The following is a 109,041-nucleotide window of genomic DNA, read 5'->3' as shown; positions in this document are numbered from 1 at the left end:
TCACAGCCAAACTTTGCTTCCTGTTTAATATAACATTAAATTCTGAATTCCAAGCTAGAAAACTTGCACTTAGCTGATAACCCCTGGTACATATATGGCCACATCCAGTCAAAAGAATAATAATTTTTTTAATAAGTTCAAGGCTTTAATATGCAGGTGGATGACATGCATGCATCTGTTTATGTGATGCTTTATTTATACATGTTTAGCCTGACCCCACAGTTTTGCAGCTGTCGCTGATAGAATCGTCGATGCTTTTTAAAAGATGGAAATTTAAAACAAAACAGCGTAGCCCTTAATGGGCTAAGATTACGAGCATAGATATAGAGGCATGACACCAATTTACATATCTGAGCAAATGTGGCTTGTTTTAAGTAAACAAGAGTAGTAGTGAGTACTCCCAGCTGGATGTAGTGCAAACATCTGGGATGTTTTTGTTGCTGTTGTTGCTTCAAAATTTTACACTCCATAAAGAACTTTTTTTTTCTCATGACACCCAGTTTCCTCTGCACCAAAGACAGGTGTGGACATCACACCTCTTCCTTTAATAGGGAGTAGTCTGTACTGAAGCTCTCAGGATCACCAAGTGACACTTGACAGGAGGCACAGCTGACTCTCGTCTCTGCATCATAAACTATTTATCACTGCTGTCTTCTAGTTCATGTTGTGTTGGATTCGATGGAGTGTACTCCATTCTTCCTCGGGTATACTGCAGGGCACAATGAGGTCAGATATGGCATACCTGCTGGATCCCGGCAGGGATTTTATCTGCTGTCGGTCTATGCTTTGACACTGTTTGATTGATAGGCTTCCTTCTCCTGCAATCCTAAACCTTTTATCTCTGGTTACTGATTGACACACTCATAAATGTGTTTTGTACAAAATTTGACATTTCACGGGAGCACTCCAGCATTTTGCCGAATATATTTGTTTGCGCTCCCTCTCAGTCAGATTGCTTCATTTCTGTGACTGGAAGCAGGTGCACACTGCAAATAAAGGAAGCCCAGTCTCATTTGCATGTTGTGTTATGCTTATTTAACGCATGTAGGAACAGAGCAGTGTTTGTGCAAATATGGGGAAAAAACTTCAGGAATTTACATAAAGGAGTTTCTGCAACAAAACCAAATTTGTCTTCGCCATAAACTGTAAAGGAAAGTTGAAATACACCTAAGTATTCACCAGCTTTTGTCTTTTAAGTTCTCCGTTTTGAATTTGTGTTTCCCTTAATTTACATTTTGTCTTTACACACTTAATGTGTAAAGATTGTGTTACTCAAAACTGCTATTCCACTCTCATTAACAGACACTGACTATGATTTTAGTTTGTTTGATTGTTCAGATTTGCAGAGTATTATTTCTTAATCACAACCAATAGAAACATTAAAAAATATCTTCACACTAGAAGCACTGAGCAGAGTGACAATATTATTTGGATATACAAACTTGTCATTCATGCCATTTCATTCCTCCTCGTCCTCTTGATTCGTTCATTTATCTGTCAGTGAAGATGGTTTCACTTCCACACTGTGAAGCAAACACAGATGATGCTCATACATCATTCTTACGTCTCTAACATGTTGGGATGATGGAGGTTTTTATATAGTGCTAACTGCATGAAGTTATGATTGCTTTGGGTCTTTAAACCCTGTGAGTGTATTTGTGTGGTTTTTGTAACTAGTTTTGTTCATTTGGGTCTAAATGTGGCTATCCATCATTATATGATCGTTTTGAGTCTCTTTAATGTTATTTTGTTGTGTGTTTTTTTTGGTTCAATGTCATATTTTTTTTTAGAATATTTAAGGGCATTTTAAGCCTTCCCTTCAGAGTTTCACATTTCTTTGTGGTAATCTTGAACTATATGATCAAGGTACCCAATAGAGTCTCTTGGTGGTGTGAAGGGTCTTCTGCCCTGGCCAGGTCTGCTGTCTGTTTCCGCCTGTTTGTCCCTCTGTGCTGCCTTGCAGGTTTCTAGAAGCATAGTTAATCATAGCAATTGGAAACACCTGGACAGTCTCCCAGGAGCGTGTATGCTCTCTCTCCATTCACCCAGCGTTGTGCTATTTGTTTAGTTGGCTGTGGCTTGGTTATTTTAGTTTTTGCACCACACAACACCGCACACCTAACATACAAATACTCATGTAGCTCCTGACATGCTGTTAACACTGCTTCACACATCCCATAAAGATTATCGCAGTTTCTGCTTCTTTTATTTAATAAATTAGAAAGTTCTAGTTAATTATGTGTCTCTTCCACCATTTTCCATGATTACAAAGGCTTTTTCTGTGCTTACCGTGAGTCTATTTGTGCTTAGTGTGCATGTGATTAGATCACTCTGCTCACTGCATAGCTCTTATCTTTGCAAGTTTTCATTGTGCTCTTGCAACGTGGCCTGTAATCATACAACCTTAACTGAAGGTTATCTGGTGCACTGTAACAGATTTACTGTTAAATTCAGGTACATATGTTTTCAACTCTGGTGACAGTAAACAGCATTTGGGCAGAAGTTTCAAATAGCAAGGTATGTTTATGCAAAAGAAAGTCAAAGGCTTAGGCTTCACTGCTCTAAACACTCAATTTCAGTAATTTTTTTCTAATCGTAGATCTGTGTGATGTCAAGCAGAGAGGGTTTTCTTTAACATGGTCATTGTTAAAGATCATTGTTTGGGCCTGTTTGTGAAGGGCAGCCAATCAGAGGAACGTTACCTTAAAGAGAGAGTGGCTGTAAAGAGGCAGAAGCTGAAAAAAGGGGGGTTATTTCAGAAAGAGAATGGAGATAAAAAGTGTAATTTTAAAAAGTTAACAAGAATATCTTAGCAACAGTCTCAAAATGCAACCAAGCAATCTTTTGGGCAGCTCTGCTAAAGCAATCTCTAATAAAAAACTTTAATTTCGTACATGAAAGCTGAACATACAGAAACACTGGCCAGTTTTGATAAAAATAGCTTAAAAAATACAGATATTTGCCTTAAAAGGTGTTTTCTTTTTTAAACTGTCATAACCCCACTAAGTTATACTCTGTCATCATCTTTGTAGTCACTGAATTCAATAGCAATTCAAATTTTCTTTGAAGTTTAAATAACGGAATCGTACAAAGCAGCGATAGCAGTCCAAGAACAAAGACATCGAGCTGGAATTTAAGATAAGATAAGATAAGATAACCTTTATTAGTCCCACACGTGGGAAATTTGTTTTGTCACAGCAGGAAGTGGACAGTGCAAAAGTTATGACGCAAAAATTAGAATACAATAAGAATAAATACAGTACACAACTGTACAGAATAGAATAAAATAAAATACTATATACAGTAGAATAAAATAAAATAAATATACAATAAGATAAAAATAGAATACAAATACAAATATACTATATACAACTGAGTAAAAATACAACGATGACAGAAAGGATTATTGCACTTAGTATTATTGCATATGTATGGATGTGTGTGCTTGATCAGTTAAAGTCTTTATTATGGAGTCTGACAGCAGTGGGGAGGAAAGAACTGCGAAATCTCTCCGTCCCACACCGTGGGTGCCGCAGTCTCCCACTGAAGGAGCTGCTCAGTGCTGTCACAGTCTGCTGCATGGGGTGGGAGATGTTGTCCATCAGGGATGACAGCTTAGCCGCCGTTCTCCTGTCACTCACCACCTCCACTGGGTCCAGAGGGCATCCTAGAACAGAGCTGGCCCTTCGGATCACCCTGTTCAGTCTCTTCCTGTCCCCAGCAGAGATGCTGCCTCCCCAGCAGACCACACCATAAAAGATAGCAGAAGCCACAACAGAGTCATAGAAGGTCTTCAGGAGTGGGCCCTCCACTCCAAACGACCTGAGTCTCCGCAGCAGGTACAGCCTGCTCTGCCCTTTCCTGTAGAGGGCGTCTGAGTTATGAGTCCAGTCCAGTCTATTGTTCAGATGAACACCAAGGTACCTGTAGCTGTCCACAGCCTCAATGTCCATACCTTGGATGTTCAGTGGTTGCAGTGGAGAATGCTTGTGCCTGCGGAAGTCTACCACCAGTTCCTTGGTTTTACTGGGCGTTGATCTAGAGGTAGTTCAGCTGGCACCAGTCCACAAAGTCTTGGGTCAGACCTCTGTACTCCTTGTCGTCCCCATCAGTGATGAGGCCGACTATTGCAGAGTCATCAGAGAACTTCTGCAGGAAGCACTGGGTGGAATTGTGGGAGAAGTCTGCAGTGTAGATGGTGAAGAGGAACGGAGCCAGAACCGTTCCCTGTGGGGCCCCCGTACTGCAGACGACCCTGTCCGACACACAGCCCTGAGTCCTCACATACTGTGGTCGGTCGGTGAGGTAGTCCAGGATCCAGGTAGTGAGGTGATGGTCCACTCCAGAGTTCACCAGCTTGTCCTTTAGAACCGAGGGAAGAATGGTGTTGAAGGCACTGGAGAAATCAAAGAACATGATTCTCACAGTGCTTCCAGCGGTCTCCAGGTGAGCGAGGGAACGATGTAGGAGGTGAATGACGGCATCATCCGCTCCAATGCCAGGCTGGTAGGCAAACTGAAGTGGGTCCAGTGATGAGCTTATTAGGCGCCGAAGCTGAGCATTTAGTGGGCATCCAATCACTGACACTTGAGCTGATGCATAAACTATAAAACAAACACGGCAGCGCCCTCCTGCGGCCAACTAGTTGCATTTTCTGACAGCAATTAAGTGGCATCTGAGACATTGGGAAGATGCATTCACAGTCGAAGGAAAACAAAACCATCTATTCTCTCTTTGAAAATAAACAGTAATGTGCTACATATCCATATATTACTGGGGCATTTTATTGTTGGGATTGAAATAAACCTTCCAAATGTGACTTTATGAACTTTATTCGTATTGTTTTTATTATTTTATGAAAACACAAGTTTAGATTTGTGATTATCGTGTTTTACTGTGCTGCGGGTGATAACAGCGAGCAGCCCTGTCAGATACTGCGAGCTGTCATTCAGTCTGTGTGGTAGTTTGTGAAGGAGCGGGCCTGATGCTCCGGTGCTCTCCGCCACACTGCGGCTGGCTGGCGCTCTGACAATGACTTGCATGCTGATTATTGTGGAGATCGACAAAGGAGACAAGGAAACGAGGAGATGAACCGTTTCCTGAGAGCTGGGGAGAATGGAGGGCTGCTGACAGACTGCAAGGAGCTGTCACCCAACCACACCGCCGCCTTCTCCTCCTCTTCCTCCTCCTCTGTCTCCATCGCCTCCTCCTCCTCCTCTTCCTTCAGTGCCGCTGGCTCAGCCGACAGACACGCGGCCCTGCCCTCGCTCCAGACCCGGACACCTGGCGGCGGCGGGTCGGAGCCGAGGAGATCCGCGCTTAAGCGTAAAGGAGTCGGCCGGGAGGGACGGGAGGAACCGGAGGCGGCTTCGGCGGATCACTCATCAGCGGCTGCTGTCGTGGTGCGAGGCGGCGGAGAAGCGTGCTTCGGGATCGGCAAGCAGCAACAGCAGCAACAGCGTCGGGAGGCTCAAGGACGCAGCGTCGCTGGAGAAGGTCTGGAGATGATTTCAGCGGTCAGCAGAGAGGCGGACGGTGGCGGCGGGAACGGAGTCTCCGAAGTGACCGCTCCTTCTGCGTCATGCGCCAAAGGCAAGGAGGAGAGGAAGGGGAAGAACATGATCCGGGGCTGGAAGAGGGAGCGAGACAGGGAAAGGGACGCCGCTGCTCCTCCTGCCCGAACGAGGAAGGAGAAGCCCGGTGGTGATGGCTCGTCTCCTCCTCCTCCTCCTCCCTCCGTCTTCCTCCCGTCGTCCGCCCTGCCCGCTCCCGAGCATCATCTGTGCCGCGACGGCTCCGGACACTGCCTGTGCGCCGCTCCGGACTCCAGGCTCCCGGGAGATATCGGCAACGTAAACAATAACAACAATAGTAACGGTGCCGCCGCCGTCAGCACCGGGAAAACCGCGCTGGAGTGTGGAGTTAAAACCGGCGCTATTGTTGTGAGACGGCAGCAGGACGACACGCCGGCCGCCAAGAAGCACAGAGGAGCCGAGAAGGTGAGCCTGCTTTTATTGTCTGGGGGGGAAACAACAATGCAACACGGCAACAAAAGAAGCACACCTGCAGGAAGCTGCCTTTAATTTAGCCTAACGCGGAAATAAAAGGAGGGAGGCGGTCAGTCAGATGCAGGTGTAGAGGCCACAAAGGAGCAGCAGACACTCAGAATGGTTAAATGCTGCCACATGATATTTATTTGCCATTGTTGTTGCCCAGCTGGTGTCATTGTTCCCGCTCTCTGTGTCTGTGTTGATGTTTACCAGGCTGAGATTTCCTTTTTCTTTTTGGAGGGAAGATGAAGAAAAAAGGAGGAGGAGGAGGGAGGAAGCAGCAGCAGCAGCAGTGTGTCCTCCATCTCCATCCTCCTCCTCCTCCTCCTCTTTCTAGAGCCATTTAATCCAGTGCTCCTTGTTTTTCCTGGAGATTAGAGGAGAAGGCATGTGCATCAAGAACTCAGCAGTAAAGGGAATTAAAATGTGATGCTGTAATATAACAAAATGGCAAATGTCATTGTCCATCATGGTGAGAGCAACAACAAAGTCACATTATTTTATTCAAGCAGACTTATTATGCTTTTCATTATATTTGTCAGGTGTTGACTGCTTATATGCAAAAGTTTCAGATAATGACATCAGTGTGTTTACAAGTAGCTCCTGTGAGCCAAGAGCTATAAATGCTGCATTTAAGATACTTTGTTTTACTGTTTCTGCATGATGTCATAAAGAAGGGTCATTATTCCTACTGATTTAGGCACACAAGCACAACTCACCTTCTGTTTCTGAAATGCAGCCAATCAGTTGAAAGTTGGCTTAAAGGGGGAGGGGCTAAAACAACTGGTTAAAGAAAAGGCATAGTATAAGATAAAGAAGGCTTAATTTAACCTTCCAGAAGCATGTCTTTAAGTCTGGCAGCTTCTAGGCAGTTATTGTAAAGCTTTATCTAAATCAACTTGAATTTCAGTGGTCACCTCAAGATAAAGCCTGCATGTCGCACCAGCTGTCAAATGTGATGGATAGAGCTTGAAGAAGTTCATTCATTTTACCTGAAAGTACTGGTTTTAAATAATCCTTCCCAGGTGCACCACCAACTTAGGAAAACAGAGAATAAAAATTAGCCTTGCCTTGACATCCTCCTTTTTGTTTGCTTAATTCATTCAGGAAGACACTCAGGATATCAAATATAATCAGGCTTTAGAGCGAGGGTCACATCCTTTTAAAATAAGACGTAAATACTGCGGGTTGACAGGTCGGATGGCTGAGGTTTAATGAGCCACTCCTGAGCCGGTACAGCGGCCTAGCAGGAATGGTTGGGAAATCATTTTTTGGAGGGTTTTGAATAAGTCATCCAGCAGAGAGGAGATGGAGGGATGGGTGGAAAGGTAAGATGGGGACAGAGATGTCTGATAGAGAGGGAGGAATGGGATGTAACAGCAGAGGACATGCACTTAAAGACAAAGACACAAAAAAGAAGCAGATGGAGTATGTCCAGAAGGTGTTTTTTTTGTTAGTTTTTTAGAAACACACATGCATGATTAGCTTTATGAGGCAGGAAAAACTGAAGCTTCCTCCTGCTGCTGGCAGATGCTGTTGACAGGAGGAACGCTGGTCTGCACTGGCTGCTTTGTTTATTTGTTGATCTGAAGGATTCCCATTCAGCAGTGAAACACACACACACACACACACACACACACACACACACACACACACACACACACACACACACACACACACACACACACACACACACACACACACACAGAGTCACCCTGAGCTCAGTCTGTGGAGGCTGTAAGTCATTTCCTGTCAACAAGAATCTGGGCTCCACTCAGCAACTGTTGGGTGTCCTTTGATTATAGAGAGGCTAAAACCCCGAAAATTGGGCTAATTTGATATTATAATGGAAATAAATCAAGTTTATTTCCATGAATGGATCTCTGTGGGTCATCCTGAGTTTGCACTCTCCACATCTGCTTTAGAGAATCAGGGAAATGAGAAAGTCACACTATGCACAAATTAGTCATATCATTAAGCACGTCTGACCTGTCGGGGCAGGGCCATTGGACCTCTGCTGGCAGCGGATCCTTTGGGTCCTGCAGGTTGTAAGGTGGGGCCACTGCAGATCATGCTCACTGGGAATGGGATGTGAAGAGTGTGCAGCCAAACTGTATGTAAAGATGGACATAGCCACTGTGACGTCACACATAAGTTTGCAAAGTCCTATTACTGAAGCATTGAGCAGAGCATTTTCACTGTTCCGCGTCTGCTTCGGCTGGAGGTTTCATCCTATTAAAAGGGAGTTTTTCCTTCCCACTGTCGCTAAGTGTTTATTGGAGTTTTCCCTGTGTTATTTTCTCTGTCTTTGCCTTATAATATAAAGCACCTTGAGTTAAACTGAATTGGACCAAAGTAAATTTAATTATGATTGTGCATTTTTGATGGTGTGACTTGTCAATCATAAGATAAGAACATAGCTTCTGGTCCTACTAGACGCTAATGGTAGCAATAACATATAGAATAACATGACTGTAGTGATCTCACCCAGGAGTTCCTCATTTGAGCTGATGTAATTTTTCTATGACAAAAATGTCAACACAAGTGCTAAAAACCGCAGTTCCATTAATGGCCACTTGAGGCTTGCTCCAAAAACAATCCATGCCCTCATTGACTTTCATTTGAAAATGAACCCAAAAAACACACATTCACAGCCTGATACAAAAACCGGTGTCAGCTTCTATGGATAACTTCCCCCTTCAGAAAACAGCCTATGAGTCATACATTTGGATTTTGTTGAGGTTAAAAGTTAGGGACATGGATTATATGACTGGCAGGTGTGCTGACACAGGTGGCTGTGTGTACTAGCTGTCTGTCACCGAACTGGACTTCTTGACTGCATTTGTGTGGTTGGTGCCTTTTGAATCATTTCTGAAGCCTGCTGTGAGGTTTCCAATAAGTCTTTGCTTTATGTTTTGTTTTGGGAATGCAATTTTGTTAGTCTGATACTTCCAGCAGTACTTCTCAGCAGATATTTGTGTCTTTGCTTTGCATCCATACAGTTTGTGGATGCAGTTTGCTGCCCTTAGCTATAAAGTCCCACCCTCTTATCCGACACCAACACAGCAGTGGGCCATACGTACAGCCTATAGATACTGAACTAAGCTTCAAGTCTGACATGATGGATTCCTTTGTGAATCTTGTGTAAATTCAGCGGCCTTCTAATGATATGAACAAGCTGTCATTTATGTCCTATTTTACAGTTTTGATTAAGAAGAAGTAAAAATAAATAAAAAATGTTTTGCTAATGCTTTTTTTCGCCCAAGTGAAAATTTCACAAATTAACGTAAAGGTGCTTAAGGGATTACAGACTGATTGCACAAGAGTTTCAAGGGCATCTGCAAAGCTCAAATGCAATTATTCATTAAAATATAAATAACATGTGTTCTCACAGCTGTATGAGAGATGACTGACGGTTTTCCCCTTAATGTCGTCTACATGAACCCTTCCTACACCTCAGTGGATGAATGCACCACTAGCTTCGGTGTCATCATGGTCTTTGCATATGAATTTAAAGCCGAACAAAAAAACACCACAGCCACTGCAGAAATATCCAGTTTCATGCACTGCAGTCCTCCTGCTCTGACATGTTTCCTTCACTTGAGCCCCACAAACTGAGCATTTGTCATCTGCGGCTTTTACGTTTAGCCTTCAAATCAAATGTCTCCAGTATCTCGAGACTTGGTGTTTAATTATTACTCTGGAACCAAACACAGATTTTTGAGCTGCTGCACCTTTTGGAAGTTAATCTGGTTAAAATTAATGGAGGCACAATGAGAATGAATGATGTATGATGCATCTAATTTAAATGGAATCAAAATTGGATTAAATAGTTACGCCCTGCTGATGAGAACAACTGTGGAAACAGTGAGTACATGGAAGAGCTTGTACTTGTGCATAGAGCTAATGAACTACAGTCAAATGGAAGAAGATTATACAGAACCATACATTAAAACTGGTGACAGTACTGAAGAGCCTTCTTTTAAACTTGTTTTTGAAATATGAGTATTGCTGAAGATTTAATCAATTTTGTATTTTATTTTCTCTTCTCCAATTTAGAGCTGGCTGAATATCCTGGAGGTTTTTTCGGAGAATTTTTCAAAGTTCGATATTCTAACATATCAACTGATATTTTCGTTTTTCTTTCAGACACACGAAAAATGAGCGGATTTCCTAAACCTTTGTCATGTGTAGTTATGCAGTAATCTATTAGATACAAACCTGACACTGTTCATAACAACTACACTGGAGAAAAGTTATTTATAAGGCTTTAAGGTAGGGATGATTAATATGTGGCTGCAGACACAGGGAGCTGTAGCTAATAGCTATCTGGTAGATCCATCCACCAGTGACTCTCCTGGACCTCCTGCTCATGTTTATGCTTCTTTATGCAACTGTCTGATCAATAATAGAGCTTGTTGTCTGGTTAATTGTACAAACATATTGTACATGATGTTTTTAATTCAGTTTTAGGGTGTAGGATTTTCTTAGCTTACTAATTAGCAGGTATATAAGAATGCACATTGCTAGTCAGCTTAACACTTCACTCTCTGTCCAGTAGTCACTTTTGTCTCCAAAAATCCTAACATGGCTGTGGTCTACACGACAATGTTGAGGTTCCAAAGTACAGAGTCCAGAAAATGATTGGTCTATAATGTCTATAATGCTTATTAGCATCCACCACTTAAAAACTGCAATAGCTGGTAGAAACAAGATTCCATTCAGAGCTAAGTGATCATAAACTAAATGATGTGATGTTAGAGAAAGATTAACCATCAAATGATCACTTTTACACATCATCCTGAAGGGAACATGAATGCTAAAATTTATGGCTATTCTTCCTGTCATTTAAAAAAAAAAAATCAGCACAAAGCCTCCAGAAACTACTAAGCTGAGAGTCCAAACCTCTCCAGCTTTTTATTAGCACTCATTTTATATAACATATTGTTAAACGAAGGTTTTAAAACCATGACAGCCCAAATATTTGAATACTTTAGAAAAGAATCCCTCTCAGGTTGTCTGAGACTTAGGAAGAAATCTAAACCATACAGCATCATATTGATGACTAATCCTGTTTTGTGGATGGTCTCATCGCAGATATTCTCCAGGCAGAAATTTGGTCTGCTTTTTTTGTCTATTTGCTGCCATACTATAGCATTTGTCTCTGCCCAATTGAGACGCTCAGCATGAAGTTTGATCACATACAATTTAACACTTCACCAACCCTTTTGAGAGCGGCTTCTTTACTCTCACAGTTATAGCTGAGCTGCTTTGCTTTTTGTTTTTTCTGAAACTATTGGCATGCTACAACCTCACATCTTTAGATGTCATCCAGCTAGCTTACTTACTACTTATTCCAGCTCTGCTAAACCTCATAATGCATTAATGTTTTGGAGTTAAACTGTTTCACAATTGTTTGCTTTCGGGAACTGAAAGAGCATTTGGACCCAGAAATGGCTAATGATAGACTTAACACCACGATGAGAGCACAAGGAAACTGCAGAAACATGAACCAACTCAAGGGATCATCACAACTGGTGTGATTCTTCCTTGGTGGAGCAGATATGTTGTACTGAATTTTGTGAGCAACGGACTAACCGAGACCGTATCATAGCAAAAATTCTTGCAGAAAAATGCTCCAATTTACCTTCAAAAAGCTACCCTCTCGCTAAAATATAAATCTGATCTAGCCACACTGGCAGAAATAAAAGCAGTTCTGCTGCTGCTGCTGAGGCTCAGGCTGTCATCTGCATGACAATAAGATGCACTTGAGTTTCTCTGTGAATGACAGCGGCTGCTCTGCTATCACTTTCTGTCTGTCAGTCTGGATCCCTGCAGGCTGAATGAGGATGAAACAAAAACACTCGGCTCCTGACGGATCCTATCGCCTAATATTGAATTCTGATCACCTTGCAGCAGCAGCATCAACGCACCCGCCAATATCCGGTTATTCCATTTTCTTTTTTCAGAAGCATCATTTCCCGTTGTGCTGTAGTCGCAGCTTTTGAGTCGTCACGTTTACCTGGTGGGTTTTAACAGGTTTGTGCAGGCTTGGTCTCCATGGTGACGTTGACAGTGTTTAGTTTATTCAGGAGGAGTTGTAGTGTCGCATGTAAACAGCTGATCCAAAGCAAGCGAAGCAAGCATCGGGATGGAGAGTGATGAGGAGAGGCCAATGTAAGGCAATGTTCCTCTTTAATGCACCATTTCATCTTTCTCATCCATGTATAAATAACCAGATCACTTTGCCCAGCCAGCTTTTTACGGGTCCATTACGCACTTACTTGGCTTTTTAAGTTTTCAGCGTTTTAAGCTGAAATCCTCCAAAACTGCACCTTTAAGAGTGAGTGATTATGAAGGATAATAGGCTGAGACTTTTGAAATGTGTTTTTCTGACAAATAAAACTATTGTGCCGTGTTTCACTGGCTGAAAGCTTTCATGATGACAATGAATGTATTACATTTTCAGCTATGGCATACATTTTATTAAATAGGTTGCATTAAGGCTGTAAAATCATAACCATGATTATTCTGGTCAGTAATCGTAATCTTGATTTTTCTCACTAAACATCATGCATTTATTAAATATGAAACCTTTTTCTATAATTTCAGCTTAAACTGTATTATACTGTAAGGATTCCTGAGCTTTTTGGGAGAGGTGAAAGCAAACGACTCTAAAGGAAAAGGTCTTGTTAGTAGGGCTGGGCAGTCTGCCCGTAGGCCAATCGTTCTTTTGTTGGCGGGGAGGACGTTAAGTTCTACTATCCACCTTGTAAAACACACAGTGTGCTCAGTAACACATAGTTTAGTTTTTATTCTCACTTCTAGCATGAAGAGATGTTGATGCAGTGACGTACAACGATGAATGATTCAACCGACCTTAACTGGTAAACCGTACCACGTCATAATATTTGCTGGCTCTAAACTTCTACTAACACATTCATCACGTCCACATACAGCAAGTTTGACCATCATCGATCATCATCCACAACCCTTTCTTTCTTTTTTATTTATTTATATTTATACATATATCAAACACAGGAAATGGAAAATAAACATAAAAGAATTCCAGCAAAATTATCTGTAAAACAAAAACAAAAGGTGTTTGAAAAGGAGCAGGAAGAAGCAGCGGCTTATTCAGACCTGCCCCAAAGTTTGCCAACAATTTCTTAATCCAATTGGTAACTATATATATGTACATATATACACACACACACACATCTGTGTACCTGTGTAGACAAATGCTCTCTCATATCAACAACATAACAATATTCTCATTCTGTACAATAGAACAGCTGTATAGCTATATGCCCATCAAATATGTATTGCTTATATTTATTCTTATATTGTGCAATATTTTTACCTTTTTTAAAATTTCTTTGTTTAGCCACATTCCACAAACTGATATGTATGTGCTGTGAACACATGACTGCTTTATATTGCATTTTCCTCTCAGGTCATACGTGAGAGGAAAATGGTTTATTCTTAAATAAATGAAGCATATTATTTCTTGCTTTTCCTGATACCAAACATTATGCATTATCCTTCTTGCTCTTTTTTTGCATTGTGCATAGAGAGAACTCTTGTGTTACCCCAGACCACTGTTATTCTTATTATCCTTCTTATTATCCTCCTTATTAGCTTTTAAAAAAAAACAATACTAGTTAATTAAAAAAATGATTTGTTTGATTTGTTGTTGTCTCTTCCACAATCCTTTGTGAATTAGCTTGACAGGAGGTTAATGGTTTGTTTTTTCATTTAATGCAAAACACTGAAGTTGTGCCAGGTTGTGTCACACAGATACTCAAAAACACTGAAATACTGGACGCTGAGATTTAATGATTTAGTTTTGAGACTAACAGAGTTGTCATTTGGAGGGCTGGTGATGGAATAAGTTACAAGGTGGCCAGACAGCTGAATGCAGTGTCTGTTAGGTGGGACTGAGGTTTTCTATATATTTTAATTTATCATTTGTATGTGCTTTTCCTTTAGTGGTATTTTTCTTCTAATCGAGTTAGAGTAAGTTGCTAAAAACTACTTGGTTAAGTTTAGGAAAATTGCCTACATGTTAAAAAAGTGTCAAGGGAGGAGTGAGGACCCAAAGACTGGATGAGCAAATAAATTTTGAGCGATGAAATATCAAACTCAAAACGAAAAAATTAAATACAAAAATTCATAAGAAGAAAACAAAGAACACAAAACACAAACTGGCAACCAACACAATGAAATGCAGCATTATAGAGCATGAATTATGGGAAGACAAAGACACAACATCATAGATGAGACAGAAGGCACACAGAGTGAATCACAACAGTAGTTGCCTCAATGCACTTTATATTGTAAGGTACAGACCTACAATAATAGAACCAGAATGACAGTGAAACTCTAAAACACAACAAAACCTTGAGACTATGATAATATCACACTCACTTGGCACTTACAGTGTCTTGCAAAAGTATTCGGCCCCCTTGAACTTTCCCACATGTTGTCACATTACAGCCACAAACATGAATCAATTTTATTGGAATTCCACGTGAAAAACCAATACAAAGTGGTGCACACGTGAGAAGTGGAATGAAAATCATACATGATTCCAAACATTTTTTTACAAATAAATAACTGCAAAGTGGGGTGTGCGTAATTATTCAGCCCCTTTGGTCTGAGTGCAGTCAGTTGCCCATAGACATTGCCTGATGAGTGCTAATGACTAGATAGAGTGCACCTGTGTGTAATCTAATGTCAGTACAAATACAGCTGCTCTGTGACGGCCTCAGAGGTTGTCTAAGAGAGTATTGGGAGCAACAACACCGCTTCCCGTGTGAGCACTGTGGGAAGGGCTTCTTTGGCAAGGACGCGTTGGTGAGGCACACTTTGATACACACGGGCGAAAGGCCTTTCAAGTGCGACGACTGCGACAAGTCATTTAGATCTGCAGCAGAATTAAAGATATGAACACACCAGACAGGTCAGGGATAAAGTTATTGAAAAATTTAAAGCAGGCTTAGGCTACAAAAACATTTCCCAAGCCTTGAACATCCCACGGAGTCAAGCGATCATTCAGAAATGGAAGGAGTATGGCACAACTGTAAACCTACCAAGACAAGGCCGTCCACCTAAACTCACAGGCCGAACAAGGAGAGCGCTGATCAGAAATGCAGCCAAGAGGCCCATGGTGACTCTGGACGAGCTGCAGAGATCTACAGCTCAGGTGGGGGAATCTGTCCATAGGACAACTATTAGTCGTGCACTGCACAAAGTTGGCCTTTATGGAAGAGTGGCAAGAAGAAAGCCATTGTTAACAGAACACCATAAGAAGTCCCGTTTGCAGTTTGCCACAAGCCATGTGGGGACACAGCAAACATGTGGAAGAAGGTGCTCTGGTCAGATGAGACCAAAATGGAACTTTTTGGCCAAAATGCAAAACGCTATGTGTGGTGGAAAACTAACATTGCACATCACTCTGAACACACCATCCCCATGTCAAATATGGTGGTGGCAGCATCATGCTCCGGGGGTGCTTCTCTTCAGCAGGGACAGGGAAGCTGGTCAGAGTTGATGGGAAGATGGATGGAGCCAAATACAGGGCAATCTTGGAAGAAAACCTCTTGGAGTCTGCAAAAGACTTGAGACTGGGGCAGAGGTTCACCTTCCAGCAGGACAACGACCCTAAACATAAAGCCAGGGCAACAATGGAATGGTTTAAAACAAAACATATCCATGTGTTAGAATGGCCCAGTCAAAGTCCAGATCTAAGTCCAATCGAGAATCTGTGGCAAGATCACACTTTGTATTGGTCTTTCACGTGGAATTCCAATAAAATTGATTCATGTTTATGGCTGTAATGCTAGTGTTTTATTAGCCCTTTGTCTACCCCGAACTCCTCCCTATGCTGTCTTAGTGACTTTCACTTTAATGTAACATTGTTTCAACATTTTCTCTTCTGAGGATTCCGTTTGAGTGGTTAAACCAAGAGAATAGCCAAAGTAGATTTTAAATCAAATAGATCGCTTACAGAGCTTGGAACATCTTTAACTATCAGCATGGAAAAGATAAAACTGAGCAGCAGCTGTGCAGGTTCACCACCTTACACCTGTAAGGCGCTAATAATGCTAAAAAGGGGGAAAAAAGGTGTTAATGAGGACTGGAAGTGTTACAGTGTGATACAAAGAGAGAATCTGTCGTTTTTCCACTATTGACAGTTATAGAGCACTAAGTAAAAAATTTTCGCTTTTATTGGATAATTAAATTAATTGTCTCAAATATTTATTAGCATTTCTTTACCCTCTGCTGATCACTGACTGGACTTTATGATGGGCCCTGCTTTTTTATTTATCATCACATAAAGGTCACCAGCTCTCAGCAGGATTCAAACTTGCGTCATACAGTATGTGTCCAGTTTTCACCCAAGGTTGATAATCAGCAGAGCTTTGATGTTGTTTATCCTTCCTTTTTCAAAGAATATTGGCTGGAGCCAGCATGGACACATAGTTATCTAACAGCCAGCCAGATGTTTTTCCAAAAGACTGAACATGTTTTCTAAAGGCACGAAATGTCTGATTGTGAAGTCTTGATGTGGATTTCTAAAGGGTGGGAGGACAAACCACCAGGGATCTGACACGTGTTTGCTAAAATGTGCAAAGACTAAAATTTACAGCTGTTAAACTCTGAGTTTTATTCTGGGAATGTTACAAGGAGGAAACATTGATATAAAAAGATCTCTGTGTAAAACAATGTCATTGTTTAGAGCATTACAAACAGAAATCCATCATTTCCCACAGGGTTGGGGTACACATGTAGGTGGGCATTAAAAGACGTGAAACCACACCTTTTCCAATGACTTATTAAGTAACACTTGACAATAAATAGAAAAATTATCAGCTGCCGCAGTGAGCTGATGGACTACAGTGATACCATCTTGGACTACAGACTCACAAGAAATAAATGGGCGACCCAGTAAAGTCTTTGTGTGGAAAGGATGGCATTAACGCTGAATTCTGGGTGGGAAAACGCAAAAGACAACATTTTAATTCTTTTAAATATTTGTTGATATTGCCCTGGCTGTGAAAATTAGCTTTGGTTAATTTGTTTAATATGGGCAGTGGTCAGAGTGATCAGGACACCAGTCAAGGCAATTTTTGACTCGCAGGATGGGATTTGTATTTCATTTAATCTACCTGACTCTAGTTTTATGTAGGCATCCCTGCATATAACCAAGAATGTGTGCAGGTACATGCAGCACATACAGAATTTCATGAATGTGTGCAGAACAGCTACACCATCATCATCAGAAAAGAGAGAAAGAGAGAATGGGGGTGTTTGTGTGTGTTGGGTTAATTTTGAATTCGAGCTTAATGCAAATGTGCATTTGCAGAGACAGGGTACTAATTTTTCGCCTCATCTTTTTGTTTAACTGGGTGTGTGTGTTTGGTGGTGAATGACTGCTGTATGTGAGAAGAGGCATAACAAAGAGCAGAGACGAAGCAGACTGACAATAAGTAGAACTACATGCCTAAAGGGAAAAAAAAGGCATGATAGCGGCTTCTGCACAAAAGTAATGAACAAGAATTAAATTTACTGCATTAGTACACATCAAATGGTCTGATTGATAGCGCACCGCTTCAGGGAAACTGCAGAACAACCAAAATTATTGGGGTCAGTTTGGTAATTGCATGCAATCTATTTGTGATAATGCTGCAATTAACTGTGATAAACTGGTGAAAATCCCAAATCAGATGCCATCTGTTGCAAATCTGTAAAACTGTTGTCTTCTACATATAAAAAAGAAATCACATTAAACAGAAATTCACATTAATTTAGATTCAGAGTTCAGCCAGGACGCCACAGATTTAAAACAGAAATTCAGAAATCTCTTTACAAATAATGATGTTGTTGCTGTTGGATGGCAATTTAACCACAAAGTGACACAAATGCTCAGTAATGTTGCTTTTATATAAGAGTATAACCAGAATACATCCATTTGACAACCTGCTGAGTTGAGTCCCCTGCTGCAAAGAGACGTGTTGTGTTGCAGATGAGTTGCGCTTACTGCTGCAGACTGAGACTGTGCAAAATTTCATCATCGCCCATTTGTAGAAAAGACTTTGATATGTTCACCCTGTTGAGAAATATTTATTTTTTCCTTCTTTTGTTGCGTAAAATCCACCTTTAATTTCAGTGCTTCAGCAGAGAGCAGTACTGGCAGGAGAGTTTTACTTTGGTTTTGTGTGTTGGCTTCACGGGGCTGTGATTGACAGGAGACTGTTGACTGAAAACATGGAAATCAGACAGGCAGACGGCAGAAGTAGACCCCTTGTGAATATGAAGAAAATCTGAAGCTTTAGAAGCTTTTGAAAATAAGCGAGTGACCTTGGAATGCCTTTTTTTTTAAAAATTTTGCTTTCTTTATTTAAACACAAAGCTACATTAGTATGCTTCAGTTCCACTCGCCAGCCTTAAGTTAGGTATATAATACAAAGGAGTTTAGCTGTCTAGTCCTTAAAAATATCAGCTTTTACCCCTAAAACATGGTGACTGTAAAACCCCAAGAAACAAAACCCTCAGAGTCTAAATGAAAATGTTTTGTGTCAAATATTAAAAGCTATTTGAAATTAAAGGTTTGAGGTTTGAATCTGTTAGGCTGGAATAAATCAGTGAGAATAAGAGTGGCAAAACCTGGAAGCATGTTTGAAATGTAACAAACATATAGGCAGAGTCATCAGTGTCTTCAATAACGATAAATTAGCAACAGCAAAGCTGCACTTTCATTAGATGTCATTATTATTATTCAACACCAGGCAAATGAGCATCCAAAAGAATGGGTTCCTGCGATTGATTTACCCTTTAAATGCACATTTTATCCTCTAGATTTATTTATTTATTACACATTTATTAGGCATTTAAAATATGATATTGTGGTCATATATCTGTTATGACTTTACATCCCCCATGACCGGCCAGAAACTGAGCTTTGGACAATGTGATATCATTGTGGTTACAATATGATGACAGAGGCGTCCATAGATCCACAAAGCCAGCACGCTGTTCCCTCATTGTTCACTTGTTCAAGGCAGAGCCAGAGTGGAGAAGCTCCAGCAGTTTGTATTTTGTCTTGTTTATCACAGGCCATGACTTGTACTGCTGCATCTTATGTCCTTGCCTCTAGCAAAAGGTAGTACATCGGTCTGTTAAACAAAGATCAACCCACAAGACTTGAATGCATGACTGCAAATAGAAAAACTGCATGATTTATGAGATTTAGGTGCCTTCGGTTCTTCTTTCATACAATTCTGACTTTTTACACAAGGTCTACGAAAAAACGCAATTCCAGGAGTGTAACTTAAAAAAACAAACCAAAGCAAAGAATCACGATTTCACATGATTTTGTTTGCTGTATTGTTTTTATTGAAGCCTTACCTTTGCTTTAAGAACAACAAAACTGTTACTACTGTGCAATCTGTGAGCTCAAACTGTCAATCATTTTGCACAGCCGGGGTGCAGCTCCATTGCTGTCGTTACTGTGGGCATTACTGCAGACAGAAATTTGTGGAGTGATACCACAGCACATGTTTATTTGCTCTCCTTTCCCAACGAGAGAGGGTTGACAAAGATCATTGATCAGCTTGAATAAATATGTAATCAATCAAAGCTAGGTAAGTCTGACTACATGCCAATATTGGCTCAGTTTATTGGCATTTTGATTAATCAGCCTGATGCAGACCGAAGGAAAATGATTTTCTGTTTTACTTGATTGGACAGAAGCTTGAATAGAAGAAAAGGAGAACAAGTGGACGAGCAAACGGCAGTGTGAAGGGTGTTTTTAGAACAGCTCATGTGGAGGCTGGACTGAGAGTCCATTAGCTATCAAAGTATCAGTGCCAACAGAGTGAAAAAGGCTTCATGGTATGACAGTACGCCCACGTGCTCTGCTCTGCAGGCTGGCAGGTTTTCCTTTGCATCCATTCATCAAAGCCTCCAAAGCCACAGGAAACACAGAAATAAAACAGCATCATAATCTCACCTCCCACCGTCTGTCATTACCTGAAAACTCGTCGAAGAATCACCTCACATCCTCTTCTTCTTCGCTTCCTTTCATATTTTATTTAACTGCAGCTTTCCTGAAACATCTTGTAGCGGCTGCACTCAGAGGGATGCTTCAGTCGCTCTTTGACTCAGGCAATGAGTGTCTCATATGTGCTCAAATCCAAATCAGATTAAAGCTGCTTTCATCTGACTCAGACAATATGATGGCAAATCAGGGGATGTGGTTTTTGGAGATGTGGTTTGTGTGCTCTTCCCTTTTTCTAGTCGTACATACTATATAAAGAAAAAGTCTTAAATGAGGCCAGCATATATACTAGGAATTTCCATCAAGAGGTCAGGCTTCAGACTGTTTCAGGCACTTTTTTTCTACTCTTGGCTCTCTATAAAGAGTGAATATCTCAGGCAAACAGCTGCGGCTGTGAGCACAGAAGCCCCACCCATCTGCTGTTCAAATCGTATGTTTACGAGGGGCAGCGAATCACAGCTCTGTGCTATGAAGCAGGATTTAAGGTTAAGCAAGGTAATGTCAACGTTATTGGTGTACATCACCACCAAAACAGGGCAGCTAGAATAGGCAAGTAGACTAACTACACTTACTGTCCCATTGGCTGCAGCTAATTTGCTTTTCATCTCTATTATGTGTTTATCTCACATAATATGCACAGCTGAACTTTTCTTTTAGTCAAACAACATCAGTGAATGCTTCAACTGGACGTCTTTAAATTTCCTCCATCGCAATGATGGCAAAAACTGGGGTGCTCGTTTTCGGCTCAAACAGCTTCTCAAAGGATGGCAATTATTACATCGGCTCCATCAAACCCTTTTGCTAAGAACCTTGACATTATTTGTGACCAACATTTGAATTTTGAATCTCACATCTCAAAGCTCATCCAGTCTTGCTTTTTTCATTTAAGAAACTCTGCAAGAATCAAACCTTTGACACTCAGTAATGTGGAATTTGATAACTTTAAGTAACTTTTTAAGTGCCTGTTTTAACTGGTCCAGAATGCAGCAGCTCGGCTGCATAAACAACAAGCCAACACACAACACATCACCCCAATTATCATTTCCCTTCATTTCTTTTTTCTAATTCATTTAAAAATGTTATTAATAACATGGCTCCAGTCTACACAGCAGACCTGCTCAGACTATTTTCCATCAGTTAGCCTTTCTGGTCTGGTCTGATCAGGGTTTTTAACTATTCCTTGCTCTAATTTTTTAAACCAGAGGCAATCACGCTTTTGAGGCTCCTGAACTTCTGAACAGCCTGTCAGGTCAGCTCAATCAGTGGTCTGTATTAAATGACCACTGATTCAGCCAACCAGCCCATTATTTTTGGCTCTTGTTCTCCTAATGTGTGTTTGTATGTTTAGACACATGCACGTTTCTTTAATCTGTGCTTTTATTGAAACTGCGAAGCACTTGCAAAAAATGTTATACAAATAATTTTAGTTAAACAAAACCACAATGTTCCTCTTACTGTAACTAACTCTTAAAAACACAAAATCCTGTAGATGCCAAAGGATATCATAGAAACCACGAGGATTATTCAACAGTTATATTTTTGTCGACTTGTTTATGCTCTACCATTGTGCTCTTTTTTTAATCCAGTGAACCACTATATTTATATCCTGTTACAGAGCTAACAAGATGTGTTTTATTGGTGTCTAAAGCATCTAAAGCACTAGATGTAATCCACAGAGGCCTGTTGATAGTTACATTAATGCAACAAAAGCAGTGTTAGTCTGTAAATTTCAGTCCAACAATAAAATTATAAATTGCACGCATCTGCAAATGCGGCAATTAATCTTCCTACTTGAAAACAGTGTGGTGGCCGTTGGATTTCCTTTAGTTCATATTTGCTTTTGCAATTCAAGGTTGGCAAGCCACATCTGGTTGTCACATGTGGGGTTGCCATGTTATTACAATCTCTTTTTTGAAAGGATAATAGCTCCCATGCACAGGCTGTTTACTGAGTTGGAAGTAATGGTTCACTGGCCAATCATCTTTGCCATCTTTAAGGTTTCACATTTCCCCCGATGGAGTCTCTCATCAGCCGTCACACTAAGAGCGTGTGATGTCTGCTTCACTTCAGATGCTTTATAATTACATCATTATGAAAACGCTGCTTGCAAACACTGCAACTCGGGGAGATTAATTTATGCAGAATTGTGCTAATGTAATTATTGTTAATGGTTGATTGTGCAGCAGCAGTGTTGAAGGAAAGAAAGAGGTTGAGATATTTTGGAGCAGGAGTTATTATAGCGGTGAGTAATGTCCATTGTTTTTCACTCGGTTGGTTTAAATGCCATTAGAGCTTGTCATTCAATAGGAAGGTAAGTGGTTTTTGTGTGCGTGTCTGTGTGTGTGTGTGCTGATGAGGGACTGAAAAAGGAAGAGCTGAGATGAGCAAGGCTGGAGAGAGAAAATGGGAAAAATGGCTACTATTCGTGAAAACACACACAGTCACGCGTGAAGCACAAACGCAAACACACACTCGATAAACCACAGATTGTCTACGCACACACACACGCCTCCTCTTTCAGCAGCCTGACAATAAAGACAGAGATGATTTTTGTCTGCGAGAAAAAAAAACATCAGTGAGGCTGCTCACTGAGGGATTTAATATGAGGGGAGGAGGGAGAGGGGAGGAAGGACACAAAGAAAGCAGAGGAAAAGGAAGAAAAGAAAAAGGGATGAGAACGAAAATGAGGTAAAGGAAAAAGGAGGATTGATGGATGGGTGGAAAAAGGAAAAGATGGAGGGATAATTGGATTGATTCAAATTCTTTTTGGCATTTTTGAAAAACCGCATTGCTCTGTGGGCGCTTAAAAATGCGATTCAAGATTTAGAGGAAAAAAGAAACATGAAAACCAAAGATGAAAAAATGTCTCTTTGTTTAATTATAGATTTTAGAGTGAGAATTAATGGAAAACTCAGTTGGCTCCCTTGACTCTCACCACCCAGCCTCCCTCTCCTGATTAATTTGGGTAAATCCAGCTCTGCATGCCAGTTAGGACAGCTATTTGTGATTCAACCTCGACACAAAGCTCCAGTGTGTCGGAGGAAACATTAAAGTTGAGTCTGCTTTATTTGAACTGCAGCAGATTTTTCTGCTTGCTTTCTCCTCTTCTCCTCCTCATCCTCTCCCTTTCACCAAAGTGGATTTAAAGGGTGAAATTGACACACGGCTTTTATTGAGATCCCTGAAGTCCCTGAAGCCTCTTTTACAAGAGGCAAGAACAATATAAATTTAGGCATAATCTCATAGAAATTTATTAAATTTGATTTGGGATTTTGATCAAATGAATCAAGTCATTTGATTTGATTCTGTGATGCTGTGATTGGCGTATTTCAAGAGGCGGCTGAGGTTGCGCCTGTCCACTAATTGGAAGGCAGGTTGTTGAATCCCCGGCTTCTTCGGCCCACATGACGTGTCCTTGGGCGAGATAGTGAACCGTGTCTGATATGTATCGAAAGTGGTGCATTTATACAATAGAAATATATGTGGATTTGTGAACATGGTTTGCCGTGTTAAGCACTTTGTGTGCCTCATTTGCCTAGAAAAGCATCATTAAAATGCAATTATTTATCATTTGTTTCAAGTTTTACTTATAGATTACTGGATAATTGACTATCTTGAGTTCATCTTTCATGAGGCAAACAATACAATAAGGCTCAGGCAAGGATTATATCAAAGATACCAGAAATAGGAGAGCAGGGGAAACGGGTAGGAGGTAGGATAAGGAGAACCTTCCTACCCCACCCCACCACAACCACACAAATCCCACAGTACCCACTAATCAGATGATCCGATGTAATCCAGCACTTGGAGATGGCGGTAAGGAAGAAATTCCTTTTAAACAGGAAGAAAACTCTGGCAAAGCAAAACACAAAAATTAATTACACGCAGGAGTGGCAAATAAACATAAGGGAGTGAAAGGAGAAGAGTGAAGGGTTAGAGAAGAAGTGCTCAGTGCACCATGGGAAGTCCCCCAGCTGCCTGCATCTATAGAAGCATAACTACGGGATGGCTCAGGGTCACCTGATCCACACTAGGCTTTATCAAATAGGAGGACTTAAAAGCAGGGATTCAGTTTGTCTCTTGAGTCCAAACTGGGAGGTAGCTCTGCCTCCCATTTTACTTTTGGAAACTCAAGAAAACATGCAAGCGTGCAAGTTAGCAGTCTGAGAGAGGGGTGCAGTATTGGAATAGTCTTAAAATTAGTTTTAACATGCAATTTAAATTTATTACGTGACAGAAAGATGAGATGAGTATAAATCTGGTAAAGAGTTTTAATAACAACCCAACTGTGTCAAATGTCACAAAATTAAAGGGGAATTGCTCTTTTTCAGATTTATGCATAGCAGGTTAGCTTTTAGTGTTTGAAACATTCAGTTTAGTTTAATCTTTATTATCTTCAGTGTTAGTTTTTAGACTTTTTAAGTATTATTTTATTTATTGTATTAAAATAAGACATTTTTGAAAGCAGGTGATTTAGTTCTGTATCCAAAAGTCTCAAAAACATGCCCGTCAGATCCTTATTAGGCAAACAATATGAAGGATATTTTCTCTATATTTTAATTTTGTTCCACTTACTTAGTTTACAAAGTCATTTCATTTAGTGTTTATTTTTTTCAAAAGTTTCATTTTTACTAAGTTTACTAAAATGTTTGTGCATACCTAGTTTTAGTTTTTAGCTTAGTTTTAGTTCACTATAATAACCTTGCACATTAACTGATCATGGACATTAGCAGATATAAGTGTAATCAGTACTCTCTGAAATGTTGGCCTCTTGCTAACAGTCATCACAAAGCATTTTCTAAACCAGCTCAGGGTTTAAAGGCAACAGCATGTCACCTGAATCATTTTCTTTTTTCAACCGTCTTCTTCATGAAAGAGCCCAAAATATGAAACCTCATTGTTTTTGTGTCAGCTTTTTACCATTTCACGTCTCACTGTCACCTGCTTCCTTTCACAGAGTTGTACTGCAAGGCAAATTAAAGCATTAGGGTTAGGTATGTTGAATCCTGAGTTTTCATTGTGATAAAAGTGGCTCTCTTCTTAACTTGCTAAATTATTATGCTAATTTATTTTGGTCATGTTACAAATAACAAGAGTTTTGGTTTAAAAAGCAGCTAGAAATGCCACTTTTAAAACAAATTCTTTCATCAACCATCTGCTCAGCCTGTTGAGCCTACCTCGATAACAACAATGAAGGAAGCTGTGCAGTAACGGTTTGCATGACCGTGTCGAGAAAATTTGCATGTAGATAAAAATAAATAAGAAAAAATGTTTGTGTTTGGTCCTAATTTGCTGCCAAGTTTGTTTTACAGAGCTGAATGACACTGAATCGATTATAGACTGAAAAATTGTTTAGTCTATATTTTACTATATTACACAAAATCTCTCAGACAACAGAATCTGTCTGTTTGTTTATTTCTTTGTCTGCAATCTCCTCCTAAACCAGGGGTGGGCAATTCCAGGCCCCGAGGGCCAGTGTCCAGCAGGTTTTAGATCTCACCTTGGGTCAACACACCTGAATCACATGATTAGTTCGTTACCAGGCCTCTGGAGAACTGCGGGAGCTAATTTAGCCATTTAAATCAGCTGTGTTGGTTCAAGGACACATCTAAAACCTGCAGGGACACCGGCCCTCGAGGCCTGGAGTTGCCCACCCCTGTCCTAAACAGTCGGGAGTTGAGGAACCAAACTACGTCTCGAAGGCTCTTGTATCTGTATTACAGTATCAGATATAGATATCAGATATTATGAAGTCACCATGTTGCCTATTATGATCAATCAGTGGTTGCAGTGGAGTTTTTAAGTGAGAAAAAAAAAGAAGTTTAGACATTTTAGGAAAATGTAAAAAAAATGTTGGACTTTAGCCTGGTTTTTGCATCCTGTGTCACATTTATTAGAATGTGACACATTAGAATTTATTAGAATATCTTATCAAGAATAATTTCTCATTTATATGCACAAAAATTTAATTATACAAGCAGAGTGAGCAACTAACAATGCGCTAAAATGGTCACTTCTTAACATCTAAATAACATCTACCACCCACATTTTTTTTTACCAACAATGTGAACACAAAAGGAATATTATAGCATGGTCATGCTATGATATCATACAGAGTAGCTTTTAATATTTAATTTTAAAGTTTAAGGTACTCGTTGTCTCTGACTGGGTTCCTCTACGGTTTGAGGAACCAGCTAACTCAAAGCTCAACCCCAACTATGTGGAAGATGCTTCTTATTACAACCCTCTGGTAATCTCAAGATAGCAAATATTAAGAAGAAATAATAAGAAATGCTTAAACATCCCTTTTAATGGTTCTGGTACTGTCTGGTGATTTGAATCTGACTCTTAGAGGAAAAACGAGCATGGACATCATCTGAAGGAAAGTGAGAACTAGAGAGACTTTGTGTTGTGCACAGCTCCAGGGTCCATGCATATTTTAGTGTTATTTGGATATACTTCATGTTCCTGTGTGGATTAGTTCAAGCAGCAACACTCGGGCTTCCCTTTCTTTTTTTTTTCATATTTTATTTATTTATTTATTTTGATCTTTGTTCTCTAAAGATACAGAAGGCATCACAGAAAAAGATACTGGGTACTTACGAAAAAACACAAGCGAAATCAGCACGTGCAGGAGCATGAGGCAGCGGCGGCGGTGCAGTTTCAGTCAGTTCCTGGGAGGAGAACAAAGACTTAAGAATAGAAGAAAGGCACTGGAGTGGATTCACAACATAAAGTCTTCACAACCAATCAGCATCATGAGCGCAAGCGATTTCATCTACAGATCAACGTGACTGCTGTAATCAACAATACTCTATCATGCTCTTCAATACAGAAACATCACACTTTTTAGAATTTTTTTGGACGCAATGATGCACTGCTGTGCTCATTTTCAAGCACCGATGCACATCAGCTGTCAACAAAAGGAGCAGCATATGTTTCTGTACCTTATTTTTAATTTACTTGCATTATGTTAACAGAACTCCGAGGTCAGAAAACCGAATGCCACACGAATACCAGTTTTGGCATTGATGTGGCACTTCTGATCTCAAAGCACCACTTAAAGCACTCTCCACTACTAGACACGTTCACCTTTTTCACGCACATATTCATACAGCACTTTATCCTTTGCACTTAAGTGTGTTATCGACCTTGCATTCATGTCCAGTTTTAAAAAATGCACACCTGAGTTACTCAGAGGAAAGCCATGCATAGCTGCAATATGACTGCAGGAAGATGAACGCTTTATTCAAATGAAATTCATTTATTTTAAATGTAAAATTTTACGACTTTGACCTTGACACATTTTGCGTTACGCTCATTAGGTGATTGTTCTGTGTAAGTTTGATTAAATTCTGACCAATAGTGAATGCAGAGTAGTGAAGTGAAGGACGAATGAAGTGACGCTTCACTATGGCATAAGCTCATTGATCTTTTGATGAATTAACAACAGGTAACAGATATGTCTGCATTTTCTATTTCCCAGAGGTACTGTATGTTGTTGTATTGTTTTTCTGCTCTTAGTACTTTGGACGCAGGCTTTTACCACTATAGAGTCATTTTTTATACGCTGTTATGGAGCAAACCAAAAGCAAAGTCTGTCTAAAGCAGGGTTGGGCTGATTTAGATACAGTAAGTGAACTGCCACAGACTGAGCAAAGTGCTGAAATGTGTGAAAATCCATAAAACTTTGGCAGACAAGCTGGTGATGTAGAAAATGCATAACTATTGTTGTGCTCGCCCCTAATCTGTTACTAAGTCCTATTTACAAAACTTGAACTTGTGCCTATTTAAGACAAAGAATATCTGAAGAGTCAATAAAATTTATTTGACTTTGACCTTGTAACAGGCCATTTCCAAAGCTCCTCAGAATGCAGCTCTCCTCTCTCAAGAAACTCTGAGATTACTGGACAAGTTTCTTATTTTTTGATTACTTGATAAGTGTTTAATAACTCAACTTACAGAAAAGGCTACTGTAGGAACCTCTGGTCAAGATATGTCTGCATTTCTAGTTCCCAGAGTTGCTGAAATAATCCTGCCCGACAATAAAACATATATGTTTTGTATATAAAAAAATATACTTTTACATTTACACAGTTTTGCTAATTTTATGATACATGAAACAGTTTGTTTACAGTCATGTGAAAAAATTCTGAGAGTTACTCAGGTGCTGCTAATCAAACGGACTAGATTAACTGATCATCAGCAAGTGTGACCATTTCTGTAAAAGCAGAGGTTTTAACAGTTTGCTGTCAAATACCTTTAAAGAAGTGCAGCTCTAGAAAGACTGATGCATTAACACAGTGCTTCAATCTTCTCACAAATGCACATCCCAGCAAATTCAACCCAAGGTCAGACCTAGCAATGCACCAAGAAACAATACAGGCCTCAGTTAACATGTTAGCTGTTAAAGGTCGTGACACTGCAATTAGAAAAAGACTGAACTACTATGGCTTGTTTTCAAGGGTTGTCAGGAGCCTTCAAAACAGATGTAGCAGCACGACTTAAGTCTGCAAAGTTGCATCTGAAAACAAACTACTAGACTTATAGAAAAATGTCTTTAGGACAGAGAAAATTAAAGCTAAGATTTTTGAACAAACTGCCATATTTGGCAAAAGCCAAGTACAGGATATCAGCAAAAACACGTCATACCAACTGTCAAGCATGGCGGTGGAAGGGTGATGATCTGGGCTTGCTTTCTAGCCACACGACCTTTGAAATTTTTAGTCGTCCATAAACTCCTCTGTACACTAAAGAAATTTGAGTCCATCTTTAAGACCAAAGATGGGAGAGACTGATTAGGTCATACAGAAAATGACTGTGTTGCTGCAAAAGGTGGTTCTATAAGCTGTTCCATTTCACAGATCCTATGAAAGCTTTTGTTTTCACATGAAAACCAGTGTTGTATTTTATGCCATTCTGCACTGTACTGGACGCAACTGTGTTAATAATATTACCGAGACATTTAAAAGGATCCCTGTTCAGTGCATTTAACATATCAGGTTCTATGAACAGAACAATCGTCTGACTAGAAAAATAAAGCAAAAGATAACCTGGTATTTAATCTGGAAAATCACAGCAACATCAGCTCATGACCTGAGCCGAGCCACAAACTAAGAAAGAGCCCTGAGTGAATTTTCATTATTATTTCATATTTAATTAATGACTTTATGTATGTATTTATTTATTCACTTAATCTTAGTGTATGGTATTTTTGAATAATACCAGCGCATTAAGTAATATCATTACAGATCATATGAAACTAAGCCGACCTGCGATTTAAACTGAAGCCTATATTTTTATTTAATAGATTCTCCTGTTCTGGTGTGTTATATTTGTGTGTGCGTGTTGAAGGATTTTTTTAATTAAGAAACAGTGTGAGAAAGGATAATTTGTTCGAAGCGTCTGACTCACAAGGGAGCAGGCCTGTGTTTTTATTGTTATTTTGCTGTGTGAGTCTGCAGCCTGGTCGACTGTAGCTGCCGTGTGATTTGCAACCAAGCGTTGTTATTCTGGGTATCTGAGGGAGGAAAAAAAGGCGTTAACGGCAGAACAGAAATCACCGGGGATCGTGATTCTTCTTTTATAGTTAATTTGCTTTGTGATTTGGTTGAAGAAGTCCTGTGTGGTCTTTGTCAGCAGCTGTGTGGGAGTTAACAGACGGTTTCAGAAAGCACAGAGGATTATCTGCCTTTTGTTTTATTGCTATTTTGCATGATAAATTTGCATTGTTTATCAAGGTTTTAACATAAATTCTGTGCAGTACGCAGCCGAAACAAAGCTTTTCATACTAGCTGGATTACAGATACTGCAAGGGACACTAAACAGGCAACTCAAGTGTTGGTGAGTTTCTTCCACTTATTAATCACTCGGGTAGTAAAGGAAGGACGAGTAATACGTGTTTGTGCCACTTTAATATATGCATGTCACAGTTTGGCTTCATGCATCAGCCTTTGTCCTCAACAGTGTCCCACTTCATGGAATAATCGATGTATATCACTGGGAACAGCAAACGCTAGATGATCAACCCAAAGGTTGAGGGAGAGCTAACAGGGCATTTCTCAAAAGAGCCAGCCCACCACGTTTCAAGTTTGTTTTCTAAACTAATAAATATGTTTTGTGTTTTAAAATATTGTTAAATCTTCCAAAAGCAATCAGCAGACTCTGAAGAAAGAGGTGCATCTCTGTATTATATTGAACAGATAATAAAAATGTGTGTATATTTTTTAACATTATAATCTGGTTTCTTCTTATAATCATTGCCTTGTAATATTTCATAGTAAACCATGGCTAACAATCCTAGAGTACCAAGGTTTACTGCTGCAGAAGCATGCGTAAAGTGATGATGAAAACAGCTCTGTTGATGAAGACACATTGATTACATTTTTCAATGTCTGCAACAGATAAAAGAAACTTTATAGGAATGAAAAACACAAAAGCAACAATTAAAACAGGCATAAATGGACCAAATCAGTCATTTTAGCCACTTAAATAGTTTCTATATTCTTGTTTCTAATGTTAGTCTGAGAGACCGTGAAGGCTCTTGAGCAAATGGTTATGGTTAAAAAGACAAAAGTTTAAAAAAACAAATACTTTTGAAAACATCTCAACATGTCCAACATGGAGTTTCAACTTGGGAAAAATGTGTATTCCCTGACTCGTTGGTCAGTCGCTGCTGGTTATCTCCAGCTGTAGTAGTACCACAAACCTCCCGTTGGTATCTTTAGCCACTGGCAGATTGTCATGCTCATATGTAGTTTTTTCCACAACAGAGAGAGTTCGCCTTCATTTTGCTTTACCACTCCAACCAACACATTTCAGAAGCTTAACTTTGATGGTGAATGATGTCCGTGTCGAGTTTACGTCGCACTTTTCACAGTCCCACTAATGCTTGTCGAGTAGTTTGCAAACAAGCCGGCTTCTTCCATACAAACCATGTGGGACAAAGGTAACCTGCTAGCAACCAAAGCAATCATTCTTGTTTTTAGTGCAGTACCGTAATCTTGGAACCAGTTTCACTCTAGTGACTGGCAGTAACCCCCGGGTCTCTAGCCTTTACTGACTGAGGCCTAATTAAAAAGAGAACCTTTAATAAGGCCACTAATACTTTTTCAGACTTTATCCCAAAGTATGAAATTCTTTTTATTTCTATTTCACTTTTTTTTTTACAATTAAATAACATTTTTTTAAATTATAACCTTTGATTGATAATCAGGGAGACTATTTCCCTCAAACACTAATGATCATATTTGATTATGGATTTTGAAACCAGTAGTTTTTGGCCCTGATTCCAAAGTGAGCTGGAGCTGCAACAATAAACTTGGCAGTATCGAAATCTGCTGTAGAAGAAAAAGTAAAGGCATTTCTAAAAAAAGGTGCAGGGCACCCTCGAGTCTTTTGTTTTTCTCTCTAAAGAAGTAAGAAAAATCTTCTCTTGTCAATTTTTAGAGAAACCTGCAAGGAACTGATTGATCTCCATAATAACACAACAGCAGCGGACCTCCTTTATCTGGGAAACCAAACACTACAGAAAAGCTCCGTGTCGGACCTGACAAAGTGCTGCTGTTTTCTCGGGCACTTCCAGACACAGCGTGGTGAAGAAGTTCTTTTGAGCGTTAAATCACTCAAGAATATCGCGCAGTGAGATATCTGTCAAGCCCGTAATCTTTATTGAGTCATAATGGCGAGAAAAATCCTTCACTGCTGATTGCTGCTGCTCTCTCAGCAGAATTATTTCCCAGAGCTGCTGTAATTGGGACTATAATAAGTGGTGAAGATAAGAGAGGAGCTCTTAAAGGCACTGTTGACATGGGTTTCATTACATCTAACTATGGTGATGATAGTAGTTAAGATCACTCACAAGCCATGAACTTAAAAACATGTTCTTGGGTTTATGAAACACCACTGGAGCCTGGAATCGAAGAAGAAATATGAAATGACTCGTAACGTTTCACAAAAAACTAAGGAGTTGTTTTTTTGAGTTTGAACTAATTTAGTATTGATTAATATAGTGGGAAACAATGGTGATGTTGGCGTTTAACCAGACCTGAAAATAATCTTTTTCAGGTCCCTGCAGAACTGGCAAAAGTGCAGAATTGTTACCTAAGTAGAATTATGATACATGTGTTAAAAAATACTCCTATAAAAGCTGAAGTACTCATTAAACTTCTTTATTCAAGTAAAAGTGAAAATGTACAAGCTCTGAAATATACCCAAAATAGTAAAAAGCAGCTCTTTGAAGGACATTTCTACCAGCTTTTTTTGTGCCAAGCTAACTGAAGCTCTTGTTCTTTTAATTATATAATGATAAAATGTAGCAGTCCATGGGAATACAAACGTTTTTTGTTTTTCTTTGCCTCTACACCTAAACAGAAAAAAAAGTGCAGTCAAGGGTTAAAGTGGGATTTGGCACATGGGGGAACGCTAATATTGGTGAAAATGGCTGAGTGTACGGAAAAGCACCACAAATCACAATAATTCCTGTTGTGTGGTCCAGTAGATTTCTTCTTGTACAGGTGATCAGCTGATCTTACACAACTTAATCCATTAGCTATCTTGGCTGATTTTCATCCCCTACACTGACAGACAGTTTGCTGCCTTTATATCAGCTTCAGTTCAAATCCATCTGTGCTGTACTTGATGTAACCTAATCTGACCATGAACACCACAGCCACTGTGCACCAGTCCAACACTTTATTGTAAATTTGCAAACAGTGCTGCAAACTAACCCGTTTATCCCGAGTTTTTTCATGGATTGCTTTAATAACATAAAGTTAATACCTCAGTTTGTTTGCACTGATCAGTGCAGTCGTCTGTCCTGTCTTTTTTACATCTTTCTCCATCTCTGACTGGAGTTCTCTCAGTCTCAAATACAGCAGCTATACTTTTAGCTTTTAGCACTGCACAGAAAGAGGTTGTGTGTTTGCTGGTATTTGTTGAGCTGATAGAAACGTATTTATAATTGCCTGCCATTTTAAAACATGTTACTCCCTTTATGCTCCCTCTTTTTCTGTAATTAGCAGACCTAAAAAAAACAGTTTCTGATTTTTCCCAATTTAAGACTTGAGTACAGAGCTTTAAATGATGCATAGATTACATGTTACTGTTTCTTTCATCTGTTTGTATACAATAAGCCTTGGTGATGGATACACCAATAGGATTGTTTTTTCTGTGTTATTGTTCCTGCATTTAGACTCAAATTGGTTTGATGTTTGAATGTGCACAGTGATGTGAAATATAAACTTTCCTCAGATCCTTTAAACCCAAAGTAGGCTAAGAAGAAGACCAAAGAATATTGGTATTGTTCTAATGCATGCTGAGTGGTCATGAGGGTGCCCCCTCATGCTGGCACAGGTTTCTAAATGATAATTAAACATCAGAAGTGAAGTTAAAGCCCATCAGAAGCTTCAGTGTGTGTATAAGAAGCAGCTGGTTGATGTGGATGAAGGTGATGCTATTGGGAGAAAGCCGCTACAAGTTCTCTGCTGCCGTTCCCTTCATTCCTGAAATCTGAATAGCTGATACTGTAAAATGACACTATGATGTCTTTAATACCTACAGGAAATTATTTTACTACAATCAAAACACTTAAAAACATCTGAAAAGAAATCCCTCTGATATATCAAACCCTCATCTTAAACAGATGAAATTCACGTTTTTGTTCGACAGCTCCATAATGTCAACCAGTGCTCCCAGTGACCCAGAGAGCAGGAGGACTCAAATACATTAAAATCTACAGACAATCTATAAACGTTAAAATATCTAATGTGTTCCTTTTAACCTTTTCACACACAAAAAGCTTGAAAGTTGTTTTTTTTTGAAAGGGAGTGTTCCTCACAATTATGTCCACATTTAACATTGATTAATATTAAAATAGAACAAATCCGGTGTGCTGTGAATTTGAATCCAGCCCTCAAAGGGTTGATGATGTTGGTTACACTGACAGTTGTCACACGCATTATTGTTACACAATGAATATCAATAAAGATTCTGAATATGTCATGTGTGATTTCCAAATATTTCTGAGCAGTTACTTTTGTCCTGATGCTGAGAGCGTGAAATAAACTCTCCTGCATCTCTCTCCGTCTCCTTCCACCTCCTTGTGTTTGCAGAAATGTTCTCACTGCTCCACAATTAGCAATTAGTGGGTGGATAGGCTACACGGATTGAGTGCAACATTAAATTGTCCCCTGCCCTGCTGGCCCCAGAAGCCGCAGGGTCTAAGCACTTTCCTGGCAGAAACACTTTTTTTGTTGTTGTTATAATCACACTGAATGTATCCATTGTTACCTTCTTGCACTACTGTATTTTTCTGAGTCACTCTGTACAAAAGTGGAAGCTAATTATAATGTGCAGCTTCTGTACGTGTGTGCGTTAGCTGGAAACATTCATCCAAGCCTCTGCTCTCAAAAACTGCTCAACGAGTGTGAAATGTTTGCATTTCACAAGGGTGAGGACTCCACCAGCCAGGAAAGAGAGATGAAGATGAATCGAACCAGACCGAGTGAGAAAAAATGATTTTTTTAAAGTCTGGATACAGTTGAGAGATGATTAGCTGATACTCAGTATTAGGAAGCTGGTAACTGCAGACTGAGGGTGGAATAATGAATAGTGTGACATTTGGAGAAAATGTCTCCTCTTCTAAAATGTCCTTCCGATTCTTGCCTCCATTATGCAGCATTATCCAACACTGAAATAATCATCTGTCAGTTGGATTCACTCCAGTAATAATAAAATGACTTTAATAATCCTTTTCCTTATATTTCTGCCCATCTCTCTCTCCCATTAATTTCAGCAGAAGCGGAAGCTCAATCATGGACATATATTTCATTAAATATATTGAAACTAAGCTGAGTGGCATAATCTGATCTTTAATGAATCCTCTTCTCTGCAGGTGGACCCCATGTTCACAGTCCCAGCTCCCCCAGCTCCAGGCCACCCCGGGGCCCCTGGATGCTCGCTGCCCTCGGCCCCCTCGTTTTCCCCCCCGGCCCTGCCCACCTCAAACCCTAAGCAGCTGGCGGTGAGGACGAGGTCCATCGGCACCAACACCCAGGATGGAGCTGCGTCAGGGGCGCTGGAGGGTGATTCGGCCTGCTTGGGGCCCTGCCAACCTGGGACTAGTGTCAACCTGGAGGGTATCGTTTGGCATGAGACAGAGGAAGGTGAGCATTCTTCCTGAAACCTCACACTGGTCAACACACAATTTTAGCACATCAAGCATTAAAACCCAGGTTACATTCAAGAATCTGCAGACTTATGGGGCTATTAAATACTACTTTCTCCTCTTGCAAGGTCTTTTGTAGCAGTGGCTGCCTTGAAGGTAGAAAAACCATAAAAAAGAAAACATAATGGATACAGTGTTTGGCATTCAGTGTGTGTCGGAGCAGTAGTATTGTTCCAACCTTTATACCTTCCTCGCAGTGTTTTGATTTGACACAAGAAACAGTCTGAGGTAGAATAAAGTCATTTGTTGTGAATGGGTTTAAATAAGTAGAAATATGAAGAAAACCTGAAACTCGTTTACAGTGAGTCAGAGCGTTTCCAGGAATGCACTGAATGACGGTGAGAATGTGAAAAGGCTAAAGTGTCAAGCACGGGCAAATGCAATACCTTTGCCATGCTTCAGTAGAATTTGAGATGCCTGAAACGCCCTGGCAGCTTTTCTGATCCTTAGCGAGACATGAGTTTACTTTGACAAGTGGAAAAGTCTAAACTCTCTTTCAGGGATGCTTTTCTTTTATTATTGTTTCCATTTGTTGCAGCTATCCTGCTTATTTAGGATCCAGTTTAAAGCATTCTTCTGAGGCAGGGTGGCCTCTTTACAAAAAAGGGGTTTATGCTTCCAGCAAATTGTTGTTTTAGTCCGTCTCATTAAAACTAAAGACGGCGTTTTCAGTGAGATATAGTCAATCACACTGTAACTGGAGACTCTTCATTTAAGGACCGTTTATACATTTCTGACAGCTCTAGGGAAACAAAATGTCTGTAAATTTGCACCAGGAGAACTTCAGTGCTACCAATATGAGTTGCCGTTAAAACCCAAATTCCAAAAAGATGGGATGTTGTATGAAGGTAAATATAGTGTAATGAGGACTTTCATTGCATTATTATTATTTACATTTTATTCAGGGTCTCAACATTTTCAGAACCGGGGCTGTAAATCACCAAATATCAGTATCGATCAACTGCAGCCATTTTTCTCTAACCTTAACGATGTGCACTTCCTCAATTTGGTCCTGTCACTGGAGATCAGATTTTTAGCTTCTCCTTTTTACTTTCAGCCATCTTCGCAACCCACAGCCAGAACATCATCTGCCAACTTTTTCCTCTTTGGAGTGAAAATATGCATATTAAAAAAAAGTTGAATATTTCAGCTGTTTGTGCCCTGAAAAGATACGCTTGGCCCAATTAAAGCGGGCATTGCTACAATCTGTGTGGGTTTGAAAAACATATGTTACAAGAAAAAGTAGATGATAGTACTAATTTTTATTATTCCAGACCTTTCAGTCCCACAAACAAAAATAACCACGATTCTTTTCAAACAAGGCTGGACGTCCTCGTGAGAGCAGTTTTGGCGTTGCACCGCGCGCTCATGAGTCCAAATAACGCAGAACTAGAAACACATCCAACACTACAAAATGATACCATGGGAGTGCTGGGCTGTAGATCAGACGGCCCGATGATTCACCCGCCGATTTCTACGCCACCGCACTTTGATAGGCCGTTAACGAGGACAGCATTCAGCACTGCAGCCTCTCAGCGGAGGTGTAATAACTTACTGCAGGCTTTTAATGAATAAATCCAATCTCTCACTGCCCATCTCGCTCTGCCAGCCGCTGGTCCTCTGAAGCTGAGTGTTGAGTTTGGCGTAGAAGTGCCCCAGTATTAATTAACTGGTGCTTTTCGCTCTGCCCAGGAAAAAATAAAGAAGAAAATATAAACACAGTGCAGGGCAATATAACCCTGGCCAAGACTGCTGCTAAACAGGATAGAGATGGAGACGAGAAAGAAAGTGAAAAATGCATCTCCCACTTCAGACTGTTTGTATAACAGGGCCCAAAGAGGCAGAGAAAACAAACTGTGGATAAAACTTTTGAATACACTTAGATGTATTCTCGTGGACCTTGACGACCTCAAATAGTTAAAAAGAAGGAACAAACTGCAGGTAAAAAATTAAAATGAAGCTTGAATGTCTTAGAAAAATGAGAAATCAGCGTTCAATCCTCCTCCAAGGCTGAGATAGGGGTGGGGGTGTGACACAGACTGTATATAAAAACTGAATGTTAAAATTTAAGCCAATGTGGAAGTGCCGTAAACCTGATTGTTTCTAATTGCCAATAGGGAGCAATTATGTTGTAAACATCTGTAGAAAACCAAATCTAGTTTGAACAAACGCTTTTCTGATGAGTTCATGTCTCTGTTGTTAAGTCTTATTAAAACCAACATGATGTTCATTTTGTAAATTATTGTCCTCATTAGCATAAAGAAAGGAGAATCAGGATACAATTGTGTCCAAACTAAAACCCTCAACTTCAGGTTTCAAAGCTAACTAATGAGTGACAACATGTAGCTATGGGGTGTGTTAGAGTATTGAAAGAAATATCTAAGGTTTTCTTTTTTAATTACATTTTTCCCAAGAAATGTAAGCCTGAATCAGTAGATATTGTAAACTTTACCTTATTTGCATAAATGTTACCTTACTGAAGGAGAAAGCAACAGTCAGCTTCTGTGTGAGCAGGAAATGAGTTTTCAGTATTAAAGGATATACAAAAATCAAGAAGCTAATTCAAACACGCAACACTACAGATGAAAACACTGTGATACAGACTCAACAATATTTAGTGTAGTACTGATCAGCTGATCTCAGTATGAGTCCACACCCATCATGGTTCAGCTGATACACTTCTATAGTTCAAGCAGGAACTGCTATGTAAACTGTGCATTTGCAAGCTGCTTTGCAACCCACTTTCACTCCAGCCTGTCTGATCTTCTTTTCACTATAAAGGTTCTACCTTGGTATTAAATGCTGTGATGTTACATGAATCTAGAGATTAACTCTGCAGACGTATCCTGAATAGTTTTTTTTCTCTGGTCAGCTGGTAATATCTCAAAATATCTTTCTGTAAACTGTTAAATTCTAAATTCCAAATATTTCTTCTCTCCAAAAGTGAATATTTGTGTATTTAATTATTTGTTTATCTTGACTGTTTAAAGGAAATCTGATCAATTTGAACCCTCTCAACAACTCACCAGCCCAGTGCAGTCTCTCCAGAACAACTTGGGAGTCAGCCTCAAGTGTCTCCAATTCAAATTTTTCTCATTTGTAATTAGCTCTCTGTCTTCAGCACAGTAGTGCGGTGGTTAGCACTGTTGCCTCACAACAAGAAGGTCGTGGGTTCAAATTCACCATCTGGCTGGTGTCATTCTTTGTGGAGATTCTCTCATTGATGTCAGTGTCTCAGGGATTAGCAAGCCTTTTCCAATTTAATTTTTTAAAAGAGTCTGAATTTTAAATTTGCTTTGTGCTCGTAAAATTCATGGTTTAATAAGGCAAAAATACTGTTACCGAGTTCACCACCAAAAGCTTCTGACTTCCCACCAATCTCGCACCGATTCTTCCCTGAGATACCCTGCTGAGTAGAAAACAAAGAAACAAACAGGAGTGACAACATCCTCCAGCCCGCCACCCTCCCCCACCCCCACCCCTCAGTGGAGGCACTAAATGAAAACATCAAAGCATTGTGTTTCCAGGTTTGTGCAAGTAAATAAATAGAAACAGCATCAGGGAGATGATGCGTTACGTTATTATATTAGGATAAAGTGAGTCACACACTCTAATGAGCAAATAAATAATGATATAGAGACATAAACTGCAGTATATCACCAGATAATAAATAATACACAGACAGGGAAAAGGATGGAGGGTGGCTGCAAGAGGAAAGAAAAAGAGCAAGAAAATAGATTCGGTGCTCAGTCTGTCCCAACAGGCTGACAGATGGATGGATGGAGCGAGAAGTGGGGAAATGGAAAGAGCTGTAGCAGAGGTTTAGTCTGTATTTTTAAACTACCGCAGGGATAAGAGGAGATGGAGAGGAATGTAAAGACGGAGGCAGGAGGAGACCGACAGAGGCACGAAGAAGAAGCATTTCATCAGTGATGCAGACTGAAAGCGATGGACAATGTCAGAGTCAAAGAGAGAGACACAGAAAGACAAAGAGAGATAGTGTTTTTCTTCCTGCCGCTCAGGGACTATTGTTCGGGAGGTGGAGTGATAACTGGAGCCCCCTCCTTGTGACGGCGGAGGGATACGGGAGGGAGAGATGCAGGTTGCATGTTAATTAAGCTGAATACTAATTGGAGAGACAGAAAGGAGGAGAAGAAGAGACCACCATTTCAGCTTCAACCCTCCTCCCCGTCTTCTTCCCTGTGGGGGACCAGACTCTGATGAGCGCTAATCAAACAGTGATTGGCTCGATTCTTAACTAAGCTGCACAAACTCCATGACTTCGGATCTCTCAGTCTGTCTGTCTGGATTCTAGACATTAAGTCAATTACAAGTACTGTAAATAATTATGCTCAGCAAGTGATTTGCATTTCAATGAACACACAAAATAATCACATGTAATAACAACTAAGTAGCTCCTTCATCTTATTGGCCATAAAATCTAACTATTAAAATTTCTTTTAACACAAACACTGTTCCAATCTGGGATGCTCATACTGAGCGTGGTTAAAGTTTCAAATGATAACCTTATCATTTGATATCAGTGCATGTTCAGCTAATTCCTGTGAGCCAAAAGCATCACACTGCTCTTTTAATCTACTCTTTCTTGTGTTGGATGTCATTAAGGGTGGATATCCCATCCATCCATCCATCCATCCATCCATTTGTCCATTTATCCAAAGTCTGGTCACAGTCGCAGCAAGCTAAGTAGGGTGTTCCAAACATCTTTTCCCCCAGAAACACTTTCCAGTTCCTCCTGGCAGATCCCAAGTCATTCCCATGCCAAATGAGATCTGAAATCTCTCCAGTAAGTTCTGGTTCTGCACCAGGGACTCATCCCATAAGTTATGCCCGGAAAACTTCCAAAGGGAGATGGCCATGAGGCATTATCCCTTCAGATAGCAAAGCTCCTCATCCCAAGTCTTATAGCCCTTTTCCACTAGTACCTACTTGGCTCGACTCAACTTGGTTTTGGTCGTTTCCATTATGATCGAGTACCTCCTAATGTGCTGTCATTGTAGCAACACGATCATGAAAGTCCTGTGATCGTTCGGATGGGAACTGAACACCACAACAATGGGGCGATATACCTGCTGCTCAGTGTGGCTTTTTGTCAGACTTGAGGACTACGGTGTTGTTTTTGTGTAGTCATTTCCCTTGTTGCCAGGTTCGAAAATGGCGGTTTCGATTTTCATGAAAAAGAGGCACTCATGACTCATCAAGTGGCACCACTGACTAACCTGCTGACATCACATTTTGGATCAGATTGCTTGGAACCCTGGCAGAGTTGGTATTAGAAAGTATCTGATACCAGGTACGGCCACCTAATTGAAAACCCTAAAAATTGAGTGCAGCCATGTTGAGCCGACCCGAGTAGTTACTAGTGGAAAAGGGCTATAAGAAAACCCCCTAATAAGATTTAAATTCCAGTTTAAGGTCATGTTTTCATACACCCTAGATCGTTTTCAGTTCAGCTGCTATTTTTGGATAGCTTAACTGAAAACGACCACATGCAAATAGCACTCTGTGATTTCACCACAGACCTCAAACTTGTACAGACGAGAAACATCAACTTCCGTTTCAAACTGATCCGAATTTCATGTGGAAGATCGTCAAGTGATGAGCTTCATTGAGCTACAGCCGAGCAGTTTGTAGTGGGAGAATCCACAGTTTCCAAGCCTGGAGGCAATGTGTCAGGTGATAAGTGAGACCAGGATAATACTCATCATTTTTTCAGCATTCAAGGGATCCTACACAGTTAATTCGCCCCTCAGGATGAGGCTGTCAAAGCAAAGTTTTACTGTAACATCCTGAGGTGTCTATAGGGGGACATTCAGAGGAAATGATCTGAACTGTGGCATCGCAATCTTTGCTTGACAGGTTTGCTCTCCTGCAATGTTCTTCAGATACCAAAAATAAAAATCAAGTAATACGATCATTGTTTGGAAGCACTGGAGGAGACGCAGTGTCCATCACAGGGGCACTGTTTTGATACAAGTTTATTAGCACTGTTATTCTTTAACCTTATCTAAGCTGCTTTTGCTGACTAAGCAATTACACATATAGGACTCTGAACCTTCTTGCCTGCCATCCATTCTAATAACCTCCTGACAAATCTAACTTGATACATAATTCCTCATTCTCTCAAAAATTCCCCTCCAAAATCTCGCGAAGCAGTAATTAATCACGTTAATTTACCAGCACTTAAATGAGAAAGTGCACATTTTATTGCTAAATACATGTGATACTGTGGAGTCAACTTCAGTGACTGTGACTGGCTCAGGTTTAAGGATTGCTGTTGACAGTGCTCACACAGCTGCAGAGGAGAAGTCAGGGGATGCTTGCCGAGAGCTTAGAGCAAATCAGCAGAAAAATATGAAGCAGCAGCGACACAAACACAGGCGAGGCAGAGCTGGGTGATTCTGACAGCCACGACAGACACTTAAACTGCACTCAGTGCAGTGTGGATGTCACATTTGGATGCAGCAGTGCAGCTCGAGCATCTTTTTTCATTTCGTTTCACAGCAAAAGCAGATGCAGGTTCAGACTGCGAGGGAGAAAATGAACAGAGAGTCAATGCAGAGTACGTGTGAATGAGGGAAAGACATTCATTTTTAATTTCTCCATTAAGATGTTGTTATTTTCTGCAGTGCAGAGGATAAAGAGAGGGCGCACAATGCGGAGAACATTTTCTTTTTCCCTGACTCATAACAAACAAACCCTGAAGTCCCTCAGATAGAGATGCTTGAATTCAGGGGCGTTTAGTTCAAGCACTACTCAGCCATTGCTCACTCTCTTTTAAAAAGTGGTTGCTTGTTTGTGCGAAGCCTCTGTGAAGCAGTAAAATTGAGTCAGGGCGTTTATTTCAATAAGTGTTAGAAACAGACTTTGAGGGATCCTGAATGCCACACAGGTTCTCTAATAGCAGCACAAACGCCCACGTTCATGACAGCGAGACACAAACTGACGACCTATTGAGTGTTTTGGCTTCTTCCCAAGAAGAGACTTGCTGACTAAAAATAGAAACGCTGTCACGTTTCAGCCCGAGCGAGGCTTCAGGGGGCACGAGAGTGAAGAGGAAAACCTCCATTGCTGCACTTTGGACTTTGTTTCTACATATTTCATCTACTTCATCCTACATCTTGTACCCTTTTATCCTTGTCCTTGTGCAACTATTATTTAACCATCAGTTTGTTTTACTGTCTGCTTGACTTGTTCTATTACTTTATTGCTGCTCATTTCTTTATTGCAAGCAATGCAGCACTGAAGAAGTAGATTTTTCACATCCACGTGGGCCTGCAATAAGATATCAAGAAATTCATGAAAGATTAAACTAGAAGTGACATTAGCTCTTTTAGATATGGTTTAGATATGTTGATGCAGCAGTATCGTATTGCTTACTCCTCCATTGTTCAAGCGCTCATCATCATCATCATCAGGTCTCTTGCAGTGTATGTGTAGACTTGATGTGAGACGTGTTTCCACTGTAGGTGATCCTGATGAGGATTGCAAGATCCACACCAAGGATCTATAAGTCATCAGTGCTAACGTTGGCCCAGCGGGTGCATCGTGGTTGCTTCTGTTCATTGACTTCACGCTAATGACTTCATGCCTTCGTTTGCGCTGAGTACTTGAGAGCTGAATCCATCCAATCAGTCTCTGGAGATTTGTGGAATTTGGCATTTCAAACCGATTCCTCTTCCAATCTGACTCATTGTATCACTGTATGTAGCTGACTGACTGTCTTATAATGTAATGAGTCACTATATTGTGATACAGTCGCATCATCACTGTATCGTGATGAGTATCTGAGATTCTTGCTTCTGCTATTTAAAGTTACAAATGACCAAACCAGCTCATCACGGCTGTTTCTTGACTCCGAGGACCGCTGCCTGCACATTACAGACATATACTGATTTACAGGAAAGCCAGTTTAAAATGTCTGTTTATGTTTTTAGGTCAAACAAAACCCTTTCTTTGTACACAGTATGCGTCAACCTCCCTGTGTTGACCTCATCATCTCAGCTGTCTTATTAGTCAGACCAGCTGTCAGAGACCCTCTGACTTTTTATTTTGAAATTTGGCTTGAACGCCACATTCTTGTCTTTGCGCACGGCTCGCTTTAATCAGTGCTCCTCAGCTGCACACCAGGGGCCAGATGTATAAATGATGCATACACACAAAAATCATGCAAATGCCATTTATATAACGCATAAACCGGTATTTATAAAAGAATGATGAGCAGCGAGGATGCACCCTGCAGGTAAAATAAGACAAAACCTGATAGAAAAATAATGTCTTGTGGTATTGTTTTACAGCTTACACAGATATCTTTAAAAATTTCATCCCAAAAGGTTCATTTATGAGCTTAATTTTTGTATGATGAATGTCTCAGTCAAGTTCAGTCAATTTTATTTATGCGGCATTTAAAAAAAGAAATGAAACGTGAACTCAAAGTGCCTTTCAGTTGTTTCAGTAAAATCATAGCAAAAGTCTCTGAGCCGTTTTTCCATTTAGAGAGGGCGTCACATCCAGCTTGTAGCTGCTTTATTTACCACAGACTGTATTAAAGAAGATAAAAATAGCCTCTGTGATATTGCACATTTGAAAAGTCCCTTTGGCACTGCTATTTTGGTGTTTTGAAGCCAGATGTGACAAACTAGAGGTGGATCTGACTGAGAAAACAAGGAACACTTCACGCTAATGCAACAGCTACCTGTCAGTCATGTGGTACAGCACACCCTGCTTTATTCTCCATTTTGACTATAATGGGGTCCCTAATTTATAAATAAACATCGTGCTGTGTTAAATAAAACTTATTTAACTAAAACTAGTGACTGAGGACATAAACTTATTCATTAATCATAGTCTTAGTCATTAATCAGGGAAAGCCAAAGGGTCATTTTCCTATAGCCTTTATGCCACCAGGCTAATATCTGCATCCACAGGAAACGCCCCCTGTTGGCCACTCAAAAAAGTGCAGGTGTAAGACTAGTGTTTTTACGTAATGTTCCTTGTTGACGGCTGTGATTTGAAAACTGTGAAGCTTACACACATCTTGTTGGCGTCTTTGAGATGGTGTCAATTAGTTTGTTCAGTAAGTTCAGTAAATTTAAATATAATTAAGCCAGAAGTCAGTTATGTGAAAATACCTCCTGCTGCCAGTAATGGATTGGTCCTGCTGTGCGTTTTGTATTGTGAATGTAAAATTGCCAGTTGTCCAGCCAGTGACAGTTTAGTCAGGTGGGAGCATATCAAACACTGGACCAGTTCTTTACATTTTAGTCATTTTTTTCTTTAATTTGAGTCTCATCTGCTGAGCCTATTTCAGAATATGCTTCATAAATGTATTATTGAGCATGATTCTGATGTTATATTTTGATAATTATGATAAAATAACTGTGTTCTGCTGTTGAAGAGAGTCGTCAGTGTTGCAAATTGGTTAAATTGCATGTCTTCTTGGCCCTTTTTCTCACTAACACGACTAATGAGTGGTGATGTGCCCTCAAACCATGTTGTTTTGGGCTGTTTGTGTACATTTGTGATGAGAATTTAAATGAGGCTTATACATGTTGTCCTGCAGTTCTACAAATATTGACTTTTATGCAGCGGAGCCATGTGTATATGTAGCTTTATAACTCTGATGATTTAAAAATCTGCTTTACTGGTGAGAGCTTTATGCAGCTGCACCCCTGGGCCTTACACAGCTTCCAAAAACCCACACCTGGCCTCTAAATGAACTTTTAGTGACTGAACAGAATCAAGAGAGGATTTTATTTACAGCTATATCCAAACCTTTATAGTCTCAGAAGATACAGAGGCATACCGAGGAATGCACTCAGCAAGCAGTTTCTCACATATTTGCAGTGGTTTGTTTCCAGTCCTCGGGGAGCATCTGTACTTGCATTACCTCCATTTGAGGCTCAAGACTGCAGAGAAAGAATCTCAGCTGGCAGTCGAAAACTAGTTTCAGTGTCATTATGCTGCACGGATAACAGACTGCGTTACATGAATACAAACCTTTCAGTGTTCAATAAGACTTGAAACTCGTCACTGACATAAAAAAATCATCGGGATAGTGTTTACATATCAGAAGCAGTGGGATTATTTTCGTCTATAACTTCAGTTTTTATTTTTCTGTTTTTTTAACCAGAGGAATTGGCCCCTGCTGACCACTGTTTTTCCATCTTTTAACTCTTATTGCTAAACCAGCTCTTATATACACCTTATTTCAGTGGGCTTGAGTCCAAGTGACTGTGGAGAAACGTCGGTATCGTCATTTGTAACAGCTGATAAATGAAAAATCCATCCATCCATCATCCAGCTCATGGTTGTGTGAGGGTCGTGGAGTCTATCCCAGCTGTCACAGATAGCTATGTTGACTCCCCAAAGGACTTTTCTGAGTCTCTGTGAAATCTGCATGTAACATGCATCTTACGCATCACTCCAGTGCTCAGCTTAGCTGCCCAGCTTGTAGAACACACAGTCCACTTCCATGCCGAGTTGAACCCGAGAAGTGGGAGCGAGCTTTGCACAGTTTTTCTGGTAGTTGACCTTTTGTCTGCTCATATTTCCTGCATACATTACACATTGCCTGTACAGCAATGTAGCCAATTTGGGCAGGCATGTGGATGTTTGTATTTTGCTGACTGATGTCCATACTCAGTTGCTCGCATACAGCATTCTCCAGTCCGTCTCACCCCTGGGAGTTGGTGCTCACAGACCCAGGTCAGTCCCATTGCTTCACAGAGAGTCCAGAGTTATGTCACAGCTATGTCTGTCAACCTGGCCTACCTTCAGTAGAGCAGTTGCAGAAAGGGAGGACGCTCTCGGCAAAACAAGAAAAGGAAGAACCATTGGAGACTTTCAGCGACACAGTGGTAGCAGGGATGTTTGATCGTTTCCACAAGGCTCTGCTGGCCACTAGAAGGTTCCTCACTTTTATGTGTAAATAAAAATAAAAAGTAAAAAAAGGAGAAGAGAAACACCCTTCAGCCATTTTAGATGTGTTAACATTGCATAGTTTGTCCACCAGAGGGCACTCTGTAACGTCCTTCAGGTTTTAGATCTCACCTTGGGTCTACACACCTGAATCAAATGATTAGTTCATTACCAGGCCTCTGGAGAACTTCAAGACATGATGAGGAGGTAATTTAGCCATTCAAATCAGCTGTGATGGATCAAGGACACATGTAAAACCTGCAGGACACCGGCCCTCGAGGCCTGGGTTTGGACACCAATGCATTAAAGTTTTAGGGAAATCTGTTTCATGTGTCTGAAAGAAACAAAAAAAAGAATCAGTCTTAAAAACCCCTGTATTGGTCATGCTCTTATGTCTTTTTTCCATTGCTCACTGTGAAATCAGCTGCATCTGAGCCAAATCTGAGCGTTTGCTCTCCTAAGAAGTCATTTAGAGACTCTGAGACCATGTCTAGAGAGCTTTCTCTCACAGGACTTCTGCTGATTGGAGTCTGAGTGCTCCTTGATGTATTGATCTTCCGTTGATGTGCTCACTTTTATTGCTTTGAATCCAACTGCACAGTGTGAACACAAGAAGATAGAAAGAAGATAAACGTGTTCATAGTCATCTGAATGTCAAGATGAGAAGACCGGTTTTTATGACTGCCTTATACTGCATGATCGAGATGATGGAGGCACACTACAGCTTTAGCAAAACAGCGAGCTTTTCATTGCAGCGTTGGATGTCTGCAACACTAAAAATGCTTGAAAAGTCATTTGGTGTAGTAGTCAGTCGAACAACCTCTGATAAAACCACTGAATTTGTCATTTGAAAGCTGCTTAAATTGGAGGATACAACCTGAGGAAATCTGACTTTTATTACCAACGAGTTAATGTGGTCGATAACACTAATCTGTTTCATTTTACACGTCAGACCTTCTCGTGTTTTTAAACGTTCCTGCATTCCTAAACATTCCTTTTCCAGTTTGGCATGAAAATGAGACAGGACCTGGCTGAACAAAGTAGAAAATACATTTGATCAAAGCCTTGTTGGAGTATTTAAAGTGGAAATTATGAGGGTTAAGTTCTTGACTAATGAAATCCGTCCAGTTCATTAAGTGGAGATTTTAACTGGAGATTTTAGGGCCTCCGCCTGATCACATCCACCTTCTTGGCTGCGTTTCCTGCCTCTCATTTATCTGTGAGAGTGTTCTGTGAAGGTGGCGGCTATCAGACATAATTGAAGAGCGGGGAGTCGTGTGTTGCAGTCAAGCCTCGTTTTAAAGCTGTAATGCGTCCAAAATTTGATTTGCCTGGCGTTGCCGCTGGCGCATCACAAAACGGAGGTTAATGGTTTTCAAATGTCAGTCTGGGAGCGAGAGAGAAGAGAGAGGCATTTATTTCAGATGGCTAAAGCGTCTTCAGATTAGAGTTTAAACCTTGAAGACTAAATATTTCTTCCATACAAAAACCTGACAGGAATGTAAGACTGTATTTTTCCTCCGAGGATGTTCCTGAGTAATATCAGACCGAGTGATTTCACAGGCTGTAGCAAAACAACGTGAAGCACTTTGAAAACAATTCTTAAAAGCCTGAACTCCGTCCTTCAGGTTGCCACGGCTTTTTATTTCCACACTATTAACTGCTGCTGTTCTCAGATGTCTGCTCATCGCAGCGATTTTTCTCTCCTCTAAAATGCGGTCTGCTCCATTTTATTGTTTCATCATTCATTACACGTTCGTCTTTAGATAAAAGCCAGAACAGAAAAATGAGAATTTCCGTGGCTCCACAGAGGGCCTGGAAAAGGGTGAAAAAAGGTGAACGCTTCTTTCAGACACAGTTGATATGCTGTAAAATCACTTCAGCAGATCTTTCAACACACCTGTGTCACTGTTTGATATGTCAAATATCTGTATAAAAATCACTTTTGAGATCTTATTTCCTCTAAATGTGTGCATGTGAGTGTGTATATTTCAGAACAGCGTTGTAGCTGAACACCCTTGTAAATTAAAGCCTTCATTCCAGTCACATCTGGGCTTGATCTGGACTCGTTTTGGCAAGTACAACTTAGTTACAGCACTTGTTGTGTGGGCCAACAGTAATGAGGCGAGCATAACGTAGTAATATGGGTTGTGACAATCGTGGTGTGTCACAACAGACCGAACATCTGGCACGTGTAAAGTGTAACTGTGGCTGAGTCGAGGCAACAAGTCTCTCCCTGAGCCAGTGCAGTCAATCAAAGCCAAATGTGGTCCAAAGAAAACTGCAGATGTGAGACACTTTTGGGCCAAACAATTATTTTTATCTAGGATGCTGAGTGGGGGGGGTTTGTGTTCTGAACTCTATGCCAAACTCTGATATATAGGCTTGTCAGTGAATCCAATGCTGACTGCCGTCCCTTTCCTCTGCGGCTGACAGGTGTGCTGGTGGTGAATGTGACGTGGAGGAAGAGAACCTACGTGGGAACTCTGTTAGACTGCACCAAACACGACTGGGCTCCTCCAAGGTAACATTTACTATTTACTTTCTTTTCTTGCCTCTATCCAGCACTGTAGACAGGCTTTTGGGGTCCAGGCCCAGCCGAAAAGGTCACTGTGCTCCTTCAGCAAAATTCTGCTGATCTACGTTATGGGGTGACTGTTGCTCAGGAGGTAGAGCAGGCTGGAAGGTTGGTGGTTTAATGCCTGGCTGCTCCACTCTGCATGCCAAAGCGCTTCTGGGCAAGATACTGAACACCAAGTTGCTCTCTGGGGTGCGAATGTGTGTGAATGTTAGATAGAACGCACATAAGTGTGGAAAAAAAGTGCTTGGGTGAATTAGGCCTGTTGCATAAAGTGCATTGAGTGCTCAATTACAGTAGAAAAGCAGTTGCTGCAGCTCAAGTTATTCAGTTAACAGCTTAGTGTTTTTGCAGCGACAGCGCTAACCAGCATGACTGAGGAGGACGCTGACTTTGGAGCAGATGGTCCTAGGCAAGAGATTTTGAGATGCACCCCTCTCATTGCTTCGGAGCTAAGAAGAGATTCGTCAGCTTGTGAGGCTAGCTCTGAAGCATCATATCACTTAACAATTGCAAAACAAATGGAAACATGTTGAGAATATTCTGCACTCACAGACACTAACTGTGTCTGTGAGAAAATGTATCTACTGCTTTCTACACTTTGCAGTCTAAGAGAGATATTTTGCACTTTGTGTCTGTGGATACATTTCTGTATGAGCATACTGTGTGCGTTTGTTTGTGATATGCTTTCAAGTAGCTTATTTATCCATAACAACAGTAATGATAGTAGTCATGTGTATCTATTTGCTGTGTGTGGGAGTGTTTTAATGAAATAGCAAAGTGAGTTGATGTCCCCCTGTCAAAGTTCATATGCTCTGGTGCCGAGTCTTCCTCTAATATGTAAGACAAACTTTACTCACACTGAAACACACAAGACTAGTGGAGCTCAGACAAATCAAGTGGGAGGTTTGGTTGGAGCTGCTGACCGCTATAAATCATGTCAGGCCATTCTCCTTTCCAGGACTTATATCACATTAAATTTTATACTTCAGTTTGGTACTGGTCCCACGCCACAGTGCATTGTGTGGGTTGTTTGCAATGGCAATGAATTGATTTTTCCAGAGAAAAGTTTCAGTAGTCTAGGCCAAAAAAAGACAGACAGACAAAGAAAAAACTAATCAATGAAAAATGTGTTGGACCTTCTTTACTTTAAGTTTCTAAAAGATGGTTCCTTACTCAAGGATGGCATCTGTGGTGAAATAATTGTGTGGATGCTTTAAGCATCCACACTATTGAGTTCCTCTTGGGACTTCCGTACACTTTTTGGCACTTAACTACTTCCACAATTTTCAGCCGATTTTCACCGATTTTCACCGTTCAAATTTTAAAATATTCTGCTATTTCTGCTAATTCCTGCTATGTCTTTTGGTACTTTTTAAAATATTAAGCTTAATTTGTCCCATTGAAATGAATGGGAAACTTCTGTAATTCTGCTAAAATTTGCTTGTTTCTGAAACTTAACTACTTCCTCATATTTTCACGTAGAACAACCATTCAAACTTTAAAATGTTCTCAAATTATTGGGCTATTCAGGTATGATTCAGCTTTTTCAAATCTTTTACCGTTTTACCTTTATGCCTCTTAAAGTTTTCAGTTGCAAAATTGTGATTTTTCACAAAATACATGCGTTGTTATGGTTGCTATGCACTTGGCTTCCAGTGTGCCACTGAAGGTTTTGCAGTCTTCTCTTCATGTCCGAACAACTTCTTGCTACTTGCTCAATCTTCACTCAACTTCCACAAATTATACATCAAAACGTAGGTATTTTTGATGGGTTTCCGAAAATGTCACTATCATTGTTGTGGGATTTATAGAATTTTGGCAAATCTCCTCAGACCAACACAAAGTCGCAAAACTCTCCATAGAAAGTCAATGGAGAGCTTGTTCAAAATCACCGCTTGATTTCTGTAATGAGGCATATTCGAATCGTCATATCTCCTTAACGAAGCAAAGTTAAGACATAAGGCTTGTCCCAGTATATCTTCAGACACTCCTGACGCTCACAATTCAAGAATTATTTTCTCACCTATTACCGTTCTGAAATGAGTTAAGACTTGTTTGAGGGTAGGAACTTCGTCCTTCGCTCAGATTTCTTCAGATTTCAAACTCTGGAAATGAACCACTTTTTTCTCTCGTCATATCTTTTTAATGGATTTCCACAGAGACCTGAAAATTTCCATGATTGTTCACCAAAGCCTGCTGTCTCTTACGGTGAAAGAATGATATTGATACTCCAAATAGATTTAGAGTTAGAAAGCGTTGTTTGAGGGCAAGTCAAGGCAGTTTTTGCTTTGCTCTACTCAGTTATGGTGCATTAGAAGCCAATTATCTTTAATAATTCATATTTTAATGATAAATTGTCAACACTTTAAGATTCCCCCATCTCTTCTGAACAAAACGGTGTAAGAATGACCGTTCTAGCCCCTACGGTTAGGAAATTATGGTCATTTATTTGAGGGGAGTCGTCATTATGAGAAATAGACTGCAAAAATCCTGTGTCTCTCTGTGCTGCGTGCACCTGTTTTGGCGGGGAAAAGTGCACAGGCTCTCTGATTGGTGGATTCAAATTCAGCAGCTCCAAGGCTGCTTGACTGAGCTAGAAACTTACTTCTGTGTGTGTGTGTGTGTGTGTGTGTGTGTGTGTGTGTGTGTGTGTGTGTGTGTGTGTGTGTGTGTGTGTGAGAGAGAGAGAGAGAGAGAGGAAGCCTTTTTATGGGATGATCTCATTGTAAGATTCAAATTCAATATATTTAGACTGGTTGACTGAATTGGATCTTGTGTGTGTCTCTCTCTGTGCATGTGTGTTTCCATATGTGTCCATATTTGTGATTGTGTGGCTGTTATATTTTTTTTTGCCAATTTTTTTCATTTAACAAGTATATTTGAGGGACCCTTAGCATGTTCAGCATTTTTTCAGCTGTCCATTTTGCTTTTCCAATTTTTCTGTTTAAGTTATTACTATTGTGCTAAATCATACTATTTCTGCTATTTTATAAGATTTGTGCTAAATATAGTATTTCTGTCAAATTATAGTATTTGTATTGATTTAAAATTACAATATTCATAGTTCATCACAGTGTCTCTGGTAAATCACAGTATTTCTGCTCTGTTGTACTATTTTTCTAAATCATAGTGTTTCTGTAATGCTTAAGTATTTTTGGCTAAATATATTCTTTCTGTTATCTTATACTATTTCTCCTAAATTCTTGTATTTTTGAGAAGTTATCATGTTTCTGGTAAGTTACAATATTTCTGCTAAGTTCTGCTATGCTATTGTATTTCTGCCAAGTATTATGTTTCCTCTAAGATATTGCAGTTCTGCTAAGTTATTCCATTTTAGCAAAGTTCCTTTGCTTCTGCAAAGTTTTTACAATTTCTGCAACTTTTCAGCTTTTTCAGCTAGTTTTTGCATACAGCTTCAGCTTTAAAGCATCCACACTGCATTTTCGCAGGAAATGCAAATCTTTCTAGTTTTCATTAACATTTCAAAACTAGAAGTCAGGTCTTTAGGTGGAAGCTCATTTTGATCTGTCTTTCACTTCCATTTAGACAAAAAAGAAAGGTATTATTAAAGATTAAATAGAGAGCCTTGCCTGCTAATGTGGTGCTTAATACAGTCACCAGGAGGTTTTTGCAGCAGTTTTTTTTCTCTGCGCTGAAGGTTATAGCAGTCGTTTAGTATGAATTTCGGTTTTCAAAACATCAATTTGGTTTGCTAAGCTGGGTTGTGAGCTTCGCAGTGTGTTTCTCTTATAAGCTCTCAGACATTTACTGTTGAAATCAGGCCCCAAGCAATTCATATTCCCACTGTAAACACACTTAAGGGCATACTGCTGCCTGGTTTATTTCCCTGTTTGATCCACCGCGTTTTGTTTCATCATTTTATTGTTATTGGCTTTTATTTGCTGCTGATTGTTTATTTGATTAACTGGAAAGAGCACCTATTTCTTCAAAGTGCTTTAATGTTGCTAAAATGATAAAAAGGCTCAATTGGCTTTGGGGCTGTCAGCTGTTGTGATGAGCTTTAACAAAAATGCTCTCCACTCTACATCTCAACTGTTTCATAAACGATGAGTGGTTTTTGTAATTGTTGAGTGGAAAATGTGACAGTCCCTCCTCGCTCCGATGAAACCTCTCAATTATCAACCCTGTATGTAAACGATTGTTGTCATGGCAATTACTGCTTAATCTCAGAAAACGGGCACCAAATTCATTCGGGTTCTCATCAGTGTGGACGTCTGTCAATGGTGACCAAATCTGGGTTTTGTTATATAATTCAATGGAATAAAACCCTTCCTCTTCTATGATTGATTCATCCATTTTTGAGTGAAAACGCAGCTGAAAGATTTAACTAAAATTGGATGAAATATCAAAAATAAGTTTCAGATTATTAAAAAGTTGAGTGGTCGGAAAGCATCATCACTCAGTTGATTAAAAAACACGTTTTAAATAGAAGAGATATCCTTGAAATGTCAAAGGAAAATACATAAAATTTCAGTTGCATGTTCCGGCTGCTTCTGTGACATTCAGGGACACACTGATGGAGAAAAAAGCAATTACAAACATCACAGAAAATGTGAGATATCATCGTTTTAAAATCACAGAGGGAGACGAGAAAGTCTAGTCTCAACGTGCTCTGTAGTCCGTTCCATTAATAAGGTGATTAATACCCAAAACTCTTTTTCCAAGGTCAGAATTTATTCACTGGGTATTTAACACAAATCAGTCCTGTGATAACGTGTCATAATTAATGCATTAGAAGGCCAGCTCCGATGCAAGGTTCAGAGTCCGGCGTCTAAAGCCATGCTTTACACTGCGGATAAACATAAAGTGAGGCATTTTTCTCATCACAGCAGACAGGTTTTTGATATGAATAACAATATCCGAGTGTGGAAAAGCATCTCCAGTGTTAAGATGCTAGGCACCGAGGTAAACAGCATCAAAAGACTTCAAAGTAGAAGGGACGGCAAGTGAATACAAAATGTCTCCATATCAAATGCAGAGATAACTGTGGATTGTACAGGATTTTTTTATGTTATCAAAAGAGGAACAGGCTTTGTACAGAAAAAAGTCGATTTTTATGCCTGACGACTGGGTAAATTGGTTCAGATGAGCCTTGAATGGTAATATGTTATCTCATGGGGTCTCTGTCTGATTCTGGAGTTCAGTTTGGGTAATGATATGAACAAGCTGTTCTTGGTATAAAAAATGAAAACCTTTCAGGAACAAAAGCATGGACATGAAAAAGAGAATCTTGTTTTCAGCTCAGGATTTAAGGAAGATGTCATGACCTCAACAATAAATAATGGAATATATATTCTACAAACACAACAACACTAGGGCTGTCCTGAATAGCATTCAGTTCATAGTTTACAGCAACAGTCACCTCAAGTCAGTGTTGTAGGGTAAAGACCCTACAGTATTAGATGGAAAACACCAACAATCAGAGGACAACCCCTCTTCATCCTCATTAGTAAGCACAGTACGAGAGAGACAAAAGTAAGAAACCTTCTGTTGTGTCTCATTATTTTACATGTTATTGGAGCCAAAATCACAGCACAGCCGTCATCTTTAAGCAATTTCTTTTCTCACTTTCGAAGCATATTTCCTTGTGTGGAAGAGTAAAATCAAAGCAAACTGTTTGGAAGTACAATGTTGAAAGAGTTTCTTACTAACTTAACTAACCCAAATTGCACTTTCCACAGTTACTTTTTAAGTTGCTCATTCTCCTATTTCTGTTTTTCTATTATTCAGAACTTAAAGAGTTACCTTCTGGATAACCTTCCCTCTCTAACTCACACAAAGGCTGCTTTCGCAGAGCAGAATGAGTTTAATTATTTTTATGTATTTTGTGGCATCAGTGTGGGTTGTTTTTGGAAGTGCACAACTGTCCTCTCACATGTCTTATCTGTGATTTTTTTGTTGTACTTAACATGCCCAGGATTACTCCAGTCAAATGATTTGAACTTTGGGACAAGTCAACCAGAAGTCCTTTTATCAGTCTTTCACATGACTGTCAAAAATTTTGTCCCACTCTTTTTTACATCGTGGCTTCAGTTAATTGAGGTCTTAAAGTTCAGAGCATTGCAGACTTGTCACAGTCTGGACTTTGAGTTGACCAATATAACACCTTGATTAACAGAGACCTGTAGAAGTAGCTCTTGTCTTTTGGCAGTATTACATTGTCTGATCTTGTCATGTTTCGGCTGTGTGCAGGCAAGAGAAGGACCCAAACGCAAAACTCACCACGCAGGAATAAAACTCAAAAAGCTGCTTTATTGCAGAATGGCACAAAAATATAACAAAACTAAACTGGGGCATGGATAAACTGACACACAGGCCACGAGGGAGACTACGACACTAACAAAGAGAAACACAGGGCTCAAATACACAGAGGGATAACGAGGGAACAAGACACAGAAGGAGAGCACAGCTGGGAGTAATCAGGCTGGACGAGACAAGGGAAGCAAAACTAGAAACACTGACATGAGACACGGACCTCCAAAGTAAAACAGGAAACACACTGACTGAACTCTAGACATGTAAACTTAACAGCAACTGGGGAGACAGAACATACAGTAGGAACCTGAAACATGGTACAAAAACGTCACAGTAGACACAACATGGAACACAGGGAAGCCATATTACAAAGCCAAAGAACTAAACCTATGATAACCATAACTGAGACCTAGGGAAACAAGAAACAGTACAACAAAGGACTCAAAACAAACCATAAAATAAAAACACAAGATCTCTTCAAAATAAAATAGGAAACATAATGAGACGCAGACATGACAACCAGAACTTGACAACGTAAGACACAGACATGAAACACATGAAGAGCAGGGGAGACTTAACATGGGTTGGAAACACAAGGGGGAACTAATAAGCAAATGAACATAGGAGACCTAATGAGCTTAAACATACTATAAACATCAAAATGAACTAAAACTCAAAACACTGGGTCATAAGACCCAGGATCGTGACAGATCTTAGGGTGAATTTGCTGGAACATCCTTCTTTGGGACTTTCCCAGGAATGTTTTTCCATTTGTGAACAATCTTTCTTATGGTAGAATGATGGGCCTCAAATTGTTTGGGAATGGCCTTTTAACCGTTTCCAGATTTATGGGCAATAACTGTTCGTTCTCAAAGCTCTAAGATCAGCTGTAGAAGTCTTTTCTCGATTGAATTGTGTTATTACCCACCTCAAAACTGTCAGAAACTCTGCTTTTGTAGAGTTAGTCACACTTAAAGATGATCAGTTAATCAAGGGCTTTTGATTAATTGATTAGTATGACTGTTATTTGATCAAAGGGAATTTACTTAGTTCATTGTTTTTTTCCTCCTCTGTCTAGGTTTTGTGAATCACCCTCCAGTGACCCTGAGTTACCAGGTGGTCGTGGCCGGGGAAAGCGTATGCGAATTGCCATGGCCGATCGACCCTGTGTAGAGCCGACCCCTGCTGCCAAAGTCCGTGGTCTGTCTCAGCACAGGAGCCGCGGAGGTGGTGTGGCCGGAACAGCTGCACCTATCCACAGCAAAGGAAGAAGAGGCAGTCTTAACCTCATCAACAGCAACTGCCGAGCACCTCCTTCTTTCTTCACTGTGGAGGAAGTGAAACCAGCCTCTCTCTCATCTGGGAAGCGAAAGAACAAGCCACCATCTGACTTGGATCTCAGCCTGGTGTCCTCAGATGACGTTAAAAATAGCAATGGGAAGAGGATTCGTGCAAAATCCCGAAGCGCCCCGTCCACACCACAGGGTAAATCTGACCCATCGTTTATGGATCCAGGAGGAGGCTGTGCTTCATCACCACCACCACCCATCCTCATTGACTGCCCCCACCCAAACTGCACTAAGCGCTATAAGCACATCAATGGCCTGCGCTACCACCAGACGCATGCACACCTGGAGGTTGAGGAGCAGCGGAAGCCTGAACTGGAACCCATGAAGGATGGGGAGAGCGAAGAACGGCTATCAGACTGCGAGGACAGCATCAGCAACATGACATATGACCTCTCAGAGACAAACAACAGCACTAATACCAACAGCTCCTCAAAGAAAAATGCTCCTCTGTATAAGGTGACCACAGTGGGGTCACCTAAAAACAGACGACTTCTTCTCAGTACCGACCACAGCCCCACAGCCAACTCCAAAACCAGAAGAACCTCACTGCTAAAAGATGGTCTAATTGATGACCTTAGCAATCTGCCAATCATATCTAACATGACTGTGGTTCTGGAGAACTGCATGGTCCCAGACAGGAACTCCTCAGTCGAGATGCCCAAACTGGAAGCTGAAGGTTTGATCGAGAAAAAGGGAAATGCCTGTGATAAGGGCAAGAAGGCCAACGGGAAGGTAGAGAAGCTGTCCAAGTCAAGGACCAACCGGCCAATTGCTCCAGCCCCTGCTCCCCCTAAACTTATCGCCATACCCAACACAACATATCCATCCAGCACAGCAGATGCTGTTAACTCACAGCAGCCATCTCCTATGGCAGCTGTAGGCCTCACTAGTAAAAATCTTCCTTTGAAACCCATCAAGCCAAAGTTAAGCATTGTTGTAGAGCCAAGCCTGGTCAAAGCTACGCTGGTCACCTGCAAGGAGACCAGGAAAAAAGAAAAGCGGAGACTTAAAGACAAACATAACAAAGATGCAGTGAGAACACCTAATGGAGACAGCAGTGGAATAAAAATGGATGATGGTGTTGGGTCTAAAATTGGGGTGAAAGAGAATTCTGGAAGCCTTCTAAAGGAACACCTCAGCAAGCAGGATGTAATGAATGGACTCAGTGAGAGCCAAGAGAGCAGGATGGCCAGTATTCGTGCTGAGGCCGACAAGGTCTACACCTTTACTGACAATGCCCCCAGTCCCTCTATTGGTAGCTCATCACGCCTTGATGCAAGTGGTAGTTGCCTGGGTACAGCAGACAGCAGCAGCAAGAATAACAGTCCCGCCTACTCTGACATCTCAGATGCTGCAGATGATGGGGGATCTTCCGAATGTCGGTCAGATGGAATCAGATCCAAGTCTGGCTCCTCAACTTCTTCCGAGGTGAGCTCCAACAGCAACCATAGTAACTCTGGTAAAACTCCACCCACAGCATGCACCCCGTCATCAAAAGACCCTCAGTCCCCGTACTACCATAGTTATGAGCCCTACTACCTGTCAGGATACATGCAGTCAGATAGGCAGAACAGCAGCAACATGACTTTCCACAAAAGCTCAGCCCACGACTGCAAGGGGAAAGACAGAAAAGAAGAAATGAAAGAGGAGGATAAAAACTCCTCCCACGAGTTCTCTGATTCCAAGAAAGGTGACGGACCACCTCAGTCTCAGCTACAGCTGGCTATGAGTCAGACCCAGACAGCTTTGGCCCAGTCCCTATATTATGGCCAGTATTCAAGGGGACTGTACATGGACCAAAAACTGTTATTATCTTCCAAATGCTGTGACCAGACATCCAGTGCCAAGCAGAGGGCACAGACTGTGAGAGACAGTGAGGAAGTTAAACATATGGTTGGGTGTTCAGCTGGTGGACCCATGCTAGGTAAAGGTCCAGACGGTGCTAAAGGTTGCTGTCCCAAACCTGTCCTGTCCTATGTAGAGATGAGTGAGAGGGGAGAAAGGGGACAGAGCCTGGGCATAAAGTCAGTGCACAGTGGCATGGTGGACCAGCACCAGGTCTCAATGAAAGACTGTGATGACATCAAGTCACCCTCCTCTTCCTCTTCTTCATCACTCCACAACCCAAACAGTCAGACAGATCTGGACTCAAATGTTTCCTTTTCCAGTGTAAGTTTCTCCCTGTGTCTATAACCTGCCGCCGCCGCTGATGGTGTTGTTGGTGTGCTTTAATGACTGCTGTTGAGTGTCACAAAGAGATTAATCACACAGTGTGTACAGCTAAACCAATAGGTGCTAATAAAAAAAGACCATGTGGCTTCTGTGGTGGTGTAGCTCTACTTTAACATGCTACTTCGTTCAAAATTGTTTGATTTGATGGAGGCAAACGATTTTGATGTTTAGAGAGAGAATTACCACCTTAGCTGTAAAGAAGCTAAAAAAAACCCCTTTCTAACCCGTAAGCTTGTACAGATTTGTAACCCATGTCTTCTCACAATGCGATTAATCGCTGACTCTAGCCATGCTGATGTAAAAAAGAAAAAACAAACAAAGGCTGTACAAATTGAGCGAAAGCTGCGTTGGGGAGGGTAGGTTCTTTTTTTTCTTGGCCTAAATTCTGCACTTGATCATGTGTGAGGCGTGTCTTGATTCGTGTCATTGAGAGGGACGCCACAGTCTTCACATCCCACTTCTGAATGGCCGCCTGCTGTTGAAACGTCGTCATCCTTCATCAACATCACACCCAGAGCCAGTGATAGATGGTCTGTCTATGGCTCTGTTCACTCAGTGTTTCCTCTATAGTCATTCAGCAGCGGTGGGCCGCCGCAACAAGAAATTTTCCACCCCTGTTAAAAAGAAAATGTGCAATGAAAGTCATAAATTTGCTTTGCTTTTCCTCCAAAAATCCCAAGAGACAAAGAGATAACATTTAGACTTAATCCAAAAAAAGGCATTTAGTTTTAGCCCTTCGACTACCCGTGTAAACACAAACTGGGACAGACGTGGACTGGAGTTGAACCAACCCCAAAATGACTCCCACCCACCACTGTTAACAAAGAATTATAGGGGAAACACTGCAAGTAGCACCAACACTTGTCCCCATCGATCTAGCCCTCAGACGGCCCCACCTGGGCTCACCGCCTCGCTCACAGCAAATACTCAGAGCTACAGAGTCAGCATGGGGAGGAGGCTGAGGAGGGCGAATCAGACAGTGGAAAAGAATGGGGAGCTACCATGGAGCCTGCCGGAGCCAAGATGACTTCAGGAGGAGGAGGTGGAGGAGAAAGAGGAGGAGTTGTGGGTGCAGATGCTAAAAAAGCCAGGGTCCATGCACCGCACGATCTCCCGCCTGCCATCGACACGGAGGATTCAGACAGGCTGGAAGGGCTGGATGATCAGGGCCAGGAGCCAATGGGAGGGCTGTCTGAGGAGTCACAAAGTGCCCGGGCGGCAGTTTCTCCTCCAATGACCCCTCAGCAGCCCTACATTCAGTACCAGCACTCCTCCTATCAACCCTACCTGGCAATGTGCGAGAGCAGTGGGGGCTCCTACAGAGGGGTATCCCCAACCCTGGTCCACAATTACCCAGGTAAGACTGAGTGAAGGTCGGAGTTAATGTTAAGGGCGTAGTTCAACATTTTGGTAAATATGTTATAAGAGCTCAGAAGACAAAGGCGGAACAATGCAAAAATTAATCTAGGGAACTGTTAGCTATTTACCTCTGTTTCCACCATTTAGTCTCGGCTCAGCTAAGTAGTTTAGCTAAAGTTCTTGTTTACACTTATACTTGCGTATTCACATTAAAATACAGTAGAGTGCTACATCTGAAACATTCAGTTTGAAGTTTAAGCTGAAGCAATAACAAGAATTGATGTGTTAGTTGAAACTGAATCACTGAAAGGCTTTTAAATGAGTGAAGATGCATAGTTACATAGTATTAGCCATCATATGAGTTTTACCTGCTGTCATTCAGCAAATAAAATACCCTTCACTGATTACAGAGGCTGGTGTTTATCTGGCATGTCGCATCAGGTTTGTGCTTTTTAACATCCTAAGATACCAGGAAGATGAGCTGACTATAAAACAGTCAAGCATTTCTTCTTTGTTCCCCTCACACAAAAAGAAGTGGGTTGTTCACTTGCCTGTGCAGTCTGAAGTGCGTACACTTACACACATCACATACGTTATGCAGTGCTCCGCTGCACATAGTCTAATCTCCCAACACTTTGTGAATACTGAGAATATCAGTGAACATAACTGAGCAATATATAAATTTGCTTCTCCGGTGAGTCACTCATTCTTCATTCACAGCTGATGACAGCTCAGCCTCAGCAGGATGGCTGGGGGTCCTTTGTCTGAAAGGATATTGTCACACAATGCTGCCCCCTATACTGGAGTATGAAAGGCAACTGCAACAGCAGGCCTTTATTTATGAAACTGAATTCCAATTCACAACATAATCTCTCATATATATTGCGTCTGTTCATTCTCCTTGTTCATATACAGCAAAAGATGAGTTTGCTTAACATGCAAAACTATATTAAGAAATTTTCTTGATTATTTTTGGCTTAGTTAATTCTTTAAAGCCTGAACCATGAAATAACTGTCAGAAAATTCAAAGGTTTTGAGTATTTGGTGGCGAATTATAAATATATCAATTTGCATATATGAGTTTTAGTAGTGTCACATAGCTACGTTGTGTATTTCTTAAAAATGTAAAGTGCAATTCATTTAGATTTATAATAAAGTTTAATAAGTGCAAGTATAAATATCATATATATCATGTTAAGTATTGCAAATGAATGTACTGGTTTGGAGTTGGTAATATAATTTGTATTTTTTATAGATATGTAAAGTTACTGTGTGCCTGTTTCTTTGTTTCTGTGTTTGTCGTCATAGGTTTTCATTATCCTCTGTACGGTAAGACAGCAGGCAGGGAAGAATCGGAGGTGACACCACCCGGCAGAGGAGGAGCGGTGAGCAGCAAGCAGAGCAGCGACTCATCCTCATCCTCAGCCATGGAGCTGCTGCAGCAGCAGAGCCATCAGTATCACGGAAAATCACCTGCTGTGAGAGGCTTTACTGCCACATCTACACTGCAGCTCACAGCGACACACTTCTGATGTTTGTTTTCCTTCACACGACACAGATCTGATATCTTCCTCAGACAGGAAAAACACCTCAGGGAAAGATAAAGATGGGGGTAAAAATGGTAGCCTGCTTTGATTCCACTCTGCATTTAAAGCAGTCACTCATGAAGACCATCACATAACATCAGCGTGGCATAAACATGCCTTATAAACCCCTAAATAGGAAACTATTGTGACGACCTCAACACATACATGTGCAAAGAAGGTTTTAGGATTATTTTTATAATCAGGTTATTGTTTTGTTTTTCCTTTGCAGACAAAGCAACAGAGAGAGAGAGGAAAAATATACTAAAAGCCCTGCATGTGGGTGTCCCGCAAATGATTTGGTTCGTAAAGACTGGACTTATATTAATAAAGTTCAGCCTGGAAACCACAAAGTAAAGCCGGCAAAATGTTGACTGTATAAGTTAACTGTCTGATGGATTATATTTCTATTCCATTAAATGAGTGTTTAGATGTGCCCTAGACAGTTTTAGCCTTTGTGAAGTTTAACAGTTAAAGAAAAATAAAATCATTTGAATATTAGCACACTTAGAAGTCTCATTTTTTAACAAGTTTAAGGCGCATATATTAAAGCTTAAAGAACCAAAAATGTTTTACAGTAGCCTGCAGGTAACAGGAGAAAAGCAGGAATCAAGTTGCTTCTAACACAATGTACGCAACAAAACATGCACAACTTTTGACTTTACTTTTCGACTTCAGACTGACACTAAAACCTATAGATGCTCCTCCTACATCATGGTTTGTGGTCCACAGGCTCTTCCAGGATTGGTAAGGGTATTTTGGCTAGTCTGTAAGTGGTGGCTGCTTATCTCATATATAACATCTCCCAACCTGAACTTGGATTTTACTCATTAGCTTCTTATTATAGGCCTGAATATGTGTGTATTTAAACACTATCACCATGCAAACTTGTTAACAAAGGCATGACTGTTTCAGGATGTCTTGTCTTACATGGGTCACTTCAGAAGGCAGAAACAAACCTTTTGCTGTTTGCTGAAAAAATCCTAGAGATACAATTTTGCATTTTTTTCTTAAGCTTGGCAAAATTAGCCAAGATAATTCTTGATTTGATTTTGTCAATATAAAATAACTTCTCTTGGCATGATGTGAATGTAATAGATCAAAATAGTGATCACATCTAAAATCTTATGGAGACAGAAAAGTGAAAGGCACAGTGTAAGCGTGTGTGTGTATGTCTGTATGTGTATGTGCGTGCGTGTGTGTGTGTGTGTTTGTAGCCTGGTGAGAAGGGATCCCCTGAGGGAGAGAGAGAGACGGAGAGAGAGAGGAACCATGTGTCATTCGCCCGACACCTCCACACACACCATCACACACACCTGGGTATGAGCTACAATCTGATGTCAGGACAGTACGACATCTACCAAGGTATGAATCTGCAAAACAAACGCAGACAGTGTTTAGATAATGAGATATGCTATACAAAATAACATGTTACTGGAATCACATTACATTTTTCTGTAACATAGTAATCACATTACAGTTATGGTGTTACTTGCATTAAGAAAGTTCTTCAGTTACCTACAGGATTGATGGATTTCAAAATAAAAAAATCAAACGTGCATTTTATTCCTGCACATGCTACAATTAGATGACTTCACATCATGTGCAGGGAGGCAAAAATTAGTTGAGTGGTTGCAAGTTTTCAGGAGTGGACACATCAATAATACTTCTACTCTAATTGCACAAAACGGGTGAGAAGCTAATATTAAAGTGGAAACAGACCAAAAAGCCGAAAAAGCTGTTGCTAATGTGACTCCTTTTGCTGATTTTCAGCTTTGTTGTCAACCTGATGTTTGCTCTTAAACACTGAAAACACATTTTGTGTGTTTGTCCTGGTTAGCATAGAGATTTGTATCATTGTGTGGGGCTACAGCCTAAAGTGAGATTTAAGCTTCTGTGATAAATCTATGCCATAGATGCACCATAACCACAAACCTTTCTGAATCCCTGTGCTTTAACTTACGCCATAACCTCACATGCATCTCCCTAGAAATGTAACAGGATGTCACATTAACAGAGATTGTAATCAACTGTGATTGGCTCATCCTGTAGACCAGCGGTCCCCAACCTTTTTTGCACCACGGACCGGTTTATGCCCGACATTATTTTCATGGACCGGCCTTTAAGGTGTCGCGGATAAATACGACAAAATAAAACTAGTACCGGTACTGAAAAAAAGAAGATTTATTCATAACACACGTGAAAAGACCCAGGAAAACCGAGTTAACGATAAAAACGATAACAAAATAACGCTCAAAACCGATAAAAACCCTAAAAACTATACATTTCACACCTGAGCCTCAACTCTCGCGGCCTGGTACCAAACGACTCACGGACCGGTACCGGTCCGAGGCCCGGGGGTTGGGGACCGCTGCTGTAGACAATGGATCAATTCAAAGAGAGAATCTTCAGCACCAAGTAGTGTATTGGCAGTGGAACTGCAGAGCATTGCATGCACACAACACACACATGGTGGCAACAGTGTCGGCCACTTGAGTGTACTACGACATAGGCTCTAAAAGACTTAAGTCACACATTACTCTCATACTGTTAATTGGTAATTATCTGACAGTGCATCTCAGGCCATGCAAAGCATACGTGATGTCACAAAGGAGAAGTTAAATAAATGACTTTCCTCAGGTACCAGCTGAGGAATGTAGTTCATTACCTGTTTCAAAAAGTAAAGTAATACATGACCTTTTTTTGAGTAACAACTCCAACATTGATCACAGCTGACTTTCTCTTCATGTTCCTATTCCTATGTTTTTAAGGGTTGAGCTCCAGGTCGCTGGTCTCCAGTCAGCAGGTGTCAGGGCACTCCTCAACTGGTACGTTTGAAACACACACTGAAATTATGTTAAAGCTTCACTGGTTCCACCTGGGAAACCAGGGTAAATGGACCAGAACATCTTTAATACATAGACTAGACATCTTTGTTGAGACTTCCTTGTACAACTTTGATTGAAAAGGGTGGAGCAGCATGGACTCATTGTTGGGATACTGCTCTTTAGTCTCTAATTCACTGTCTTTAAAGATCTTGATATACTGCACATATATTTATCGTTTTGCCTGCTTTTATTGTTAGACTTTATATATTGCTTTAGTTCATTTTTTATTATTTCTTTTCATGTACAAGTTCTTAAAAGAAAGGTTTATGTCGCCCTAATAAGGAGACAAATTAAGCACAACTGCTGCTTAGATTTTTAATGCAGATTGCCTTCAAATCACGGAAGCATTTTCTAAGTTAGCTTGGATATTAATACTGTAAAAACTAGGCCCATTTTTGTATTAAAGCTCTGGCACACAGAGTACTGAAGTGGCCAGGGTGTTGTTTTACTGCTGAAATTACTCATCATTTATGTGCAGAATATCCTGTTCTGCTCTCAGTGTGGCTCACAGACTCATAAATTATCTACCAGGTTTTCATATCATGAAATGAATTGGCTAAAATTTTCTCTCATAAAATGCAAACTGAGAGCAAAACGAGCTGGACAATTGTCTCATTTTCATGCCGTCTGCCAGGTCAATAAATCTAATATCTGAAACTTCTCTGCTGGGAATAACAGCTCTCTGCTTATTCGGCTGTGCGACACTCGTACCTCGTTGCTGAAATTATCCTCCAGTAGATCATTACCCTCTCTCCAGTGTTTTCCATATACTTTCATAAACCATATATCACCATGTTTGCTTAAAATTGTGAAAATATTCCAGAGGGAACCTGACAGGCAGTTAAAAAGCTTAATGTGATGATTACAGTACTGCTGCAGACACTGCAGTTGTCTATAAATGTAAATTGCTGTGAAATGGAGGAGATTAACAGCAGTGATGGCAACAGTGGAGGCACACAGCTGCAGAGAAATGAAGAATATCCACGTTTCTCTGTAGAATCCAAAAACAGGAGCAATTTGTAATCTTCCTGGAGTGACATCTGCAGATCATGTACCAATTATCTCTGTTTTTCCTTCAGGTATTAAAGAGTTGTGTTACAAAAAACTACTTGAAAGAACAAATAATAAAATGCCCCTTAAAAGAGATCCTATTTCGATTTTACTGGCTTTCTGTTATATAAATATACTGTTGCAAGGAGATCCTTAATATGGTCATCTCAGGCACATATGTCCCACCCACCTGATGTTTAAAACTTCTTTTTGTAAGTGGACAGTAATCAGGAGAAGGCTGGCTTAAATGTGTCTTTTCTAATCATCTTTTTAAGAATTTAGCAAAAAAGTTCCCGCCAGTATCGGCATCTTATCAAATGCTGTATTAAGTTGTATTGAGATATTTTCAGGATGTGTGCTAGTCATTAATTTATTTTTAGCTGCTCCCACAGAAATGGGTGTTGCTTCAAGGTTACACTGACTCACTGTGCCATCTTGTGGTACAAATTGGTACTACACGAAAGTAGAGCACAGCCCCAGTTCAGCTTCAGTTGATATCTCTTCAGCATATATGTGTGCGGGTCATAAAGATGTAGCAGTTGAATCTTAATGTTCTTTTCAAAGCTTTAGTTAATTCTGAAAAGTTTGAAGTTGGTGTTAAGCACAAGAATTTACAATAAGTACCTTTAACGGGAGAGTCACCGTCAATGAACAGGAGTGAAAACATCTTAATGTCACACAGAGGATGAACTGAGGAGGCTGCACCAACGCCCGGTATAATTTACATTTGATTAATCATGTAAAGTGACTCTATTAGCTTTAAAGAATAAAAATACAAAGTGAAACAATTATAATCTGTCCTATTTATAGTTTACACGATTCAGTGTCCTCTGAGAGGAGGAAGAATTTTCATGGACTATAACAACTATTCATGCAATGTTAGGGATATCATTAACATGAGATAACAACAAGTAGATGTAGCCAGTTTTATGGTATGTTTACACATTAAGAAGCAGGTTGTCCACCCTGGTTCTTGAAAAACATGACAGAAAGCACAACAATGCTGCATTAATTTCAATCATAGCAGTTAATAAACAGTGTTTGTAATTGAAATTGTGTTGTCAAATCTAAACAGGAGGCCTGACTGTTTTCACCCAGCACAGATGCATCTCTACTTCTGTTCAGCATAAATCCTAAGTGTAGTAAAGTTTACCTTTTTTTTTCCTGTCTCCACAGACAGCGAAGGGAAGAAGTAGGACCATGTGACCACGTCTCACATGAGGAATGGCAGATTTATCAGACATCAATTCCATGGTGTTGAATAAGCTTCGCCTCGCTGAGAGGCAGAGAACAAAAAAGAAAAAAAAATCAAGAAAAAAAAACTTCTTTCATTTCTTACTAATAAAAGAAGAACCACTTTTATAACTCATCACAGAGGAACTGATGAGCTGACAGCAGGACGGGAAGCAGGACCAGGACCTGTTTGAGGACGAACTACCTGTATAAATCCAGAATCACTGACTTTTAGAGCTTTTGGTTTTACAGAGTTTTGACAGAAGCAGGTGGCATGTATGAAACAAAACATCCCAGAGCGCCGTGCACTCAGCCCAACCAGGGCTGTGGTACTTAACTTTAGAAATGCACAGTTATTGTCGTGTATTATGATGATGATATGACTGAATGTATTGATGATGACTTACACTTTACCACATTAGTGTGGATCTGTTTTTTTTTTTAAATGGGACAAAAACAGCATTAGGAAGCTAAAAAGTCTATTATTATCCTTATTATTCTCATTATGATTATTGAAGTGGAAGTCCTCCTCCCTCCATAGTGCTGACGCTACATTTGTATTACTAACCTGTAACTTGAGCGTAACCATGTTGATTGTATTGTCTTTATGTGAGAGTAAACCTTCACATTGACCTGCCCAGTGCCATGTAGGAACCCAGTGGTGTATATATTCTGTACAGATTCATGGCAGAGCACTAACATGCTTTATCGTACACTATGTTGATCTCCATCGGCCGTGTATGGGAGCAGAGGGCAGAGCGGGGACGACCGGCAGGAACAGAGCCACTGTTTATCTCGCTGACTTCAGTTTATCTGCAGCACATGTGGTGATGTCATTGGTTAGACTGCATACGTGATGAATACAATCAGTTCGCCCCAGTTTGTGCTTCTTATGAGTGGCAGTGTGCCTGAGGGATGTTAGTGTCTGTGAAATATCTTCACACCTACTGGATGCACTTTCATTATTTGCGTACAGATAGTTTTTCAGGTGTGCTATATTTAGGCCACTGTTGAGTGAAGTATAAGTAACAGATGATTTCTTTTGAACGCATTGCAAATCTACATCACATGCATCTGAGCTTTGTACATCAGAGAAGGACATGGCCACTGTGACTTCCTTTACTTTTGAAGCCTCACCTTTACCATTTTGGTCCCCACCATGTTAGTCTGTTTGGAGTTCATATTTGGCCTCGGGAGTGGGGTGCTAAGTTATCAGCTAGCTAGTTACATCCATAGACTCTAACAGTGCAATGCACAGTCACAGATATCTGCTAATTAGCGCTATATAAGAAAAATTTACATAGCACTAATTACTAACTATAACTTAAGCACAATTAAATTTTATTTGCACGAGCATGTCCTGCGCAGCAGGTCATACAATGTAGAATGTATATAGAGTTTTGTTAAAAATGTTTCAAATGGCACCAACGGCACAAACACAGTTGAGAGATCCAGTTTAGAGACTCCGATTAGGAGAAGAGGTGCAGGCTAGCAGACAGTGATCAGGTACAGCTACCTGGGTTGGCACACCTGCCAGCCTTAACAAAATCCAAAGCTGAGCAGAAAAATTGATACATCCCTTATAGAGTTCTTATGAAAGAGCAGAATTAACTAATTTTATAGCTACATTTTTTGCAGGAGCATTGATTCATTTTGGAGCTAGCCTCCAGCAGCTATTAGAAAGACTGCAATTCAACAGCAGCATCGCATGCATGTTTTTGCATGCACTAGCAAGCCAGACTGATAAAACCAGCGAAAACAACAGTGTTTAGCAGCGGCTATGAGTAATATAGGGATCGTGTTTTCAAAAGCTGAATTGTTTTTTGAGGCATGCTCAGGGTCCATCTAACTGAAGTTCTGGAGCTCGCAGTCATGTCAAATACAGATTACTCTAAAAGTCTATAAATAGACTAAAAAATGCAAATTAGAACAGTTATAGTTTGATCTACTGTGAAAGATCATGTGATATGTGACATGATACGTCTAATCTGATGAGCTCAAGTTAAACAGCTTGGAAAGAGCAAACGTCAAGGCTTAATGTCAAAGTGATTTTGAAGTCAGATGTACAGACTGGGGCTTATAAATTCTGTTGTTAAAATACCTCTCTGTGAAGGATAAGTCCAGTGAACGTTTTCCTTTCTAATGGAAATTATTTACAATAACCTCGAGGCTGTCTGAAACATGGTATTTTCACTCAGGTAAAATAGTGAGTTGATGGCAAAAAACCAAAAACAATAACTGGCACCGATTTGTTTATCAAATGGAACGACTAGATGCAGACTGTGAACTTGGGGTTGACTTCTGTTTTCTTGTTATTCTTTTGTTTTTTCACATTGTGCATTAAATCATTGACTTGCATGAGATTCTGCTCAGTTTCGATTACAACATTTTGCCATCTAAACAGTTTTTAGATGCATACAACAGAATATTTTAAGATTCTTGGGCTCTAGGAAAAAAATAGTTGGTTTGATTACAATATTTATTTTCAATGACACTTACAGTGATAGAAAAGTTGCCAGAAATATCTAATGAGATCAAATCTGCACTCAAATAATGAAAAGTGGATGCACACTGGCCATCCTTTTGTTGAAATGCCCACATTTGTATTGTCAGTGATGACTGTGGGGACATACTGTATATGTGGAGTGCCACAATCCTTCGCCCTGCTCGTGCTCTTGCTCCCATGCTTTCTACAAGTTAACTAGCTCACAGCAGAGTCCCTGATAGACACAAAGGTCTGACTTTACCATTGGTGTTGTACCACTGCCAGCTTAAATAAGGTTCAGTAGATGCATGTATGTTTACAGATGATCCAAAATTTGTTCAAAACTCACTGGAGAACTACTGTCAGAGTGATAATGTTTATATCTGGCATATGTGCTTAAAAAGACCAACAGTAGACCTCTAATAGGCTGTTTCCGCAAATATAGTTTCAGGTTGTCAGTCAAGCAAATAATCCAAGGCTTATTTCACCAGCCCTCTGATCCAAAAGCCTCTGGATGGTCAGCTATTATCAATAGCCACCATGTCAAGAGGATTATGGCTGAGAGTGAGGGCCAGTTAATGGTTTCGATATCAGCTACAGACTCAGAACAGTTCCAAGTATGACCAGTATGATCTCCAAAAATTTGGAAGCACTGACTAATGACTATTGGTTTAGGCTAAAGACATGAGTAGCTCAATATCACAGTGCTGCAGTATGTGTATTTGTGTGTATTAATTAGACAATAGCCTTTATATGAAAGGTGAATCAAATAGATCAAATATCACAGAAAATTGGAGATCACAAAGTAGAGACAGCCATTAGATTAAATGGCCCCCCTATATAATTAACAGAATAATCATGTTTTAACAAATGAGCACTCAACAAACGATTGTGACTATAACCTCGCCAGGAAAGTGTGCACTGGGGTTATAACCCTACTGAACAGTAGGGGGCTTCCTTTTTGTATAATTGTTTTTATTATAAATAACCTCTTGTGGCCCCTTGACTGACGACATCATCCCAGTGGTCTACCTTGTCTATGAGTAGCTCTGCCTCACTCACAACACCTTACCTGCATAGTATCAGTGATCATTCTATTACTTGAATATAGTGCTATGAACTCTGTTTACAAGATGCTGTCAACTTTTGGGAGACACAGTGTTGTCTTTAAAAGGCTGCTTGGTATGTTCAATTCATCCACCTGGTATATCCAGTTATTCACACACTGAAAACGTACAAAAACATGAAACCTGCTGTTGCTTTTTTATACTGTATATGCCTTAATTCATATGTTTGGCAATCATGATTAAAGGATGTTTATATACATTTTTGGTCAGTGAAGGTTTTTTTTGTTTCTTTCTTTCTTTCTTCAGGATATTTGTGTTTCAACAGCATGTTGACCATTGGCTTTTTAAATGTTTGAAAAATAACTGTGTGAAAAACAGTTTTATGTGATGAAGTGTAACACCTTGCATATGACAGGCAAACATCTGTCCTCTGCAAGGTACAAGTGATTTATAGGGTCCTGTTGGAAAACGGTTAGAAGATGATACTAATAGTAATAATACAAGACAAAAATATTTCAGTTAATTCATATTAATGAACAATCTGTCAGTCATTCAAAATAATACATGATTATTTGACATGGTTGAATTTAGAAGTTCGGTTTAAGTGTGTTGCTCTTTGCTTACTTGATAGTAGTAATCAAGGTAATTAATACTAACTAAAATTAAACTAAAATGAAAACTAGACTTGAAAAAAATAATAAAAAAAGATTAAAAAAAATAAGTGAAACGATTTTGTGAACTTGCAAAAGTAACTTTGTTTAAATTCAGCATTAATGTTAATTTGGTTAAAAAAATTTGTTATCATAACCTACCTGAGGCCTTCATGTACGGTGGCCCTGAGAGGCCAAACGGACTGCAACTTAAAAAAAAACACCAGCAATAAGAAAAAAGGTTGCAAAAGCACACAGAACACAACGGAAATAGGGAAAACAACAATGGAAATAGGAAAAAACAAAACAGAAAAAGGAAAAACGACAACAGAAATAGGAAAACTGAAAGCAGTAATAATAAATTCCTGCAACTGGTGCGTCGGGTTATTGTCTCCCCAGAAACACTTCCCTTGTGCTTTTGGAAGTCTGTTTTCTGTTTTCGCTTTTCCTATTTCCCTTGTCGCTTTTGCAGCGTTTTCTTTTTATTGCTGGTGTTTTCTTAAGTTGCAGTCCGTTTGGCCTCTCAGGGCCACCATATTCATGGCTGTGGTTAACAAGGACTGTCCAAAACATCACGTTCAGCACATTCCCTCCATGTGCTAACATAATGCTTTCAAAATTAACATTTTCAAACTATAGGAAGTAAATTTAAATAAGTAAACCCACGCTGGAAACTAAATGAAAATCAGTTATATTAGAATAAAAAAAAATCAAAACTAAATTACAAAATACTCAGAAAACACAAAACTATAATAACTCTGGTAGTAATAGCAGACGTAGCAGTACTAGTGGTAGTAGTAGTAATAGTAGTAGTGGTTAACTTTTACTGCAGTTCCACCTCCAACCAGCATGAGGTGCTAAGAACTCGGGCGCCTTTATCATCACTTCCTCTTTGAAAACAAAATGGGTGGCGCCAAAGCTTGACAACAAAGCGGCTGTTTGCTGCCTGTAACGGTCGTACAGTTATTCTTTATGTAAACTACGTTTCTTTACCTTGACATCTTCGTCAAAACTCAGCTGAGCAGCGGCGGGAAGGAGAGTTTTCCCATTTTGAATAAAACTTTTTTTTCACTTCCCTGCTGTACAAATGTCAACATGGCTGCGAAGACTGACCAACTTCTCATCGTTCTGTCCATTCTGGAAGGTGAGCGATTTAAAGAGCTGGATATCCTCCGATAACCCTCCTACATTGGAGCTACCAGCCATGTTTGCTTATACGTGACGTGTTTGACTCGTTGGTACCACAACTGCAGCCGTTTAACGGGTGTTGTTAGTCCCATGGGGAAAAGCCGAACCTGTTGCTGCTGCAAGTGTTGGTGGTGATCTCAGGTCGGTGAATTAAATCCAGGCTGAGGAGGCATTAAGTGTTTGCTGTTCGAATGACACGCCCTAAGCTGGTGAAGCAGCTATTCCTGTCACTGGGGACAGTATAGAACCCACGTTAATGTCATTTATGCTGAGAAAGCTTCTTACACCTATGACTTTCTATGTCATCGTTGAATTTGCAAGTCATCACATTGTGTTGGTGTTTTGATGAATTCAGGCTTTCAGAGATAATGCATCAGTATTCTGATTTGTGGCTCAGCACACAGCAGATAGGGTGGCCAGGTGCAACACCCCATGTGGGATTTCACTGCTTTCTGTCTCTTGTTCACCTGTTTGGCCTTTGTTGGCCTTTATATTATTTCTTTAAACTGTTCTTTTTATAAGGTGGAGTAGTTATACAGCATACATCTTTAGTGACATTCACAAACAAGAATTGAATGCAAGAGTTTTAAATTATTTCGAATTAAAAGGCCAAATTTACCATGACATTAATGGCCAGCTCAATTAACGAAAAAGTCATAGTCACATATTGATTTATACTGACGTCATGATCATTTAATACAGCTACTTAGATGGTAAAAAGTAAATGGACTGATTCTTATATAGTGCTTCTCTGCTGTGTACATCAAAACCTTTTTGATGTACATAATAGAAAGTGGGACAAAGTAGAGAATTGATCAGCATCTGTGTAACCAGTGTGTCGGAAACACTTTGTGTCAATCCCTAGGTCGTCACTTCCCCAAGAGTCCTCGGCTCAGTCTGGTGGTTCAGGCGAGCTTTGACGGGGAGCAGCTGGCCACGGATCCTGTAGAGCACCGAGAGCAACCGCAGTTCAGCACCGAGCTGGCCTGGGAGCTTGACCGCAGGACGCTGCACCAGCACAGGTTAGATATCATGTGTTTTTGAAACTTTTTAATCACATCCTGGGCTCTATGAGTAATTTAATATTTTTGATCTCATGATACAGCTGTTATTTTCATCATAGATTTATACAAAAGGTCTTTGTCGTTGGATACATTTTTCCAGCCCTGTCCATGTCTATCTTTTATATTGTCTGTTCTGTCAATACACAACTTGACTCCACCCACTGTGTTTAGCTGCGATGCTTCTTTGCTACATGCTTGTAAACAGTGGAAGCATAGCACATTCTACTGGATTTACTATGTGATGACACGACTGTTTTTTTTTTAAAATTATGTTGTTGAGGTTAAAGTTGTGGTAATATTGTAAAAATCTAATTATTATTATCTAATTATTTAATTAAGAACCACAAAATACTAATATTAGAACAATTTCCATTAAATTACAGTAGGTTGAAAAGATTGACTGTAGAGCTGCAACCACATGCCTCCATAGACTGTATGTAAAAGATGGACATAGCCAAGTACATGTAGAGTTACTTGGAACTGCAACCTTGGAAGAAAAATAACACCAACCAGGGACCAAAAAAAGTTTTTGATGTCTGTACCTAATGCTCTGCCTCTTCACAACTGTACAGAGGCTGATTATTGTTATTAATTTTCCATAATTCACATGTTTGGACTTTCTTAAGACTTAAGTCAAAGAGGTTTCTGTTGAGCTGTAACAAATGTTTATTTGGCTAGTTCATGATTCCCTGGTTATTTTCTCATTTAATCGTTTGAGCAACGAGAACAAAACATAATTAGCCAATGTTTCTTTTTTCTTTTTTCGCCTCACCTCCCAAATTGTTACAATAGATAGCTACTCCTCTCTGAGCCTGGCCCTGGTGGAGGTCTTTTCCTGTTGAAAGGAAGTTCTTCCTTCCCTGTCCCCAGGTGTTCGATCACAGCAGTTTGTCTGACTGTTTGGATGTTCTTTCTAATACTTTTGATTTGTTAGGCAGCTACCCTTTGAAGTATTACAGAAAACAAATTTTATCTCAAACCACAAAAAAACCTTTCTAAAGTAGGGTTGTGAAAATGTTAGCCGAGTCACACTAATGCCTCTTGATGGCCTTGTCTCTTCAGACTGCAGCGAACTCCCATCAAGCTTCAGTGTTTTGCTGTTGACCCTGTCAGCAAGAAAAAAGAAAGCGTCGGCTACATTGTCCTTGACCTTCGATCAGTTCAGGAGGTCAAACAGGTGAACGTCTTCTCTGTCTGTCTGTCTGTTCAGAGGTGCGCTGGTAGAAGATTTATTATGCAGGGCTGATGTTCTGATAAATCTGTTGTGTGTATCAGGAGTCACGCTGGTATCCACTGCTCAGCAGTAAGTACACCAAACAGAAACCTTCCCTCCTGCTCAGCATGGTGTTGGAGAATGACAACAAGCCCTCTGAACCTTCACCTGATAGGTTCAAAGCCAAGAAGGCCCCGCCCCGACAAGGTGAGCTCTCCCAGCTCTCTTTCTTTTGTTTTCACCTTCCTTGGTTTTATCTTTTCTCTATTTAACTGTATTACTTGTGTTTGATGGTGATGAGCTGGAACAGTCTACATTTTAATAAACTATTTTTCTTTCTGAAGTCCAGTCGGACTCTGTGCTGAGTCGTCACTGCTGTGCCATATTCCTGCCTTAAAGAAACTTAAAAGAATCAGGGCAAAAGACAAAGCTTGGGATTTTATTTTCCTTTAACATCCTTCTATAAAGTTACTGCTTACTGTTTAGGTTTTGGTCACCCTCAAATATAAAGTGTGAGTAAGAAGAAAAAGGTCCAGATCTTGGCTCAGTTGTAGAGAAAACACTGACTCATGTTTGAAATCTAAGAAGGGAGAATAGTGGGTTGGCAGCATACATGGAGCCTAAATCCAGAGTTTTTAATGTGTAAAATCCGTCTCTATTTAAACCGGGCATACTTTTAACCTCCTCCAGGGTTCTAGATGTGAAAAAAAAATTACTTTTAGAAATTCTTGTCTTTTTTTCTGACAATGACAGACAACTCCAGAGCTTATCCATCATTTTGACAGATTAGTGCACTGATGGAGGATCTGGTGTAACTTTTACTGACATTGTAAAGAACAGTGGTCTGATGGTCTGTCTCTTTCATAACATAATATAGCATTAGTCATGTGTTATGTTAGTCATTACAGGGTCATAGCTGCAGAAGGAGCTCAGATTGTGGGATTTCCGTTCTGTGAAGTGAGCACTTGTAAGATCATAAAGTCGCACATTCAGAAAATTGAATCTCATCATTTCTCTGGGAAAATATTCCCAGTCTATACAGTTGAGCCTTGAGCTGAAGTTCACTTAGTTCATATTTGCCTGTTAAAGTGCACTGACTGCAAGGGCTTTGTGTTTCGGCTGTTACTGCAAGGGGAAAAAATCATAAGGGAGCACTCAGTCTATGTTTCTGTTTACGATTTACTTATGAGGGTGAAGAACTACTATTCTATTACTCATTACATTTAAAACAAATATAATATTTTCATTGAGATTATCACAGTTTATACTTAGTCTAAATGCTATGTGCCGCTTTTTCACAAGATTGCATACACAAGTAGGTAATTCAGAAAGTGAATAAATATATTTTTACTGAGAATGGTTGCAGCTATTGATTATTTTACTAATCGAGTAATCAACTGATTATTCCGTCGATTAATCGAGAAGTCAGATAAGAAATGCTTTTGTTTTATTAATAAGAAATAATAAACATTCAAAAGACAAAAAGCACGTCTTTCAGAATGAACTTTTCATTGTTTTCTATTTTAGAAATTGTAATGCTTTAAAGTTTAACTGCATATAACGTCTGTCAGAAAAAAGAAATCCTTTGATTGTATTTATGTGCCATATTAAAACGTAATTTAAAAAAAATAAAATATATAAATATTAGATATTTTGAATAAATAAATACTCTCAAGTGCAGTCAAAGCTAAATAAAATAAGATATGTAAGCAATTTGTACTCTTGCTTCTTGGAAGGTTTTCTGACATTAATATGAGGCAAGTGTTTGTGTGCTTTTGACAACAAGTTAATGATGTAGACGTAATAATAATTCAGCGTTCTACCTAACAACCCTCAGGTCAGTGGTTCAGAGTTTATTGGTCCATGTACATTTTTATTGGCTTGCTGGGAAAAAAAGCTTTTATTTTTATGAATATTTTTAATTCAGTTTTTAAAAATATGAATGCAATTTAATTAACACAGTATTTTGTATTATTTCATTATTAATCTGAGGAATTGAAAATGCCCCCCTGTAGACTCACCCTGTGTGCTGCAGGCAACGCGCCACGTAAAATAAGACGTCTGTCGTCAGTCTTCAGGAAGCTGTGTAATTTAAACATCCTTTCAGACCAAGTTAACATTCATCTGCATATTTTAATACAACTTCTGGAGACTTACTGCAGATTTATTTGCTGTGTAAACCAAACGGCAGTGGATGGAGCAGCTACAAAGTTCCTCATGTCAGAGTTTGCTGACCAGGTGGTTTGAAGAAGGACGTTAGCTTTTTCCCAGGGAAGGTTTTAATGGTAATTCCAGGATATTTTGGATGCTAGAAACACGTTTTCTTTCACTCAATCTGAGCTCACCTTCTCAGTCACGGTGGTGTGTGTGTATGTGACAGTGTCATCATCACTGCTGTTGTTGTCTTATCAGTGTTTTTGTTGTGAAAAACTGGGGGCTACATGGTCTTACGTTTTATTCATCCATTGCTCCTAAATAAGGTTCAGTTGCAGGTCTGTTTTTAGTAACAAATGTGAATGAAACACTCGCCTGCTCATCGTTTAACACAAGGGCGTGCTAAAGAGCCGTGCTTTTACCTAAGCATTTAGTTTATTGTTGCAGCCCTAACTCTGAGTCCTTTTTGCTGCCAAGTTACTGTAACAACCTGTTCTGACATCTCAGTTTGTACACTTCAGATCTGAAAATGTGTCTGAGGTGAACATTGCTCTATTTAGAGTTAAACTTCTGTTCACACAGTTCCTGGTTTTCAGCCATGATGTCTTGCTTGTGGTTTTGTACAGTCTCACTTCATGCTCAGCTCCGGTTCTTGTGTAAGCGTTGCTCTGCTACCAGCAAACATCAGAGAGGAATAATTGGTGGTTTCAGTGAATAAAAATAAAACTTGTGGTTTCTTCACATCTGCAACCTGTAAGATTTTTGTTTTTGCTCTTTTATTTACTGCTTGTTTTGATCTCCTTGTTATGCTGGTGTAGGTTCCTCCTCGGTGACCGATCTACTCCCAGAGAGGCTGGAGGCCATACTGATCCCAGACCAGGGATACCATCAAGTAGGGCCGGCAGATCTTTGCACCGACATGTTTGTCCTTTCTGTCACCGTGGCCTTCGCAACCAAACTAGAGCAGGTAAAGACCGAACTCTGACCCTGATGCCTGTCTGATCACGTCAGACCTAAATGTTGAATTGTTATTGCTTAAGATAATGTAGCCAAAGTGATGTCACACCCACAAATTTCCAGTATCTGGACTAAAGTTTGATAACAGAAAATGGAGAAACACTCTTTTTCTTGGCTCGCTCGTATGTTGTCACTGCTGCATGGGTTGTTTCTGTTTCCACGTGTCAGATAATGATGATAAACCCAGCTGACAGCATCCCCAGGCCTGCTATTTGGGGTCATCTAAAGGCACTCTGGGAGAAGCTGAGAAAAGTATTAAAGAAATAAAAGCACAGCAGTTTTCTCAGAATGACTTCTAAAATATGGATGAAGAATATCACAGGTGGTTATTGTTGTTGAAAGATTATTGCTTCATCTCTTAACTGCTCCTACAGGGACTGCCTCCTTTGGAGTGTCATAATAAGAGAGCAAAGACACTGAGTATCTCACTGCCAAATTAAACCAATCTCTTCTCCAACCATTACAATTAGAATTGTTTTCACATTACACGCTGCGCAGCATTAGTTATAAATCTTAATTAATGTGTAGTTGGGGTGTTTTTATTTTATAGCTTAATGTGGCAGTAATTCTAATCTTGAATGTTTAGTATAACTATTAATTAATGTCATGCATATATTAAACATACTAAAACTAATAAATGAATTGAAAAAACATGGCTATGGTGTCAGGGGCCCAGATTAGCAGTTGCTTTTAAATGTAAAGCCAATCCCTGCTGGCCTACAGCCTCTCCCACAAGATGTCTGCAGGTGGCAATAAGAGCCCTGCAAAGAAACGAGGGAGAGCTGAAGCTGATAACCAAATGACGTCCCAGAAACCCGAAAGCAGAGCGGGTGAGAGAAAACAAAGGAACCTGCAGGCACCCATTAATTGTCCTTCTACTGGTTCACCAATGGGAGCCATTTTCAATTATTTCATGCGCTGTAGATTTTTTGACCAAAAGCTCTCGTTTTTATAGCAAAAATAAAGGCAGAAAAGTAATCGTTTTATCCCCAGAAGCCAAAAATGTAATTAAATGGAAATCCAATTAGTCGACCAGCCCTGCAAAGAAGAAGGGAAGCGCTGCATGGCTCTGATGGCTGATGTGCTCTTCAGTGAAACAGATAAAATAATAAAAAAACAGAATTCAAGAAGTACTAGCAGGGGTTCTCTATAAACAAATAAATGAATGTCATATTGACAATAACTCACTGTTGAATAGCCTAAATGTAATCAGATTTTTAATTTGAATTGACGACTGTGTTGCAGTGGTTTGCACTGCTACATCACAGCAGCTGTCGAATCCAGCAGCTGTCTTTCTGTGTACAGTTTGCATGTTCTCTTTGTACCTCTCTGGCTTCTCTCTGGCTTCTCAGGCTTCCTCCCCCACAGTCAAAACACATGATGTGATCCCAAATTGGTCATAGGTGTGTCTTTGAGCCTGAAACTGTCCAGGGTGAATTCTGCCTCTTGCTGGATGACAGCTAATTTAGGCTTCAGCCCTCCGCAACCTTGACTTGTTCAGCAAGAACTACCATGAGTGAAAGAAAGCCTCTGGCTATTGAAATATATCTAGAGAAGTAAATCTTGAGAAATGTTCTGTAGAGGAACATGTGGAAGGACCATTAACACTTGCAGCTGCCAGTTTTCTCTGTCGGTGTACTTCAGGGTCACGCAACCGAGTAAAGTCGTTTGACTTTTGCTAACATTTTCTTAAAAACTGTATGTTTGAGTTAACTATCGATTAATTAAAAGTGAACTTCAAGTATTTATTCATATTTAACTTTAAATGAATGTTTTTTTATGGTAAATGGTAAATGGCCTGTATTTATATAGCGCTTTACTAGTCCCTAAGGACCCCAAAGCGCTTTACATATCCAGTCATCCACCCATTCACACACTGGTAATGGCAAGCTACATTGTAGCCACAGCCACCCTGGGGCGCACTGACAGAGGCGAGGCTGCCGGACACTGGCGCCACCGGGCCCTCTGACCACCACCAGTAGGCAACGGGTGAAGTGTCTTGCCCAAGGACACAACGACCGAGACTGTCCGAGCCGGGGGCTCGAACCGGCAACCTTCCGATTACAAGGCGAACTCCTAACTCTTGAGCCACGATCGCCCCGGTTTATGAAAATCTGCAGCTTCTGTGGGAGTTAAAATTGTTATAAAACAGTTCTTCAATAAAATAGTAAAATATATATAACTCTATAACATTATCACACACATGCACACACTCGTATTTTACCAGCATGCTGACTGAAACTGAAAAATTATCTTCACATGTACATGTAGACTTTAAAAGAGAATCCTTTAAAACCAGAAATGTTTTTGTTTCGCTGTAGTTGGTCCCCAGCACCATGAAACTGTCAGCGGAGGGCTCAGAGTTCTTCTTCTACTATTCTTTACTGGGGAACGACATAACCAGCGAGCCTTTCCACAACCTCCTGAGTCCTGACTTTGAGCCAGAGCGCGCGTCTGTGCGCATCCGCAGTAGCAAACAGATCCTCAAAGCCTTCCTGTCTCAGCAGCCCAGTTTACAGGTGAGTGCCTGACTGGGAGCTCCTGCCTCCCAGTTACCTGCTGTGTACCTGTATGTCTTAGTCCTTTCTCTTCCTCAGATCCACCTGTGCTGTGGGAATCACTCTTTGGGCAGCACTGACATTTCTCTCTCAGCTCTGGCTGGTATTTCCACGGATCTGGATAACAAAGCAGCGACACTAGAGGGAGCCTTTCTCCTGCAGCCTCCGAAGCGAGTCAAGCAGACGCTGCCTGCTCTGCCCACCGACCTGCAGCCGACTCTGGGAGTGGCTGTAACCCTGAGGAGGGAGGAGGTCACACTGCAGGTAAATGAAAACAAGTACTCAGAGTTTAATTTCTAAAACATTTATGATTGGGATGTTGTCAGCTCTAAATTACATGAGATGAATGAAGGATGAATCTTTGCACTCACAGCAATTTGGAGGGAGAGCAGAACTCTGCATAGAGCCTCAGACTAGATTTCATGTGTTTCTTTACCACTGTGATTTTATAACTTCCTGATGCATTGGTTGTTTTTGTTATGCTTTATGATGGACCTGAGTTGTTGTCCGATTATCACACTACATGTCATGCTGCATGGTCTTGTGTCCTTTCAGCAGTCTGTGGGGAATAAAGAGGCTAGTGGAGCGCTGTCTCCTGCTGTTCCTCCTGCTGAACAGAGACCTCGAAGCTCTTCTCCAGTCCATAAGCCTGCAGGGTCTCCTCCACATCCTGGTCCTCGGGGTCCTCCTCTCCCTCCTCCTTCATCTCATACAGAGAGCGAAGCAGAGAGTCTGCTGGATGAGCTCCGGCACGGCAGAGAGCCGACAGGATTGGCAGGTAGGACTTAAAATAAGCAGCTGTCATTTTCACACGAGAAGTTTGAAAGGTTTAGAGCTGAAGTTTGTTCACTGGTGTCCAGCTACAGATTTGGAGGCTCCAGCATCGCTGCCCAGACAGCCTGAGGCTGCAGCGGATGGTGGAATGTCATCCGTCAGTGTTTCTGCTCCCAAAGTCTCCATCCCCCCCTCTGCTCATCACTACTGCTTCTCTCTGGACCTTCGCAGCCTGGGAAACCTCAGCTTACCCCACCCCATTGCTGCTACGCTCAGGTGAAACACTTTATCTGCTTTCAGCTGTCAGAATGAGTTTTTCCACATACGGTGCTGTGCAGAGATTTTAGGGAACTTTAGATGTTCACATTAATATCTGTCAAACACTCAGCAGCATTGAGCCTGAGTCAGGAGGAAGCATTTTAATTTCCATTCAGTTTTATTTACATGGTGCCAAGCATTAGAAATTGCAGCTTGTTTACAACAAAGCAAAGAAGGACTCATCCAGGCTGGAGAAACTGATCAGGAGGGCTAGCTCTGTGGTCGGCATGAAGCTGGACACTCTGGTGACAGTGGCAGAGAAAAGGACACTAAAGAAACTGATGGACATTATGGACAATGCCAGGCATCCTCTGCACACGGCCATTAACAACCAGAAGAGTCTGTTCAGTGACAGGTTGCTTCTCCTAAAGACAAGAACTAACAGACTTAAAAACTCCTTTGTCCCACACGCCATCAGACTGTTTAACTCCTCTCTGGAGGGGAGAGGGAGGGGAAACAGGAGGACAAAGGAGGGGGGAACAACTAAGCTGTAGTGCCTCTTCACCTCACTGTGCAATACCTTTTGTGCAATACTTTTGTAAATAGTCAACGGTGCAATAGACTCAATACTTGAAATGTGCAATTCACTTGTATTTTTATTTTTATTCCTATTTATTCTATTTATCCCCTTCGTATATTTTATTTATATTGTCTCTGTATTTATATATATATATATATATATATATATATATATATATATATATATATATATATATATAAATAATATTCTGTAACTCTGTAACTTCTGTCGGTGCTGTGCTTTTTTGGAAATCGAATTTCCCAGAGGAACCCACCCGAGGGATTAATAAAGTTCTATCTAATCTAATCTAATCTAATCTAACAATTAAAAAAATATTATGTCAATTGAATTGATAAGAATTTAGCGATTCTGATGCCATTATTGATATTACTTTTTAATTCATATCCTTATCGATTCTCACGGGGTTCTCATTGACTCCGCCTTGAGAGTCATCACCATCACTAAGCAAGATATCGAAGACATTCGATTCTTGCAAATTAATTGCATGCTGTGGGTCGAAGGTTTGTTGGAGGTATTTTTCCTCTTTTTTCTGAGTCATTACTGGTTTTACAAATAATGCAGTGCGTTACTTAAGTATTTACTGGAGAAATTAATTAATTACACAATGTGATGCATTAGTTTCTTGTTTCTCCGTAAAGTCACCTGAAATGCATTTTCTCATAGTTACATTTTACAATATAAGGCAATAGGCCACACCCCAACATACCGGCACCTAATGCACTATCCTAATGAGCACACACGTGATCTTTCTCTTAGTATGTAAGCACAACACCGGCAACACAAAACAAACATGAAAACCAGCACAAAGCGATCGCCACAGTGATTCTACTTTAGAAACATTAACAGGTAGAAACTGAGGCTGTAGCCTGAGTGGTCATCTATTTGTTAGCTGTTGAGGTTCAGGGTCTGGCTGCATAACTAAAATTTCTGGGCCTAAAGTTGTTATTAATGAAATACACAAATTATTTGCATTAAGAACATACAAATCCTGTCTGCCATGATTTCGTTCCCATATAAAAAACAAGCCCAGTTGCGACTTGCAATCATGCAATGCTATCAGTGCCATTAAACCTGTTTATATGTTCTCAAAAACCATAAGATGTAAACTACCTGCTAAGTATCTTGAAAACTGGGTTAATGGGGCCAGTAACGATTTTTAATTGTTAACATGTACAAATAAATGTACTGATTTTACCTTTAGTGCTTTAAAGGTCTGTATAAGTGTGGATGGTTAATTTATCAACTGTTCAACATAGAGGAAGTAGTTTTCCTGTATTTTACTCACAATCATCACTTCTAACATTTTATTTTAAAAAATCGGTTATAACAAACATGCCTTTAAAAAAATTATTATCGTAAGATTTCATGGACTTCTGTCTGGTGTTTGATTGAGATAATTTTCTATTTAGGAATCCATCCAAATATTTAGTGCAGTGGTTTTAATTTTATCTGTTCATTGATGGTTGTATATTTGTCACACTTCAGGTACTCCTACCAGTTCTTTGGCAGTGCTGCTCCGATCATGACTAACCCTCCTGTGGAGCTGCAGAGGAACACGGAGGTGTCTCTGCCTCAGTCCTACTGCGCCTTCGACTTTGCTGCCCTGCCACAGCAGCTACAGGAAACCTTCAGCAGGTAGGGAAAAAAACTTCATTCTTCCATCAAAATTTAAAGAAGTGCAGCTATTATTGCAACTGATGGACCCTGTTTTTAATATCATGCTTTAAACATATGGAAGGAGATCAAATGTTGATCGCAGTTAAATAATTCACTTTCATTCAGTATCAGTAAATATTATCAGGAAAAAATATTCAGTGTAACTTACCTTGTATAATTATAAAGGTCCAGTGGTGATATTTTTAATGATAACACAGTAAAACATAAATAAGTGCAAAGAAACCATCTCACCTTCATACATTATTTAAACAAAGCTGAGCTGTCGGGTTTATCGTTGGTTTGCTCTTTGTCCTCCTGCTTGAGGGATCAGCTCTCTGACTCTGTGTCAGCCAACAGGCACAAAACTCTTCTGATGGAAAAATAACTCCAGACCTATTATAATGACAGCTCGAATAGTGTTTCCTTTTAAGTTATCATCTATAATTATTTTTTCCTTTTACTTCAAAGTTTGTTTTTCATGACAGTATAAATGACATAAATGGGTGAAAAATTAAAGGAAAAACCTGAACCATTGAACCCTTCAGTGATTTCCTTTTTCTTAGTTCTGCTGTAGAGAACATTTTGCTGTTATGTTTTGTGACACCTTTGAGGGAATGGTCACTGCAAATGAACATGATGCCCTTTTTTATTTTTAAATCCTGTCCTGTCTGGCAGCTTTTGCAATCAGAGTTGTGATCTGAGTGCACTGTGGTGCCAAACACATTTTGCTTTTCCAAAAACAGCTATATAAAATCTTTATAGCCTCCTTGTGTTCATGTGAATCTTTTATCTGATTATTTATTCATTTCCTTTTGTGTTATTTCAGTTATTACATTATATGTGATAAAGTATGACAATGTGTAAGGTAGGACAGGCAGGGGAAAAAGTGTGTGTGGGGGGTATAATAATAGGATGGAGCACAAATAGAAATGAACAATGTATCGACACCTGCTGCACCTGTAAGAAAAACAAACATACAGCACCTGGAACACAAAAATGAGAAAATATACTAATCACCTGAGAGATGTTTATGTGTATTTGTCATGAATTGACTTGATAATGAGGGTGGGAAGCTGCAGTAACAACCCCACAAGAGCAACAGACAGATGGAGATGGAACCAGGGCAACTCTCCCATCCAAGACCCTGAAGAGTACTGAGGACCCAAGGCCACACATCACTGCGACATCCGCGCATCCATCCAAGGAGGAGAAGGATGGAGGCCCCAGATGGGGTGCCCATGGCCAAAGGGTGAGACTCCCAGAGGCAATAGGCAGTGGACCTGCTAGAGGCCGGCCACCCTGTTACAAGTTGAGAACACAGTCACCCAGCACGCAGCAATCTCCCCCCACCCCACCAACGAGATCGATCAAGCTACCCTGACTCACAAAGGGAGCGGGCCAACGGCCACACCAGAGCATCCAGTCACGCAACCCGGAACCAACAAGCACCCACATCCCAGAGAGAGGCATAAGCGTCCAGCAGGGAGCGGTGACCATGTCCCACAGGGTCCGGGGCTCAGCCATGCACACACACACTCATAGACCACTCACTCACTGTCACATGCACACACGTTGACGTCCCACCTTCGAGATGTCACCGATGACATCGCCCCGCACCAGCAGCAAACAGAAACACTATGCACTCCCCTGGTAGTCACCTGGTTTTTCTTTCTTTCTTATTCTTTGAGGAAACATTGTTATCCTGATACAGTGTTTCCATAGAATCAGATTGTATTTGTGCAGTAGTGAGGCTGGGGAACATGTATACGGATGTGTTTTTGTGAGAAAGATGGCTCACTCGTACTTAAACTGGATTCATAAATAATGTTGTGAACAGACTTCAGCTCCACAGTTTTGAATTGCAGCCTGCGATAGTTGTCCTTGTTCTCTTATGACGCCTCATTGATCTCAGTGTAGCAGCACGAGCTCTCCTGCTACAGCTCATACTCCTGCAGCTTTGTACATGAATGCCAGCTATGCTTGATGAGATGAGCTCCACTTTTTAAAGTGAACCGGTTGGTAACAAATGTTCTAAAATCTCACAGCAGAAATTAAGAAAGAAAAAATGCAGGAATGTTCATTAGTTTGGTGTTAGTTCAGGAGAAGTGTTAAAAAAGCAGCGGGGGGATTTCATGTGTTTTAACTGTGTGTTGTAGAGTTCCTCTGGTGGTGGAGGTTTGGCATAGAGATACAACCAGCCGTGACCAGCTGATTGGACGAGCCTCCATCCAACTCTCTCAGCTGTTGAGCACTGAGAAGAGCAGATTCCTGGGATCAACTGGAGAGCAGTGCTGGAGACAGACTCACCTGGACAGGATCCCTGTGGTCCAAAAACACCGGTAGAAACCAGACTGACTGATGGATCACGTAATGATGATTAACCTCTGTTTAACAGCTGCATTTCTATCTGTCTCTCAGGCCTAGTGAGAAGGTGGCAGAGTTGGGCTACATGGCAACGCTAGAGGACCTGGGATTGGTTAAAGCCACAGAGGTCATAGTGTCTGACTCATCACAGGTGAGAGAGCAGCGCAAATAACAGCCAGTATGGTGCATCTTCCTTTCAACAAGATAAAGAACAAAAATATTCTGGATTTAGATGACCTAGGTGTGTTTTAGTCGATCCCTCCGTGCAACATTTTTCACCATCAGTCAGACTGAAAACTGACTTCTTTTACTTGCTGCACCATCTGTGGTACAGAGTGCTATTCTATAAAAGCTGCTTTCAGTTCATAACTCTCCAACATGATACACAAAGTATTGGATGTGGAGTCACAGCTTTAGTTGATTTTATAAGGTTTAAAGGATTTTTAAGCACGTCATCTACAATAAGTGCCTTTTAAAGAAACAGGATGTAAACCTTTGTTTCAAAGGATAAACTGAGTGCCAGGGTTTGAAAAATATGTTTTTAACTGAGTCATGTTCCAAAAATAAAACTATATAAACACTGTAGAGCTGGGAATGTGTTCTGCTCTAAAAACAACCTTTTTCTGTCCATGCTAGTTTTCTTTTAGAGATAAAAAAAATAAAATAAAGTCTTTCTAGTCTTCTATCACCACAGATTACTTGGAGTAAAATGTTGTTGTTTGTTTCTAGCTCAACTAGATCACTTTTGACATGTTTATTTTCCTACATATCTACAGAATGAAGTTGCACCTCGCTCGCAGCCATCCTTCCACCCTGCAGTGCCCAGACCTGCAGCTTCCAGCCTCCACACAGCGCCACTGGGTCTTACAGTCCCCAGAGAGACTCTGGAGTACCGCACAGCCCTGGAGCTGGAGATGTGGAAGGAGGAGCAGGAGGATCTGTTTGATGATCAGGTAACCACTAGCTCCATGCAGTTTATTGGATTCTTACAGCGCTCATATATTTTCTTACTTTTGCCAAAAATTGAACAATTTTTTTTCCTGTAGGAGTCGACTATTATATAACGTTTATAAAATATGCTTGTTTTAGCTGAGGAAGAAGGAGCTGAGCCACATGCAGGCGTTAGCAGAAGAGTGGAGGAGGAGAGACCGAGAGAGAGAAGCTCTGGTCAAGAAGAAGGTGGAGAGTCTACACCCGCCTACACAAATTCACATATCAATATATGCTTAAGTTTTACTGAAAGGTCCCTCCTGCTCACTTCTACACATCTGTGTGTGTTTGCAGGAGGTGGAGTATAACCTGCTGGAGGAGCAGCTTCAGAAGACTTTGTCTGATCTGGAGAAGAGAGAGAAACAGTTGGCTGAGGCTGAGCTGGAGGTCTGATGCTAGCTGATGACACAACATACAGTATCAAAGGCTCATAATATTCATACAAATTATTGTAATTGTAATTCTGTAAATGTGTGTTTTAGTGTGTTGTCAACACTTAAGAATTGCTTGACAGAAGGAGGACTGTAGACAGAAAATTGATCATCAGACATCACATGAAGTGTTTGGATCATTGCATTATTCAGTAATTTATCAGCATCTGTCATCATCCATCACCTCAACCGCTTTATGACTTTTATGCCACACATTGTAGCACCATCTTGTGTACAACGTTATATATAAAACCAATTCTTCATTCATTCCAAATGCTAATAGCTCACACTTCAAAAGCAGCTATCAGTAAAACTGTACTTTTTGTAGTTCTTGTTTAACATAGACTAGAAATTATGTGGCCATTTCCAAACTCAAGATTATAACTGACCAAACCCTTTATAGCAGGTTTTGTTATTATAGAAAATGTAAGCATAACAAAGACACTTCAATAAATCTAAAGATACAAGTGTATGTTTTAGATTTTTGGCTCTTTTAAAACACTTTTAGTCAGAACATCGGCTGTGCTGATGTTTAAAATGTAGATTAAAGGTGAAATGCTACACAGAAGTCTTCATTAAAGCTTCTCCAGGGCTATTTTGACCATAGAATGTATGTAAAAGCCTTTTTCTTAACATTTTTAGTATTATTATCATAATAATAATTTTTTTCTGAGATCCCTTAAAGACCCCATTTAAGCAGACCATTTTACTCTTGCAGTCAAAGTGTTCACTGGTAGATTGTAGATTTTAGCTCTCTGCAAAATGTAATATCTAAAAATGTATTGATTATTGAGAATGTGAAATGCATGCAGTCTACGTATACTTCACACATACAAAGGTAGAAGGAAGTGACCAGGCAGTGACATTCACTCTAGTCAAGATTATAACTGACCAAACCGTTTCTCTACAGTAAAGTGAGTGCATCTCTGTTTTCAGACTCAGAGGCTGCAGAGGGAGCTGCGGGCCGAGCATGAGCTGACCCAGAGGGAACTGCAGGAGAGCAGCAGGCGACTGCGACAGGAGTGCGACCACCGGGTGGCGCTAGAGAGAGAAAAAGTCCGACTGATGGAGGAGGAACGAGCACGGTTACTGCAGCAGGTAGAGATTGAGGATTAATCTGTTTGACTGATTCTGATTGTAAAGTCAAGTGACTTCTTCTATTCTTTTCTTTGTGCTCCTGTTGTGCAGATTGCAGATGGTGAGTCTCGGTACAAACAGCTGGAGAAAGAGTTCCAGCTGTTCAGAGAACAACAGAACATCAGACCCGAGTTCAGACTGCAGTCAGAGATCAACCTGCTCACCCTAGAGAAGGTAAAGCAGCTGCTTTAGGAATAGTACTACCTGGAAAGACGGTACTCATTATAATGAAATTAAAGTCAAAGTTACAGCAAAAGAGTAAAGAAATAAAAAACTGACAGACCTTATTTGTACATCACCTTTCTGTGCAGGTTTCCAGGTTTTCTTCACAGATATACGATAAGCTGATGGGACAGAGCAGATGTAATATATAAAAATATTACAAGATGAAATTTAATGAAACTCAAAGAAAATGACACAATTTGCACTCCACAGGTTAGTTAGTGAAATAAAGCAATATTAGAGAAAATGCTAAAAAAAGCTGCTAAAAGTCTAAAATAATAAAAATTATTATACAACATGTAATACTACAATATTACATAAAACAGTGCTCTATAACCTTTTTAAGCTAAAAGGGTTAAATAACATTAATACATTTTTGCAATAATAACTCTAAAATAAGTAAAAATAAAGCAATACTGAAAGAAATAAACTAAAAATGAAAACAAAAAAAATGCAACACAATAAATATGCTATTGAAAAAAGCACAAAAGGTGTTTTTCGTTGTCAGGTGGAGCTGGAGAGGAAGCTGGAGTCCGCCACTAAATCCAAGCTACACTACAAGCAGCAGTGGGGGCGTGCCTTAAAGGAGCTTGCTCGATTCAAACAGGTATGGTTCACCCAGAGAAGGATGTGATTCTTATAGGAGCTGTTTACTGTAGAGTGCTAAACTTTTATACCGGGGTTACAGATTTAAAGAATGGGTAGTCTTAACAATGCATGTTTGCATGTTAGTATGGGCTGTAAAGGTATGTTCATGCTAGTTGTCTAAGTATAAAAATATGGGCCAGTGGTTATCCCTGTTAAGTATGTAAATGTGTTTAAAAACTCATAACAAACCAAACATAAAAAGGATTTTTCAGCAAATTACAGTTACTTATTTTTGTTTTTAGAAAAGCGCAATAACATCTGAAGCTAAATGTTAATTACATTCCAAGTTGATATTCATAGAGTATTCCAGTATGTAATGACATCAGTAACCAGATGGATGAAAACAAGACTAGTAGTCCAGAATCTCAACAGAACAGGACAGAATGATGACAGCAGTACCTGAAACTGACAAAAACAAAACCCAAACTTTACCATTAAAACAAAGCGAGTGAGAGGAGCTGACCTCGGACCGTCTTGACAGCGGTCATATTTCACAGCAGATAATTGTAGTTTTTCAGTGAGGGGATGCTGCAGGTTTTTAAATCTGCTGCTAGAGATGAGCTGACAGTGTTAGGACATGTAAGTGCTCTGTTTAAAGACATAGAGTGAGCAGAGGAAACCAACCATAGCTCCACACACATCACATCATACTGAGGATGCAGCAGCATGTAGATGTGTGATTGAGTTTTAAGGCAATTTAAAACTTACTGTAGACTTTATATTGCTGTCACCTTTTTTGGTGTTGTCTTTTTATTTCCTCAATCTAAACATGTTCTTTTTAGACTAACTGGTGATTCTAAATTAGCTGTAGGTGTGAATGTGAGAGTGAATGTTTGGTTGCCATTCAGTGTCTTGGTCCAAATGCTGCGACAGATTTCATCACCCTGCAGTTAGTCGCCAAGTTGAGTAATTCACTTTAGTTTAAAGTTCATAGCTTAAACATAATCTCAAAGCACTTTATATTGTAACATTAGGACCCTAAATAAAGCCCCAGATATTAGACGGAGAACCCCAGGAAGAAATTTCCATTAAAAACAGTCTCATTGAGCGGGAGTGACCATCGATGACCAGCTAGGGGGTAAAAAGAGAGGATAAAGGAGCGTAGAGAGATGACAAACAAAAAGGCCAGAACTTAAACTACAAGAGAAACTGGATAAAAGCTGAAGGTGTGCAAAGAGTGGAGAAGTAATGTTTGGTGCATCATGGGAAGTTACGTGAAAGCATCAACTGCAAAAGATGAAATAGAAAACCGGAATTCAGCTTTTGGTTAGTGACGTCTGCTGCTGCTCTACTCTACTCTAATAGGGACCATCACTTAAAACATGACCATGACGTTGTAAGGCATGAAAGCAGTCTTTTTGAAAACAGAGGAGTTGCTCTCTGCTGGTCATTAAAAAGATTTAAGGCACTTTCACGTTGCTACATGCATCTTTTACAGTATACACTCTGTGGTCAGAGGCCCAAAAAGCATCAAAGTGTATATATCTATGCTGTTTGAGGATTAAGAGTGGATTTGTATTGGTTTTGTGTCCTCACAAGTTTGGAAAGACACACGTGTGTGTTTGTATGTCTGAAGGAGAAAGAAAACGGGAGGAGAACGAAGTGTGTTTTTACATTGGAGTCAAATATTTAGCAGAGTTGAAGTAGACAGCCATCAGTTCTTAACAGCCCATACACACTCATCCACCTATCTTTGTGAGGACTGATTCACATACAACTACTAAATGCCTAAACCTAATACCAACCCAAACCCTGAAACCAAACCCTTTGAAGGTCTGTCACAAAGTGAGTGAGCACGTCATCACTCCACAGGCCTACAACTGAAACTTGTCCTCACAAGGGTAGACGTTTATGTGCACACACACAGCACTAAGTGGGGCTTTAGTCAGACTAAGCCTAATGTAAACACACGCAGACGCACAGACCTTATCTGACAAACTAATAACTGTTACCGACATTAACCAGCTGGAAAACTGGACGGACATTTTTCCTCCCCCTCGCTCTCCGTCTCTCTTTCATTTTTCCTTTTTACAGCAGCCTCGCCTCTTTTGTTTCCTCCTGTCTCCTTTTTTCTTCTTGTTTGACAGTTTCTCCTTCTCTTGTGTCTTCACTATTTATCACGTTCAAACTTCTTCCTCATTTTAGTTCTCCTTTCTTTTCTTAATTTTCTTCGTCTGCCTCACGTATCCTTCCTTGTACCTCCTGTCTGCCTCCTTTTGGTTCGCCTTCCTTTTCGTTTCCCATCTTTGTTCTCACTTTTTTTTCTTTTGGTTTTTCCTCCCCATCCCTCCTTCCTCCCCTCTCTTAAGTGCCACATCATTGTAAAGAAAACACAGAGTGATTTATGCACCTCTAAGGGGGTTCAGCTCTGAGTGTCACCCCCCACCTATTAATCATTCCCTGGGTTTGCGTTGAGCAATAAGCTAGTCAGGCGCTAACTATTCAGATGTCGCACTCTCGCTTTTTATAAAATATCAGGCCTGTGTTTACACGACCATCCGTCTTGGTGCGCCGCGGTTTTTAAAGCCGCCGCTTGTTTGGTTTTTCTCGGCCTCTACTCGCCTATTTATTCTCTCCTCTCAGCGCCTCGCATGGCGTGCTGTTTAGCTCAAGTCAGATCATAAAAATTCTTGTCCAAGGAATAATGTGCTTTTCTACCCAGGAGGTGCAAGCGGCTGGAGAATTAATACCCACACAGGACTGTGGTTTTAGATCAGAGGGTCGGCCCCTGCCTTTTTGAATTCAAAATATTGGGACAAGGAGCTTAAGTTGGTCTTTTCAAAGAAAAAATACTAGGGCACAAAGAGATTAAAGTTTTGGGACGAGAAGCGTAAATGTGGTATTTTTAGAAGCTAGGTGTTGTGGGACAGAGAATTACACTTGGTCATTTTCTTGAAAAGAAAGAAGCAAAGACTTCTTGGCCAGTTTATTTCTGCAGATCCAGCAGTAACAAAGGCTTTGATACAAAATCCAAGTTTATGGAGGAAAGAAAAGGGGCTGTTGCTGTTCTGATGTGAACTGAAGTCCACCATAGAAGTCAAATATAATCATAAGCCACAACATTAAAACCACCTGCCTGCATCTGATGGGCAAATTATGCAAAAGTGGGTTATTTTTAATGCCTTTTTTTTTTTTTTTCAGCATTTCTAGGCCACTCAAGTACATTTTGCTTCACGTTTTAGCAGGTTTTTTCCCCCCGAAGAATCTATTGTTTCTAGCTTTGGGTACCGCTCACATTTGAACTGCTACTGAGGCCGTTGCTGGAATTTGCAGATGGCCATTTTAAAAACCATGAATCTTATATTTTTAGAATTCAAGTAAATAATTGAATATATACAATTATTTATTAACAATAATAATAATAATAATAATAATAATAATAATAATAAGGTACTTTTTGTTCTTTTGTGAGCTTAAAATGATGTAAAACCTTGGAAAATTAATTGAAACTATAAACAGAATATAAAGAAATGCCCACTATGACTTTTTGTCAAAACATCAGTGTATTGTGATGAAGAGACATCAATTGAAGTTGAGAAAGATCCAGGTAAAAAGAAAAATTAAAGGTTAAACGGAAGCATACGTTCTGAAATATTTCAGCAGTTTTATCTATAATCATACAGTCTGTGTATCAGTTTTGCAGTAATGTAAATCTACTTATATAAAAGTGCACATAATGTACTCAGTAGTGCAGTTTTTAGTACATTACATGTGGAGATTGCGCGTTCTCTCCAGATACTCCTACAATCCAAAAAGATGTGTGCTAGGTGATTCTAAATTGGCTGTAAGCGTGAATGGTTGTCTGTCTCTCTGTGTTAGCCTGGGGACCTTTACAGGGTGTACTCAACCCTTCGCCCTATGATACCAGAGACACGTTCTGACCCCCAACCACCCTGCGTTAGATAAGTGGAAAAAAAACTTGATGGATTAGTGTTTCATTCAAAATATTGTGGACCACAAGAAGAACACAGGGTAGCATTATAGGGTATACAGTGGGGCAAAAAAGTATTTAGTCAGCCACCAATTGTGCAAGTTCCCCCACTTAAAATGATGACAGAGGTCAGTAATTTGCACCAGAGGTACACTTCAACTGTGAGAGACAGAATGTGAAAAAAAAATCCATGAATTCACATGGTAGGATTTGTAAAGAATTTATTCGTAAATTAGGGTGGAAAATAAGTATTTGGTCACCTCAAACAAGGAAAATCTCTGGCTCTCACAGACCTGTAACGTCTTCTGTAAGAAGCTTTTCTGTCCCCCACTTGTTACCTGTATGAATGGCACCTGTTTGAACTCATCATCTGTATAAAAGACACCTGTCCACAGCCTCAAACAGTCAGACTCCAAACTCCGCCATGGCCAAGACAAAAGAGCTTTCGAAGGACACCAGGAAAAGTATTGTAGACCTGCACCAGACTGGGAAGAGTGAATCTACAATAGGCAAGCAGCTTGGTGTGAAAAAATCAACTGTGGGAGCAATCATCAGAAAATGGAAGACATACAAGACCACTGATAATCTCCCTTGATCTGGGGCTCCACGCAAGATCTCATCCCGTGGGGTCAAAATGATCATGAGAACGGTGAGCAAAGATCCCAGAACCACGCGGGGGGACCTGGTGAATGACCTGCAGAGAGCTGGGACCAAAGTAACAAAGGTCACCATCAGTAACACACTACAACGGCAGGGAATCAAATCCCGCAGTGCCAGACGTGTTCCGCTGCTGAAGCCAGTGCATGTCCAGGCCCGTCTGAAGTTTGCCAGAGAGCACATGGATGATACAGCAGAGGACTGGGAGAATGTCATGTGGTCAGATGAAACCAAAGTAGAACTTTTTGGTATAAACTCAACTCGTCGTGTTTGGAGGAAGAAGAATACTGAGTTGCATCCCAAGAACACCATACCTACTGTGAAGCATGGGGGTGGAAACATCATGCTATGGGGCTGTTTTTCTGCCAAGGGGACAGGACGACTGATCCGTGTTAAGGACAGAATGAATGGGGCCATGTATCGTGAGATTTTGAGCCAAAACCTCCTTCCATCAGTGAGAACTTTGAAGATGAAACGAGGCTGGGTCTTCCAACATGACAATGATCCAAAACACACCGCCCGGGCAACAAAGGAGTGGCTCCGTAAGAAGCATTTGAAAGTCCTGGAGTGGCCTAGCCAGTCTCCAGACCTCAACCCCATAGAAAATCTGTGGCGGGAGTTGAAAGTCCGTGTTGCTCGGCGACAGCCCCAAAACATCACTGCTCTCGAGAAGATCTGCATGGAGGAATGGGCCAAAATACCAGCTACTGTGTGTGCAAACCTGGTAAAGACCTATAGTAAACGTTTGACCTCTGTTATTGCCAACAAAGGTTATGTTACAAAGTATTGAGTTGTATTTTTGTTATTGACCAAATACTTATTTTCCACCCTGATTTACGAATAAATTCTTTACAAATCCTACCATGTGGATTCATGGATTTTTTTTTTCACATTCTGTCTCTCACAGTTGAAGTGTACCTCTGGTGCAAATTACTGACCTCTGTCATCATTTTAGGTGGGGGAACTTGCACAATCGGTGGCTGACTAAATACTTTTTTGCCCCACTGTACATATACAGGGTAGAATTACTTAGATTACAATTTGGTGATGCACAAACTTCTGTCACACAAGATGACATTCTTCACTCTTCTGGACCTTTTGAAGATGTAGCAGTAGAGTTGGAGTTGGTCATCACGATTAGGAGCTCAATACTCCACTGATTGCCACAGAGTATTTGTTATTTTATTGATTTTAAGTGCAGCATCTTCCATGTGCCCACATACCTGCAAATGCTTTTTATCTTACCACGTAGAAAAATGCAATCCTTTTCCATGGGAAAGAGTCTGCCGGGGGTTAAAGTTTTATAACAGGTTGTTGAAGGTCCATTCTCTGCTTGGACCAGTTAACCTCCATCATGTCTTGGTTTCATTGGTCATGTGATCTTGCTGCTGAGTTCAGCTCCCCTCGGGGCTATCCAGACTAAAAGTGTCCTCTCTCATGACGCCGTGAGTGTGTTTGTATAAAACTGTCTGTCAAACAGCAGATGTAACATGTTGTCTGAGGGTATTTCAGTGTTACTGGTCTCAGTGGACACTCTGATGGTTCCCACTGGTCATTCCTGAAATATTATGGAGTCCCAGGGTGAGGGGTGCTGTCCCAGACAGCGAGGGTCAAAGGGTTTGATCGGTACTGAGAGATTTTAAGGAATAATACTCTACACATGATGAATTTTCAAATTTTTTCCACACAGTTGCTTTGCTGGATGGTTTTCAGTCCATCTGGAAGTAAGCACGCGGCTGAAAACACATAAGCAAAGCAGGAAAGGCAAACAGTGGTAGTTCATAGAAGTTTAATATAAAGAGCCAAGCAGCTCCACTGGGAACGTGAATTTAACACAAATTGCAAACAGTTGGAATAGAAATGACGTTTTTGACCACTTGTCGGTCAGAGAGCTGGTAATGAACATCAGTTATTTCTCAGGAACAGAAACCTCAAATGGAGCCAAAAGAATGTGTCGAACAATGAAAAATGGGAAACACTCTACTATAACCATTGTTAATAAATGGTAAATTGACCGTTAATTAAACTTCAGTTGCCTCTCGCCCTGCGACAGCTGAGCTAGGCTTCGGTCCAGCCCCCCCACCACAACTCTGCAATGGAGTAAGCTGTTAGGAAGCTGGTTGATATTAACAGTGAAAATTGGTTTGTAGAGCATTTTCTGGATGGTTATTATAAAGCTGAGGCTGATTTTGATCATTTTTGTTTTTTCTCTTGTCGTTTTCTTGCATTTCCACTCAGATAGGTTTAGTTTGGTTAAGTCCAGGAAAACATTGCTGTTTAAAGTTAAGTGAGCCTGGTTTTGCCCCAGGAATAGACTAGCGCTCTGTATTTGCCTTCTGGCACCAGGCATGCTTGAGGCAGGGTTGAGAAGACATGGGTGCACAAGCAGTTTAGTCTCTAACTGCTTTTCACTTTTATTTCCATGCAGTAACACAGAGATTCCCAGATGACAGAGGAAGATTTTGTGACAGTTGGAAAAGATGACTTTCTCAGATCATTTGAAAACCCTTCATGATCACTTTGTTTGCCGCTTTGACTTCTTGCTCTACAACAACACTGATGGGCTTGATTTTTATTTCTGGTCTTTACTGCAGTGAGTTTTAAGCTTAGGCCTGTGTTGACATCACAGTTTAGGTGAACGACTAATATGTCGGGCAGAATTGCAGTTTTTAGTGATTGACATGGTTCAGAGTTGGTCTTACAAAAAGCTCGATCACAGCTTTACACACTCGTCTGCATGTTGTCACTGTTTGTGCCGTTCTTTCTACAGCTCACTGTGGTGACTGAAGTTATAATATGCAAACAACCAACGTGAAACATTGTAAATTTGAAAGCTGATTTTGGTCAGATTATTGAGCTTTTGGTCCCATAATTTATTTTTAAATCGTTTATTTTGTGTGTCGCTGCTTGTTTTAAAGATTGAACAAATAAGAACTTCAGCTTTAACTAGGTATCGCAACTCCGATATTTCAGTGCTACTAATACATTGAAACTTCACTTCAAAGAGTGAATACAAACCCAGTGCTTAATGTTAAATGTTTCGGTCTCCATTATAGACGGACGGCATTCTTCAACTCTGCTCCTGCAGCTTTTATCTCCTGCTTATTGGTCTTAAACGAGGGCGATCGTGGCTCAAGAGTTGGGAGTTCGCCTTGTAATCGGAAGGTTGCCGGTTCGAGCCCCGGCTTGGACAGTCTCGGTCGTTGTGTCCTTGGGCAAGACACTTCACCCGTTGCCTACTGGTGGTGGTCAGAGGGCCCGGTGGCGCCAGTGTCCGGCAGCCTCGCCTCTGTCAGTGCGCCCCAGGGTGGCTGTGGCTACAATGTAGCTTGCCATCACCAGTGTGTGAATGTGTGCGTGAATGGGTGGATGACTGGATATGTAAAGCGCTTTGGGGTCCTTAGGGACTAGTAAAGCGCTATATAAATACAGGCCATTTACCATTTACCATTTAAACCTCCACTCTGCATGTCCCTGCAGCCTGAACATATGGACCTTAACCCTTCAAACACAGCAGATATAACAGAGCTGCAGGCATGTTTAACCCTCTGTTGCAAAGATCTCATCTGCTCAGTGCTACATTTAATTAGTGAGGTTGAAAAGCCTGCAAACATTACACTATTTAGGCTGCTGGTTGTGATATTGACTTAATAATTATATCAGTATGATGGTAAGAGTTCTCAAGATGAAATTGATGACTTCAATTCTGAAAACTTGTTGATCCGTCTCTATATTCAAAAACATTTTATTCCAGTTTTATTTCCTAAAATTGGCAAATTTCTCATCAGTCTACTTCTTGAATAAATAAAACTTGCTGATATTTTTTTTTCATCTGAGGAAATGGTAAATGGCCTGTATTTGTATAGTGCTTTACTCAAACAATGTAAGTTGCACATTTTCTAAAAACATCTGTGAGTCCTTATTACTTAAACTCCACTTTGTTTTTCTCCAGACGGCCAAAATGTGGGTTAAGTGATTTACAAAACTGCTCTTGTGTGTGAAGCTCACCCAGCTTCTTATGGAAACCAGAGATTCTGTATATGAAGCTAGGAACCCTCGTTTATCTCTAATCATCCTCATTTCCTTCGTGTTTTATCCGTCATGTCTCTAAACAAGCTCACAGAGCGCTGGTGAAAAACTCCCCCTGAACTCCCACAGGTGGCGAGCTGCTCAGAAAACTTCATGTGATTATAGAAAAGTGTGTCCACATGTAAGCGATGGGATGAAAGTGTTTGTACGAGGCATCCCCCACCCAGCTGCTCAAGACTTCTGACAGTACAGGCGAGTAATGGAGGGTCAGACAGCGGGGGAGGAGAAGTCATTCTCGGAGCATCCATCCCAGAAACCAGCATCCAGCCTGGTCTTCATCTTCAGGCTCACAGCAGTTTTTTTAGCCGTTGATAAAGGAGCAGTGAAGGCTGGATGTTGTGTTGTGGTTCACAGTGGTCATGGATATCATTTTATCTCAGTTTATATTTTCGGTCTGTTTAAACATTTCATTTGAATGTGTTTCAAGAATCAGGAACTTAAGATGGATGCTCTTTTATTCAAACAGTCTGATATAATAGACACAGCTATATATTCAGAGATTTCGATACAGCGGTACCACTAATGTTGAAAAATGAAAAATACGCCAATTCAACGTCTATAAAACTGGAAATTCCAAGTCCAACTTTCTTTCTGTCGTGATTTTTGATTGTTTGACTTTTTGTGATTTGAACCACACCAGTGGGCTTCACATGCTAGATGCTCTACACAAGATGCTCGTAGTCTCTCGATTACATCAAAGGATGTAAAAAGGCCCCAGGAGGAGGCCTGAGGGCAGACTCGGGACACGCTGCAGAGATTACAACTCTCGGCTGGCCTGGGAACGCCTTGGTGTTCCCCCGGACAAGCTGCAGGAGGTGGCCGGGGAGAGGGAGGTCTGTGCTTGAGCAGTAAGGTCGTGTTTATACACCACGGACAAGCAGTTGTGCCTATTATATTTTATTAAATGCACCTGAAGGTCGTAGTTGATGGATCATAGATAAATGACCAGTCACAAAAAAAACTTGAAGAGCAGGTTGAAGTCCACTTGGACGCTTGCATATTCATGGAGAAATATAAATATTATCGCTGCATGATTGTGGATTTTATCTTATCTGCAAAGAGATGACACTTCTGAGTAGAGGCTGAGATTAATTTCGTTAATTTAATCGCTTTTGGTGACCAAAGCTTTTTTATTTCTTTTTTTAATTTAATGAACAATACCAAAAACTTCCAAAAATTGGCATTTGCCCCTAGAGTCAAAGCATACCTTGAGCTTTCTTCTACATGGGTTTTGTTAAGTGAAGTTTCTCCTTTGGTTACCTCAGCTGATGCTAAGATTTTCATTCGGAGTGAGCAGGATGAACAGGGTTAGAAATGAGTATAACAGAAAGATAGATGGACGGATCAAATCAACAAGACATCAGGACAGCAGAGTGAACGGGAAGGTTTACAAGATGGTAGCGAGACCTGCTATGATGCATGAACGACAGGAAGTCGAGCTGGAGGTGGGAGAAGTTGAAGATGCTTTTCACTGGGAGTGACCCGAAGGGACAAGATTAGAATATCAGAGGGACAGCTCAGGTTGAGGTTTGAGGGGCATGTTTGAGATGGTTTGGACATGTGCAGAGGAGGGATGGTGGATATATTGGGGAAAGAGTGTTGAAGATGGCTCTGACAGGTTGGAGGAAAAAAGGAAGACCACAGAGAAGTTCATGGATGTCGTGAAGGAGGACATGATAGTTGTTGTGATAGGGTTGGGTGCTAAGGGTAGGGCGAGATGAAGGGAGATGATCTGCTGTGGCAACCTCTAAAGGGAGCTGAACAGAAAGAGGAACCAACGGAATAATTTTATACAGATTATTTTGTTTTCATAATTGGTGGAAGCCAAAATCAGATTAATTGTGTTGCCTTATATTTAGTTTACAATCCGTGGCCACTGGTCCCCCTTCATCCAGAACTATGTCTGTCCTGTCAAATACACTTCTCGGGTAGGTGACCACATTTTGTTAGAACTGTCCATGTGGTTATTTTGATGCTGTCAGCTGTGATTCAGAGCCCAACTTTGTAATATCTGCTTCAGAGTCCTGACTTTTAGCTACTTTTCTCTGTGCCTCCCGTTCCTCCTACCCCCCTGTTGAGGCCTCGGTATCACCTCGTCCTCTGATTGTTTCAGGACTCAGCCTCAGGTTGTCCTTGGCAGCGGGCACTAGAGAAAATGTTTAGCCTGTTTGTTTTTCTAGTAATTAGCCCTAAAACGGCCTGTAATACAGACTGTTAATGGTCCACAGAGAGCTGAGCCTGTGTCAACACACGTGTGTGTGTGTGTGTGTGTGTGTGTGTGTGTGTGTGTGTGTGTGTGTGTGTGTGTGTGTGTGTGTGTGTGTGAGTGAGAGATGGTGTGTTTTTTCTGTGAGGAGGCGACCAGCCGTGTGAAAGTGGAAGCTTTCTGTGTGTGTGTAATGTGAAAATGTTGGTTTTCCCATCCAGAATGAGCCGGCTGCTCGATCTGCTCTCTATCAGCCGAGCGCACAGACAGATTCCAGCCTCTCCGATCACCTCCCCACTGCCTGCGCTCTGCTGCTCGCACTCTTCCTCATTATTGCGCCGTCAGCTGAGTATGGGATGGTAATGTTGCTCAGCCTATTAAAGATATTTTAACAACTGCTTTTAGTGGTTAAATTTAGAGGATCGCCTTCGACCTTTGGTGCGCCTTCTCCATGAGATCATGGTCAATCTGCACTGTAACTAATGGATACTAAGAAAATAAAGCTGCAGTTAGTCAGTAAATCCATTAGCTCATCAATGGAAAGTTATTGTCCATTATTTTGATACATGATTACATATTAACCGTCAAGCTTTTGTTCCCATTTTACAATTCCTCTGAACTTTCCACTTTTGGGGCCTCATTTCTGTAAATTTAAAGACTTTTGGATTTTGTTCTCTAAAAATGTAAACTGTCGTTTACATTACGGAAAAATCAAAACAGACTCCAGTGAAACTCTTTCTGCTGGGGAAAAACAAAAGAGTTCATCGTTTGAGTGCATCAAAAACAAAGTGCTTAACCATCACGTAACCACACACTGCCATTTGCTTTAGGGAGAATTAACTTAATTGTCAACATTTGCTGCTTTTATTTGCCTTTCAATTATGATAAATTTAATATTTTGGAAGTTAGACAAAACAGCTTTCACTGTTTTCATAGACCTTTGATCCATCTGTTGTCTGAACAGCTGATCTGATTCAGGGCTGCAGTGAGCTGGAGCCTGTCCCAGCTCATTTTGGCAAGCTTGGTCAGAGATGCAGGGTAAACTCTGGACAGATTGCCGGCCCTTCGTAGGCCGAACACAGAGAAACATTCTGGTTCACATTCATGCCTACAGTCAATTTTGAATCAGCGATTACTCAAATGTGCCGATCTGTGGATAGTGGAAGGCAGCTGTCATACCCAGAGACAACAGGGAGGTGCAGCAAGAACATTAAGCTCCCCTGTGAAAATCATTTATTTAAAAATATTTTAAAAAATCAGTTACCTAATAAATCAACATAATTTTTAGTTTAAGCTGTTAAAGAGAGCATCTAAGTTTTTTCATGATAAGAAATAAGAAGCCCCCCCCCCCACCCCCCAAAAAGACAAAAACAAAAACAAAACCAAAGTGTTGATTGTCATAACTTCCTACTGTTTGTTTGCTGTTCAGCCATCAGATATTAAATATTTTAGTCTGTTTGTCAGAACAGTGGATAACCTCCAGATCTTCAGCACAGCATGAAGATAAGAAACAGGTTACCGCATAAAGCTGCCATAAACCAAAACCAGTGGCCAAGTGACTTAAAACCTTTGTGCTAAAGCCCAGACAAACTTCATCCTGCAAGTAACCCTAAAAACCTAAAACCCAATTGGTTGATTTGATTAATTGTTTACCTGTTAGTAAAACATGTAATAGTTTGATATTAAGTGCTGCCAATCTTGATCCTGACATATGACAGATTAAATATTTTGGACTGTTTTTCAGACAAAATGTTTCTACTTTAAGAAATTCCTGCATTTTTTGGTCTCACATTCTGTTAAATGTTAATGAAGCTGCTGGTCAGCTTGCCTCTGTGTTTTATGCAATCCCTTCAATATTTCAATTCTTTAAATAATATTAAAAAACAATGTGCCAAATATTCAGCTTTTTCTGTCTTTTATAATGAAATAAATTATTTGTTTAGATTTTGCAAATGCAACTTTGCAAGCAAAACATTAGACATGAGAAGAATGTCACAGCTGAGTAGCTGCTAACCACCACCCTGTTTTCAAAGGAAAAGGGCAAATATTAGATGTTTCTAAATGACTCATTCAGTTTAATTTAAATATTTAAATTTGTTTGTGGACTGTTACACAGATCAGACTTCACTGCTGGATGTTTTACAGACCAAACAACAATCACATGATCATGAAATTAGTCATCAGATTAATTAATACATTTAAGAAGTGGTTTAACTGATTAATTAACTATAACTTTAAACCTTCAGCGGTAACTAATTACCAAACATGAGAATTTACTTTAACCACTTTTCTGGATCATCATTTCTAACCACGTAATTCGTTCTCAAATTTGCTTAATAACAAAAATAAGTGTTAGCGGCAGCCCTCGACTGGGGTTATGAGTAATTTTGATGACTTGCTGACCCTCTGCTAGTGCTGGAAACATTCACACATCCTTCCAGGGTTCACGTGTAGCCAGATATTTGTCACTTTTAACGGTGACAGTCAGAATAATAAGAAATACCCCAGTAACTGTTTTCTCCAATCACTACATAAAACGTGAGCTGCAATGATTAGCCAATAGATGATTCATCTGCAGCTGTTTTCATATTTATTCAACGTTTTCGGTCATTTTTAATAAACTGAAAGTAGAAAATTCTCCCAGTGCGCTTTTCTGCTTCTCTTGGTCTCGTGTTGAATATGTAATATTTTTCTAATTTAAAAGTAAAAAGATATTTGGTAACATCACTTTATGCTTTTGTATGTTGAGATTTCACATTATTTTTCTCCCATTTTATTATTTTATTGACCAAAAAAGACTTTGTACTTTTTTAATCTAGATTATTTGATCATTTGTTTACATTTAATTATGTCTTAAATACGGTTCGAAAGCGCGAGGTTTTCACAGCACATGCTCTTTTTATCCCTTCTCGTAGACAGTAGGTTCATATGTTGGAGTTATGTCATCACCTTCAATCTTTTATGTTCTTATATCATATTTTTTTTTCTGCAGGTTGTTGGATGTATAACCTGCAGCCTTTAAATGATAACTCTTTACATTTATAATTAAAGGTCTGAAGGAACGCCACATTTGTTTTCTCTCTTCAGACGGTTTTGTTGATTTATGAGCGTCCAGCTGACTCGGCTCAGATTGCTGTTCGGGACGGTTTTGGGAACTCTGAGCTGGAGGCCCGAGCAGCTGAGAGAAATACGGCTTTTGGACATTTTTTATTAAGTTTCCTTTGAGTTCTCACCGCGTTGCTGTTGGTCTCCGTGTGAATTCTCTCGAAGCCCTGCGGCATTTTTCTCAGGCCAGCTTTATGAAAATGTGAAACCAGACAAATTTATCACCACAGTGCTCTGTGTGCAATTTGGAAAAACACTTTCTTGGCATCTGAACTCACACATTTCAGCGCACGGGTCAGAGGTTTATTTTCAAATATTCTCAGTTCAGATCTGATCAGTTGACCGGTGCTTGAATGCCAAGGTTCAAGTCAAACGTGTTGGAAGTCACAGTGAAGATCTTGAGGTTACGTGAGGTGAAAGAGAACCTGATTCTGCTCACATTTAACGAACATTCACAGCTTCATAGTTTCTCTTGTTTTGTTTTTTGCAGCGGGAGCAGGAAAACGCCATGACGCGTCTGAAGAAACAACAGGCTGAGCTCGAAGCCATGAGGCTGCGTTACCTAGCAACGGAGGAGAAGGAGGCAGTCCGACAGGACCGACAGGAGCTGGACAGCATTAGGAACGAGCTCAACAGGTGATGGTGATGATCAAGTTCAACAGACTCGGGGTGTCTTTCTGTTACGTGGCTGCACTTATCCCAACATCAGCAACCGCAAAGTGGTCGCAAAAATCAGCTCGACCAACCCAGAGTTTCCAAATTTAGCTGTGAGCACGCTCACACGAAACAGTTGAAACATCATAGAGAATGGCAGGAGTAAAGCTGTCTGCACGCTTAAGACTGGAAATGCCTCTGTAGACAGAATTCACTATAAGCCAGCAAACAGCTGTGAGCAATTTGTTTTTTTAATTACAACCAACAGGAAAAAAAATAAAGTTGCACCTAAAACATGAATGAATAAAATTCAGTTTCTTATTTACGCTACTTTCCAGAGGACTGATGCATCCTTTGGCAGTAGCTTTTTCTCATCTTGAGCATAAAAGTTCAGCAAATCTGCAGCATAAGTTACCATGGCAACACGCCTCATTTGTAATAATAAAATCTGAGCGTTGAACCTGAAAGTATATTGCCCCAAACCCTGCTTCACAGTACAGACTCCTGTAAGGCATTTTGTTTTCTTCAACAGGTTAAAACAGCAAGATGACAGATTAGGCCCCACCCCCTCTGTGCTTGACCCCGCCCCCGGTCTGGCTCTGAGCGAGAGCGCCGAGGAGCACCTGAGCCGCCTGTTGGAAGAGAGAGACGCGTTGCTAAGGACCGGAGTTTATACCCACGAAGACCGAATCATCGCCGAGCTCAACAGGCAGATACAGGAAGCCATGACGGACAGAGGGAAGCTCTGACCGCTGCTGCAGCCGTCCAATCAGAGTCTGAGTCACACCTGAGGCTGCAGGTAAATCGGCTACCTGTTTGAATTCAGTTCGAAACCTGAGTCCGATTTGATCACATCTTTGTAATTCTTCAGAAAGAAAACAAACAGGCGACACGTTTGTTGTAATTGGGTAAAATTTAAATGGACCCTTTCTGCTAATATCCAGCTTATATTTTTATTTTTTGGAAAATACTACAACAGCTTTTCATGATTTACAGTTCAAAGTAATCCCTGTAACCTGCATCCCCCCCTGGCTCATCTGAAACGCGCTGTTTTAGCTCCTCCCCTTTCAGGACCACCCTCACTTTCAGACACACACGGGCGAAGCAGAGCCTGAGGGCTCCAACCGACCACAGACCACATCAGTCTGAAAGATGTTTATTCAGCAGATCCCGACTGCTGAATAAACATCTTTCCTCTGTGCTGCACAATCAGGCATTAAATTTTTCATTATTATGGTATTTGTGTATAACATATAAATAATTAATGTTAACCTAGACCTTTGTGCATTCGTGCAGATCTGTGCTGTGTTACATTTTGATTAAATGTAAAACAGTTTCCCTCTGTATTTATCACATAAAGCAATGAGACGTGCACAATGTTCCTTTTAAGACAATTACCGAGCAGCGGGGACATTTTTAAAGTAAATGCAGCATATTATTGAATTATTGCGCTCTCTGTAAGTATTTTTATTTTTTAAACAAGGCCTTGAGCCTCCTGTGCTGGCAGTGATATGTCACATGTACCTTAATCATGGAGTTTAATGTAGTGCAGTGTGTAAAGTTCGATATCAGCAGCGTCTATATGGAAAAAGGCAGCTTTCCTACGATTGGCTTTCACTTTAACGCAAAGATGAACAGCATGTAGCCTCTATGGATTCTGTGTCTGAGATAACTGTATTAGGGATACCCCCTCTCTGTGACATCATACAGAGCAAGCAGTAAAAAAAAAACCTGTGATATTAAGTATTCAGAGCAGTCTGAAGTCAGAGGTTTCAGCCCACAGAGAGTACTTGTACATGCACTGACCTCGTTATTTAAAAATTTTACCAACCTCATTATGAACATGCACCAATAGAATAGATATGATAGAAAATATAGCAACTTAGAACCTGAATGAGATCTTTTTCTCATGTGCGCCAAAATCTGTCTCCAAACAGAACTCAAGCGCATGATGGTGGATGAACTCTCCCGGAGTCCTGAAGCTTCGACAGCGTCTGTTACATAAATCAACCTCTATTTAAAATCTGTGTTTATCTGTGAACGAGTGAGTGTTGTATAAAAACTCAGAGTTTTGCTTTTAAAGCATCATCCTGCTGATTTTCAGTGTTTTACCTTTAAAAAGACAAATGCATAACGTTCAAGGACACTGCAACATTCACTGAGTGTCTGTTAGTGTATTAACTGTGTAAATAGACTCGTCCTTCATTTGTTGTGTCAGTGAACGCACCACAGACTCAAACGATGATTAGTTAATTGTTCGATTTCTTCCTTTATTTCATGTTTTGTGAATATCTGAAAAAGATATTCGGTTTAGTTTAACAGAGGATCAGGAAAACTTCCTTTTTTTTCACTCCATGCAGATAAATTTATTTTGTTGACGTTATTATGCTCATTTTTACATAATGGCTGCTTAGGAAGCAGAGAATAAATTATAATATAATAAAAACGAACTTTTGATTTTTGGATCTTGTTAAAATCAACAAGATCGGATGTTTCTTTACTAAAAACAGGAAACCAGCAGAGTGATCCTTGAGAGCCTGAAGCATTACTGAGTAAATGTTCTTTTTAAATTATTAGAGACTCTGACGAGCCTGTGTGCAGTGTTGAGGAGTTTTTCTGTCTGACAGCAGGTGGCGCTGTAGCCTCAGAAACTCTCCTGCAAACACTGAGATCTAATTTATTTTTTAATGATCAGAGATGACTGATCTGTGTGCACGTGTGGAATAAATTATTTTGAGAGAAAAGCTGCTGTGTGTCTTTCATTAGTGTTTTTTAGAGAGCAGATCAGTATATTTACTCATCATTAAAAATTTTAAATTCTCCTGAAACCGTTTCTTTTAAATAAATTCATTTCTCTGTTCGCCAGTAAATGTAAATATGAGAATATTTCATTGGAGTCCTGATTGTGATTTTATTCTAAACCAAATGAGGAGGAAGAATTATAGATGATGTAAAAATGAATCTATAACTCCTGTTGCTCATTGGACTGGAGCTTTAGTACTCGAGTAATACAGGACGCAAGTAACTGAGTGAGGTCATTTATGATGCACACTTCCATGTGCCATCGGGATATTTTAAATTCTCAAAATATTCCCTACAATCCATCCAATTGATTATTAAACTGTAAGTTCTGCAAAGTTTCTGTTAATTACAGCTGTTAGAATTATTTTTTTTAAAGCAGTAAATATAAAAGAGTAAATCCTAAAAATGCAAAACACTTTTAGGTCCAAAGTGAAATGAAACAGAGCTGAAGATGGACTGCGCTGAGCAGACAGACGACATGTGTTATAACATGTAGAACATGTTCTCTCACACACGCAGATGCATTAGTGTGTGCTCACGGTGAGCAGATGTTCCAGCTCATCCGTGCAGACGAGGACGAGAGGAAGACGTGAAGAAAAAGTCAAGTGAAAAAATGTTGATGTTTAAAGCGAAATCCTTTCAAGTCTTGTCGGCTTTCTGCGTTTTTACCTCCAGCTTTTAAAACTTCAGTTCAATTTGCTGCATAACAAGGATGTAAAATGATGCTCAGATGTTAGTGACCCTCTCACTGTTTTTATTCTGAAAAATGTTTTTACTTGATAAGTTTCCAAAGAAAGCCAGGAGCAGCTGTGATGCAAAAGTGATGTTATTTACAAACTGAGTTGGCACCTCTAGTTGTATCTCTCCTCTTTTTGATTTTTTTCATATCAGACATCATAATGTCATATTTACACCCAATGAGACAATTGAAACAAGAGGACTTTGAACTGAAACAATGGAAAGGATGATCCAACTCCTTCAAGTCTCTTTCAAAGGATGGCAGTTGTTTCCAGTTGTCTTTTTGTGCCTAAAATTTTGGAGCAAGTACAACCAAAATGGAAACAAAAAAATGGGTTTTAAAATCAAAACATACGGACAGAAGACTCAAAGAAAAATGCTTTTGAAAACAGAAAATGCAACAAAATAAATGAAAAGCAGTCAGTGTTTGCAAGAGTGGGACAGATGAAATGAGATTCACATGCAGCCTTTAATTATTTTCTTCCCTTTTTTAAGCCAGAATGTTCACTTATTAACCCTCTGAAGTCGTCATCAGTGACAACCTGAATCCAATCAATAACCTGAACTCTAAAATCTAGGCAATCAGAACCTGTCATTTTTGGTTTTACTAAATTGTCCTGCCTTTGCAAACAGCCAGCAAAGAAAAGTGTCAGTGGAAATGCAGCACAACAAATGCACCTTACACTTTTGCTCCTAAAAGTCCATTTAGTCTTCCTTCAAAATATAGGGTTAGGGGTATAAGAAAAGTAGGACTGTGTTATAGCTGCTGCTAGTTGAATGGTCAACCTTCAAATATTGTGATTCCATTTTTGCCAGATGTTGGATATTGGAAAGTCTCGAAAGCCATTCACTGATGTCAGCGGGTCATTTTTAAAATGTTCTGCTGCTACTTTGTAGTGACTTACAGAAAGTCTTTGATACAACAGATTTTAGAGTATTCAAGAAACGTGTGAAGAACAGGATTGGAGCTATAGCTCGCATGTGGATGAAAAGCAACATGGAACAGACACCAGAGAATTAATGATACAGTCAATAGTTAATAGTCAAAGGCCATTTAAAGTAATGATACTATAATTTTATCATTTAATATTCTTAGGAATGGTTTTAATTATTGTATCTTTTTATATATTTTCTGTTATCGTGTATATTTTCTTTCCAAGTAAACATATATTTATTGTAATTTCTTATCTTTGTATATTGTGGATATAAAAGCCCAACTAGTCACAAGGGTTGGAAATTACGAATAGCTATACAATCTGTGCAACATACCACTTTTATTGCACTGCATTGCATTGTCTCTATCAAATAACATTTAATATGTAATAATTAGTAACAGTAATTTACTCTTATTTCTTTCGTACAGACGATTCAAATTTATTTTGTTCTGGGAAAAGTCAATAGTCAATATATGTCCCTACCCTCACTTATCATCGTGCGCTCTGGGTAGTGACCAAAAGAATGATGGAGATTGTAGATACAAACGACCAGTAGGGGAAATGATCTTCATCCAAAGATCCTCCTGTCAGGATCCTCCTCCATCCTGTCAGAT

At 40.2% G+C, this 109,041-nt stretch overlaps 2 protein-coding genes and 1 long non-coding RNA gene across 6 annotated transcripts; 2 read left to right on the top strand and 1 right to left on the bottom strand.

Annotated features, from left to right (window-relative positions):
* The first annotated feature begins 4,774 nt into the window (after positions 1–4,774).
* znf608 (zinc finger protein 608) lies at positions 4,775–70,644 on the top strand. Of its 2 annotated transcripts, none has more exons than XM_026186078.1 (9): positions 4,775–5,999; positions 35,009–35,279; positions 48,719–48,806; positions 56,218–57,916; positions 59,600–60,077; positions 61,388–61,557; positions 62,880–63,027; positions 64,434–64,490; positions 66,777–70,644. In XM_026186078.1, the coding sequence occupies exons 1-9, from the start codon at positions 5,088–5,090 to the stop codon at positions 66,794–66,796; spliced, it is 3,843 nt and encodes a 1,280-aa protein (XP_026041863.1). In that variant the 5' UTR covers positions 4,775–5,087; the 3' UTR covers positions 66,797–70,644. The 2 variants fall into 2 exon arrangements, with proteins under 2 accessions (XP_026041863.1, XP_026041862.1); XM_026186077.1 differs by having other exon boundaries at positions 56,218–58,657.
* Positions 6,357–26,788, bottom strand: LOC113032933 (uncharacterized). Its single transcript, XR_003273966.1, has 3 exons — positions 26,719–26,788; positions 8,040–8,161; positions 6,357–7,087 (listed from the first exon to the last, which is right to left on the bottom strand). It is a non-coding gene; the product is annotated as an uncharacterized LOC113032933 (long non-coding RNA).
* Positions 70,645–71,941: 1,297 nt separating the features above from the next.
* Positions 71,942–106,696, top strand: cep120 (centrosomal protein 120). 3 transcript variants are annotated; one of them, XM_026186080.1, is made up of 21 exons: positions 71,942–72,179; positions 73,089–73,245; positions 74,350–74,464; positions 74,563–74,707; positions 77,473–77,621; positions 79,993–80,190; positions 80,269–80,493; positions 80,788–81,007; positions 81,090–81,279; positions 83,348–83,497; positions 85,675–85,857; positions 85,937–86,033; positions 86,659–86,835; positions 86,972–87,061; positions 87,167–87,259; positions 88,240–88,401; positions 88,492–88,614; positions 89,171–89,269; positions 103,789–103,934; positions 104,485–104,751; positions 105,890–106,696. In XM_026186080.1, the coding sequence occupies exons 1-20, from the start codon at positions 72,131–72,133 to the stop codon at positions 104,699–104,701; spliced, it is 2,985 nt and encodes a 994-aa protein (XP_026041865.1). In that variant the 5' UTR covers positions 71,942–72,130; the 3' UTR covers positions 104,702–104,751; positions 105,890–106,696. The 3 variants fall into 3 exon arrangements, with proteins under 3 accessions (XP_026041865.1, XP_026041867.1, XP_026041864.1); XM_026186082.1 differs by having other exon boundaries at positions 80,785–81,007; positions 81,096–81,279; XM_026186079.1 differs by having other exon boundaries at positions 80,785–81,007.
* The last annotated feature ends 2,345 nt before the right edge of the window (positions 106,697–109,041 follow it).

This window comes from Astatotilapia calliptera, chromosome 12 (assembly GCF_900246225.1).
Source record: "Astatotilapia calliptera chromosome 12, fAstCal1.2, whole genome shotgun sequence".
Lineage (NCBI taxonomy): Eukaryota > Metazoa > Chordata > Actinopteri > Cichliformes > Cichlidae > Astatotilapia > Astatotilapia calliptera.
Note: the sequence above shows the minus strand (reverse complement) of the source record. Positions and strands in the feature narration are given on the sequence as shown.

Coding starts and splice junctions, on each gene's coding strand:
- cep120 (XM_026186079.1), top strand. CDS start 72,131: ATGGCTGCGAAGACTGACCAACTTCTCATCGTTCTGTCCATTCTGGAA. Junction 87,062..87,166: donor AAGCTCTGGTCAAGAAGAAG/GTGGAGAGTCTA, acceptor GTGTGTTTGCAG/GAGGTGGAGTATAACCTGCT. Junction 103,935..104,484: donor ATTAGGAACGAGCTCAACAG/GTGATGGTGATG, acceptor TTTCTTCAACAG/GTTAAAACAGCAAGATGACA.
- znf608 (XM_026186077.1), top strand. CDS start 5,088: ATGAACCGTTTCCTGAGAGCTGGGGAGAATGGAGGGCTGCTGACAGAC. Junction 6,000..35,008: donor AGCACAGAGGAGCCGAGAAG/GTGAGCCTGCTT, acceptor TCTTCTCTGCAG/GTGGACCCCATGTTCACAGT. Junction 64,491..66,776: donor GTCAGGGCACTCCTCAACTG/GTACGTTTGAAA, acceptor CTGTCTCCACAG/ACAGCGAAGGGAAGAAGTAG.